The sequence below is a fragment of the Gordionus sp. m RMFG-2023 genome, chromosome 2, assembly GCF_954871325.1.
Source record: "Gordionus sp. m RMFG-2023 chromosome 2, tfGorSpeb1-WG-v2, whole genome shotgun sequence".
Taxonomy (NCBI): domain Eukaryota; kingdom Metazoa; phylum Nematomorpha; class Gordioida; order Chordodea; family Parachordodidae; genus Gordionus; species Gordionus sp. m RMFG-2023.
In genome coordinates, this window is record NC_088776.1 from 12,305,628 (window position 1) to 12,449,806 (window position 144,179).

A 144,179-nucleotide genomic window follows, 5' to 3' on the forward strand; every position below is an offset into this window, starting at 1 on the left:
TTTGAGAAGTCGAGATATTCTCGTTTTGTAGAGTAACTTTTTTTTAGTGCTGAGTTCAAAGATAATGAAATATTTAGTTTCTCAATAGTTTGCGCTTTGATTTAATTAAAATACTGAATAAGTAAAAATAAAATTTATATATTTAAGAAGCTTGTTCTTCAATATTTAACAAAAGTTCTCTAACTTTGTTGAGCTTTTCCTAAATTATACAAATTGGATCTATGTTTATAATTAAGGATAAAATTAAATGTCAAATGGATGAAGTGGATTTGATTAAATTTAACTTTTTCAAATATATTTATTTTATTTATTCAAATTATAAATAAAAGTGGTTATAATCATCATTTCAAAATATCTATTAAATATTTATAAATAGTAGCTATTTTTTAGTTATAGCTACTCTATATAAAATAGATTGCTATTAAATAGCTACTTTTTTTATATAGCATTGCTACTGACCGATACATAAAAAAATATACGGTACTTTTAAATACTTATAACATTGTCATCAGGGTAGCGATTGATTATTTTTTCGAAAAAAATACAGAATTTTAAGATGGTGGAATTTGTCTTTGCTTTTGAGTGTATAACATTCACCTATTTATTTATAAAAGGAATTCTTAGATTTTATGTTTTACTTAGTTGTTTTCAATTGAAAATTAATTATAAATTAGACATATATTAACTCATATTTTTTTAATAAATTTCCATGGAAACTCCTTATAGCGCTACTCTTGCTAAAGTAGATAAATAGCTTTGATTATTTTCCCATACTTTTTAAAGTTGATGAATACTTTTCTTTTTCAATAATCAATTTGATCCTATCAAAATTTTTTAGGCTATGGGATCTTTTAAATAAATTTTTAGCAACATTATTTATTATCATTGTTTTAAAAAATGAATGGATATTTTCTGGAAAAATAATTACAATGGGATATTTTTTAACGTTAAATTACATAACACATTCAGTTTTTACTATAAAAAATTAATTTTATATTTGTTCCCCAAATATTTATTTATTTGAGATAATTAAAAATTATATGAACAATTGGCATGATATTTCTCTTTTATATTCAAAAAAATATTTTTTTATTGTTCCTCGAATATATATATTTTTTAATAGTAAATATAGTATTCATCTTTTTAACATATTATAAATATAGTATTAATAGGTTATAAATAAGTATTATTAATATTTATTTACGAATTTTATAAGGAAAATGACAAGGGAAATTTTTTCCCATTATGGAGATGATAGTCGTACGACATTCGCCTATTAGCAAGGGAAAAACACTTTATTTTCTCACTCATGCACCTTAATGAATCAATTTACGAAGATATTAAAATCAGATATTTAGATAATAGACACCCTCCCCCCCCCCCACCTTTCTACCCACTCTCCTATAATAAATAAAATTATTTACAATTTTATATTAAACATATAAATAAAATTTAAATTATTAAAAAAAATTGGTAATCTTAAGTTAATTTAAGCAATGGCAATAATTCTATATATTTATAACAAACTAAATATCTTGTTCTTATCATCAAAATATTAATCAATTGGTGATCTTCAGGCCCATAGTTAATAAATCTCTATATTTTTACTTATAAACTAAATTATTGTAAATGAAAGGAGAGACTGTTTTATTCCTTTAAACATTTATAAGCAATTTGAATTTAAACTTTTATTCAATAAATAACATCAGTAGAAAATTTTAAAAAAATATCAACCTCAGTCTCAATATATTCTTTTTATGAATTTATTATTAATAAAAAAAACAGATTATTCAAATAATTCAAATAAGAATACAGAATTAATTTTTCATATTTCCGCTCAAACAAATAAAATTAAAAAAATGCGCTAATCGATTCGTATTTGTTTTAAATAAGCCATGTAATTAAATAAAATAACAGTGGGGTGGGGGAAGGGGAGGGGTAAAAAAAAAATAAGATTAAAAAGAGAGTATGTGTTATCAGGTGATATACTTTTGCTAATTTTTATTTTGTTTTTTTTTTAAATAAGGGCGTAAAAAATATATCAGAGGTAGTCTAATTTTATAAAGAGGGTATTACATCATTAGCTTATAAGGTGAGAAATTGACATGTCTGCCTCATGCTAATGATAATGAGCAGGCCATTAAGGATATTATGATCGTACACCAATATAATTCTTTCTTTTTCATAAAAAATCCATCATAATTCAAAAAAGAATTTAAGTTAACACATTAATGGTATTGATATGGATAAACAAGACGGCGAAAATGAAGCTTGTCTAAAAATATTGATGCCGCTTATTGACATATCGATAAACAACAAATAACAAATCAGGATGAAATTTATTCGCGATAAAAAATGACGACGATACTAATTTGCTACAACAAATTCGTCGATCGTTAAAAACAAATATAACAAATTTCTGACAGAGGAATGTTATAAATGTTAAAAAATAATATTTTAATAATTATAATAAATTTTAATAAATTTTAATAATAAAAATATGATAGAAAATTATTATAAATAAATTTTAATATTAACCCTTCAATACTCTTGTGGGGTTATATGAAACCCCAGGCATGCTAGAAATGATATTACATAAAAATGGTTAAATATTATGATCTGGATTCTTCGGTAACTTCCTCAAATATATCTCAGAATCTATATTCCAAATTTAATATATCTCAGTTGAGAAGTTTTTAAGATATAAGCATTTTGTGACTGATTGGTTTGTAATACCCCACCAAAATAAATTTGTAATTTTTTAAGAAATTTTTTTAAAAATTCTTAAAATTATAAATATATACTACTATATTATAAAATTTATTAAAACAAAATATAAATATCTTTTATTTTGATTGAGATATATGAAAAAGAAAACTTAAACATTTTTTTTGCTGGAGTTATTTTATTCTTATTTTCCCCATATGGTTCATTTTTCAAATTATTTTTATCATATATATGGTTTTTGTAGATTCTGATAGTAAATAAAAATTATTTAAGATGTAATATCATGTAATTGATAAAGAGGAATAAGATTTTATTTATGATAGTGATCATGATACATAATCTGAGTAGATATGCAAGTTGAAACAGACAATATACTTAAATATTATTTAGGTAAATATGGAATTATTTATCATATCTATTTCTCTGTTAAATTAGCTAAAAATAAGGTGACTCAATGGGAAAAGGATTGTAAATCAAAGAGTAAGAACACATCAACAAAATTTAATTTTTCATATGTCAGGAGTAAAAAATATGGGAAAGAAGCTGACACAAAATGTTTTGGTTTATTCATATCACCAAAAATGAAGAAATTATTTATCACAAATGAAAAAATTAAAATTATAAGTAAAAACTACACTGATCAATATGAAAGTTCTACTAAACAGGTTGATGTAATAGAATTCAAGGCATTATTGAGAATTCTTTATTTAACTGGAATTTTCAAATCAAATTATCAAAATATGTCAGATTTATGGAAATCTGATTGGTTTGGAATTGAGATATTTAGAGCAACAATGACACTCAAAAGATTCAGATTTCTAATTCATACAATAAGATTTGATGACATATTAACAAGAGAAGAGAGAAAAATGGTAGACAAAGCAACTCACATTAGAAGTATTTTTCAAGAATTTGTTGATAACTGCTACAGATCTTATACAATATCAGAATATGCAACCTTAGATGAAATTCTTCCAGCACTTCCTGGTAAATGCCCATTTAGGCAATACATGCCAAATAAACGATCAAAATATGGCATAAAATTATACTCCTTATAAAAAAACAAAATATTTTTGTCAAATATATAAAATAAATTTATGTTTAGAACACATTAATATTTTATGTAATAAATGTATTGCATGTCAAATTTAGCATATTTCAATGTTCTATATTTTTTAATATATTTGAATATATTAGTGTAATTTTTTTTTATATTGAAGAATAAAGATCCATATTATAAATTATCATTGGATTTATTTTTTAATTTTATATTTGAAATTTGAAAAAATAAGCTTTTTTTAAAAAATTTTGGCACAAATTATAATTATCCTCATCATCTTTAATCTAGGCTTAAGAAATAAAAATATTTAAATATTTTATCAAGCTTAAGGTTAGATCTATCTTATATCGAAATATCAAATGAAATCAATGATATATCATTGAATGAAATATAACTGGAGATATATACATTTGAAATTGGGGTCTATTAAACCCCACCCGAGTACTAACGTCGTTTTTTTCACCGGACTATTGAAGGGTTAATTATAATAAAATATTTTAATTATAATATTCGAATTACTTTTTAAATATATCGCGATATCTACTTTAACTTATTTCATTATATATATAATAACATTCAAATTTATATTCTAAAATAATAGGGGAAATTTTATATGAGAGACCCTTTACATTTATACGTTATTTGAGCTGTAGACAAAATAAAATAAGTGGACCATATCAGGAATTTAATTAGTCTATAGGTAGTGAAGGGGGGATTTGGCTAATTTTAAGTTTAAAATTAGACAAAAGAAAATGACATTAAGATATTTCCTAGTATAATGAAAGTAATGGAAAGAAACCACACACATATGATTTTTTCTATTTAATTAATTAGAGTATAAAGAAAGTGAGGTAGAACTTAATTACAGAAAATTTACATTTACAGGTATAATTTGTAATATTCATTTTTAGTGGAATTTTATCAAATCTTTTTTAATGTGGTTTGCACCTTTCAGGTAGGATTCATTCAATTTTATTTATAGAATATGATAAAATTGTTTATCTTATGGCTCTGTTTTGGCCTAAATCAATTGATATATTCATATGGTATTAATTTTGAATTGAAATTTAATTATATATTTTAATTAGAGTGTCCAAATTATTGGTTATTTTTTCAAGAAAGTTGTTATCTATTTGCTCCAGCACCTATGACTAACTGGACATCAGCAGATGAAATTTGTAGAAACATGGGTTCAACTTTATTAAGTGTTGGAAATAAAAACGAACATTTATTTATAACAAATTATCTATATTATCATGATCCTGCTTTAAAAACTTGGTTCACTAGTGGTGTCAAAAATAAACAACAAAATAGGTAAATTACAATAAAATACAATAGCTATACTATATTATTTATTATAATTTTTAACAATATAATTGATAAATATTAAGACATTATTGATATTTAAAAAATTAAAATAAAAGGTGGTATTGGCGTGGTGAAGAGATACCACTGACATATGATTCTGGTTGGAACTCGGAAATGATGGAAGTTTATAGAAAAGAAGAAATTGATAGTCAAAAATTACACAATATGTTTTCTAACAACAATCTACCACAAGGGAATGAGCTAAAGTTAAGAGAGGCTTATCATACTATAAACAAAAGATATATCTCAGACTTGCATAACTTTTCAGGACCTTTCAACAATGATAAAGTTAGAATATCAAATTATATTAGTTCAAATATTTATTAAAATATATTACAACAATACTATTTATCATTTATATATGTGCGGACTTAATAGCAATATTGGATGCTGCTATTTTTTTTATTATTTTGAAAAGTATTTTGTATTTAAGATAAAGATGTTTGAAAAGTATTTGTATCCTAATTAATTTAAATTTCAAAAATGATACAGATACTTTTTTATATGTTTGTTAATTTAATATATAATTAGAATATAATTATATAAATTAAACATTAATTTCATTAAATAAATTAATAATTTAATACCCAAATTTTTGTTCTGATAATTGATAAAATATTACTTATAATTGTTTTAAAAAATTGTTTATACTCTTTTTTTTCAATTATTGTTTATAATGACTTCACTTTAGGGGAAGGGGATGGAATGAGATCAGATCAGGAGAATCATTATTATTATTTTTAAAATTATATTTATAAGATTCTATATATTTACCTAGAAGGGGGAAATCTCCAACACAACCCATTACATTTATAAATATTTAACTAGGTACTAACTACACTAAGTATTTCCCTATATTGAAGAATATGAAACTGATTGTTTTAAAAATAATCCATTTACAGAGAACAATGATATGATCTATGTTATTTTGGGCAAATAAAACATCTAATTGTTTTTTAATTGAGAATGTGCCTGGACAATAGTTACAATCTCCTAAATAACAAATAGGGAGTGCTGGATTGCATATTGTTTGAGCTAAAATATTTTTATAGTTATGTAATGGATATTCTGGCATAGCTAATAGTTTTACCAAATTAGCATCCTCAAACATAAGCTTAAAATTTTGATGAATTACACAAACACACACACTGTGTGTTCCACTGGCTCCAGCCAGAATATAATTTTTTGGCCGTAAATCTGCAAATTTAGAAAATCCAACTTTAATTATCGGGTACCTCTCTTTAAATCGTTCATATAATTCTTTTAAATTGTTTAAAATTAATCTTTTTTGAGACTGCTCTCTTTTCCCCTTGATCATTATGGATTTATAGTCTTTTTTCTCGGCCATCACGCGACTGACTTCATCAGAAGAGTAAAAATTTTCTATAATATTCACGGTTTCCTGATCAATTGTTCGCCCAGGTTTTATATTGGGAGATGACATAAATCCTTTTAATTCTATTAGTTTTTTTGATTTTCTTACCAAGTAATTCGTGGCAATCCAGAATCTAAAATTAAAAATGTTTTAATCCATAATATAAATAAACTTACCTTTTGTAGATTTTTTGAAATAGACTTATGGCCTTCTCTAATGAATGGATTACTACACAGTGATTTCATTATTACAATTTTTTAAATTTAAAAAAAAATTTAAGTAAAAAAAGAAATATTTTTTTAATCCTTATGTTCTTTTCAATCATGATTGATAATTAAATTTTTTATTTATCGATATAAAAATTTAATTTCTAATAATAACGATAATAGATCCAGAAGTGTGTAAATATATACAAATTACGGCCTCAAGAATTTCTATTTAAGCGCAAAATGGATTGCGATAAATAGATATATTTTTATAATAGCTTGAATATAATTTTAAATATATTTATATGGGCCGCTTCCTCATTTATTGCCCCAGGACATCATACTGGTTATACTTAATCGATTTCTTTTGATTTTAATACCGATATAAAATATATTATTATTAAATATAATATATTATTAATAAATTTAGTATAACGCCATCTATATTATCCTTTTTTATTTACAAAAATAATAAAAATTTTAATAAAATTAAAAAAACAAAAATGGCTATCGAGATTTTTCATTAAATAGTTTAATATAAAGGTATAAACATTTTTAGAGAGTATCAACACCAAAAAAAAATCCCTTCCCAGGAATGTTAATTTTTTATTTTTACCGGAAATACAAAAACACTTAAAAATTTTTAACTTTTTTTCAATATTTTCCAATGTAAAATTTTAAGGGCTATAAAGTGATATATTATTTGTAATTTTATCTTAAGTATTTTTTAAGAAAAACAAGATATAAGAAATCACGCATTACGCGATTCTCTATTTTGAAGGCGTATATCTTTGGATCTGGTTGAGCTGGGGCTCTAAAATTTGGATTTTATTAACATTTACAACATAAATAACTAACATGCCAAGTTTCATTCATTTTTGAGATGGTCGGCCGAATCACTGGTCGATTTGTCATGGAATTACCCTGGTGTAAATGATGTAGAATTAGAGACATACACGTAGTCAGGAATTTTCAATGTGGGGAAGAGGACCAACATTTTATTTGTGGTCATAAATATTTTTTGAAATAAAACTAAGTCTTTTCATACTTAAAACAAACTAAAATAGGGTATCCTAGTTTAAAATCTTTGTAACCTAGACTAAAAAGCAATTAAGTATCAAAATTAAATTGAACCAGAACACAGCTTATTGCTTATAGAAAAAAATAGCCAACTTTGGCTTTAAATTTATTTATGTTAAAATTTAAAATAAAAAAATTGTTGTGTTTAATTATAATAAATTTGAATGTTCATTTGTTTGCATTAACAAATTATCAATAAAAATATAAAAAAATATGTCAATTTTTTCTGAATGTATTTTAATTGTTCATAATTTTTGTTTTAGATCTAAATAGGAAGAAAATTTAATGGTAAATAACATAATTATAGAATAAAATGCTATTCTGTTTATTAATAAGAAATAAGTACAGTATAATAAACATTTTTATAATAAAATAAATTTCTAAGCTCAAATATACAAAATTGTGTTTATTTTAATATAAAAGTGAATAAATTAATAACCACCTCATTTGATTAACTTCAAATTTAAACAACTCTTTAAATAGCTTGCCTTCCATAGCTAGGGAGGTGATTAGATAGACATTAAATTATTTAAAAGATTACAGATGTAATATATTCTAATATAATCATGCTGAATAATCATTAAAATATAGAAGACTTTTTTAAAACAAAAAGTATAATACCATTTTACCATCTTCATCACCTGTTGAGCGGTTATTTAGTTTAGCTTCGAAATCTTCGGTTCTAAAATAAGGCAATATATCCGCCTATCAGCTGGAGAGCGAATGAGCGATCACTGCATAATTCCTTCAGTCAAATTGGCGGGAGGGTCTCTTATGGTATGGGGGTGCTTTGGTGCCGGGGCAACCGCCTACATTGTCAAAATTAAAGGAATCCTTAACAAAGATGGATACCGGCAAGAGGACCATGTGATTTCATCAGGAAAGTGTTTGATCGGGAATAACTTTTTATTTCAACAAGATAATGACCCAAAGCATACATCCAGGCTATGCAAAGATTATTTACAAAATCTACAACAACACTGTATTCTCGAGTTGATGACTTGGCAATTCCAGTCTTCCGATCTCAATCCAATCGAACATTTATAAGATCACCTTGATCGACAAGGGCGAAAAAGCCCTCTAACTTTTCATTCGCACCTTTGGGAAGTATTATAGAGAGAATGGAACAATATCACTTCCGAATATTTAAAAAATCTCATCGAAAGATTACCAAAAAATTTTGCAGCAATTATTAAGAATAAAGGTGGTCATATTGATGAGACAAAAATTTGATCTTAATTAATTGCTATGTCTTTTATTTTTTGTAATTTTATACAATAATATGTAAACTTATAAATAAATTTGATCCTCATATTGTGTGTTATTTGTCTTATTTTAAGAAAAATGTTAAAAAAATGCAGGGTGGGCAATCATTTATGGCAGGTAGTGTATATTGATACAAATTAGAGCCATCATTTTTAGAAAGTATTAACCCTCACACATATCTTTTTTTTTAAAATATTAACTTTCCCCTTAAATTATCAAAATTATTTGATTGGCTGATTTGGCCCTTTATTTATTTTGTTTAAATACCTTTTTACATATTATGTATCAGATGAATTCAATTTTTTTTGAATGAAAAAATTTATTCAGAGTTTTATGGGTTACAAACACCGCCAAAATGAATACTTAATGATTTATTATTTATTCCTATTAAAAAATTTTTATAAGTCAAGCCAGACTGGACTAAATAATATAAGATCCGGCCAGTAAACCCATATAAAAATTTTAATGAGCGGGTTCGGACCGGTTCCTAGTGATGTATACCATATGCATATCCAGGATTTTCCTATGGGGGCATTATTAGATGGGGTTTTTGCCATAAATTTATTAAAGATATTTGGGTCCACTTGTTGTAGGCCTTTGCCTATAATAAATTTTTATAAAAAATAATTTTAAGATTTTATTTATTTTTAAAAAAATTTGAAGTATAATCGTTATCAGCTTAAAATGATATTTACGAGAATAAGCAAATTTGCGATGGAGGGATCCTTCCCCTGATTACTCGCCTAATCTATACTATATACACTCCCGGAAAATAATTTCGGTTCGGGCCTAATATTTAAAAAAAAAATTTGGTCCATGTCGGGCTTAAATTTTTAAATATATGATATCATTACATTTAATACAATAAATTTATATATTTTAAAATTCTTGCAAGAAACAAAGCGCTAATATTTTTTTTACAATAAAAAAAGTTAAATTCTTCTATATTTAAATAAATTCGGACCGGGCAATAATTTTTATTTCGGGTCGGGCTTTTCTTGACAAGTGAAAAACTTTTTTGTATGGGATCGGGCCGGGCAGGAAAAATTCTGCCCGATGCAGATCACTACTATACACTACTTTTTTTACAAAAAAAAATACAAGGTTTGGAATGAACCAAGCCTCGATAGAAATAATTACATGTCAGCTTGGGATCAAGAGTCATCCCAATATCTGGTCTATCAATACAGTTATCGGGACGGGGCTTGGAAGTGGAATTCAACGTCATTACGGCTCCAAGATAATAATAATAGGTTGGGAGCTTTTATATGCGAAAAATCTCTCAACAATAAATTCCACCGGGGCGATGATAAATTTACATCGTCTTCTTATGAGCATACGCCATCTTTACCTTCACATGAACAACCTTTTTCCGATTTGTACAGCTCTTCCGAAAGTAATATATATATATATTATTGGAAGAATCTTTATTATTATTTTTTACTAATATTACTATGTTTTTCTCTGGCAAATTTTTATTTTTGTTTCTTCAATTTTGAAATTTATTTTATTTTACCGGAAATTTACATTCCTGCATTTGTATAACCCTATTTTAAAATGATTCACTGTAATCTATTTTTCAAAATGTATAATCGGGTTGGATTTGCAAACCTCCAAATGAGTTAGGCCGTTTTGTTCGATCCGACTAATTAACATCATTAATTATGCGATGGTAGAAAAAATCATATAGGACCTTTTTTTTGCCATAAATTTGAAATTCGATAATTTGCTGTTTTACAATTTTAAGATAATATACTTGGCTAAACAAACAGATTATAAATTTAATGTAAACAAATGAATGTCCTTATTAGATTTCGGCCTCATTTCCTCCTTATCCAGTCCTCGCGCATCTTTACAAGAAGGTTTCGATTCCAGCATTGCTCCCAGTGGTGTTAGCTTCATCCTTCAACCCAAGGATACAACTTGGGACACCAAATCCATCGAAAAACGAATTCAATTATCATGCAAAGCGATAGGATACCCGTATCCCTCTTACACCTGGTTCAAAAATCAAGTTCCAATTATATCAACGGCTGTCTTCAATCATAGCTTCGGGTATGGAGCTATCGATTTGGCGATCAAGAACGTTAATAATTTTGACGAAGTGGGCTATGATAGGTACCAAAAGAAATATATGATCGCAATATATTACTATAATTGGATGTAAAAAAAACTATTAAAACCCGAAAAAACAAAATATATTTGACATTTTTAACAACGGATGATTTATATCCTAAATTTTTTATTTTTTTGTCTAATGTATAATTTATTGGTGGAGTGACGAATTTAATTGCCTAAGGTTAAAAATTTGAATGTTAAATGGTCATTAATTTGTAACTATCGGGCTTATAAAATTATAAATTTATTTATTTGATTTTAATGAGCAGGCGCGTTAATTTATAAGGATTTAAGAAATACACGTATAATCTTAAATTATAAATTTTTCTGATGCCCATGGGATAGCTGCTAGACTGGATCCTAGATATCCTCCGAAGGCTATGGAGATGAATATGGTTTAGTATACGAGCAGCTGGTAGCCCTCGATTTATCTATGGTTTCTTAGATGTGGCTCTTATGATAATTTCCCTGATTTTATAAACAGTTCAAACCATGTTTACCAATCGAATCTATAAAATTGCATTTAACACAAACATGCCATTGCACATTGTCGCCCCTATACCAACATAAATAGTAACTCTCAATTCATCTAATAAGAGACCGATGTTACGACTAGAGTTTGCTTCTAGCCATTATATTCTTCAATTCTATCTAGTCGAAGGAGTTGGATACAATTTAAGGGTGGATTCGTTTTAGTTTAAATAATGGACGTAAATCTAGTAAAGAGGTATATCATACCAGTAGTGCTAGTTTACCCCTGTAACCCTCCGTCCAGGAGTGGTATTCCTTGGTATATATCGACTCCCTATAATCCTCGCAGGAACAAACTCATAGGAAGGAGTCTTTAAATTATGAAAAATCGTTTCGTATACCATGAACAAATTAAAAAATGCCAAGGTTTATAACCAAGCACTATTTACTTATAGAAGTTCGTAACACTTCTCAACAGATCTGAATACCCGTAAAGTTAATTTGTGGACAAGGACCAAGAATACAGATAGATTGGATAAGACATTCCTTACAGAAATACTTGAAATATCTTATAAAACCTTAACACTGAAACAAACAAAAATCTCAATGACTAACAATCAACTTGTATGGGTAAAAAACGCTACATCGAAATGATGCTTGAAATTAAAAAAGCTATTATAAAAAATGATGAAAAGGCCAGGATAAACCTTGAAACTAAACAAGAACCTAATTGAACCAATAACATTTGCCACTACACCCTCATGATGATACCCGTTATAGGAAATCAAGACTTAATGACTGATTGACGAGTTTCAGTCTGAGGAAGAAATAAATATTGTAGATATATATTTAAATGTATATTGTATATATATATATATTTGAATAACCAAATCCGTTAACTTATTATATACCTAGTTGAATATTTTTTTTAAAACCATAAAAGTACTTTGATTTTATATAATATAATACTCATTCTTACCTTTTCTTTAAATAAAATTTTTAAAAGTCATGTTGCACCTCGTTGAATACAATAATAGTTTTTCTTATACATATATATAGGTGAACACGGACAAAGTCAGTTAGATTTTATTATGAGAAAAATTAAATAATTATAAAATTTAAAGGTTATCGATTACCAACGGTATACTAGATATATTTGATCCAGAATCCGATATAGATCAAGGCGAGTACTATTGTTCCGCTTCCAATATATTCGGGACGGCTCTCAGCTCTAAGGCCAGACTCTCCTTTGGATGTAAAAAAACACTTTTTATATATTGTAAAAATATTCTTCATAATGAAATCACTATCTCCCAATATCCTAAGGAGCCCATTTAAAAATAAATTATCTTTAAAGAAATCTTTTGTTCAGAATAAACATCCTTATCTTATGCGTGCTTAGGGCGCTTTTTTGCCCCCCCCCTCACCCAACCATGGTGAGACAACTGCTTTATGTAAAAATTAAAATACGATTGGTTATATATTTTTTGTTATGTATTTGGCATTGAAGTTATAAAAGATTTCAAGCCCGACGCGTTACCTATAAAGGCCTACATAAGAACTAACACTATGATACCGTGCCAAGCCCCAGATGCCTACCCAGGTTAAACGAATATATATAAAAAAAATTAAACTTAATAAAAAATTAGTAATAATAAAATAGTGAAATTTTTTTATAAATTCATTTATATCTGACATAAGTGCAAATTAAATTAAATGGAACAATACCAAGATTGGAATTTTTTTTATATCATCTAGAATTCCATCCTCTCATTGGATCTTTATTTTATACTTACTTGAATTAGAGGCCCTTAAAACTCCGATCCTTAACCCCCTCCCCTCCTTTAATTAATAGTTTTTTTTGTTTTGGAACCTGTTTTGTAGACTTCTAAGAATTACTTATAATGTAATTATATAAATTATAATATTACTTTTTTACATAATTGTTAGATGTGCGTTTTTATTGGTTCAAGGATTACCTACCAAATTTTGTTCCTTCCGACGCTCGCATTTTCCATTCATGGAAAGGAAATCTATACTTTTCAACTGTATATAATTTTTTTGAATGAAAAAAAATATTTGGTTATGGCCAATTTATTATTAGCAAATTAAGAAAAGAAAAAAGAGTAATTACTTCTTTTTGTTAGAATTTTTAATTTCCGGTTCCTCTGAAAAATGTTATAAGGATATTAACACTGTTATCTCATTTATTTCTATAAATCGTATTTAGATTTAGAATTAGAGTAAAACAAATACTCAGATTAGAGGTCGGCGAAAGCAGGACTAATCAAAAGTTTTAAAAATGTTTTTTAAAGTTAATAATTAAACAAATTTATGTCGTTTTTTTCATAAAAAAATAAAAAATATTACTAGACAGGACTGACAGCTTGTAAAAAATATTTTACTGGCCAGGCTGAGGAATCTGATAGAAAATTTCTACGGCCTGCGTCGATCTCTAACTCAGATGATAATAATTTTCTATTATTATTATGTCAGATTCGCCATTATATTTTCATCAGACTATACCTTATATGATGGTATATTTATTCATAAATTAATTAAATTTCTAAGTTTGTTAAGTTAAAAATTACCCCCCTCCGCCACCTCAAATTGTTTAATAAATTTTTAATTATGTATAATCCCAACTATTTAAAAACAAATCAAGTTGGATTTATCAGATGATGGCAATTATATATGTATGATTAAATCCAGTGTGGCTCAGACTGGTGCCAACACACTTGGGAAAACTAGCAAAGAAATAAAGCTTAGCGTATCCAATACTTGTATGTCTACATTTTATAATCATTTTCTTCTTTTTTAATAAATAACAAACTTGCTTTTAACAAGGATTATTATTTTGACCGAATTGGTATATTTAACTTTAAATATAATTGTCTATAGCTCGATTAATTTTCAACATTAAATGCGAAAATAACGAAATTTAAGTTATATTTAATATATGTTATATTTTTGTTAAAGTTGTAAATAGTCGCAGAAAGCCTATAATCGAAGTTGGATTCCCTTCCATATTTCCCAGCAATCCTCTTATGGGCCAAGAGGTCCGCATTGAATGCGTCGCATATGGAGAGTATATTATGCTATTTGAAACTTTTATAATTAAATAATTTATCTAGATTATATATATGATTTTATAATTTTAAATCTAAAAAAAATTCAAAACTTATTTACTATTCATAAAGCCCCATACCTCAATACAATTGGACTAAGGCCGATAGCCAGCTACCCGCTAAAGCAAGAATGGAAGATTTTAATAGGGTTCTTATAATTCCTGATGCTAGACCGACGGATGATGGGAATTACCGATGTAAAGCTTCTAATGTGATAGGGGAAACGGAGCAGGGCCTCTCTTTGAGCGTTTCAGGTATATTAGTATCTATACATATGAAATATTTTTTTTATAGTACATTTTCCTCCCTTATATCTTTATACTATTTATTCGATGAGTAAATTTTTAAAAAAAATAATGTTCTAGAAATTTTTCTTTTTTATTGCGGGAAACTTAATTGTCAATTTGGTTTATGAACCTTAAATTCTAATACTTTACTGAGTTGCGCTAACTTTGTTCATTTGGTTTATGAACCTTATATTCTAATATTTTACTGAGTTGCGTTAACTTTGTTCATCCAGTTATCGGCCTTATAAAAAAGACTATTGTTGTTAAACGATCGATTTTTAAAAACGGTCAACTCAAGTTTTAGCTAAAAATTTATTACACAAACCTGGAGATCTTGCTCATAGATGGCAGAAAGGTAAACTTATTAGCAAAATCTCGAGGTTTACATAATATTATTTTGACTTAAATCTTAGCCGTTTGTGAAAATCGACCCCAATCGGGCTATTTAACAATACTACAAATAAAACATTGCATATTATTATATGTGATATTTATTTATAAAAAAAAGCTGCCCCGGTTTTCACCTTACCCCTAAAGGATAAATTTGTCACGCCCGGCTCTAAAATCGAGCTGATCTGTGAAGCCTATGGTAAACCCGAAGTTAAATACAGATGGTTCAAAGATGGCAAATTGTTCGATAAAAAAAGTTTACAGCGAAATGGACAACTATTAGATGATTCTTATAATATGTTTGGGAAAGAAGAAAGTACAAACAAGCCTAGGATACAGTTGTTGTTGGACCCTAATGAGAAAGACAAAATTTTTAGGTTGGTTTAATTGGCTATTCCTTTTTCTATTTACTCTTTAAAATTCTTAACATTAAATCTTTGATATTTTTTATAAACATTAGAAAAAAAGTAGAGCTGAGAAAATCAAGAACAGAAGTATAGTTTTTTTGAAAAAAATTTTAAATCATTATTTATTTTTGAATAGTTACAAAAAAAAATTTTTTGTTTGTTTTTCTTTTTAAAATTAAAAAATGAGCCCCCATTCTTCCATCTTACCATCCAATAGTAGTAATACCATTTATATTCAATTCATAAATGTCAAAAAAATAAATCATTTTATACAAAAAATATTCTTTAAGACAAGGCTTGTTCTACGAACCGCAAATAAAAATAGTGGTCATCAGAGATGTAACGGATAAAGATAACGGGATTTACCAATGCGAAGCCTCTAACGGCCACGGCACCCGCTATTCTTCGGCTCAAGTCAAAGTTATCGGTTAGTTAAAAAAAATGAGAAAGGGGAGAAAAGAATAAAATAATTTCCCTCAAAAAGATGTAATTTCTGCTGCATATAAATTTTTTTTATGTATTTTATTCTTTATAATAATATTTTTTAAAAAAGCATTCAAACCAGTTTTCACTGTCTCTAAATCTCACGCTCCCACCCATACATATAATAATCTCGATATCTCACCACCTCTAACTTTCGATTCCGCTCACATCCATAATACTGACTCCCTCAACAAAAACACCATAAGCGATTTAATGGGCCTCTATTATCTTCTCAGCCCCACCAAAGTCTTAACGGAGGGGGGTAATCTGACACTGATTTGCAGCCCCAAGGCATCCCCCAGTCCTAAATTCAAGTGGTTTTTCGCCCCTCTCATCCTGTCATCCAATGCACGATATTCTCATTACAATCATGATTGGGATAGAAACAGAAACAGGCATTCAGATCATGATTACGATAAGAATTACTACCGATATTTTTCAGCCTCTCAGCATCAAAATCCTGCTTCGAGTACCATTCCGTTATATATAGATGCAAAAAGAGTCAAAGTTGGTGATAAAAACATGATGATGACCGGAAATAGAAAAGGCAACAATCTCGATAACAAAATCAACGACAATTTAGGGGGCGATTTAAACATAGAAAGTTTAAGATTCAGTGATACCGGTATATACACTTGCGTGGCCGAAAATTACTTAGGAAGTGTCACTGTTACAACTCAAGTTATTGTCGCAAGTAAAGAAAAAATAATAAATCTCCCCTCTATTTTTATATATAAAAAAAATTAATTTTGACTACAACTAATAAAATTTTCTAAAGTTTCTTAAGTTTATTATTATATAAGATTTATTAGATAATAAAGATCTGCTTAAATAAATATTTTAAATTTTCTAAATTACTTCTTAACTCTTACCGAATTTTATTTATTTATTTCTATAAAAATCAAAATGCAAAAAAAATAATACAAAATAGGAAGTACCACTATAATCAAACACCCATCCTCTGTATCTTCAACTATACCTGGCGTTAACCTAACACTAGAATGTGCGGCGTTGGCTGAGCCGGGAATAGAGCTAGCGTTTGAATGGACCCATAATGGGGTGCTCATAGACACGAATAGCAAATATTATGGGCTACTTTTTGAATTAGTAAATGATATTAATTTTTCTTCATCTCCTTTAATGACGGTTTACCCGGGTAAGCCAGTTAGTAATTCCCCTATATTTTTACAGTCCTGGACGTTGCCATTTGTAAAAATACATACTTTCAACTACGTCTTCATGGGTCTTCCTCGCATGTTTTCTATCTCTCAGAGATGCCCCACACATCGATCTAACATTCTAATCTCCTTTATTTCCAATTTAGCTGCTTGTACCACAATTGCCCATGTTACATCATCATAGACCATATAACTTCTCACACACTAAATAAACTATTTTTTTAACTGCAGATTGACGTTTTTATTTGTTAGAACAAGCAGAGTTGGGCAGGTCCTCCGGAAAAAGAATCTAGATACAGATACAGATTCCTTATAAAAAAATGAATCTTAGATACAATTACTATTATCTTTTACAAAATATCAAAAAGATACAAGATAAATGATACTTGTATCCTTTGCTAAATTAGAGGATCTTAAATACAAGATACTTTTAAATTATCATTACCAATTAAATTAGAATAGGTTATAAAATACATTTATTATTTATTTGTGAAGAAAGAATTTACAATAATTAATTAATGATGAGTTAATTATAATAATCTAAAATTTTAATATTAGTATTAGCATATTCTTAGCATAGATAGTGAAGGAAGACTAGTATTTTTAATGGGAGTCTAAATATTAATTTGCAAAAGTGTATTTGAAATAGATTCATTATTTTGTAAGATTATCAATTTTTTCAAATAATCTATCATTAGACCATTGCCGTTTCGGCGTACTTAAAACTGTGCCAAAACTTAATAACCTTTCAATTAGAGCTGATGAAGGTATGGCAGTATTATATTTTAAAAAAAATTCCTTAATGGAAGGATAATAATTAAGCATTTATAATGTATTTCGACTTTCTTTAATATAATTTAAAACCTCCAGTTTAATCTTATTTGTATGATTTTATATTCAGCCTGTACATTGTCTTTTTTAACTTTTATTTTTAAAAAATTTCCATCTATAATTTGAAGATTGGAATTTGATTCAGGGGAACTTATTTCCATAATTTAAATTTCACTCTTCTTCTTCACTGCCATGATGTTAATCATCCTATAAATTAAAAAATATTGCATAAAATTGATAATGATATTCTAACTAATTACATTTATATATAAAATATAATCTTTACTTATTTCGGTTTGGTGTTGTTATTTTTCATCTACCTATCTTAATATGAGTTGTAAATTTTCCAGCTAATTTTGTTGTCAATATATTTAAAATATGGCCCAAAAAAATAAGGAAATTAGTACAAGATTCCTGAAGAAAATAAGTGATATGTTAAATTTTAAACATGAATATTAAAAAGAATCTGTATCAGTATCTTTTATCAAGAAAATGAATAAGATACAATATTTTTTTTAAAATAAAGGATCTTAGTTATTGATATTGATACTAGTATCTTATTAGAAATGTCAGAAAGATACTGAGTACAAGATATAAAAGTTTCTTGTATCTTAGACACAAGTATTCGCGGTACTGCCCAACTCAGAGAACGAGCTACATCTCTTGGAAATTTTTCTACACATATCTTACCCTTACAACAACAGCAGTATTAACACCTCCATCTCAATTTAGCATTATCCGATTATTCAGTATTTTTTCTCTATAATTTGTCCACCCATTTCTCTGCAACAAACACGCTAACCAGCTTTATTGTCATTATTATCACTGCCAAACCGGTTTCTCTACATAGTGTCAGTTGTTTCTGACCATCATTTGTGGTTCTATTTGGTTCCACATATGTCAGAGGTGATGGAGACCCAGAGAGTACTTTTAGCTATACCTCCCCCCCCCCCCCCTCATTTGGTTTAACTTTAGGGGTTTTGGAATGGTTTTTTACACGTCGGATGCCCCTCCTGACATCAACCTCTTTAGATAACTTATACACCCCGTAGCGGTGATCATTTTAGACATAATTGGGCTTCTATCAAGATATCAAACAAGAAACTTAGATACTTTAACTGCCTGGAAAATGGTTGAAGATTCTAAATTCAATAAATTTCCTCTCAATACATATGAAAGCGACAAATATAGCATTATCTATTTATAAAAATTAGCCGATTTGATGATTCCAGATGACATATGTATGGAAACTGAAATACATCAGTAGAATTAGTCATAAAAAGAGGTGTTTTGAGAAACGTTCAGATGAGCGTCCATATGACTTCCATCAAATTTACAGAGTTGAAGTATTTCGGGATATCATCTATCAGATAGTAACTAGTTTTACAGAAGGATTTTCGGAAAATCAACATTTTAACTGATGTTCAAAATTTCCATCCTAGATGAAATGAATAGGGAAAGTATAATTAAAGAAGCTTTGAAAATAATCTATTCCTTAGCTAAGGTATATAGTAAGATGTGTGATAAACTATTTAATTTTCTAGAATTATAACAATCTATTTATTGACTTGAAGAAGAGTACAGGCGATTTGATTCATCATAGTGATTACACATCAGAACTTGAAAGAGATTCTATGAAAGAAAGTTGCAATAGTGGATAACCTTTAACCAAGCAATACAAAATGCAAGCAATGTTTGATATGTTCTATATGAGATGTTACACAGATATAATATGTATATATCCGCATATACCGACTTAAATAGTATACGAATAACTTATCACATTATCTTTTCACAAGTGAGATTTGAACGAACTTTCAGCAAATTAATACGAGACTACAAGCAAATATTTTATAGGATTATCTAAAAACCTTTTAATGATGTCAGTAGAAAGAAAATTATTGGATGAAATCTAATTATGTGGGATTCTTGAATATATACGCAAATGTTTACCATTAATGCGAATTGTTAAGCTATCTTTGGAGGAAATTTAACTTTAAACACAACTTAGCAAATTCCTTTCTTTCTAAGTTTCATAAGCGATTTAGAAGCAAACGTTTAAAAGTTTCTTATAGTATTAATTTTATATCATTTAGATATATTGAGATCTATGTCTGATATGTGAATAGGACATACATATAGTGATTAACTGTGGTGTTTATAATGTAGTGTTTATAATGTAGTGTTTATAATGTAGTGTTTATAATGTAGTGTTTATAATGTAGTGTTTATAATGTAGTGTTTATAATGTAGTGTTTATAATGTAGTGTTTATAATGTAGTGTTTATTAATATAATATAATATATCTAAAAATGAGAAAATGCATCTATTTATAATTTTTACAAAATCGTTTATATATTTAATCTATTACAATAAAGTGTAGCTTTAAACCAAAATAACAAAATACAATTTATTTAATATTAATACATTACAGTTTCCCCACTACAAATTGAACTCATCATGATAACTTGGGTGTTTCGAAACTCTTTTTTTAAGAGTTGCATTTCCATTATGTTCTACATTGTCCAAATCCTCAGTCATTGCTATGGGGATTTCCTTAGCTTGTACATGAGCATCCCTCAGCTGGTCGGCATGCTTGTTTTTAACAATACTCAGATTCAACATCATACATAAACGCACTTTTCCGTTGAACCACTGCCCCTTCATGCCATCCCGCAGTATTTGTGTTCTACCCAAATCTTTTGCTTCTCTTCAAATTCATGGCACTCAACATTCCTATCTTTATAATATTTTTGTTTCCATAATGCGTTTTCAGTCCTTTCCCTCGTAGATAATTTCCATTGATCTAACGTCGTACCTGAGCGGCTCCAAACATCATTTCAACAGGGGATTTACCGGTAGTTGCATTTGGAATATTTCGGTGAGTAATTTAAACATTCGCTAAATTTAACTAGTCCGGAGTTCCACATCTCCTTCCAGCATAGAAACGCGTCTTAATTCAGATCCAGTAAACTGAGTACCGTTATCCGAGACAAAGTAGTGAGGTCAATGACATATATAATACCTAGACTGACGATTCATTCATTAAAAGTGTACATAAATGCAAATCATGTGGAGACGCCATCTTGGTTACACTAATCATTATTAAAATTATAAACGAGAGCCTAATTTATTCCTATATCTGATGCAAACTTTATTAAAGAATTACCGGATCATCGAAATAATAAGACAACAAGTTATCAATTTAATAGTAGTTTTTAACATGAGAATAATTACTATATGTGTTACCAAAATGGCCGGTCCAGCTGATTTGCTTTTAACGACGTTTAAAAATGCATTTTAATGAATGAATCGTCAGTCTAGGTATTATCTATGTCATTGAGTGAGGTAACTCAAAGCTAGCGAAATTACGCATATTATTTGTTGTGTTGCACTCGCCGAATTAATATGTGTTAAAATTGCAACTCAACCTATTTGGTGAAAGCGTCTACGCAAATTAACCAATACTTTCCAGATACGAGGCCTGTCAAATCAATGTGTATTCGTTCCCAAGGTCGAGTAGGGATGTTCCAATAGTATAACGGCACTTCTCTGTCTCCCGGTCTTCCTTCCTGCAACTCCTGCAGCTTTTAACGCTCTTCAATATCACGATCAAGATTCGTCCAAAAAACATACTATCTACATAATGATTTTATCCCCACTATCCCAAGATGTCCTTGATGAATAACATTCAAAACCTTTCTTTAGATTATCGGGACTAATATTCTATCATTTTTTTTTTAAATCTCCGAATAATTATTTATATTATACCAATGATTTTTAATTAATTTAATAATCTCTTTCAGATTAATATAATTGTTCGTTTCATTTACGATTTTACTGCGAGTGAAAGATAAATCTTCTATTAAATTAATTTTTATATCTCTCATTTAATCTTCGAATTTTTTATAACTTCATTGGTTTTTGATCTTTCTACCTCCAAATGGGACAGAGCGTCGGCACATTTGTTTTGATTACCAGGTCTATGAATTATCTCATAGTCTTAATTTAATAGCTTCGTGGCCCACCCTATTAAACGAAGGGAATTCCTATGGTTAGTCTATTTTTAGGCGACATAATTATTGCAGGTGAGAATAATTTTGATCATATAGTTAATCTAGAAGAAGTATTAAGAAGATTTGATAAGGCTGAACTGACAAGAACGACCGATAAAATTAAAATTGGAGAGAAGTCACTTACTTATTTAGGTCATGTTATTGACGAATTCGGAATTCAACCTACAGAAGATAAGATTAATACCATAAAAAATTGCAAAACACCGTCAAATGTTAAAGAATTACGTTCGTTTCTTGAAATGATAAATTACCATGAGTCGTTTATAAAAAAATTTCATTCTATTTGTGCTCCTTTATACCTACTAACGAGTAAAAATGTTAGTTAGTTTTGGTCAGCTCAAGAAAATGTAATATTTAATACAGTTAAAGAAGTATTATCAAAAGAAGATACATTAATTCCTTATTTAGCCGATATTCCTGTCGTGATTTCTTGTGGTACTTCCGAAGATGGTCAAGGAGCTGTTATTTCCCACTGATTTCTTACTGGCCAGTAGAAACCGATTGCTTACGCATCGAGGACACTTTCAGCAGCTGAAAATGATCGGGAGGCTTTGGCGATCATGTTCGCTATCAAGAAGTTTTATCAATATATTTATGGAAGACATTTTATTTTACGGATTATAAACCTTTAAAATATTTCTTAGGTGCTAAAAGTGACCTAAATAAAATAACAAATAATCGTTTAATACGGTAGGCGACAAAGCTATTAAATTACGACTATGAGATAATTCATAGACCTGGTAATCAAAACAAATGTGCCGACGCTCTGTCCCATTTGGGAGTAGAAGATCAAAAACCAATGAAGTTATAAAAAATTCGAAGATTAAATCAGAGAATTAAAAATTAATTTAATAGAAGATTTATCTTTCGCTCGCAGTAAAATTGTAAATGAAACGAACAATTATATTAATCTGAAAGAGATTATTAAATTAATTAAAAATCATTGGTATATTGATGATATAAATAATTATTGATTTATTTTATTAAATATAATATTTCGTTTGAAGAAGGATTTATTTTATAATGATAGAATTATTATTCCCGAGGAAAAGTAGGAGGTTTTGAATGTTATTCATCAAGGACATCCTGGAATAGTGGGGATGAAATCATTATGTAGATACTATGTTTTCGGACGAATCTTGATCGAGATGTTGAGTAGTTCGTTAAAAGCTGCAAGAGTTGGCAGGAAAGAAGACTGGGAGCCAGAGAAGTGCCGTTACACACTTGGAACATTCCTCTCGACCTTTGGAACAAATACACATTGATTTGACAGGCCCTGTATCTGGAAAGTATTGGTTAATTTGAGTAGACGCACCATAGGGTTGAAGTTGCAAGTAATAAATAATCTGCGTAATTATTTCGCTAGATTTGGGTTACCATACATTCTCTCAGAAAACGGTACTCAGTATACTGGATCTGAATTCAAAACGTTTCATTTTAAAAACAACATAAAACATTTTAGATCGGCCCCTTGTAGCCCCAAATCGAATGGTTTAGCTGAGCGTTATATACGTATGATAAAGACAGGTTTTTATGCTGGAAGGAGATGTGGGACTCCGGACCAGTTAAATTTAGCGAATGTTTTAATTACCCACCGAAATATTCGGGAAAGGACTGAAAACGCATTATGGAAACAAAAATATTATAAAGAAAGGAACGTTGAGCCCTGTGAATTTGATGAGAAGCAAATGATTTGGTAGAAAACCAAAGGACTACGGGATGGCATGAATGGACAGTAATTCAACGGAAAAGTGCGATATTGTATATGTTTACCATTAATGCGAAAATTGTTAAGTCAACTTTGGAAGAAGTTTAACTTTAGGCACAACTTCAGCAAATTCCTTTCTTTTCAAGTGTTCAAAAGCGATTTAGAAGCAAACGTTTAAAAGTTTCAATTTTATATCATTTAGAAGTTTTAATATATTGAGATCTATGGATTTATATATGTTAGACTAAAAAATGCAAGTACATGTTAAAAGAATTAGAAGTAAATTTTTAATACGATTACCAACATTCATAATTTTACATATTAAAGATTTTAGCAATAAAAAAGAAGATTATTCTCCTTTTGTCTCACTCCTATGTTCTAATTTTTTAAGGCCAAACCTTTTGCGGCAGATGCAAGATTTAGTTAAAATGGTTTTGAGTCCTGCATAACGATATATTATTATTGGATCAAGCTCACTATCAACACACCATTGCATTAATAACTATAATACTTATTTTACTTTTTTAAAAAAAAATTTATATTTTTATATTCCGTTTTTTATTATAATATAAAAATATACCATAGCTTTTATTTAATTTATATAAATATTTCATTTTTTGTTAGCTTGTTTTTTTTCTAATCATCTTTAGAGATATTGCAATCTCTGATTTCCCACCATTTAATATTCCCCGTTATTTACGCGAGACAACATTCCCTACCATTTAAATATAATATAAAGAAAATATTTATAAAATTAAAAAGATTTAGTAAATATATTACATAAAAAAATAAGAATTATACTATAAAATTTTTTAATTTATAAAATTAAAAAGATTTAGTAAATATATTACATAAAAAAATAAGAATTATACTATAAAATTTTTTAATTTATAAAAAATATGGGAAGATTATTTTAAATCATTTCTTTATTAAAGGCGGATTGGCTTGACGGATATTAAATGAATGAAATAATATATATAATATTTTCCAACACAAAAGTTTATAAATTAACTAGAAGAATAATATAATCCAACTCAAAGAACGAGTAATTCTTTTAAAGGGATCTATATAAATATTAAAAAGATAAAAATTCTTTTAAATTTTAATATAGTAGAGTAGATTTCAAATAAAACATATAATTCCCGGATGCAGGCCGGGTAAAAGCGAGCCGTTGAGGGGCGAAACCCCCCAATTATTGGTCTTCTTTTAGAAATGTCCCAATGGGCTTTTAGTCTCTTAGTCCGCCCCTGACAGAATGTATTATTTACTTTATTTTTATGAATTAACAGATAACTCCAATCAAGGATAGTAGCCGACTAGTCATCCGAAATAGTAACCTAATACATTCAGGAGAATATCTTTGTATAGCAAGAACTTCTATCGACAGCGTGCCTAGTAGAATTGCTAAAGTTACCATTGCCGGTTTACATATAATTGACATCTTAACTATATATTTTTAAGATTTGATTTATAATTTTTTGACTTATAAAATTGTTATCACAATTGATCAATAGATATACACTTTAGCAATTTAATGAATGGCACAATACAAAGCCAAGTCTTCTCACTAATTTTAACCGATTTTTTTTAAAAAAATGAGAATATTCTATCAATATGTTGCCTATTCATTGTTGTAAATTTTTTTGCGTTTCCAAAAATATCTGTTCAAACTAGTGTTGTTAAAAGTCATTTTTGAAAGTAACTAGTTACTGTTAGTAGTTACAATCCTAAAAAAGTAACTTGTTATATTTTTTTAAATGCAACTAGTTAATAGTTACAGTTATATTTTAAAAGTAACTAGTTGCATTATAAATTAATTTTTTAATTTTATATATATACAATTTATTTGTATAAAAAAATAACTAAAAAATACAATGAGAGAATATATTTACATCTAAATCAGATTAGCATTACTGATTATTATTTATAAAAATTCTGGCTTAATTAATTTTTATTTGCCTTGCTATTTTATATTCTCTACAAATATAAGCTTCCATTGTGTGAACAAACGTTCTATGGAAGCACTTGATATAAGCACAAAATTATATTTAATAAAAAGTAACTTAAATTTTCATATAAAGAAAAATGTGTTATTATTGGATTATATAAAATTTGCTAAACGATCATTAAAAACAAATTTATGTTGTTTTAGGTTAAAATAAATGAATATGATCAAATGATGATGATTTTGGGCGTATTTCAATTGTTTCAGGATCGCCTTAGGCAATAGAGTTTTCAATATTTTTAGCATTTTTATTTTTTGCTCTATTTTATTTTTCCATCTAAGGCCAATCATTTTTATATAGATAAGGAATTGCAGCAATAACAATTTAAATTTATACTACTTTAAAAAATTAGGTCCACGTGTTATGAGTCTACCCAACTTTAATTCATCACATAATGAATCAAATTATATAGGCATTCCTTTTAAAAATGGTTATATTTTATCTTGTAGGGGGATATGGTAGTTGATAATTTAATCTCATTTTAATCATTTCAAATGATGGCTCAGATTTATTTTGTAAATTTCACAAACGATGGCATTGATGTAGCAATATTATTTCTTATAATTATCGTACTCTAAAAGGATATTGTTGGAATTTTGTATTGCCATTAAGTTTACTATATGCTTAATACATTTTAGAAGAAGACATTAGACATTCTATTTAGATATATTTAATATCTATAATTAACAAATATGAAGATATATATAGTAAATAAGTAGGGCATACCGAAATGCTTTTAAAAAATTTCCTACTTGATCTGTTATTATACATAAATTTTTATTTTGGATACGATACTCTTTAAGAATGGTAGTTAAGGCTTCATTGAGTACATTATATATAAGCCTTATGAAATCTTTGACAGGTTAAAATGGCTGAACGTTTTTTACAAATTAATCACATCAATCCAATGCACAGTTACACAAATATAGAAAGAAGTTATTATATATTTAATAAAATCAAAATATTTTTTGAAGCTTGGACAAGTTATTTTTACATTTAGTCGTTGTTTTATAATACTTTTAGAAGTGGGTGGTACATCTATTTCGTCATTCTAAATCATTTGATTACCATCCTCATCAAATTACTAGTCAGCCAATCATATTATGTTTTGTATCTGTCAGATTCATTGGTCTGATAAATTATCCGTATAAAATATTAAAAAAGGAGCTACAGAATCAAACATTTAATCAAAATTCTAATTAATTTAAAATAAAATATTATATTATAACATATTAATAGCAAAATAATTATTTGAATATATTTATTAAGATGTATAGAAAAAATATTTTAAAAAGTAACTAACTACTTTCGGCAGTTACATTCCAAAAAATATAACTAGTTACAGTAATATTTTGCAAATAGCTATTTACTTTAACAACACTAGTCCTAAAATTTATATTACCACACAAAAGGTATTCCTTCTGCGCCTAGTATGATAACCGCCTCCGACATATCAACCACCACGGCCAAATTAACGTGGACCAATGGAGGAGACAATGGGCAACCTATAGTACGATATGTTATACAGGGAAAAACCGATTATAGGGATTGGTTTGTGTTGGCAGAAGGTTTGTATTTTTTATGACACTTTTCAAAGCTCTAATAATCAGCCTAATAGTATAATAACACAATAAAATTTGATTTTATCACCGTTGGGATAAGTGTTAAACCTCTCGATTTGAGCTGATTTTTTAAAACGGCGAACTCAATATTTTATCCAGAAAAACATTACGCAAACCTGAAGATTTTGCTCATTGGACTCTATTAGCCAAATCTCGAGGCTTAATAAGTATTCTTCTGGAGTTAGCCGTTTTTAATCGATCAAGATTTTTGCCTAACTTAGATATTTGTCCAAATTATAAAGACTTTTACTTTCTAATAGTAGTTAATATGAATTTGATCGAGTCACAGAACTTTGATTAAATTAAGCAGTTGCCCCAATTATCAAGAGCCCAAATTAAATTAGTTTTAATGTGTATAATAATCCTTTGCAAACTCTCATAAATTTTAATTAAAACAAAATCTGATCATTGGCCATCAGCTTCAAAAACATTATCTATACCATATCCGCCATTTTTTATTATCTTTGTTATTTACATTTATCTCGCATTACCTAATAAACCTCATTATTTTCATAAATGATAAGATCGACAAGATTTATGCATAATTAGATTTGCAGCAAATTAATTGTTTAAAATAATAAGGTTGAAATAATCTATTGATACAAATTATTAATGCATCATATTTTGTCCATTAAAAATTTGCGCAGTTCTAGCTACCGGCGTTAAAAATCTCTCCCCGTCTTTGAGCTCTTCATCACCTCAATATTATTCTTCCTATTCCCACTCCCTACAAAATCTCCTGCCTCGCAACACCTACACTTTTAGGATAGCATCTACTAATGCTTTAGGACAAGGAAAATTTAGTTCAGAATCTGCCCGTTATGTTACGGCTTCAGACGCCCCCAGGGTAGCCCCTAGGCAATTGAGAGGCGGAGGAGGAAATATGGGTGACCTTGTTATGAGATGGGAGGTTATTTTTTTTAAAAATAATGCTTATTGAATTTTTATAGTAATACAGCATGATATTGAGCCATATGTTATCAATCTATGGTATGAAAGACATATACCTTATTATTTTAGAAGTTATACGGATAATCACTTATTATACTTAAGTCGTGTCCTGGTTCATCTTATTTTCTAAACAGTAGTTTGTTTAGCCGTCTATATGGCTTCTAATCAAACGCTCTATATATTTTGACTTATTTCACCAAAATAAATACTGTATTTTGTTCTTATTTCTCCAAAATATATATTGTATAAAAAAATGTAAAAAATATTTAAAAATAATTATGTTGATAAAAATGTCTAGTAATTGAGCAAAAATTATAACTTAAAATTGAGCATGTTTAATTAATTAATATATAAATCTATATGTATTCTAAATCACCATCAAATTTGCAGTTTAATGACTTCTATCTCGATATATAATATTTACTTTTAGAAAAAAGTTAAAAAGCTCAATTACTGGGAGATCAAATAAAACTTTTTTTATATTTTATTTTACACAGTCTATATTTTGACGAAATAAAGAGAAAGAAATATGATGAAAATATATAATTGATTTGATATTAAACGTTTATACCAGGAGACGGCCTAACTATTTTTTTTAAGAATTCGGAACCAATAATTTAATTTTTTTATAATATATCTTATTTCCATTTTTTTATAAAATATTTAAATAACAATCTTAACAATTCTTCAGCCTTTATTAGGTGATGAACATGGAGGGCCCGGCCTGCATTACGAATTATTTTGGATTAAAAAAGAGGATTGGCTGAGATCGAATCAAAAGGGAAAATTTGAGGTGGCACTCTTGCACGACCCTAACAAAAACTTGTACGTAACTCGGGTAGGAAAAGAAAACTATTTTATGGAATACATGGTCAAGATAAGAGCCATTAATAGCATGGGAAAAGGGCCAGAGAGCGAACTTGTCACTGTCATGTCTGCAGAAGATGGTTATTTTTTTAAAAAATATTTGAATATCATAATTTTTAATTTACAGTTAAAACACCGATTTAACTTTTTACCTCTTTAATTTCCGGTTTCATTAAAGCTTTAAGCTTTTTTTCTTTAAATGCAAACAAAGGGGGAAGGAGAAAAATAGCCGGGAACGCGATATGGTCATTTATCTAGATTAACTTTTCCCTTCTATTTGTGTTTGCCCGAGAAACGTTCATATTTTAAGAAGGTCATAACCAAAACCGACCTTAGTTTCTTTAGTCGGTCAAACATAATATGGTCCGTCCACCCGTCTATTTAATAGGGGAGCCTTCGCTCACATAATCCCTTTTGACAAGGTTGGGAGAAAGACTGACCATATGTCCTTTATTAGTTTAATGATATTTAATATAAAAATCGATTTGGTCATCAAAACAATATCTGGATATAATATAACATGTGTTAAGTTAGAATCCGATTGAAATTATTCAGATTTCTGAACTGAATTGAAAAAATAAATATTTATACTAATTTACTTAAAATTTTACTGTATTATTTATATTATTATTTTAGTGATTAAATAATTTACCAAGTTTTTTTGTACTTTTAAATATATACAAAAAAAATGATTAAAAAATGACTACCTAAAAAAATAATTTTGTTATAGTAATTTAAACTTTTTGTAATTTTAATTGGAACTTCATTTTTGAAAATTGTATAGTTATTCTTTATTACTATATACTATATTGTCTAAAATAAAGTACCTACCAAAGAACCCACCCTGGTTCAAGCCTTCCCTCACAATTCTACGGCCATAAATGTTCGGTGGAAAGGGTTGGGTATAACTAGAGATCGCGAAATCATAAGAGGACAATTGCTCGGTTACAAAATTCAGTACGGACTCATGGAAGAAAATATCAACAAAATCGAGGACAAAATTTTGCCTCCACCCATATCGAGTAACCCTGAAAATGGTCTCGACGAAAGTCGCCTAAATAAGGATAACGAGTTCGTTGCCAATGATAGAAGGACGACCATTTTATACGGTGCCATCGATGTGGGGACAGTCATAGGGATCGTGCCTAATTGTAGGTATTGGGTTAAGGTCATGGCTTTTAATAGTGCCGGAAATGGACCCTTATCAGATCCTGTTTACATGAATACTTTTAGAGATGGTAGATCATTTTTAAAAAAATATATTTATAAATAATTTTTCTTCTTCTTTGTTTCTGAAATTCAATTTTTTAAATATTGTTTTCAAGGTCTTAAATAAAAGTTAATCAAATATAAAGTTTTTTTAAAAAAATTGTAGATATTACATTATAATTATAATGTGAGCCAATGATACGCATAAAATTGAATTATTTTTTTTGAATAATCTATAATTTTGATATAAAAGCTCCTTTAATGCAACCGACCGATATAAGTATCAGTGGACCCAATTCGGACGGCGCTATTAGGATTACTTGGAGCGGAATTTACACGTCAAATAACGAAGAACCTCTCGAAGGATACAAAGTTTATCATTTTAATTGCACTTTATCACAAAAATGTTTGAATTAAAGTATTTGTGCTATGTACGTGTAAGAGTATGAATATTAGTAATTAAAGTTAACATACATAACATTTCTCAAGGGAGCAAATGATTCGGTTTCGAATTCGCAAGACGCTTATTACGTAATTAAGTTTGTTTTTTAACATCAGGAATGCTTATTATATGATCAGAAAGATTTTTACATTGCAATATTTGGTTATATTAAGAAAATGAACAGTTCATTTTTTTTAAATTATAAATATGACATTTATTGCCTCTAACTAATAATATAGTATCAAATTTTTAATAATATTCAAATATTTGAATTTTTTATTCGATTGTTACTATTCGTAATATAATTATTCCAATTTCATCTTCGCGAATATTATTCTAAATAGTATAAGAATATTATTCGAATAACAATATTTTCTTATAAATGTGTTTAATTTAATATTTTCCACCACCTTCGATTTTTTGAGCTGGCTAGATTAACTAAAAATTGAGAAGAATAGAAGAATCCGATAAATGCTTTTTATCCATGTAATAAATTTTTTAAAAAACATTTTGATTAGTCATTTTTAGGCGCGTAACATGGGAGAGAAATTTTACCTCCCCCCCCTACCCCCAGTCAAAATTTTGCAAATATTTGAATATCAATTCTCCAAAATAAAACTTATTTTTTAAAAATAAATTTTATGAAAATTTCCTCTCCTTGTGAGTATATTAACATTATTCAAAAATATTAATAAAATGTAAAATATTTTAATTAAAGAGATAGAAATAAAACGGTAATTTATTTTATCATTATGATTATTTCTAGTTATATCTATTATGAATATTTTATTAAATTCAAAATTATTAGTGAGTTAGGAATTAATAAGTATTTTTTATAATATTTTAGTTATTAATAAATATCTAGAATTTTTTAATACTTCCATTTTGTAGAACAAAAAAAATAGAAATACAAAAGTTAAATAAGGAGCATGAAAAAAAATGAACAAATACAAAGTGGAAAAAAAATGGTAATGGTGATAGGTAGCATATATTTTATGAAAATCAGGTTTAAAGAAGGGGAGGGGCATATTCTTTTCAAAAAAAGTTTGATTTCAGCTGGGTTGAGCCATGCGCCTGCTCTGGCTGTACTCAATAATAAATAATTTTTTTAAAAATATACATGCAACATTATTCAGAAATTTCCAGAATATCAAATAAAGGTTTTAAATTTAACTTTCATATAATTTACATTTTACAATTATTAAACTGTCAATTTTCATAATCAAATATCGCGATATAAATATTTTAATTTCGATCTGAAAGGAGAAAATACATAAACACTTTAAATAGGTATTGGATTTAAAATCTTTTATCCTTCTATTCTATACATATTACAGAATGCGATTAATTTATAACAAAATATAAACATCTATTTGCTGATTTTAAAATATAATCAAATGAACTGACATTCTCCTTAATTACCCGGCGGTATCCTCCTAATATGACCATTTTATTTTTTATTGTAATATTTCAAGAAGAATTAAAAATGTTAAAAACTTGTTTGTAACATTTAATCTTTTCAGATTAGGATATGGGAAGGTAGGGAGGATATAAGCGATTACGTTGATATACCAGTAGGACTCATAAATTTTCACGATATATACTCCTTTCCTAAACACAAAGTCTTCAAAATACGAATACTTGGATATAGTAGAGGCGGCGACGGTAAAATGAGTCAGGCGTTTGAAGTTTGTTTGCGTAAGTTTAAATTAATAATATTGTTATACCTTTCTTTGATTTAAAAAAAAATATACTAATTGCTGTTTCTGTTAATAATGATAATGAGATATAGATGTTTGTTGAGAAATTTTTTTTAAAATTAATACTAAATATCAATTTGAGAATTCAAAATGAAATCCTTACCTTAATCATTCATGAATTGGAAGTGTCAATTTTATAAATTTATTTGATAACATCTTTTCTGTTTACATTACATATTCGCATCAAAAGATTTGAGTCTGGGCTAGTGTATGAAATATTTTACAAACTAATGTTTTAAAAAATATATATATAACATAATGTTTCTTTTAGCCTGATATTATGATTAAGTTGCGGTATATTTATTTGAAATCTATCCTTTTTTTAAAAAAAAATCTATATATTTCTAGAATGCAACGAGATAGAAAAACAAGATCACATTGAAAGATTGAGCCAAGAATATATGGCAAAATTTGACGATGACTCTTACAAAACGTATCCATCTTCCCACGGGATCTCGAACATTCCAAATTTTCTAAATTACAAATTTTTAGTCACCTTATTATGTACAATCTATGCATTTTCTTTGTTGAAAATTGTTTGATTTCATATTATTTTAATGTATTATAAGTAATTGTACATTATATCAAGAAAAATTGCTTTCGATTCGTTATCCGTTCCCCGTTATAAAAATTTTTCATTTTTTTCTAATAAGTAGTTATATAACCTTTTTTTTATTTTATACGTGAAACCAAAAAAAGTACTCATTAACATCTCATCTCAACTTATTACAATCATCTTAAAATATTTTGCCTTTTATAATCATTTTTAGGGCATTGATTTAATATACGCATTGAAATTAGGATTTTGTTTTAAAATAAATATTTTTTTATCAATTTTTATTCTCATTTATTCATGTTTGATTTTTTTTAGAGATATGAATGAGTAAATCTTTATATTCCTCTCTTCATCAGCCTTCGAATTATACATCGCCATTTCTAACTCGAACACATTCCGTCATATTAATTTTTATAATATAATTAATATTCATACCCTTAAAATTTTGCTATAATTGTTAAATTTAACGGCAATATTTTGTTATTTCTTAAACCTCCTCATCAATCATTGAAAATTTTATTTAATAATATTTTGATTTATTTTAAAAAAATAAATATTTAGATGGGGTAGGTTTTAGGTTAGGAATTTAAACTTAAAAATATTACCCTCAGGAAATGTTAATCACATTTTTTAGACCTTTAATTCAATTTAACAATTCCTTATTTTAAACATTCCTTCAAATAAATTTTTTAATATTTATAAATTATTTTTTTTACGCTAAATTTTTTTAAAAAATGGATATTTTAAATTTTACAATCATTCGAATTTATATTTTATACGCATTATACATTTTTTTAGAGTTATAGCAAATTTTTATATGAATTAGTTTTTGAAAATAGATATTATTTTTTAATAATTTATTTATTTTTTGTATACTCATAATTTTTTTTAAAAATGATAATACTATTATCAGAGTAAGGACTTTTTTCTGGAATAGGATTCTTCTCGTCTGATAGATCATCATTGCGAGCAGTCCATTTTAGGCATAGCGTCATTGGAATGAGTTTTGTCCAAGATATGGCATCCTTAAGATGGAATGGTCTTTCGACGGCTGTGACATTTTTTATAATAATATTGCAAAATATGATTATTTTTATTTGAAAATTCTAACTTTTTGACAAATTGGTGTCTTTTCTTGCTATATTTTTTCTGATATCTCCCCGTGAATGAGATATTTCTAACCAAGAATAATTTTATACAAGATAAGACCTAATAATATATATATAATTTACCTACTAAGAATAATCAGGATAACTTGGAACACAAATCAGGGTACATTGAAACTCCAAAATTTTAGATTATTTTACACTTAATTTTATTGATTTAATAACTAATATACTAAATTCAAAATACTAGGGAAAAAAAATTTGCATAAATTTTACGATTTAATAACTAATTTAAATGAAATTAAAATTTTCGATAATGAATTATTTAAAAAAAATATATAATGTATTCATAAAGCTTGACAGCAATCATGACCATTTAAGATTGTATTAAAAATAATGTTTTAATTAGATTTCAAAGAAGGCAAAAATATTGATTAAAATTTAAAGAAAAGGAGTAAAGATAAATCTTTTAACGGATAACCTCCGATAGGATTTGATTGATTTTAAGATGTAGTTAACTAAACTTTTTTTTAATCAAAAGAAAATATTTTTTATGTTTACTATAAATTAAAGCTAAACTATAGAAATATAGAAGTAGAGATAACATTTATATTATATTTTTGAGTGTATCTTAAATACAATGATAGTAATGAGATCAAATCACCACATATTTTCCAACTCATTTTTACTTATCTAAGAACAATATGACAACTAACTAATACTATGTTTTGTTTTATTTAAAAGAACAGGATTTATTAAATTTCGAAATTTAAAAAAAATACCAAATCAAAATGGCGAATACTGAAGAAATTTGATACCATGTTAACTAATAAATTTTTGACCTTATTAAGACCTTAAATTTGAGTGAATATGAAGTTATCTTTTTTTATGAAGGGATATTATTTATAATTATGTATTTTTTTTAATATAGAGTTTTCAATATTAAATAGGATTGGTTGCTTCTATTGATTGGTTAATATTTTACTTTTATATGAATGAATAGCTATTTTTTTATAAATTTTAATTAAAAAGAAGCAGTTGTATAATCAATTTAAAAATAAAAATTGATATTAATCTTAATTCCGTAAATTAGCAGGGCAATAGTGATTGCCTTTGTAGTTTGGGGTTGAGACTTTTTAAACCTATAATAATAATTCATAGAATCTTTCCTTAAGTATAACAAGAATAAGCATAAGATCATAGTGTAAAAAATATTATTACACTTTTGTATATTTCTTTTTGTAAGACTCAACTATAAACTTGGATATATAATATTTATAAATTTTATTGATATATTTTGGGATTAATTTTTTTGCTTATATGTAATCAATTAATATCGCTAAAACATATAGTTGCAACCTCATATTTATTGTCAATTATCTAAATATATTTATTCTCAATAATATTAAATATACTTCTCCGATCAATTGACCGACTTGCCAACCCTGTCTATAATAGATATCATCTTGGGGTAAAACACCCCTACTCCATTAAAAAAACTATGCAAAATGTAAAGTTTCTTCCTTCTTCCCTTCCCCTCCCTACACTTTTTTTCACTTCCTTCTTAAACCATTTTATTATTGTGAAGATTATGTTTTATGAATGATATCCGAATATATTTCATGGTAATAAATTAGGCTAAAAAAGACAAAAATATTGTAATATATCAATTCATATTATATATGATAAGATTACCAACACTGTTTAAAATAAAATAATATATACTTATACAGTTTATGTAAATAAATGGTTATTGTAAGAATTTTAATTTATTTATGTAGATACACATTGAAGAAAGAATATTTTAGAAAAACCCGTATCCCTATTGATTTTTTATTTTTAAAAAAACATATTTCTTAAGCTCAGAATTACAAACATTTGAAATAATATTCTATACTAAGGTAACATCATATGATTCGTATGAAGTTGGCAGTACAGGAAGCACAAATTCTTAACGTCAATATTTAATATAATTTATGCTTAGCTTCCTACCGGATGTAAAATATTAATAAAAAACTACATTAAATGTTTTTTAAACTTTTATAGTATTAATATTTACTAAAAAAACTAAGTTTATACTCATATTATAAGATTTAATAATAATTTTGTTAAATATATATCATATTATATGCTATATAAAAGTATTATACTTAGCGCAAACTCTAAAATTTAAAAATTATAATAACGCAAATCATACAAATAAAATTTTTATAATTCCTTTTTTCTATTTGATCTTTTTACCCAGAACCACAACTAAACTATTTGTGTGTTTAATTTTTTGAAGAGCCTATTTACATAAATATTTTATTTTTTGATTTCGATGTTGCTTTAAGTTTTCATAGAATAAAAAGATTTCTATTCTAAGAAAGCTTGCTCTATAATTGTTGTATTTTTTTGTTTAAATTATCCAATTATTGGTTTTGTTGAGGGAACAAATTTTTCAAATAAGTAAAAACATTAATTTATTCATTGTTTAGGAGTAAAAAGTGTTATATTTGTTGTAATTGTAAATGAAACTATTTTTTTTTACAATACTAAACTTTAACATTATAAGTTTTGTCCATTTAAATTTACAATAGGCAAAACTGAAGAGTTTCGTGTCAGTAAGGATAAAAACAAACATTAAATAAAGGTAGAGCCATTGTATTAACTACAATCATGTGTTAAATATGCGAGAGTTTATTTTGCTTCTCATTTTAATTGATCCGGTCCCGATTTTGTAATGATTGAAGGTGTGTCATACCTGTTGATCAATATAAAAGAGTATATCTCATCCCTGGTTGATCAATCTTGGAGGGAATCTTTACAAGCGATTGGAAAATATAGAGAAAATAAAAAGTCAATTATAAAAGATTAGTTGACTTCGAATAAATCTTGGCAGAATTTTCATTTGAACTAATTTAGTGTCAAAAATAACACTATATCTGAGGCCTATATCAAATTTATATATATAATAATAAAAAATTCAAAACATATGGTTGAAGCGTGGAGTGTCAAATATACTTATAAAAGGTAGGTATTTATAAAGATTCTGTGTATCACTTATGTTTACCATAGTTCTACGACGTGTAACAGACAATTAAAAGAATGAATCCTCTTGGGAAATGCTTGCAAATGATAATGTGGCGTTTTTGCAGTTAGCTTTAGGAAGGGATGATGGATCAAAAAAATAGAAGTTAAATTATTAATGCTCAGTATTCATAATATTGAGGTAACAGATTTTCATAAATATTTTATTAATCAAAATCATTTTCTGAAGGTGATACAAAATAAAATCATTTTGAAAATACATTTATATTATTCTTTCTCGGTGTTTTTCTTAATTGAATAAAAAATCATTTCAGTTGTTGGATGGGGGAAGGGGGGGGGGTATCAAAGGATTTTCTTTTTTAATATTAAAATGTTTTTTTTTCTCTAAGAATAATTTTGAATTATATTCATTATTTTAAAAAAATTAAAAATTAGTAACTTTTGCTTATTTTCTTTTAGATTATTTGTTCATGATAAAATATTGGATATTTGGGGGAGAGGAGGTAAGGTGAGTGTGGGAGAACAGAAGAGTTTTCGAAAAGAGGAGAAAAAATCTCAAGTTTTTTTTCTTTATGCTAATGGTCAAAGGTAAAATAGAATGTCCTAATGTGTTGTTTAAATTAAATAATGATCTTAAAATAAAACTATGATTATATTGTGTAGTAGGTAAAATACTTAGGATATACACTGAATGGTGGTTTGAAATGAACTATATCACAAAATAAACAGGATGGATAAAATACCTATAATTTAGTGTATTCTGCATAGGCCCTGATTTTTCAAGATAGGCTCAGCCCGAAATTTTTTTTCAAAAAAAATGTGTCCCCCGATTTCTAACAAAATTTTTCTTTTATTTATCCCGAAAAGCTCCACCCGAAATAAAAATAAAAATTATATGTCCACCCGATCCGAATTTATTTAAATACAATAAAATTTAATATTTTTTTAATAAAAAAGATTAACCCTCTTGTCTCTTGCAAGGATTTTAAAATATATCAATTTATTTGACTAAATAATGATATCATATTTAAAAATTTAAGCCCGACAACATTTAAAAAAAAATAATAGGCCCGACCCAGCCCGAACCGAAATTATATTTTAAAAATGAACCCTGACCCAAAATCTGTTTGGGCCGGGATGGGAATCATTTTTGAAAAAAAAATAATCATAGAGGGCAATTGCTATCAATATTAACAAAAAATAGTCACTGGTATTTTAAAAAAGCAATCTATGGGGATTTGAATCGATTTAGAATTAATAACTAAGGGCGGTTTTTTGAAAAAATTCGATTTATCCGGAAATCTATTTTAGCATGTAGAGGCAATCTATCCTATCAATTTCAAAACTCTTCTTCGCCATAAACTTTTGTGTATTTTGTAATTTATATGAAAAATATAAATTAAGAGTATAATTATAAAATTCATAATGAAGTGGGTACTCGTCAGATTTTTTAAATTTAAAAATCGCGCGCCATAAATGATTTAAAATGGAAAGATTCCGAATCTCCATGGTTTACATATCCCAATACGACATATATAAACGTTATATAGAGATATAAATTTGGTTATTTTAATTAGACTAATGAATGACCCTTTTCATCTTCTTTTCTTTGTCCAATTATTTTAATTAAATTTACGAAATTTCGAATGTTAAATTTACAAAAAAATATAAAATACGTATTTTTGATATTACAAAATATCTATAAAAGAAAATTTATAGGTTTTTATTTTTCCATAATAACTTTAAGAAAAATACCAATCCAATTAATTAAGTTTTTATTTGTAATATACAAATTTTAAATTTACTATTTGTTAAGTTATTATTTTTAACAAGGTGTTAAAAAATATTAAAATATATGTACTATGAATTTTTCAGCTATTTCATGCAATTTGTAATAATTTGTTAAATTTATCACCTTTCTTTTATTTTAAAAAGAAATAAAATGTAATTTTGTAATTTAATGAGAAAACTCTTAGCTATCATTATGATATTCCCCAAAATAATAAACTTTACAACATCCTTTCACCTTTTCTTCATCATTTTACACTTGAATATAGTTTTACTAATTATTTTATTTATATTATGGGGAGGGGGATAAAGTTGTTAAGCCATAACTCGAAGATTTTGGAAAATTGTTGTCAGGAGACTATGAGGGGAAGGGCAGGTATCCAAGAATCAATTTGGTTTTGTACAAGTCTGTTAGATCATTGATCTGATTTTTGTCCTATGAACACTGATGGGGAAATATGAGGAGATGCAGATGGTGTTTATTAACCTTGAAAATCCCAATGATACTCTATCCAGAAACCAAATATAATAGTGTATACGCAAAAGATGAATCCTGAAGGTTTATGTGCAACTCCTTAGATGTATTTACGAGGATTCTGCTTCAATGGTTATAACGGTGGTTAGAGACTCAAGGCCATTTCCCATAGAAGTTGGGCTACATAAAGGGTCAGAGTTATTTTCTCTTCGTACTCATCCTCGATATTATAACATCGAGGACCTGCAGAAGCCAGCACATTGGTAAATGTTGTATACATTGATATATGCGATTGAAGTGATGGCAGCACTGCGGTCCGGTGCTTGGGAAATGATTGGAGAAATATGGCCACCATATTAGCTATTCTAAAATAGTGTATCTGGCAACGAACGCTGCAGGTTGGTGCCAAGGAATTATGACTTGTTCCATACGCGTAAGTTGAAAGGTTTGGCTATCTTAAGTCTACAATACATCAAGATGGAGGTTGTCATGAAGAAGTCAATGTAGGGTGCAGAAGGGCTGGATGAAATGGAGAAGCATATCAGGGGTGCTTTGTGATAAGAAGTTGTTACTATGGCTTAAAGGTAAGGGTGATCGAACTATCGTTAGACCGGGCTTATTGCATGGGTGTTAAATTTGGGCAGTGGGAGCTCCCAAGAAGAATGTGTTGAATGTACCACAATGAAAATGATCCAATGGGGCCTAGGATAAACCAAGCAGGGATTGTATGACCGATGATGGCCTAAATAACGAAGATTGGCATAGCTCACTTGTAGGAATTACCAATTTAAAATATAATTATCCATGTTTTTTGGGTGTAGGTAATTTCGTTTTTATGGAATAATTTTTTTTTATTTTAATTATATTATATTTTATGATTGGAATATGGTTATATATAGTGTTTGCAACGGACCGGTCCGGTCCGGTCCGGTCGGTCTTTTTTTCTAAAATGGGACCGGACCGATGGACCGTTAAGTCAAATGAGACCGGACCGTGGGACCGTCGGTCCGGTCCGGTCCAGGCGGTCCGGTCCCACCTAAAAAAATTTTTTTTATAAAGCTACAAAAGTTTTATTCTGCATTTAAATTTATTAAAAATGAATAGTTAAATTACCCTATTAATATTTCAATTATATCATCAATTCATTTTTATTATATTATACACAAATTCCTAATCAAAGAAGAATATAAAAAGTAAACTATGAATATTGAATTTAATGAAACGGAAGAATATAAAAAGTAAACGATGAATTAGATATTATATAGTGTTAGGCATTAAATAATCATATTTTATATGTTCATGTACATACACATTAACTATAAAGCAATTTATAGTAAACTTTTATATTCTTTAATCGGTCTTCGGGGTCGGACCGGACCGGACCGTGGGACCGTGTTGTTGGACGGGACCGTCCCATAGGACCGAAAAGTCTAATAAGACCGGACTGGACCGGACCGGACCGTCGGTCCGACCGATCGGACCGGACCGTTGCAAACACTAGTTATATATATTATAAATTAATAAAAATGTGATATTAAAAGTTTTTTTTAAAGATTAATTGAAAAAAAATTCCACCTTTCATTTCAAAAAATTGTTAAGAAAAATATTTTAATTTTTATATTTCCGTTAAAAACAGATGGAAATTATTGAAAAAACATAATTTCTCAGAGGTAAATTAAGAGCTCAAGTTTTGAAATATAATACTATATATGACTAATCAAGGAAAGAAAAGCAATAATATGTACTATTGCGCAATATGGTGTAATATCATATAAATTTTTTAGAAATGTATATTGTACACATTCTGGAATGCATTTTCTGCAAAATTAGATTTTAAATGTAAGTGCTAAATAAATGATTTTAAGTTGGAAAATAAAAACAATAATTAAGTTGTTTTTTATAATTTTTAAAATTTAATTTCCCAAGAAATACACTTTAGTATGTGTAAAATACTTTCCTACAAAATTCAGATAATTTGGCATCATACTTATGAGTCATTTTAAATTTATACACTGTCAATAAATATACGTAAAAAACTTTATGCTATTTTGAAATGGCTAAAATTACTATCTAAGCATAGAGATTTTGAATGTAGAGAGCAGAAAGGTTTAGCCCTTTTTTGGTCAAATTTTAGGGCTTTGGTAGATTTTAATTGACTAAAAAATTTTTAGTCGTTTTTAAAAAATGGAGGTTTTTGACACTAATATTGTCAATACACGAATTGACTAAGTAAGAGTTTTAATCTGGTATACTGCCTATAATATTTTTTTAAAGTTTCTAATTGAATATTCATACTCTTTAACTTTATAAAAGAACTTAATAACTGTAACAACCTTGATAATATGTTAAATATTTTTTAACATAAGGAAAAATGTATTATAAAAATTTTTGTGATTCGAAAAATATGATAATACTACTATATATAATTTGGTATTATTTCTTTCTTTTTTTCTTTTTTTTTGGAAATATGACATTTTATGCATGATTAAATAGCAAATCATTAAGCGAAAATCATTATTTATGCATGAATTCGAATAACTTTTTGAATCATTGTTTATAGAAATTACAAAATAATAAAGAGGATAAATGTCAAAATATAGTATTTATAATATAAATAATAGTTGTATTACAGAAGAAAATAATGCGCTTTTCAAATGAATAGGCGGAATTATCTCACTTATAGAAATATACCAGCCATTTACTTTTCCGAAAGACAAATCTGACGTCATGGGCACATTTTAAGTCTTACATTAGATATTACCTCACAGTAATAATTCAGGGACGAATAATAATTTAATTAATTAATATAATAATGACAGATTAAATTTTAAGTATCGAAATTTCCTTCAAGGAATTTATTTTGTTTTTTTCTTTCTATAAAACAAAAAATAAATTAAATTTATGCTTTAAAAAAAATATGATGATAGTGACCATTTTAAATTTTATATAAAAATCAGAAAAAAGGTATCTTAAATACAAATTACTTGAAAATTTTCAAAAAGATACAAAATACTTTCAGAATATTTTCAAAAAGATACAAAATACTTTCAGAATATTTTACCAAAAATAATTTAAACAAAATTACTTTAACCAGTATACGTTTGACTATTATTGCCATAATTTTTATAAGTATAGCTACCTGACTTGGGTAATGATTCAAATCTCCAAATCAGACTGGTAAGCAATTATTAGTTTTCTTTAAAAATTTATTAGGTTGAACCCTTGGGGATAAAGGGATATTTATGAAAATATTGTTCCACACAGTAAATATGATCCTAAGACAATCCTGGTTTAGAACTAAAATATTATTTGCACGAAATTTTTTTAAATCCAATTACTGCTTAGATTTGAAAAATAATATTTCAAGATGTTTTAAAATCATGGGTAGATAAAATCCCCCAAAAATTATTATAAGGATAGTGAGTCTATAACTCAATTTAATATCAATTTTTATTACGGGAAAAACATATTTTACAAATAAAAAAAACTAAAATATTTTAGACAAAATGATTTACAAGTAGAAAAAATAGCACAGTGCCGGAGAAAAAAACATAGACGCTAACATAATATTCATATAAGAAACCTGCAAGTCCGGCCTAAGCCCAACTCGGGTAGCCGGTTTAAATACCAGGGCCGGGCCTAAAATAAATTTTTTTTAAAAACTAACAATTGCTTATTTTAAAACCAAATATTTAAAATCGCCATTATTAGCTATAGAAATTAAAAATAAATGTAATATATTTTTAAAAATCCGGGCCGGGCCGTGCAAATAGTACCTTTGCAGGTCTCTGATTCATATGAAACTATTACATTATATATCCGCATTTATTCTGACGAGACAATTATTTTAAATCTTTGGCGATTTTGATAAAATTGCGTTGGTCCCACCCAATGGTAATTAAAACAATTAACTGTATAAGGACATATAAGAAATATGAATGAAAAATAGGATTTAAATCTAAATTGTAAGGGAAGAAAAGAATATATTTTAAAGGTCAATATAATTTGGTTTCACTTTAATCAAATATATTTAAGAATAAATTTCAACCAACCCAAAATCTTTCTAGAAGAACTGAACTGAAATTTAGATAAGGCAGAAATTTTATATACGGAAATATTTCATTTAGTATTTTTATATTATGACGAAATTTCCATGTTTTAATAAATGAAGTTATATAGAATTTTTATCTTTTAAGTTTAAATATTATATTATAGACTCTTTTTTTATTATTAAATTTAGATAAAATATTTATTAATTTTAGAATAAATATAATGCAATAATTTAAATGTATTATAAATTCAGAAGACACTCTTATTGAATGAAAAAAAATATATAATTTAATTATTTGCTTGTTCATTTTATTTGTTTAAGTGCTCTTAAAAGATTTTTAGTTCAATATACATAATACCATCATAACTTTCAAATGCATTTTAATTCAATATAAAAATAATAGTAATTTTAAAATAGTAATTATCTATTTTATTAAATATTACTGTTATTACATGAGTCCCAAAATCTTATAAGAAGTTTCTCATTATACAAGAAGAATGATATAAACTTTAATTTTATTCGTTTTTCTGAAGCGTTAAATAAAATGAATGTAATTATGATAGACGCATGTTAGAAGAATACTAGATAGAGTTTAAAGTGCATCGATTAATAGACACAAACTCACCGATAAATATTTTATAAATTTCTTCTTCGAAATATAATTTTTCCTTTCACATTGATTTAATTTATATATAACTATTTTATGAGCTCTGCTTTGTAAAAATTCTTTTTTTTTGCATTCTGATCTAAACAATTAATGCAAATTAAATCAAGAATAAATGATTAGATAAAATATCACCTTTAAAATCCATGTACACTCTAATTGTTTTACTTTTAATTCGTATGTCTAACATAGAATTCATATTCGTAACTGGTTCGTATGATAGTTAAATCGATACAAAAATATGATCGTAATTCAACTATTAATTTTTTTTAACAGAACTCACTTGAATTTCTCATATCATAAAATCTCAAGAATAACTCTATCCATTTTTTCGGAATATTAATTCCATTTCACACGAAGAAAAGAACCATTTTTCTGAATATTATATTATAGATGTTAATTGGGAATCGTAAGATATTTATATTTATAATATTCATAAATTAAATTACTATATCTTTCAACATTTCACTTGAATAATTTTTTTTCTCCCTCTCATATTTCGAAAAATATCCTCTTTTTCTCAACACATACAACTTTATACTAGTGTTTAAAAATTGGATAAATCATAATTAAATATAAACACAAAATACTTTTATCGCAGAAAAACAGGCTATAAATTAAATATTATAATATTCTTTCCAAAAAAAAATGTAAATCATTTTTACAAGCTAGATTTTAAATTTTGTAAAAAAGTATTTTGGCAATCTATTAAATAAATATTATGGTATTATTTCGCTATTCTTATATAAATGACAATAAAAGGAGTGAATGTAAAAAAACTTATTCAAAGAAATTTTTCCATTAATTTAACTTAAAATAGAGAAATTAAAAGGTGGGGAGTATAATAGTATAACTTGCTACTTTCAAAATTCTAAACACTCCATATTTAATTATGTTATCTTGGGGAACTTGGTAGGTAAAAGAGTTTAAATTTGTAAATTCATAATAAAATAATCAATATTTAGAATCTTTTTAATGTATATTTCTTTCCCTAATTGTACATTTAAAATTATGAAATTAGGAAATTGTAAGATGAACAAAAAGTTTAGAAGAAAGAGGAGTTTTTAATAAGATGAACAAACAGTTTAGAATAGTTTTTCTTTTTAATAAAACTTTTTAAAAAATATTTATATCTTTCAAATCATCAGCTTTCTAGTTTTTTTTTTGCTCAATTTATAACCTTTATTATATATATTATTAAGGGTTTTATATATATTTTTAAATGGCATTTCAGAAGCTTATATCTAATTATCATATTAAAATATTGATTATTTATCATAACTAAAAAAAGTAATGAATATACAATAATTTAGTTATTAGATATAGAGGGCGTGAAATAACATCAATTTCAATATTTTAGACATCGGAATTGTCATCATTATTCTATTTATCGACTTAACTTGAACTTATGTTTCGAATAAGTCCGGTTAATATATTCGTTTATATTTATATATTGGCTCATTGTTAATATGTTTTAAGCTTTATTATTATAATTATTTCAAATCAAATTTTTCTTTTAAGAGTAATAGAATTTTTAAGCTGTCATCTTGTATTTTGCTAAATCATAATTGCAAAATAAATCTTTGATACCTTCCCAGAAAAATTCTAAATTTTTTGGTTCAGCTCGGGGCAAAATTACAAAAAAAACTCAAAATTTAAATTTTTTGGCTTATAAAGAGGAAATTAATGCCATAACTCATCTTCCAAGATAATAAGAAAAGCTTTTTTTTGTGAGTTTATGTCTGATGACTCGGTTGATGAACTATAATAATCCTTCTAGAGAAATCTCTAAAGATATCCTAAAAATTTCCAATCATAAAAACCATATTTATATAATAAACCTAGCAAAAACAGCTTAGCCATCCCGTGAAACAAATTTATTCCATATAAATTTTAAACAGGATTTTTAAGGTTTCCTCCTAGGTTTAATTTAGCAAGCCGATTTTCTAACATTTTAACAATATCTGTACGAATATTTTCGCGATCGCTTGAAAGAAAGAAGAATAAATGCCATATAACGAGTTAAAAAGTAAATTTTATCGGCCTAGTGCTAAAAGAAACTTTATTTGAACTGATACTATGTAAAGAGGGCTGAGCGTTTTTCTAGTTTTATTAGATATTATTGTATTGACTAATTTTAAAACTTTTAATCTAATATTATTGAAGAAGTGATTTATTGACAAATTAAAATTACATAATATTGTGTATCGATTCACCATTATATACATGTATTTTGTTTTATTTTTTTTAAATGTATATTTTTTTTAAAATAATCTATTATAAAAAAATATTCTTCTTTATTATATTTGTTGTGGGATATATATATAGTAATTGTATTATAAAAAAAATCGGTTATATTTAAAAAAATATATAATTTTAATTTCATCAAAATAAAAATTATTAAATAAATATTGACCCATGTTTTCGTATATTAAAATATAAATCACTACATAGTCGAAAAATAGAGATAATGAAGAAATTTCTTAAATTAACATTCTGGCGGATAACATACTGTTTTGCTGCAATTATCATTTTTAACGAAATTTTGGAATAATTAAGGTAAGGTATTAACTATTACGCAATACTATAATTATTATATTCCCTTAAATATAAATAATATATTTTTTTTACTTAAAATTTTCTTTTGCTTGAACTCAGGTCAGGACAAATGTAATTTGTAAAATTTATTTTAAAAACATTGTGGTGGGGAACAAATTCGTTCAATGAAACGGAATTTTTTTTATTATCAAATTATCTTATAAGTAAATAAACTAGCTTTGAAATTAAACATTTTGCTATTTTTAAAAAGATTAAAATTTTCCTTGGATTTGAAAAATAATAAAAAAAATTAATATATATACAGTTTTACAAAGATTTGAAATCATACATAGACCAATGATATATAAGACAGAAATCAAACAGGTTATAATCATCTTATGATTAAAACATGGTTTATGTTATTTATAATGATGTTAGATTAATTAGTTACCGCGATTCTAAATATATTTTTTGGAATGGGATGACAAAAATAAGTAGTTCCTCTTCAAGTTGACTTTTAAAATATGTTAAATAATATATATTTCATTCATTCATTATCTTTATTTAATGATTTCTAGAATATAAAATGCTTATTAAATATATTTTTTTCAGTCTAGGGAAGCTAGCAGGCCTTTAGACATAAATTTTTTAAATGGTATATTTTTAAAATCAAATAAAGATTTATTAAGTCAACTTTCATGAAAATTTAATAAAAATAAATGACAATAAATTTTTTAATTTAACTTTTGATCCTAATTCAATTTTAGACCAAAAGTGGAATAGAGTGATAACCAAGCCACCTTATACAGTTTAATTAGAGATGAAAAAATTTTCGCTTCTTGTTAATATGAAAAATATATTGTAAGCAAATTTTTCAGCAAAAAACTAAAAATTTGTACATATTTTTGTGTATTTATGAAAATTTATTAATGAGTGATTAGTTGCTTTATATTATATACCCTAATATGCACTTATATTTCACTTATCAACGATTTGATTACCTTTTGAACACTTATTTACTGGGTAAAAAAATAGTATTTAGGTGATTTGTGTCTGCTGTGTATAGATGATTGAAGATTTTGATTTAAAAAAATATAATAATATTGTTTATTGGTTATTAATTATAGTTATATAAATGGTGGCTAATGTCATTAAAAAAATTTATCTCGATCCAATGAATAATTCATAAATGGCCACTTATGTGATTTATTATCTTTTTTAGTTATTGAAACTGTAGCAAACCGGATATCTATACCTTTTTACTAATTATACACTCTTATCGTTCTTCATTAGTGGAGATACTTTCTATTTTTATTATTCTCATGAATCTTATTACCTAACACCCTTCTATCCATCTATCTATCTCATATACGTTACACTTTCATTAATCAGAGATGCAGGCCCAGAACCCGATCCGGAGCGTTTTATAAAATGACATAATTTTAAAATAAAAACATGGCTTGTTTAGATATATAAAAAAAATATTAAACCTGGGCCGGGCCTAAAAATATTTTTTACTAAACCTGTGTCCGGCTTATTTAATTTTTTTTTTAAATTATCAAATAATCAGTTGAGATATCATAAGATGGATAGTTTAACCTTTATTTATTGCCTCATATTTTCAATTTTCCTTTGAAACAATTTATAAATGAAGCGAAATTTTTTTAAATGCAATAATTTTACCCGATTTGGGCTTAAAATTTAAAAATAACTCAGACTAAGCCCCAAATATTTTTCTAAAATCCAGGCCGAGACATTTCGGCCTATGCAGATCTCTCATATTTATATTTAATGTATTATTCCTCTTTTTTTAAGCTGGGGGTGGTTTTATATAATTTTGCTATATTCATTAATTGACAATCAATTGGTTATTTTAGTTATTTAATATAAATTATTTTTTGATTTGCTTACGAATTAGTGGACTACGTGACGGTAAGCAAATTGTACGGCCATTCATTCTTAAAAATTTATTTATTAAATTCATCCTAAACATTTGTTAAATATTCAAAATTAAATGATATATTGAACTTTTTAAGATTATACTAAATCTGTTTTTAATTAAGATCTAAGTTTATTTATTATTTGTGATTTTAAATGTATCGCACCTGGCATCTGTCTAGAGCCTGTAAAAAAAGGTCATTTTGTACAAGTCCTTTTGGCTACTCTTATTCTTATTAGACTTCGCGAATGGTTATAAATATCCATGTACACGCCCCAACGATAATGTTATTAGATCACCTAACTTGGCCAACTCTAAAATAAGGTTTAAAAAAACTTAACCAAATTTATTTTAGCATTTTTACCTACACATTTAAAAGCTAGCTTAACTAGTAAACAAAAAAATCAATTCAAAGTTTGCCCTATTCTACCAGATGTATGAGTTTTATATTACTAGATTAACTATTATTTTTTAATTTTATCATTTCTTGTCGTGAGTGAGAACTTGGGGCATGTCAAATCAATATACAAAGATTTTGTCTTTCTATTCAAACATGACTGCTTTTTTTAGCAAAAATAATAAAAACAAAGTTAAATTTAACACTTTAAAGTATGTAAACATTATTTAATTTATTTAATAATTATGCCAAATTATATTATTAAATAAAATAAACATATATATTTTAAAAAAAACTATATAAATAAATAGTCTACAAAATGCAATAAATTTGACAAATTTAACATATAATAAAACATGCATAAGAAATAGTAAATTTAATTGAAACAAAATCAAAAGGAGAATGAGTTAATAATGCAATGGAAATTTGATTCAATGACCTGGGGCTAGATTGCAAGTCTTTGACGAAGATAAAATCCTTATTTTGTATCCTCTGCTTTGATTTAAATTAGGTCTTGAGATTGAGAACAAAAAGTTTAAGAGTAACAAAAAGTAGTAAAAGTAGTCTTGATGACTGATATTAAATAATATTGATCAGATGTGTCCGTGTAATTATCATATTTCAATTTTTCTGTAGCTACTAAATATATGTTAAGGTTTGATGGAGCTAGAGATAAAGGGTCGATGTAGGAAAAACCCCAAACTAGGATCTTGCCATCTTCCTAAGATAATCTCCGGTCTTTTATTGTCTGTAAAGAAAATGAACTCCGTCGTTGAGGGAATCCCAGCTGAATTATCGAGGAACTTGCCCACTATTTCTGATGCATAGAAGCTAATGTCTTCCAAAATCTGCTGCTTGTGATATTTAAATGAATAACAAAAGTAAAACTAAATTCTTGGTCATTCAGCATTAGGCTTAGGTTAAAAATTATGGCCTGAACCGATCAAAGCACTAAAAGAGGTATGGTCGCCAGATTGCAAGTTGATGCAAAGATAATCAGCGGAACCTGCAATCATGGTAGCATTCCAATTTTTCTGCTTGGTTGAAGTGGAAAGAGGAGTGTCAGGTGCATTGTTACACCAAAAGGAGAAAGCCTAGTAAATAGTCTGCTGAAAACGAACGAGAGCAAGGATAGCAGTACTCGCAAGCCTAGAAGAGATAAATCTGCAAATCGATTAGAAACCTTCCGATTCCTCCATTGAATGGAGTGGCTTAGGGAAACGAAGATTGGCAATTTTTTCCATTATTTTATTTTTAACTCGTAGGTTTTAAGTTTTCAGGTAAATTTGAAGATAGCAGTGGATCTTAAGGCTTAAAGAATTTTAGGAAAGTTGAAACGTTTTTTATTAGGAAATACACCTTGTGAGAAAAAAAGGACATAAAAGTTTCTCAAATTTTTGAAGCTAGTTAAGGTTTTTAAAAATAATAATCGTTCCTGTACCACATAGAAGATCCGAGGTGGGAGATTATATCTTGCAAGATGTTCTTATAACTATAATTATTTTCAAAGCCCGATTCTAATGGCCAGAATTTGGTTTTGTTTATATTCAACCCAAGACCAATAGAGACTCCTACATTTCTATCATGCAGCAGACCTTATCAATCTTCACAGGTGAATCATTTACTATACCGTCATCGATTTCGATATATTAAACATGAAAATCGAGCTTGCAGTTGCTTTTAATTTTTTCAATAATACAATTAAAACTTAAACAAAATAATACCTAGAAGGTTCCCTTGTTGAATACCTTCAGCAGTGAGATAGGTTGGTCCCCAAATTTAAGAAGGGAAGGATCTTGATAACAGCTATTTATGTAGTTATCATAGTTTGGAAAATGCTTAATGAATTCTGTGTGGAAGTGTTTCCTAATAAATGAGAATTCAAATATATTAAATAAAGATTAGAAATTTATAATATTCAAATAATCATTGTCACAAAATATTTAAAAGGATTAGCAATAAATAAATCAAATAATTTTATATTAAAATTGATCTCAATAATAGATATTACCCTTCTGCGTTATTATCTGGTCAGTTTTTTAATTCTTCAAATTGCATATTGTGCTTCATTTATCTTATAACTGGAAATTAGTCTAACTCAATTATATCAAACTTTTTTTTAGAAAAGCATATTTATTCATAAGTTTTGTTATGTAATATATACTAGTTTAGATTAAGAGAATAAGTTTATAAAAATTTTTATTTCCGAATAATGTTATTGCGAATATGAAGCTGAAAAGAATTATTTATCTTTTTATTATGGATTAAATATATTATAATCTATAATGATTTTAAACTATTTCTGTTAACATTTATTATAAATCGCATTATTCGGTTTATAATAATTTAAGCACTTATTTTTATTCATCAATAAATAGTTATATAGTATATAGAAAATAATTAAAAATATACATTATATAAAACTTATAGTTACGTTACTATAATATACATTAAAATATATGTGATATGAATATTAATAAATATACATGAAAATCTTGAAAGTGAAAATCACTTAAATAAATTATACTAAATTTTTTTTAAAAAAAACATCAATTGTTCAAAAAGTTTTATTAATTATATGCAGCGTTTAGATGAAATGGATATGGACATAAACCATTTAATTTGTTAAGATTTAACAATAACAAACAATCTATACTGAATTTAATTAATTTTGAATTATCCAAATTCCACATTTTGAGATATTCGAAGTTGAGATTTAAAAACTTAGTTCCAATATAATTATTGTACAACAATTTATAAATAAGATTTTTGAATAGCATCTTAGAGAATTCCAATAATTTAGTTTCTGAAATATATAAGGTAACCATATCATTTTTTTTTGCTTTTGTTAATTCACCATAACATTATTTTGTATGAATTTTTCAGTAATAGGATTAAAAGGTTATATTATTATGTAAAGAAATATTTCATTTGATAAACATTATATTTTACATCGTTATAAACAAAAATATATCTCTTAAAAGAGAATGATCTACAATGAGTTTATGAACCGATAATTTTTCCTTTTTATGTTTAACTTTTCTTTTTAAAAATCCCAATATACTTCTTATTGTTATTATTTCTTTAATTAATACTAATATATGTACTATAAGAAGAGAAAAGAAAAAAAATGTAAGATGCTTAAATTTATACTATACTAAATCATGGTTTTATAAGTTTATGAACTTTATAAAGTATTATACAAGACCAGGAGAACAAGTCACTTTTTTATGAACTTTATAAAGTATTATACAAGACCAGGAGAACAAGTCACTTTTATATGAACTTTATAAAGTATTATACAAGACCAGGAGAACGAGTCACTTTTATTTAATTATCATATTTATATTTAATCTTTGATAGCGTATAAATATACTATATATCTTTTAGACAGGTTCAGTGACGTAGGCAAGATTTATCCATAGGAGGGAAGGGGGTTATAAAATTTTTTGGGGCGCTTAGCCCCAAATCTATTTCTCTGCCCTTCGGTCGGATCTCATAATAAATTATGATTAGATATTAATTTTTCCGTGTTTATTTAAAAAATTTTTAAAATATGTAATATCTTAATATCAAGTTAGATGATTGGAAGCACTAGTTATAAAATGTATGCCAATGCGTGCTTTATTAGTACTTATGAACTTTCAATTTGTTTAAAAGCCAATATAAAGGAAAAAATTTATTAGTTATATAATTTTGGCCAAGTTATTAGTAAAAAAAACCACTGAAAGCATTTATTCTGAAAATTTTATCAATGTTTAGTGCCTACCTAATTATATATTACTTTAATCTGTTTGGTAGAAAATATAAAGAAAATTTATTAGCAAAATAATAAAAAATTCCCAAAATTAGCATCATGCTAGAATAATTTGAGAACAGCAAAAAAGAAACCGCGTTATAAATAAAATGAAAACTATGATGTTACCCTTAAAGCGTGAAATGCACGAAGCTCTTGGAAATATTAATTTTGAAACTTATATCAAACCATTAAGTAGTGCTTTATTAGCACATTTTATTTCCTTATTCTGTTTGGTAGACGGTTCAAAGAGGGGAAAGATTATTGGTAGAATAAGAAGTAAATTATCAAAATTAGCATTTAGAAGTTATAAATATATAGATTGCATAAATATTTGATGTCTCACATATTTATTTTTTATTCAATTTTGCCAGCCACAACCTGATTTACAATTTAAATAAAAATTATATCATACCTTAAGCGGGAAGTCTCTGAAATTTATATCAACAATTAGTGCGTATGTGGTACATTAAGTGCTTCAACCCGGGTAGATAGTTTAATCATAACCCATTATTGGCAAAAAAAATTGCCAAGATTGACATTATTCTAGAAGGGAAATTACAGAAGCACTGGCTGATTAGTATACATAATTAGTCGGGTTTTCCAGTCAATAAACAAAAACTAGTTATATATGAAATAAAAATAACGATGCGCCTTAGGCTGAGTCTTATATAATAGATTTTAAATTGCGATTCAAGAATCGATTATGTTTAAATATATTAAGGTATTTTTTCACCAAATATAAACAATTTATTAGCAAATTACGATTAAATTGCCAAAATTAATGTTAAGACTCAAGATAGAACGAAGAATCTAGTAGCACTATAACAATATCATTATAAAATATCAACTTTTTATCATATTTCAAAATATTAGACTTGATGTGTCTGGCTGTAGCTTTGATACTCTTAAAATGTAGTAGCGGTAGCATAAAAATGTAGTAAAATAGACTTGTGGCATCTTTGGAAAATGTGATATCAGATAAGATGGATTGGTTGTCCTGATAATGAAAACGATTATATTGACTAATTTTTTACCCCAGGCGCTAAGTTTGAGCGATTGTTTATCATGTAATATTAATACTAAATGCACCTTTACGATTTAAAATAGAAAAGGTCGAATGGCAATCTTATGCAAATTATAACCTCCTTGGGAAGCGTATCGCAATTTAATTTTTTTAAGTATTTAAAACAAATTGTTTTTAATTGGAAATTTGATTAAAAATTAAATATACCTATGGTATTATTTATTCACAGATTTTTCACACTCATAAATAGAAGAAAAAAAATTTGAAATGGTTTTATATAGATAGGAAGGAGGGAGTTTTACTAATTAAAAGAAATGAAAGTAAAAAATTTTTCTAGAGTTTATTATATAAGATTATGAAAACACCAAATTATACCAAATCATATTTTCCATGACAGGGAGGGGGGGGGGTAAGGGGGGGGTGTCTACGCCATTTCTTCTTGCATACAGATAAATATAGATATACGTAAGAAGTTCTTTGCTTTGTTTATCAGGACAATATGCTTTGTATAATGGATAGGAAAACAATGAAAGTTCTTATAAACATTGCAACTTTATTTTAAACAAAAGATTATTGCCTATATATTTTTTTCATCTATAACTTAAAAAGGAAAAATGTCGTCAAATTTTCTCCTCTAATAGCATAATAAATATTTATAAATCGCACAAAAAGATAATTTTTTTTATAAATGAAGATCGTTAATGTTTGATTATATAGCAAACTAAAAAAAGAGTTTTATTTGATAAATTATTGACCTTATTTTATAATTAATGCATTTAGCACAAAAATAGGAATTTTAGAAAATTTGACCAAACAATTTTATAGATTGGTTGTTTTATTTTATATAGGAAGCCTATTTTTTTAATTTACATTTTGACTAAGTCGGCATTTTATATGGTTATTTTTCTCAAAAATGAATTGTAGGTTATTTTTTTAAAGATAAAAGTTAGATCGTTTATTGATAAAAAAGATATAGACTTTTAAAAATGGCATAATAACATATAAGGGTATGTAGAGCAATAAATAAAAGATATAATATGTATAAAATTTCGAGCGAACTTATAATATATACCAAAATATATTCTAACCGTCAAACATCTCTAGTATTTATAACGATTGGTATAAAAAATATTTTCCAAATCGGAATATTATTCTTAATTTTACGTTAAGCAAAGTCCCAGGTCCCATGTAAACTATTTGAGATTCTAATAATATGCTGGGGTGCTTGGAGTTACTCTAAAAAAACCTGCAGGTTATATGTGGAATGACTTCTACCTAGGAATATTCAAATAAAATTTAAGGTGTCGATATCCGCAGGAAAACTTCCATAAGAGAGGTCAATGAGTGGATCCTTGGATATGCCACAAATGTTAACAACTATTTCTATGAAACGACAGCATTGCATTTGAGCAGGTGGCTTATAAGAAGCAACCTAAGAATGATATAATTATACGATTCGTATTTTTAAAGGTATATGTATAAGTTTAAAGATATAATCGTATTTTATATATTATACAAATATTTTTATGTTTTTTTCGATAATTTTCCTTCTAAATTTTTTTATTTCATATAATTAAATCAACTTATTTATTACCCTATTAGCTTAATTATATCCGTTAGACCTCGATTCATTATTTAAGCAATAGACATACTAAAAAAATCTTCTACTTATCTAGGCGTCCTTTAAATTCAGACGTGCTGAGCACATTTTTACTAGTCCTAAAGATTATCAATGATATAGGTTTAATTTTGAGTGAAAGAAATGTTATAGGAAATATATGAAACATTATAAAAAAGGGAATAATTTATAATTTAAAATATGGGTAGGCTAAATATAACTAATTTACGCATGAGATTCAAACTTTATACTGATATATCTTTTTAGTTGAGCATCTAGAATCTTATGAATAAAACAAATAATTAAATAATATATATTTTAGAATTATATGTATAGACATAGATGATTATGATTTCCAATATTTACTCGTCGGCCGATTCTAAACGGCTTTTTAATCCTTGCTCTACACTTGATTATACGGAAAAAAAATCAATAACGCTTAAATTTGAATCTGATATGCATTTAAAAAAAATCATTATAAGTGTATATATATAGTACATTAATGCAGTTATTACTTACATGATTAAAATAACATATCAAAATTAAAAAGATTTATATCTATTTATTATTATTTATACATTATTTTAAGAAACCCCACTGATGATAGTGTCGTAGGATAACACATAATCTTTTATTATTTCTCATTATGAGCTTAATTATATAACATTTAATCTTTTTGTTATTATTATATTTAAAATTTTCATCAAAAGTATTAAATAACCTAAAGTGATTCATTTCATATTCATATTCTTACTATTATTATTAATCATTATTATCTAATAGAGATCTATAATTCCCGTCCCTGTAGATAGGACTGCTTTGGGCTGGGCCCTACAAAAAAATTAAAGGGCTAAGCCGGGCAAAAATATTACTGGTAAATAAATTGTATTTCCTTCATATGGTCAAGAAGCAAGGGCGGGGAAAAGTTAGAAAAAGTTGATCTGGAGTACAAAAATATAAACCTATTTCTATAAGGATGAAAATACAATCTATATTATTAATAAGTTTTTTGTTCATATTTTTTATTTTTGATCATAATCTTGAATTTTAATTCGATCTTAAAATATGTTAAATCATCATTGACTGAAATAGGACTTATATAATGTACTAGGCGTATTGTTGAATTCTGATATTTTATAGAAGTGATAATCCATAAAGTATAGTATTTTTAAATTAATCCCTCTCCAATCTTATAAATTTGGTCCATTTGGTGTTTAACGATAAATATTTCGGGTCATAACTTGTATTTTAAAAAACCGCACTGGACCTGAAAAATCCTGGCCTAGTTGGTAAAAATTGGAACCAGACCGGGCCAGGCCAAATTATACAACAGGGTCGGACCTAAAAATTGTGCCATTTGCAGTCTACAATTTTCTGAGAACAATCATGATCACTGATTAAATATAAAGAAAATATTGACATACTCTGTGATAAAAATAGCATGAATAAGGTTATTATATATAAATTTAAAGTTTTATAATGGTATAAAATAATAGTATAATGCCAATTCCTTAGTTCAATTCAAAGGAGGTTTTTATAGTCTCGGCATTACCTCTTTGAAATCTAAAAAAAAATATGTCGCCCAATTATAAGGTCACCAAAGATAGAAGATATTAATTTTTTTTTTTTAAAAAAAGAAGCTTTACACTATATCTTTTATTAAATAATTCCCAATTGGATCATTCGGAAAACGAATGAAAAATACCTTATCCATATTCAAAGTTACGAATAATATTCGTATTTTTTTAGAAACGATCTGATTTTATGGAGTATAACATCCAATATAATATTTTTTTTAAAAAGCTATATAACCAAAAATCCCTTATTTGTTTTATTTCTTGTTAATAATTTTAGACATAAAAATATTGCACAAGCCTTGTCTTTTTTGTTAATAGATGTCCAAAACTTGTGTTAACTATGACCAAAATCTCCAAGTTTAGGTATATTTTTCTGGCTAAAATATTGAGTTAGCCGTTTTAAAAAATGGGCTCAAATCGAGCTATTTAATAACACTAGTTTTTTCCGTCAATTTTTTATTTTTTTTTAACTTTAAAATCATTACTTGAGCGCAAAAATCCTATTTTACAGGAAATGTATTTCGGCATGTTTAGGGTACTATCCTATCAATTTCAGACAATTTTGCCACGAAACCTTTGAACTTAACATAATTTATATATTCATTTTTCCGTCGATTTTTTAATATAAATTTAAAAAATAATTTAAAAGTTAACGGCAGGTAAAAAAAAAGATTTTAAATTGAAAAAATACAGGCTAACGGAAATAACACAATGATGCTTACTTACATAACATAAAAAAAGTTATTTTGAAGCATTCAATTAGTAGAACATCTATTTCAATTTGAGCTTGTCTAAAACTTACGGATATTTCATTGAGCGAAATCTAAACTAAGAAAATTTTAGAACAGTTTATCGAGTTCGATGTGAAATGGTAGTAAAATTTTTATTTGATTTAGAAGTCTATAAATAATATTTAAAATTATGGGTAAAGATTTTTCAATCTAATAATAAATTAATTTCTAAATATTTTCCTACGAAATACGAATATACTATACTGATTAATTAATCTATGGAGGTCTCTGTACAAATATTTTAAAAATGTGAATGGTCTAAATGATTTTACAATACATATAATATAAATACTAATAAATAATTAATACTAACGAGAACAAGGTTTATAAATATGTGAATAATTCGAGGAGGAAAAAAAAGGATCATTTTTAATTCTATCAAGTAAAAAAAATATAATTAGTAAAAATAGTAAAAGATATTATTTAAAGGATAATTTTTTTTAAAATTAATTTATAATATTTAACTTGTCTGCCAAAATGTGATTGGTTTTTTTTTATAAAAAAAACACGGGATGTGTCAATTTTTACATATTTTATTTTTTTATATTTTATTTCAAAAAATAATAATTTATTCTAGTTATTAATGAGTCGTCGTGAATATGATATTGCCCCTCCTTCTTGCGTCAATGGGATATTTTGTTAACCCGACCAGTCCTTCTTCATTAAGTAAATATAATGTTTTTTTTTAAATATAAGTTATTTTAAAAAAGAAAAAATCCTTGATTAAAATGACTGATCAAGAAGACTTTTTAAGGAAAGTTCTCAAGTATAAATAAGAGACAATTGAATCGCAAATTTCTTGGATTAAATAATTTTTGGCGTTTTTTTTTAAATATTTTGTTTAAAATTTATAAAACCCCGCGTAATCAGTTCAAAACGCGTGTCAATTCTGGTAATTGTCATTTAAATAAATTCAAAATAGTTGAAAAGTTTATGACCAAATTGTGCAGGCTAGTAGGTTATCTACAGATATGCGGGGATACACCTTTCAAGCAAATTCGAACGTTTCACTTATATAAAACAAGATAAGCAACATCATCATATTATATAGCATATAATTATCATTTATAATAAAAAATTATTACCTACACTAGAAAATTCAAAACATATATCACATTCTAAAATTGATATAAATTAAAACAAGAAATTACCGTTAAAATAGGAGTATAAAAACCAGAAAATTTTGAAAAATAGAAATAAAAAAATGATTATTCAAAAAAAAATTTAATTTATTTTTCATGAATTCAAAGGAGAAAATTTTTTGATATTTTTTTTGACACCTAGAACCCTTAAACCCTTTATTTTTAAAAAAGGGTCCAGTTCCTGGTTCGAGTCCGAGTTCACATCCCAGTTTTATACCAATTTTTAAAAAAAAACTATCTTTTTTCCTCCAAAGGCCTCAAAATTCTTTCCTAAAGGTCTCGAGACCCCGTGGGACATTTTCCCACTAGGCTTACTGGTCAGTCCGTCCCTGATTACCTACATTTTTGTGTTTCTTGCTACAATAAAAAAATCATAAACCTCATCATTATTGTTTATTTTTACCATAGGATATATTTCTAAATTTTGAAATAACCGTGTCGGGTTAGCATAAAATTTAGAATCAAGCCGGGCTATGTACAAATTAGGACAAACTGGGCCGGGCAAATACCAAATTCCAATCGGACCGTATACTTTAAAATTTTGCCATATGCAGACCTCTAGTAGCCACTTTATTAGTTTACTTTTAGTTACTTATATTTTAAACTTTTATATATTATAAATTCCGAGATTAAAAAATATAATAAAAAAATGCCATATTTTATCAAACCTTACAAAATGATATTACATTATTTTTATATTCGATTAGCCATTAATTAAATGAGTTCATAAAACTTACAATAAAATAATGATAAAATTGATGGTATGGGAAAAAATAATTTAGTAAATGGAAGATATAATTGAAATTGATTTCAAATTTTCTTTAAAAAATGTAATCATTTTGTTGCCAATTTAGGGAATTGATAATTTTGTGTTTGAAAATTAAAAAAAAAAATTATATTAAGATTTATATTTCAATCATTTTTTAAGCATTAGATTTATATAGTGTTGTTAAATGCCTCGTTTTGAGCCGATTTTTAAAAACGGCTAACTCAGTATTTCATCCAAAATAATATTACGCAAGCCTGAAGATTTTATTTGCAGAAGGAACAAAGTTCTAGACATATATTATTGAAAGAGTTAGCCGTTTTTAAAAATCGGCTCAAAACAAGCCGTTCAACAACATTAGATTTATGAATATACCCATTTAGCGTCTTTTTTTTTATCTATGAAACGTATTTTTCTTCAAAATAAATTTCTTTTATAACTTTGTTAGCAAAGTATACAAATATTTTCCATTAGTGCGGATGGATAAATTAAATAAAAAATACGTTTCTTTTATAACTTTGTTAGCAAAGTATACAAATATTTTCCATTAGTGCGGATGGATAAATTAAATATATCCCAGATTCCATGTAACCCTTAACTCGCAGATAGCGCAAATTCACGGCGAAATATTTTGCATACTTTACCGCGAATTCGCTCTAACTGTGATTGCAGGGTAATCCGAAATACTCTTACTTTAAAAAATTAGCTATTATATTGATTTTTTAAAATAAATTATTCTGCCTTCAACCGTTGTAAAAAATAATTTTACTTCTTGAGATTGCCGACTTTAATTTCCTTGCCTACCACGTAAAAACTTTTCCTTTCATTAATTTAACATGAACGCCCACATTTATGTTTATATAGATGAAAATAATAATAAGATATTCAATTCAATATTTAATATTTTTTTAAATTATTATTAACTAATACAAGACATAAAAAATTGTATTTAAAAATTTTTCCTAAGAAATTTAAGTTATATCTTTTTAATTGGTTTAATCAATATACCTTGAAAGTTAAGGATTAAACCCAGCTAATCATAATAATAAAATTTAGGATTTTTAAATGATCCAAATCTCTAGCAGAAATCTGTCAGCGAGGAGTGATTAGATAGGATTGAAGTAATATAATATATTTATATTTTTGTATATTGTTTTACGGCTATAAGTTAACATTGGTAAACTTTATATATTCACTTTCTTTACTAATTGATTTAATATAATTTATTTTCTTGTTGAAATGATATTAAAAATGTTTTTTTTATATACAATTAACTTTTACCAAGATATATATACTTATATTGTGATAAGATTATTTTTTTACTTAAATAAATATCTTTAATTTTTGTTCTAATTTTATTCTTAAAATCTCTACAAGGACAATTAACAATAATTATGTAATCTAACAAAGACTATTAGTAGACACCTTAACCCTTAAAAATGAAGTATTACCGGGAGGGGGGGGGTTTAATCCTAATGATCATGGCTTAAATATATGCTTTTAATTTTTTTACAAGATTGTAAAAAGAATTCAAAGCTGAAGCAATAGTCAAGAAATTTCTTGTGTTATTCTGTAGAATTATAAAAAAATACGGAAAGAATTTTTTGTTTTGTTTTAAAAATACTCTATTCAATCAGGGCTATAAAAAAAGATATCACAAATGTAATGCCATTAAAAAAAGAACTCATTTTGCATCATAATCAAGAAAAATTGACGCAATATTCTTTTACGTGAAAAACATAGGTTACCAACTAAAAAATATTTTAAATAATACAATAATTGCCAATTTAGAATGATTATTTTTACGAACCATCTATCTAAATCAATCACAAATCTCTATACTTAAAATGATCATCTCTTTTCTCTTTAGAAATATAAACCGTTAGAAGGGAGAAATCTTAAACTTAAGATTTCAGTGTTTTGTTGTTGTTTTTAGAATATGAAAAAGAAATATAAAAAACTATGGAATTTATTTTATTAAATATGAAGAAAAAATTATCATTCTCTTGAGAATTATTTAGCTTTGAGGTTTTTATTTTATTTCATTTTTTTTCTAAAAAAAAATTTAAATAAAATGAAACGATAATTTTATCGGCCATAAAATTATATTATTGGTTTACATTTAAAAAGAATGAATAAAATCATAAAAATAAAATTATAAAATTTGGCAAAGATTTCTAAAAAAAGAAGAGTTATTCTTCACATGCCACATAAATACTATAATATTAAAAAGTCGTTAGTGGTCAAAGTAACAATTGTTTTATGTACATTTTATGTTATATAGATGAATGCTGAAAAGATATTTTTTTTGTTTTCCTTAAAATATTCCATTTTTGAAAAAGATTTCCTTTAAATTAATTTTATATTTAACCGACTTGTAATAAGTTTCCCAAGGGAACAGAAGAAATTCAACGCATATTAACATGAGAAAATTTTAAACCAAGAATAAAATTATATCTGATTTTTACTCTTATTAACCATCCCAATCGTAAAAAAAGTTTTGATTTGTGATGGCCTTGAGAGAATTTTATGGAACAAGAATAAATGATATAGAGAGGAAGCTGAGAATTTGGTAGGGCGTGGAGATCTAAGAAGACTTCTCTGGTAGGAGATCACTGGATTATCCAAAAGATTCTAAAATATTAAAAATTTGGTTGGCTAGGGAAATAAGTTACCCTCTCCTTCTCATTTGGTTTGGAAGGGACACGAAGCATATAGATCATAAATTTTTAATTTTCTATTTTCTATTTTATAAATTATAAAAATATAAATGATATTTGTTAGATTTTGAAGAAAAAAAAGTTTAATGGGAGGTAAAATCGTTATATTGGATCACTTAAATTAGGTATATTCAATGATCAATATAACGGGTCGCCCCATCCGACTAGCATTATCTAGATACCACTGTAAATTTAAATTTAGTTTGAAAAATAATTAACTAGGAATTATTTTTTGAGCCCTATCTTTTTGCCTGGTTTTCGGGTGCTAAATTAGCTATGCAAATTTCCAATGTTTATTTTCTCCACCAATATAACCTTTGTGAAAATTAGTAAAATTCCCTTTATTAAATTGGGAAATTTTAAATGGGATTCTCCTGTCTGCGCAGGCCTGCATTTACAATATATTTTCAAAATAAAATAAATTTTTAAAATTTTCGAAAATTCCATGAAGGGTAGAAATTTAGGGTAATGTTATTTAAAATTAGAGACTACAAAGAAAAACTCGTTATAATGTAATTATTTATATTAGTGGATTGTTAATAAATTATAAATATATATACAGTATAATTGTTGCTTTTAATGACAGCTGGTAGGTCAAAGGGGTTAATGTCAAGTGAATTAATGGATAGGCAGATCAGTTCCTAAAGAAGTCTATTTTTTAAAGCTATTCAGCATTAGAAGTTGGCAAACGGCTAGAAAGATGGTTGTTAGCAATCACTACGGGGATAGGGTTAATAGCTGGCTCAATGATGCATTTAGGAGTTGCATATATTAGCCTCCTGAGAGAAGGAAATTGTTTTTAAGGTTTATTAATTAGATCTAGACTTTACATTGCCTCAAAAGTGCATTTTCTTCTTCACTATTATAAAAAATAATTTAGAAATAAAAATAATATAACAAACAAATATGTTAAATTTTGTCAATTAATATAATTTTCCCTTTTTGTCCTCTTTAAGAAAACTTAAATAATTATAAATTTTTTCTTCTAAGCACGTTTTGAATAATTGTTATATTTTTTAAATTAAACTTTTGCTTATTAAAATGAAAATAATATATTTAAAAAAACATATTAATTCTACAACGGAAAAGTTTGCAAATGTATCATTTATAGCAGTCTATTCAAATCAGAAGGAATTTTTACGTCCCCCAATTACCCTTCTGCGTACCATTTAGACTCGAATCATTACCTTTGTTTGATCTATTTTTTCTTGGGCACTTCAAGGCAATTAGTCGAGATTACTTTCGTCGATATAGATATAGGTGGAAGAGATATGTAATTCTTTATACAAAACCCATTTTTATGCCAGTCAATTTCTATCGTATTTATTGAAAATAAAATTTTTATTATTATGATGCCATGTCTGTAATGTAATTTCAGATTTCTTTGTGTAATTCACATATAAGAATATTGTGATATTTTGATTAACTTTAGAAAATAAAAGTGATAATTATACATAAGGCATGTTCTCCATTTTTATATTTTGTTCTTTTCAATATTAAATTTTATTTTATTGCATTTAAAAAAATATAAAACACTATCTAATGGCTACTAGGGGTAAATGCGACCTAGACTATATCGAAATTTACCAAGAAAAATTTATATCCAAGCATCTGATAACATCTTCCCTCAATGCTCATATAAAAGACCACAACAAATTGCACGATATAAAATGGCGTTACGATAATAACACAGTTATTTGTGGGAATCTGACTGACAATCGAAGGACTCATTTTTACAGTTCCAAAAACGTTTTGGTTTTCATATTTTTCGCATCAAATAGCCCGCGACAAAAGTCCTACCGAGGATTCGAAGGGATATTTCGATTTTTAAGCGCTGGTAAGCTGATATATTTACTGATTCATATCTTAAACGAAAACTCCTCTAAAAATAGAGTACTAATTATATTGCCAAAAAAATTATTATCTAAGTCCTTGCATCATTCTAAAATCAATAATAATTCTAAAAATTAAATACTTCCTAAATGTGACCATAAAAGCCATAGAAATTTATGAATTTTTGAGGTTTTTTAGAATCTAAATTTAATCTAAAGCTAGTTTTTAAAAATTAGTTTGCATCTTATTCCTCCTTTTTTAAATTATTAAGAGGTCGTTTTATTCCTTTTTTAAAGTTGAACCTTTTGTCTTTAAAATTAATCTAAGAAAATTAATCTAATAAAGTGCTTCCAAAATGTTATTTTATTAACATTGTGTAATAAATCAAATTCGAAATAATTTTTTTAAAATGATCAAATATGAATTATATCGTTAAAGAAATTTTCAATAATTCTAATATTAAAAAATGAAAATGTTTAAATAAAAAATAGTAAGATAATATTTAGCAATTGTTATATGTGTAAAAAAATTAGTATATAAAAGCTATTTTTTCTTTTCAAAAATGTCTTTAGATACTTACAAAAATAAAGGAGTTAAACTAAAAGACACAGCTTGCAGTTACAAATATTTTAGCAATAACAACACAAAATCAGGGTATTTTTATTCGCCAAATTATCCTCAGAACTATAATCCAATGTCCTATTGCCACTACATATTTTACGCCGCCAATGATGAACAAGTTTATCTCAAAATAGAGAAAGCAACTTTCGAAACCAATAATATGAGGTAAACCCCAAGTCCATTTCACAAATTATTTTAAATATACCCTACCTTTTATTTTTTAAAAATTTCTGAAATCGCTTTCCAAAATGAATATAAGATATATTTTAATAAAAAAATTATTTAAATTGTTTTATAGTTGTTTTTTTTTCACAAATAATCTTTATCAAGTGCATATTTTTTAATTTTTGCAAATTATTCTCTATATATCTAAGATAAGACCTGAGTACAATTAAGGATTTATATATTAGATATCAGTATTTATCATCAAAATACAAATATGAATTAGCCAAGAGTTAATAAAATACTAGCTAGAGCAGCCCGCCTAACCCATATTAACTTCTTTTTTTTAGAATACATCCTTTTTTAATACTAATTTGATTGAAGACAATATGTTTTTTTAAAGTCAATGCATCACTAAATTAGGACACTACACTGTGCGATTTTAAAAAAACTATATATATATATACTATATCGTCATTTAAATATTTAATTAAAATATTAATATTAAAAAAAGACTATATATCTACTAAATTACTGAGTAATAATTAGTTATTCGTAATTTAATTCGTGGTATATATCTTATCATAGTTTTTAAAATAGATTAGATTTACCGAGATCATGCAACCATATGCAAATCATATAGATAATGAATTATAGACTTATTTAAACTTTCAACCAAAACTTATTAAAAATAGAATTTAATACAATTAGTTTAACATCTTTAATGGATTTTAAGAATACCACATAACATAAATAAATAATATCATAAAATTTTAAGCCATATAATTATGATGATTTGTGAAGACCAATTTTTTTTTATCATACGCAAAGTGCGATTTAATTTATTTTGATAATAAATGAACACAAGCTGTATCCATGTTCCAGATCATTTGCTCCTATACGATGGTTTAACCGATTTAGATCCGCTAATAGCACAAATATGTTCGGATTCCCAATTTCCTAAAGAATATCGATCATCCGGTTCAAATTTATTGATGATATTTATGTCCGATTTCAAGAATCATTATCAAGGGTTCATGGGCTATTATGCATTCCAAAAAATAGATTTTATCTTGGAAACAACTTTGTTAACAAGTTATTATACCTATTTTAAGCATCATTCATCAATTTATTTATATAAAAAAAACTGTAAGAGTGTCTAAATACCCCTCTATATCTTTAAATCTACATTAATAATAAATTTATACTATTCCTTGATCATGTTGTAATTAAACTACCTTTAGATGTTTTTTGTTTTTCCTGAGTGCCAAAAAATCTGTAAACGAAAGATTGATCAAGTCCATGTCCTAAAATTGTTCTGTCAAATGATGATCGTTAATCAATTTAAAAAAATTATTTGACAATATAATTAAAAATTGGGTTTTTGAATATTTGGAAAAATACAATTTTGGCAATAAAAATCAATAGGTTTTAAAAAATATTTTTGCGATAAATTTGTAGCAATGGGTTAAAATGCCTTAGGAGAGTAAAGGGGTGACTATAATATAAATAACGGAAGATTATGTTATTAGCATCTGTATAAAAATTTCTTATAGGAAAAGATTTAATGAAATGGGAGATCTGTAAAGAATTCGAGCATTTAATATTTAATGAAAATGTTTTATAATAATCAATCATGTTAAAAAATATATAATAACCCATGGTTAAAATCAATGAGTCTATCCTTGCAGAATCGTTCTAAGATTTTTGGCGGCCCGGGGGAGGGGGGGGTGGTGGTTGAAATTAATTTGGTAGTTCTTTAAATAAAAAATCGACTTACCTAAGTCCCAATGACATATAATAACATCTAGACTGACGATGAATTCATTAAAAGTGTACATCAATAAAAAACAGCTGGGGACGCCATCTATGTCTGACGAAAACTTTATTAAAGAATCGCCTGATTATCGAGATAATAAGGAAGCAAGTTCTCAATTTAATAGTAGTTTTTATGAGAATAATTATTTCATGGGTTACCAAAATGGTGGGTCCAGCTTATTGCATTCAACGACCTTTCAAATGCATTAATATGAATGCATCGTCAGTCTAGGTATTATTATATGTCATTGCTAAGTCCTAAGAAAAGGAGGTCCAAAGATTAGGAAGAAACGGCAATCCAAATCATAGCAAAAAAAGAAAGATAAGAAGAATGTAAAACAACCAAAATTTGTCCTTTAAAATAGTCGAATTTTGGATTCATGGAGCTGCATCTATACCTGCTCCTGCGTTTAATAGGATTATAGTTTTTTTTAAAGAGGAATTAAGTTTAAAAAAATTTCTAAATGTTTTGTTTGATTCGCCAATGAATTTGGATGCAAATGTTCTCTTTTCTAGTTGGATTTTGTTGTGAAATAATAGAATTTTATTGAATATATCAGTATTGATACAATTAACTTTCAAACTGAGATGTTATAAAATTAAGAACATGGATTTAAAACCCGATTATAGACGAATTCTAAATTTTCTTATATTTGTATGGGTTGATAACTTAAAAGATGTGGACAATAAGTACAATTTGCTTTAGGTATAATCTAGATCAGTGGCGTAGCTAGGAATTTTCCTTAGAGGGGGTCCAAACATATAAAAAACTGAGGGGCTTCGCCCCCCAGACCCCTCTTTAACGGGCATTCGGCCCTTTTGCCCGGCCTTCGGCTGGGTTTATCATACAAATCATAACCATATCTTCGATAATATATAGTAAATATATTTTTTTAAATGCATCAATAATTTGTTTTATAATTTATTAGATTATTCTCAATCTTTATAATAATACTATTCAGAATAATTTTAATATTAATATAAAATCCTTCCACAAACATCTAAACCAGAAAATTAAAAATATTATTGGTATTTATTTGATATAAAGTCACCACTTATAAGTCTTTTGAACGTATAATCTAAAAATAAATTTTTGCTCTGGAAGGGGTCCAAACCCGAAAACCACCCCCGTAGCTACGCCACTGATCTAGATCAATTAAAACTATAATCTTTTTAAAAAACTTGAGATACCTTAAAAAGCATATTTAATTAAGATATTTAAGATGTTATTACGAATATGTAAGTAAATTGCTGATGTAAATAATTTATAAACACCTAATTTTGTCAGAATTATATTATAATAACGTGTATAACCGGTATCAGACAAAATAGCAAAAAATATTTCAGAAATAGTATCTCAGAGCAAAAAAATATTACAAAGAAAAAAAACTGAGGAAAAAAGCATTTAAATGTAGGGAAAAATACCATATCCGGTAAATAAAAAACTAGAAATAAAACCCCTAGAAAATTTAAAAAATGGGATAAGGCCTGGGTACTAACTTTAGGTTTTCTTTCCTCTTCCATTTTATGCCTATTTCTTGAATTATTTAATTGTTATTTTAAATAATCTACATATCCAACAATCGTAGTTTTCCGAGTCAACTATCTTCGTGTCGTGGGAACTCAATAAAATCTTCCCTTTTAATATTTTTTTTATCCACAATTTTATTTTTAAAAAAATGAATATTTTTCTTAGATTTTTTTTGATTTAAATCTATGCCCCATATTTTGGTAAGTGATTAGCATCTGAGTCAACTATAAAAAATATTTCCTTACTCATTATTAGCTAACTCTGAAAAAAAACCATTATTTATTTTTATAAATAATATCTAGCCTGAGTGGATGTATTTTTTTCTTCATAAATTATATATAGCCTGAGCTGAGTATTAATATAATACCAAAGATGGGTTCCCAACAGGTTTGCCAAATATTTTTCGCTCAAGTGCATGAGTATTTCTTTTACAATTGTTTATGGGGGGAGGGCTTGGGCCCCCACACCCCTTATTTTGTTGGCTTTCAGCGCGATTTTTCCCCGGCATATTCTTATATGATAATACTTATATTATATTTGACACATAAAGATTTTTGGGACACATCAGATTTAATAATATTTTTTTTATTGATTTGCTATTTCCAGTTATTATATAATCTAAAATTATTTATTTATTAGATAGGAATAATATTAATTAATAATATTTTATAGATCATATTAAAGGATGCAAAAGTGATTTCCCATCGGGACAATGGATGTTGGCTGAAATTTTGCATAGATAATTATAATTTTGTTTAACCATAGTTCATCTTCCAATGGAAATATATTTACTTTCTTTTCTCAAAGCAATAGTCATTAGATTGAATATTTTCCTAGAGGGTATATTTGAGTGTAGAATTGAAAATATTGCATAATATCTCTATAAGAGAGAGATGTTATATGAAATTAAACTAATCCATTTTTCTTGAGCATTCACGTGATTTTATTTTGATAATTTGTCTTTGTAAATTATCTGTTTATCTGGTGTTGAGGATTTAATAATATAACTATTGACCATGATTATTAATAAATACTACAACTTTTTTGAATATATAAAAAGTATGGAAAAGTATTTACTCTATTATACTAATTAAAATTAATATTATGGCAGGAAAAGGAAATTGGTATAAATTACTATAATTGGAATAATATTTTCGACTCATCTATTATAAAATCGAAAATTAGAGAGTAGATTGATAATACACTGAAAAATTGGAAGTCTTTGAAAAGAATGTGTATTAGTTCGAACCCTCGTGGCTAGCAATATATTTGAAGATTATAACTTTTAATGAGCTGAGAGTTGAAATTTTTAATCTGAATTGTAATAATCTTAAATAAAATATTTACTCTTCTTTATTAGGCACAATAAAAAAATGTGTTAAAAAATAATTAACAGTTGAGGTATATGAACTCTTTTTATATTATTATGCATTTTTAACGAAAATGTTAAATTACTTAAATTAAATTAAAGAAAATATTAAGTTATTTTTAGTTAAACACAATCTACAAATCTCAATTTAAAATCCCTAATCGATCTAAAGCAAACAAATAATTTAAAACACAATAACTTATTGAACGAATTAACTTTCCTACGCTATTGATCAAGAAATAAGTGATATCAAATGCCAAAAACTAGAGGATTGGAAATGATTCTTCGAAGGTCAGAATATCTTTGTTGTAATTTCAGATGGATGAAGGCTCCTGACAGGTTAGATCGTAATATTAAACCTTTGGAAGTAAAATTTCAAGCCAGAAGAAGGCTGTTTGTCCGAAGTATTATTATGATATCTAGATTTTTATTATTATCTGAAAATAAGCATCTACGGCGTCAGGATAGAGTGTTTAGACCTTTTTAAAATGGCATTTATTAGTTCTGAAGGGCATCCTAGTGAATATCTTTCAGAGGGCGGTAAGCTTTTGAAAATGAGCGTATCCTTGTCCCCATGATTAGTAATGGGATAGAAATTAGGGAAGTGCACTGAAAATCGGTCGTAAGGGCCAGGTGTGGATTGACTTGGGACTAAAATAAAAATTTAGCTATGCCCGGTCTTGCTAAAAATTGAATTTGCAAGGCTCTAGCTTGAGCTGCTAGTCATGAAAATATTAAGAAGAGCATAGATAGGGATAATGAAGAACAAATTTTAATTCCGTACGATAAGGGGGTAACTTGATGACACGAATCGTCAAAGTATAGGATAGCTTCCAAGAGGCTTTTTATATTGGACTTATGGGCAGCCATGAGCAGCTCATTTTTGAAAAAAAATAATACAAAGGGCATAGGGTTTTCCAGTATTTTCAAACAGACACTCACATTATGAGAGCACAAAATATGTAAACCATTATTTTTAAATGTTATCCCCTTTCAATTTGAATATTATTAATAAAATAAATGTGAATACCTCTATTTTTACCGTTCTATCGAACAAATTCCATTTTAAAATTAGCATTTAAAAAATGAAATATTTTTATTTATAAATTTATATTATTCAATAAAATCCTCCAAATTATAACGTTTTTTTTTAAAAACAATTATTTGTTTTTTTATACTAAAATACTCGATTATTTTATATGGATGAATTTGATATATAATTTAATCGGATTTAATAAAAATCTTGGTAATCGTTAAAATCCTCTTTTTCCTTTTCTAGATAACCAAAAAAATATCGTCTGGAATCACTAAAAATCTTGATGGGGCTATTCATTTAATGTATTAAAAACACTTAATATTTATATTGATCTATCTTAGTTTTAATATTTTGGATAAAAAAAACATTTAAAATCATATTAAATCTTAATTATCAAAATTTTTTAATTAAATGTCCTTATAACGCTTTCACTCCTGTAATTCATTATAAATAATGACAGCATATATTCATAAAATATGTTCTAACTTATTTTACATTGCGATTTTAATTTGAAATAATTATTTTTTATATATCTATAAGAAAAATCCTCTTAAACCTTAAGTTAATTTTTAAAAGAAATTACACAAGTGATTCTTTCCTACCCTGAGAATTTGCTTTTAATTTGATTTTTTTAAAATGATTTTCAAAAAAAATATAAGACAAATTCAATTAGGGAAATAGAGATATTTTTCCTACAAAAAATACAAAATTTAACAGTTAAAAATACTGATATAATTAAATTTATCATATATTTAATTTTATTAGAAACCAATTATCAAGTCTTCTATATATTATAGTATAATATTAATTTAATTGAAAATTTATATAATAATAATAATTCAAGTAAGCGAAAATTTGCGAATTCTTCATCGAAAAAGCAGCATAAGCTTTGCTTTGGTAGCCATTGATCTTCTGGACTTCTGCTCATCTTTATTCGTTTTTTTTGTCTTTATTTTTTGCTGTCTAATCGCAAGGGATCATAGAACCATCAGGCCGCTTACCATCGGAATTGTAAAGGGGGTTGATGGGATGTCAGCAGATTTTAAGGCCCTGACAATAGTATCGTCATTTTGAATCTACAAAATATAAAATTTATAATTAAAGATCCAACCTTAGTCCAAATCATGCCCTAGCCCATATTTAATATACACAACTCTATGGCACATCAATATCTAGCTTGAATTGGGTTGAATTAGAAAGCACTGCTTTGGAAGAGGTTGACAACCATTCATTTCACAATTATGGGTCACTCCCAATTAAATAAATAAATTCATATTTATATTCCCTCTGTATAATAGAATTTGAATTTTATGAAAAAATGTTCCGTTAAAATGAACCTTGTTCGAAAGTATGGTTAACTAACATAAAGATATTTAACTTTTTTACATTATTTTTATCTATGATGTTTGTAAACGGGATAAAAAAATATTTACATATTTTGGGCTCTCATATTGTAAGTTTCTGTTCGAAAACCCTGTAAAATGTTACGTATGGAATATTATTTATTCAAATAAAAAGAGAAGCTGGAGTAAGAAATTAAAAAATGAATCTGTTTAGAAAACTTGCTCCGGTCGGGGCACATATATCTATGGTTCTGCAAGAAGGATAAATTAATTATATATTTTTCCTATACCTAAAATTAAAATATAAAAAAATAAGATTTATAAAAAAAATGCAAATTAATGCGGCAATAAGATTGGTTGTTTTATTTTTACGAGATAAGTTTTAAAAAACGTTTGATATTTTTAAAACTGTTTATTTATTGTATTTTGTTTATTTAATTAATTATTTGATTAAAAAAGGGTAAGGAGTTATTCTTTTTATGGAATAATTTTACATTGAAAATTATATTCATTTTTAATATAATTCGCTATTTGAAATAAAAGAGATACACTCGAATAATTTAGTTTTTAAATGATATATATTTAAAACACCTTTATGAAAAATACCTTCTCATTTCTTCCAAAAAAGCTTTTCCCGTCTTTTACCACCAAAAAAATTAAATAAAATCAATATAGCTAGCGGTTATAAAAACTTTTTTTTTGAAAAAAGAGGAATTAATGTAGCTATCTACTTAATTTTAAATCATAATAAAATAACAAAAATAAAATAAAATCAATAGAAATGTGCGGAGTAAAAACATTTTAATTTTGAATTCTCATAATTTTATATTTTCATTAAAAATTCTAGCAAATGCTTTTAATAAAAATAAAATATTATTTTTTAAATCGTTTTAACAATTTTTTTTTGCTAAAGCATGCATGAATAATAATTTTTATACATTATGTGTGTGTTGTTTTAATAGTATATTATGTTTAGAAGACGATATAATGGGATAAATAAAATGGATATAAAAAAAATTCGTTTTTATTTTGCAGGATTTAAAAATAAAATATAAATTATATAAACTACAAAAAGAAGAAATAAATAAGGGAATATTAATTTGTTAAAACGCACTGGCATTCCAATCCAAACAATTCTAAACCTTAGATGCATCTTGAATACTTCAAATCAGTTATCCCAATTAGTTTACTACTGCATATTATATTTTATTCGTTCAATCCTAATTTTGTTTTAACAAATGATAAAGATCAATCACTTTCATTAAATTATTCTGATATTCCCATAAAATATACGGGTAAAAATATAAAAAACAATATAAATTTTTATAACCTTTAATAAATTAATTGCTAATTTTTTAATATAAGGATGCTCCCTCATAAGCGTATCCAGGATTTTTGTAAAAGAGAGCTTTTGGTTTGCTTTTTTTAAAAATATATATTATTAGATGGTTCTAGTCGGCCTGATTCGGGTTTTTTTCAGAGTTTCCAAATTCCAACATCATCTCGGTTCCGCTTCCAAATTTAGGAAGAATTTCCTTTTTCAAAAATAAATATTTTAGGTAGCACATTACGTTTTAATATTTTTTTAAAAAAAGGAATTTAATTAAGTTAAAAAACCTCTTATACTGAGCATATTAATTCATGCGATTTTTATTGATGGTATTATGCATTCGTTTACCCTCCTATTCAATCATTGATCTTTTATTTTTTGCATTTGCTATTCCGCTTTTTTTATCCGCTATTATTTTATACCTAATCCATTCGCGATGAACTTTGAACTTTTTCAACGGCTTTTTAAAATTATTTTAAAAAACCTATTGTACTGAGTACATCAATTCATTGAATACTTATTTGTGATATTGTGCATACGTTGTGCCTTCAGTTGCATTCGAAATTCAGCTTTATTTATCGTGCTATTTTATTTTTCTTAATCCATTCGCGATGAACTCTGAACTTTTTCAAAAATTTATTATTATTATTTAATTAAAACCTTGTATTCTGAGCATATCAGTATCACTTATATTTTGCATTCGTTATTCAGTTGCGCGACTTATTGTGTACAGTAAAGCATACCAATGATATATGCCTTAATGGGTAAATTTAGAGTTATTCATTTGTATACAGTTTTTTTTGCTGACTTGTGCCCATCATTGTGGTAGTCACCACCGTTCAGGTCATTACAAGCGCTGTTCCATAACCTGAAGTTATATCTTCTAATATTCTGCTTTATTGTTCAAAAATTTTTTCTTACCCCTTTTTATTTATTTATTTCTCTTTATGTCTTCTTCACAAATCTATCCTTCATGTCTGAAATTAGTACAAATTAGAAAAGATGGATGCTTACAAGTTCATGGACAACCTTCAGTCAGATATCCACATTCTGGCTTTGCTCCACTGTCTCTTATCAGTCAATAAATTATTACTCCAGAAAACCTTTACACAATTCAAATTCCTGCTTCTCAGATTTTTTTTTCTTGCCATTCCAAACTAAATATCATTTCAAGGATCCCCAAAGGTGCAAGATTGCTAGTTGCTAAATCTTTCGCTGATTTTCTATCATCATGAATGGCTAAAATTCCTTTTCTATGGATATAATACCTTCAGGATGGCCGACAAAACTTCACATCAATCCCCTACCCAGCAAATTAAGGAAGCTGTATCGAATGTTGCCCCTCATCTCCATGAATACAGGATGCCATTGCTTATCAAAAACAAAAGAAAACCCTCACTGAATGAGATGAAGGCCAATTTGTTCTACAAGAAAATTGACAATCGCAACATAAAAGGTACACTCAGATTCTCCAAAGATACATATATTAAGCTCTGTTAAAAACACCCTACTGCAACTATTATCCCAATATCTCCACAACCTCACTCAACATGTGCTTCTCAAATTTGCTTCTGAAGAAGTGAGGAAAGCTATCCTTTCCTTTCATTGAGATTCTGTCCATGGTCGTGATGGCATCCGCCCTATATTTCTCCAAGGCAATATGCTCACAAACTCCCATTTTTACTAAAATAACAAACTTTGCAATAAAATTTTAAAAGGTGAAGTACAGAGCTTTGTTTCTCCATTCCTCTTCGGTGCTAGGCTAATTGCAATTCAAAAGCCCAATAATGATAGACCAATTGCAATGGGTTCTATCTTTCGCCGCTTAGTTGCCAAGATGATATCTTCTCGAATAAAGCATGAAGCTTCATGTCTCCTAAGCCCTTTCCAACTTGGTGTTGGGATCCCTGGTGGCTCTAAAGCTGTTGTACATTTGACTAGAATACATTTAGAAAATCAGCCCACCAATGAGTCTTTAGTCAAAATTGAATTCCCCAATGCCTATAATACACTTTTACGGAATTTCTTCCAGAGTTCCTCTTGAACTCTTTTCCCCGTCCTCCGGTTACACAAAATGTTTTCATTCTTGTTACATCTGCCTTCCACCCTGCAATTTGATATTTATAAAATTTCATCCATTGAGGGCATACCAGGGTGATCCTCTAGGTTTTTTTATTTTTCTGTTTAGGTATCATCTTTAAATCCATTAACTCGACGTGTTCAATATCCTTGCATGCCTGGTATATTAATGATGGTAACCATGGTGGTTCCAATGACGAGGTCAATAAAGCAGTGAATTTAATCAAGAAGGCTGGGACGGTTATTGGACTCTCTATCAACCCTGAGAAATTCAAATTCATTTCTATCAAATCAATTGAACCTAATTCACACCATTTCAAACTGCCCACTCTTGAGGAACTAAATAATTTAGGTGCTCTTGTTGGGGGATACACAGCAATATCTTCCTTCCTACATTCCACACTTGAAACACTTTTTGAGTTGGCTGATTTATTTTCCTTTCTTCCCTCCAATAAATCCTTTTTCCTCTAGAAATTTTTTTTCAATATTCCTCGAATCCTATAGGCGCTTCGATCAATTCCCATTTTTAAATATCCCATACCTCTCGAGGTTTATGATAATGGAATTACAGTCCTAATTGAAAATATTTTAAATTAAATTCGATGAAATAGCGTGATCAAGCCTCTTTACCCACCAAGATGGGTGGTTGGTATCAGATCTTGCCTTAACTGCCTTCAGATCCAGTTGTCTTTTAACTGCAAAAAATGTTGTAAATTCCCATTTGATAAAACCTGGCCCTTCCTATAATTGTGCTATTATCGAGTGGATATCACGAATTATGGCTGATCACCCATTTCCAGAAACGAATAAGCAGAAGAACTGGGATGGGCCTATTATTGCAAACTGCGTTAATCACTTCTTTCAGAGTGCAATTATCTGACCGTCCTTTATTCTTGAACCCTTACACTTAACGCTTTAGCACACTCATTCCATTAAAAGAAATTTTATAGGGAGCATGCTTTTAACTTCAAATAACATACCAAATATTTTAAATTGATAAAATAAAAAATTGAAATTACGATATTCCTTTTTTTAAAAAAATTACGGTATTGCTTTATGATTTTGAGTTATTAAAATTTTCTAAAACAATTTTTCCCTTCGTATATACACATAAATATATCATTTAGGCATGACTTGCGACAAGACAATTAGCAGCATCATTTCCCAGACGGGTACAATCTCAAGTCCAAATTACCCAAAGCCATACCAACCAAGAATGCAATGCATATACAATTTTATAGGGAAAGGTAAGGAACGGGTGCAAATTAAATTTTTGGACTTTGATCTCTTTCACCCTTTAAATGACTCCAATCAGTAAATACAAATAAATAAATATTTTATATTAAATACGATTGAATCAAGTTCAGTATCATAATTCGATTTCTGTAAGATTATAAGGAAGGGGTATATCAATTTCTTTCTACAAAATAAAGGTCTATCAAATGGTTCATCGAATTTCCAATATTAATAATTTATATTCCATTCTTTTTTTTAAGGTTCTCAAATAAAACTATTACATATAATAAATAAAATATCGATGTAGTTGTTTAGACGTCGACGTTTTAGAAATAGCCACGAAAACAAATGACCAACAATCAGTTATAGAAGAATTTTGCGGGAATTCTGTTCCTCCTTCTATCATGTCCAGTGGTCATACCTTAAATATGGATTTCAGAGGTTTCACGAGCGGAGATGTTAGGGGATTCAAATTCGATTACGCTTTTATCACGAGTTTTCAATTTATATTGTTTAATTTGAGGTTTTGATTTGTGGCTTGCAGAAATATACCCATTTAATAGTCACTGGCCTTTTTTAAATTTTGTTTTCGCGGCCTGCATCTTAAAATGTAGGCTACCCACTATCTGCTAATATTCAGGGTGGCATTAAAAAATTACTAATTTTACGGGAAATCAGACGAGGTTTCGAAATGTCCACTTTTGCTATGCCGAAAATCTAACTAATTTAATTAACATTTTTGACCCAACCTCTAAAAATGAAACTGAGTTTTGATACATATATGTATTTTTAATTGTTAAAATCGAAATCTAAAAATGACGCATTTTTTATGTTTAGGCTTTTTATTAATTTACCATCATTGCCTTAAAATGATAATCAAAAATAAATATTTATGGTTATTGATTATTTTATATATATTAATTTATAGATTTTGGCATGAAGACGGGTAAGCAGGATAAGAGCTATGGTAAAAAACACCATCTTATAATTTTTATTTTTCAATTTATAAAAATGATTATACAGTGAAATGAAAGGATTTGATTTTTTTTTCAAGTTATTTTACAATAAAAGGGTAGAATTATATTATTCTTAATTATGACATTTAAGACGTAAATTATTGTGAACAAATAAATAAACAAAAATAATATTTTGAAATTTTATTATTTAAAGTTCGGTCTCATCCTCATTTACTGCTAATGAATGATATTTCAACGCAGGCGCGTACGCAGGAATTAGGTTGGGGAAGGGGGGGGATAATAAAATTTTTAAAGAAATATTATTGTTAATTATAAATACTAAGCATAAATTTATTAGGACTAATAACTTTTCTAATACACAATTTTAAACTAATGTAAATTAAAAAAATTATATATATAAACCGGCATTGAAAAACTATAAAATAAATGTGAATTATAAAATATAAAGTGAATATAACCCACGATATGAACCACTTAAATGACCCAAAATTGAAATTTGAATTTTTTGAGCTTTCAAAATATATAAAGAAATTTAAATGTTGGAAATATAAATTAAATACATAAAAAATTTCTTAGGAAAAATTGTATTTTGTATGTTTTGAGCTAATTTTTCAATTATCTATCCTTGCTTTGCGTTAAATGCCTATGAATATTCAAAAGATCCAAATCATTCAATCTACTTTCAGATGTTGTATTTCATAGGTATGTTTTTCACAGACTTGCAGGCCAGGCCCCCGAGCCGGACCGTATTTTAATTTTTTTTAAATATACCCGGGCCGGGCCCGTAATTTTTTTAAAAAAAACACCCGAGCGGCCTGAAAATTTTTTTAGAAAAAATATCTGGGCCGAGCTGTATATTTTAAAACCAAATATTTGAAATCGCCATTATTAGCTATAAAAATCAAAAATAAATATTGTTAAAAAATTCGGGCCGGGCCTGAAAAAAGCCGGGCCGGGCCTGAAATTTTTTTAAAAAAAACCCGGGCCGGAAAAAATTTAAAAAAAAATCTGGGCCGTGTCCTGCAAATGGTACTTCTGCAAGGCTCTGTTATTCTTCTTAAAGAAAATGTTCTCTCATTGGTTTACTAAAGAGCTGCTAATATATATAACCATTTTAATACATTGGGAGTATAATCTAAAATGTATTTGAAATAATGCAAAGCATCCATAGCATTTTTTGGGTCTGTATCAACCATCTAATCCTTTAATCATAGTTATTCAGCTAATAAGGCATCATAAGATATTTTAACATCTTCTTGATAAAAATCTAACAAATATTTATATTTTTTTTCTATCACCATATGAAAAAGGTTGGTAGAAGGGACATTTGTTTTATAATACTCTTCTACTGATCCTATATTAATGTTTTGATGATGAGCTTGCTTGCTGCAAGTCGAGGGGGACAAATATTAAACACTTATAGCTCTGCTTTTGACTCAACAATAACATATAAATATGAAATTCTTCATCAACATTAGCTTTAATTTCCTTGAGTTCTAATAAAATGCTCTCCGCTATTCTCATCTTAATCAAGTCAATGTTATGTTTTTGAAAAGTATTACATAAAATAGTTGTATAATTAAATAATACATTCTAACGAGAAAAAAAATTTGGAATAAGTATTGAATCCAATAATTTTCTTGCTTCAGAGGAAATATTTCTTTCAAGCCATTGTGATATTTCAGTAATAGCATTAATAACCGGCTCTTCTACTCCATAAAAGCTGTTACTGCTTGATGGCGGAGACTCGATCTCGTTGGACTACAATTTCCTTCTCCCTGTTGGACAAGGAGTTTCAGAGATAATTATTATTTGACTAGAAATTTAGATAAATATTACGCCACTAAAATTTGAAAATAATAGATAAATTACGCCAAGGAAAACTTGAAATCGAAATTAATTGATAAAATAACTTAGTAGATGAATGTGATAAATAAATGCAATTATATATATATATATAATATATATGAGATGGGAATAAATATTAACAAATATAATTTAATATTAACAATAATATTTCTGAAAAATATAATCCGGCATCTGCATTTTTTGGCTTTGGAGGGGGGGGGGGATTTGTATCCCTGCCCCCCCCTCTGCGCACGTCAATGTTTCAACGAAATTCTAAAATTTATAAGCTTTTAAGAATAATAAACAATTTTGTGGTCATTTTTGAAAATAATTTTCATATAAAACATTAGGAAAAAAAATTAAAATTTTTGGAGATCCAACCCATTCCAAAATAAATTTTAAAAAAAAGGTAACGAGTCCGAGAAAATATTTATCCAAGTGGATCGGTCCATGGAGGGTTAGGTATATAATAATATCATATTATTGTAAAATGAAATGTGAAATCATACTTTTTCATTGTTTACACATAAGAGAAAACAAAGGACATATTTACCCATTTTATTTTATAATCTTTTCATCACATGTATATAGTAATTTAATAAATTTATTTAATTGCGGTTATTGTTAAAATTTAACGTCTAAGAACGATTTACAAAGTTTTATATTTGTATATTACAGTAAAAAATGTCTATTATGTAACCTTTTTACACTTTGCTATTATATAGCCTTTTTTTAGTCGCATAATGATTTTTTTAAAAAACATAGTGACTTTCGTCACACAAATATAAACACTTTACAAAGACAGGGGCATCGGTACCTTTTGAAATATAATTATAGTTCCTTTTTTGGTAGCACAATTAACTTACATACTAGTTTCTTAATTTGTTTATTTTTAAGATTTTCATTTTTAATTAAAATAAAAATTAATAATGATGATAATAAATAAATAAGCTAAAGGATAACTATATTTTTGTTAATATGATTTTGATAAACATCATATGACTATATTAAATGTCAACTTCTATACCACAAATATAATTTTGTATAATAGCTTACACTGAAAATTTTTTTAGATTGCGCGTTTGAATTCAATAGTTTGGAAGTTAATAATGGTACCTTCAGTAGTCCCAATTTCCCCGGCTTGTATCCTAGGGATACGGAATGTTATTATTTGTTTTACGGTTCCCCGGAAGAAAAAGTCAGGATCATCTTTTTGTATTTTAACGTCGAAGGCATATATCCGTAATTATTTTTTGATTGAAATTCTAAAATTATTTATTAAATAGCCTAATTATATCTCCTCAACTAATCTTCTATTATAATATTTAAAATGATTTTTTTTTTAAATGGCGGGAATAAGACAATTAATTATTTCTGAAAAATACAAAATTTTAGGCGCCTATGCACCATAATTATTGAGTTGAGATCTTAGAGAAAAAAATTAACTCCGGTCTCCCCTTACTCATAAAATATTTAATAGAAAGGAAATCGCTTGAAAAATTTAATCAATGAAAGCTTCACAATTTCAAAATCTTATTTAGACAAATTAAATTCTATCTATGTATTATGTGTATAGGATCCTTAAATAAAACATAAAACAAGTTAGAAATTCATTGGTTATAATTTCATTAACACATTATGTTTTAGATGCATAGGCAATTCGGAGAGCGATTATTTAGAGCTATCAAATTACAGATCCGTTGATCGAAAATTTCCAAGGTATTGCGGAGGCAATAAACCAACCACTATAGAATCAGACAATAATTTTTTCAGAATAACTTTCAAAAGCAACTCCTTGTTCGATGCAACGGGCTTCGAGGCCCACTATCAATTCTTTCAACCTATGGGTATGAAAAATATTTTATTATTGTAAAACAACGCTGCTAAATCTTCATTTTTAGAATATTATAAAATTTTTTTAAAATAAGGAGTATTAAAATTAAAATAAGAAATGTGGTACTATGTTTGCTATGGTTATTTCATTTTTTATTTACAATATATCATTCATACATATTACATACAATATACTTTTTTTAGTGTTAAAGTATTTTTCCAAAGCTATTTACTTTGTCCAAAAAGTAAATAATTACAGCATAGTTTTCTTACTTGAATTGTAGGACTAGGTTACAGCTAATCAAATTTAATTGTTACATTTATAGTTAACTAAATCAAAATTAATTGTATGATTTACTTAATACAATATACAAATGCTGACAGAAAAAAAATATTAGACTATATATTATGTATCTCGTAGGAGTTTTGCCAATTCAGAACTAATTTATAACCCAGCTATTAACACACTTTGAAACTTTAAATCATTTATAACGTACGTTTTTAAAAAATTAACTTAACACCATCCTCTACTCCCTCTCCAACACCATCCTCTACTCCCTCTCCCCAAAAATGTATACAATATAATCATTATAAATTAGAATTTGAAAGAAAAATAAAAAGTTAATAATTTTTGAAAATAATGTGACTATAATTGAAAATTTTTAGAAAAAAAGCATTTTTATAAAAGAAAGTTGAAAACCAAAATTTTTTTTATATAAATATAACAGCAGCCAAAGGCCTACAACATTAAACGCGTATTAATATATCAAATAAAAATTATGGACGCGTAAAACGCTCACCGATAATAGTCGACCGCGTCCACGCCCATAATGGTATAAATTAAAAAGAATACGTTCGATTTCAATGGACGCGTTTATGCTTTCAAAGTCTTATGATGTTTTTTAAAATTTAATCTCTAGTATAAATACTTTTATTATATTTTTTAAAACAATATATTATGTTATGATAAAAAATTATAGGCCTATTTTGAGCATATAATTATGAATACAGTATAATAGAGCGATAAAAAATAAATTTATAAAAAATTTTCTTATTAATTTTTTGATAATCACTGCATTTTAAAATTTTCATTTGATATGCATGACTTGGTAGTATCGATATAGTGTTAGTTTTGGGAAAAACTCACTCAACAGGGATCCAAACTGAACCGATTACGGCGTTAAACTCGCTAAACAATTCTTTCAAAAGGGGTATTTTATTATCGAACACTGAACCGAACCTTAACCATTGCTTCAAAAAATTGAGCTATGCCATCAACCTGAACCGAACCGATAAAATGCCTCTGAACCGGTTCGAGACTCATGATTTTATGCTTATAAAATAATATGTAAGTTATTATTAGTATAATTGAAAAAATTTCAATTATATTCTAATTATTTTAAAGATTATTATGAATCTGATTGATAAGTGTAGGTAATAATTTTTGTAAACTTTAGTAAATTGTCATTTAACAACATTTTCCTCTAAGCTTATAAATTATAAGGCTTAGAGAAAAATTAAATCCAAAATATTATTATAAATCACATATCAAATTTGATATCATATTGGCAGTGCATGCTACCAGAGTTAGTGTGGACTATGGAAAGATGTTTTTCAACAATTAAATTTATAAGCTATTTCCTTATAGATGTAATTTGAGTGGGATGAATTTTGAAAATATATTCATTGTGTGGCTTAATAAAAAAAATTTAAGTAAAAAAAGTAAAATATTGTTCATATTAAAATTAATCATTGATATTTATTTTTATATTTATCAAATATAAATTATGGAGGAAAATTTTACCTAATAGTGCCCTCCCCCCATAATGGTATAAATTAAGAAGGATAGTGTTTTAAGGATACATGCTAGCTTGTGTTTTTAAATTAATGATCAAATAAAACTATTATTTTCCCTATTACATAATTCGAAAATTGTTAGGTTTGAATACAAAAGTGTTCAAACCGGTTTGTAGCAATAGTTCGAACCGAAACGCGATATATTTGATATATTTGACGAATCACCAACCTGAACCTTGAACTGTTATGTGTATCCGAATCCGAACCGATATTCGTTTCAGTTTGGATCCCTGGAAAAAATTGACAAACCTATATTTCTTATTTAAAAAATTTTATATTTGAGCAATAATTTGGAATAATTTTTTTTATATCAGAAATGAAAAATATTTATATATTTGAAATCACCATTAGTAAAGCATATATTTTTTATTTTTAATACGTTAAAAAATATATACCTTTAGCCAATTAGGAAATTTTTAATTAAGAAATATTTTATAATTACAATTATACATCAGGCCAAGTCCCAGACTAAATTTTCTTTAATCTGAGGACTGGGGCCTAAAAATAAACTCTTATGTGGTTAGTAAGAAACATGTACCTTTTATTCAAATAAATACTTATTTTTTTGTTAGTAAAATACTGACTTTATACTACATCTTTTTTGTTCTTATAGTAATATGTAGGTATATTTTTAATTCTATATTACTATTAATGATCTACATCGTTAATGTTTCAAGCATGGCCAGGCCCGAGATTGAAAATTTCTCCCGCCCAATGACATTTTTTATGCCGCCGAAGAGTCCAGCCAAAATATAAATCATTTGTCCACCCGACCTGGCTCTAATTTATTTAAATACAGAATATATGGCTCCTAGTTTCAATAATTAAATATTTTTTTAATTGAAAAAAATACTATACAAATAAAAAAATAAAGGTGCCTCATTTCTTGCAAAAATTTTATATCTATTTTATTTAACAAAATTGATTCATATGTCTATTTAAAAAGGTCCGGCTCGAATTATTTTTTTAAAAAATGAACCGGCCCGCAAAATGGGTTGGGTCCCGCTAGAGGACCCAACCTAATTTTGTAAATATCTATTTACTATATTTGTTAATAAGATTTATGTCATCGAGGACTTGTTATTTAATAGCAGGAAAATACCGTAATTTTTTAAATAAACCATAATTTGATTATGGCCAGAAATTATTAAATATATTAAGATCTATGAGCCAAAATGGCAGTTAAGATTGATTAGTTTCATTTATTTAATGTATAAAATGGATTAATCGTCATTATATACAGTTGAGAAGCAGTTAAAATCATCCTATAAATTTAAATCAACCCAAAAAAAATCACGGTGTTTCCCTAAAGATTTATATAAATAAAGGATATAATATATTTCTTTCTGTATTTAAACATCTAAACAATTGTTCCTATTTTGAGAGCTTAGTTGTATAGTAATTTGGGGCCATTGTACCCTTTAATTCTACGCCTATCAATTTCGATATTAGGGCCGATTATTTTTTTCTATTTATAATTTATTTCTGTTAAAAACAGCTCTCAATATAGCAATTGGCACCGCTGGCTCTCTCCACGGTGCCGCCATTATAATCTGCTTGAAGATTTATTGCTAAACATAAATATAGAATAAGATTATGATATAAAAAATATATTATAACCAGGGAAATGGAACTCGAAACTTGGAAAAATTAGAAAAGGGATATATAGCTCCTAGCTTAATTCTAGTTTCAATATCCACTTACTCAGAGTATTATTGTCAAAGATTATAAAACCTTTCTTGATATTTTTTTTATTAATTTTTGGTTAATTTTAGTTTTATTATGTAATAATTAAATTTTTAAAAATCTTCATAAATATTTCTTATTGAGATTACTTTATAAAAATTATGAAAAATGACAGCTATAATTTAAATGAATTATCTGACATGTGATTTATAGCGTTTTTGCCTTATATCGTTGAAGGTTCAATAAAGCTGCGTTAGGTATTCCTCATCTCTATCTAACTGAATAAATTAAGTTGGGTAAAAAAAATTTAAACTACACATTTATGGGCCATTCGCACGTAGTTGTAGGCAAAACAGTCCGAGAATTGTAAACCATAGGCTAAGATAAAGATTTGGGCAAATCAAAAGCCTATACCAGAGAATTTCGCATATATTCAATTACTTTATAGGATAGGAGAAAGTCTGATTTTAATTTTCAATGTTAAATAAGAAAATTTTGTTAGTGTTGATGTTAGCTTTATGAATAAATTTAAAGTCTTGTTATCCATATCTAAAACAATATAATTAAAAAAAACTTTTTAATCTTTCTATTCCATTGAAATTCCCATTTCACCAATATCCATCATATGGATATCAAAAATCCTTTTAGCTAAATTTAATTTCTAATTTATTTATAATCGATAAAATATTAGTGATGCCACTCTGATGTAACAAGGATAATCCTTTAATTATAAATTTATTTTCGAAGAACGAAGAATACACCAATACATGGAAAAGATTTAAAATCATTATATAACCAATGATTCCCAAAATAAAATTATATAAAAATTGATACATTGATTAGAAATTAGTAAAATTTTTAGAATATGCACCGCCGGTCGATGCTTTATTAGCTAGCAACTAACTAAGCTTTCTGACAATTGCTGCTGCCAAATTAGATCTCAACTCCTAAATCTAAACTACTAATATAATATTATTTGTTTATATAACCGAATACACGGTAGTCTCATATGCTCTGTTACTTAATTTAATGTGCTTTGATTTTTATATTTGAAAAATTGAAATACATTTAAAAAATTTAATAGAATTTAGATAAGATACATTTTAGTTAGTTACTATTTGACATAGCTGGCGATATTTTATAGACGCGTAAGTGACCCTTGTTCTTTTCTACTCAAATTATTTAAAAATATTAATTTACCTACAATAATTTTGATGTTTTTTTAAATATTATATATATATATTTTATTTAATTTTTTATTCAGAAAACAAAATCCATTACAATTATCCAAATGATGCAAAAATCACTTTGCCACCTCACTTACTAACGTTGTTGTTGATGCTATATGCCCTTTTATCCATCCCTTAAAACATGTACAATTCTATATATTAGTATAAATTTTGCTAATAAAATAATTCATAATTATAGGAAAATCCTCAAAGAATCTCCACGGAGCAGTCTTCCAGAAAAATGATTCATGATCAAGAAAACTTACAAATTAATCCAATCATAAATTAAATATTATAATCTGTAATTTATTTAGTATTTATTTTTGTAAAAATACATTCAGTCAATAAAATGCAATATAATAATTTATTTCGAATTTTATAAAAAATAGTTTCAACATGATTTCTATGTATTATACCCTATACCTCTGAATTTGAATGAAATAAATGTCTGAAAAGTAGAAAAGTTTTATTTAATAAACATTGGCGTTTCTAAGGGGAGGAGGATGGGTAATAACTTCTAGCTGAGAAATGTTTGTTAATTAAGATTTTGACATATTAGATAGAATTATCTTATATATTTTATATAATATTTTCCTGGCAGCATTACAAAAATTGTTTTCTAGTCATTTTCTATCTAAATCACGAAACCAATTATGAATAATAGATTTCCGATTATTTATGAAATTAAAAACATAGTAAATCTGATTTTACAGAAAATTAGGGTTATGCCAATATTATTAGATTTTGGGTGGAATAAAATTAAAGTCAAAAAAGCTAAATATTCAACTAAAAAATATTGTTATATACACCACCAAGAATGTGCCACAAAGCTCATAATTAAGGTTTTTTTAAAATCTGGGTAATTAATGAATGAGCAAATATTCACTTAAAAACTTTAAATTGGGGTAATGCATCAAGACACCCAGTTCGGAAATAACATGTTTTCCCTATCTTAGTTATATTATATATTTTTTTAAAATGTGTAATATAAAAATAAGATATATTAATTTGTAGAAAAAGTAATGCGATAGCAATATCATAATTTAAAAGAGATCTTAAGATATAAAAATTTAAAAGAAAATACCACATAGAACGTGGATAGAAAGTAGATAATCAAAAAAATATAATTTGGAAGTTTTATTCATTGATATGGAAGGAATTTGAGGAAAAATCACGAATCATTCTTAGAAATATTATAAAACATTTTAATTTATCCAGCCTTTATATCATGTAAAAATGATGGGATTGCTTTCTACCCTTCACCCATCTCACTTTTGGGCTTTTCTCTTCAACAACAGTTCAATTTTAATACATACCAGTCATGATCCTAATATTATAGATTCTACTCAAACTTGAGAAATTGTTAGCCCCAAATCCATATTCTAGAAAGCTTAGGATATTCCCTTATTATCTCATTCCATTGAGTGCCTCTTATCAATGATTCATAGAACATGTTCTAGCCAAATTATTTTAAATTTTAAATTTGGCGATGAATGGTTGTTAGCAATTAATTTCATCTTCTGCATTAATTCACAAATTTTTTGGTATACTAAACTCCATATTTATTTCTAGGGCTGTGCTAGTTCATAAATTTTTCACCAATCCAATCTAACATAATTACAAGAATTGGGAATTTTAATGGAATAGCAAGATTAAAATGTTAATGTATTGGGAATTTCAATGGAATAGCTAGATTAAGAAGTTATTAATTATTTAATTATATATGTTTTAGATGGTCAATATGAAAAGACTTTTTAATTATTCATTTCGCTAACATTAACACCTGCAGAATTTTCTTATTTACCATAGACAATTAAAATCAGCCCTTCCCCTACCCCGCCAGATTATTAAAGATTTGCACAATTCTCGGGTATAGACTTTTGTTTTGCCCAACTCTTTTTATTTAGCCTAAGTCCTATGACTATTACGGTTACATATGCGTGTGGCTTATTCAGAAAAGGGTGAAGAGCCTATCATGTTTTCTTATTTTTAAATATCCAATACAATGGATTTGAGGAAAACCACCTAGCATAACTCTTTATATATACATCTAGAGTGCGAAACATTTTTATCATGTCACATAATTGATATGCAATATTTTAATATTTTTTCCCCAAAAGTAAATCATTTTATTTAAAATATGGGCATTTTTTATGGCTGAATATAATATTGATTAGGGGTGCACCGATACCACTTTTTGGAGGCTGATCCGATCCAATATTAAAGTGATAACGGCCGATTACCGATCCTATATCATATCTAATTTTGTATTCTGTAAAGATACTAATGGTTTTAATTTTTAATATACTTTTTATAACATCTATAATCTAACTATACCAAAACTTATGTCATTTAAATATATTATAATGATCAGTTAGTTTATATTCAATTCAAATTGCAATTCTAAAAGTATATAAAATATTTTTATTGTTAAATTACTTTTATATAATAAGTAATAACATTAATCTATATACAAAAATAAGTAATAAACAAATATTATGAAATTTGAAATAAATATGTAAAATAATATTTAATATTAATATATCGAAGATTTCTTTTTAGAAATACCAGAATTTCAAATTTATCAGAGGTAAGCTTGCGGCGATGGTAACTGTCAATATCACCAGCTTCACTAAAAAGAGATTCTGAAGAAATTATCGCACACTTTAATAAACAGAATACGCAAAAAAATTAACAGTATGGCAGAATGTTTATTAAGTAATTATTATTATTAAAGAAATAAATATAAAAATGGATTTCGATCTTATTTATAAAAATAAATGATTTTAGATATAACTTTTTTTAAAAACATTTTATTTTTGTAAACGCCATATTTTATCGGATCGGAAAATGTTATAGTATTGGCCGTTAACCGATATTTAAAATGGGTAAAATATCGGACCGATCCGATAAAAATATCGGTACATCCCTATTATTGATAAATGGTTCAATTTAGTTAATTTCAAAAAATGGTAAATCAAAATTTTAGATAAAATATTACTATAAGTTCAACAATAGATGTCTCAAACCTTTTGGCTGTTCGTCGGTGGGCAATCAATCCTGGATAATTTACTATTGGCCTAAAATTTTTAAATAAAACCTTTTTAAAAATTGTCCAAATTGAGCAGTTGTTAAATCTCGCTACAAGTAGCGCGCTACTTTTTCTCAAATTTTTTTGCGCTCCTTTTTTTGAAAGTAGCTAAGTAGCGCTGTAACTATAAAAGTGATAATTTAAATAAATGATAATTAATTATAATTTATTTAATTTTGAAATTTATATTTTCAATTTGTATTATAAACCTAAATCATCTGGTGTAAATTATTAAAAAGTCATCGCAAATGGATATGCAAATCGATGTAAGTCAGACAATTATGATATTAATAAAATGGAAGGTACCCTAGACTAAAATGTTCTTGATAACAATAATACAAATTTTCCATTTCCAAAATTTGAAGATATTTTCAAATTGTAAAATAAAAGGTGGAAATTTATTTATTTAAACTGTAAAAAAATATATCCTCAATGTAGCTATAACCTCGAAAAACACCTAAAGGCAATTGTCATTTTTAAATTATAACAGTGGTGACTACATTCAAAAAGACCAATTCAATTCAAGCTAAATTGATTAATAATAAATGTTGCACAAGCCAATATTTCTCAGAAACTGACCGATAGTTCTTGTCGATTTTATATAATCCATTTGTCGCAAAGATGTCCTAGTTAGAACCATAAGACTTCCATTGATAATTTTTTGAAAATAAAGGATACTAATATAATAGAAAATCATCTAGAGGCGTTTTTTAGATCTAAAATACAAATTTTTCTTATATTTATAAAATTAAATACTGCCTTGCACTCAAGTGCTAGTGTTGAGAGATTATTTAGTAAGGCAAAACTTATACTTTCTGATCGTCGATTTAGACTTGTGAATGATAGTAATGATTTTATTATTAAATACAACAAAATAAATTTAAAAAATGAATATTACTATAAATAGTTATTATTATTACATAAATTATAGTTTTTTTACATGAATTTTTTTATAATCAAAACTAACTATATCTAAATATTTATAAATGTTGATTTTTATATATTATATACTATGCAATTACATTATAAACAAAAATAAAACAAATTTATTTCTAATTTTTTTTTATAAAAAGTAGCCTAAAAAGTAACCAAAACTTACTTTTAAAAAATAGTAGCTAATAGGGCGCTACTTTATTTTGACAAATAGATGTAAGTGTAGTGCACTACTTTTAAAAGTAGGGTTTAAAAACACTTAAATTGAGCCATTTGAATGTATTCAGATAAATAACAATGCTCTATCTTTTAAAATAATTTGATTTAAACATTGGTTCCTTTAATTAAATTTATTTTCAAATATTGATCTGATACTATAGTTATAAAAAAACATTGAATATTGGCCCTGAGCCTAGTTAATAGATGAGAATTTATATAAAATTGGTTTAAATATTGAGATATTATCATTTAAATTAAATCACAAGAAAAAAGATTAAAAGCACTTACTTTCCTCATCAGCTAAAATTTTTTTATATAATTTTATAAATTCCAAGTAGTGTTGACCAGTTTTTTTTAAAATTTATGAAGGTAATAGTCATTTTTTAATATTAACCACTATTTTAGTTAAAATTTAAAGGTGATAGCAAGTCAGTGCCTTTTACTATTGTGAGGGCATGATTTAATTACTTTATTAAAATTTTATGGGGTTTAGGTCAATAAAACCATGCCCATTTAGGGTACCCCACACCCTTAAATTTAACAAATTTACATACCCCCCCCCCCCCCCAAATCTCTACTCTAATTATTTAAATAAAAAATAATGGTATTTGTGAAAATTAAACTATTAAACACAGCTGGATAAAATGTTTATTAGTTAGCCAAACTTTTTATGAGGGGATGCCTGAGGTAGGTTACCCTCTAAGGAGGGTCTCAGAATTAAAGAGCTTAGGGAAGATTAGAGGACACTGTATCAAGTATCAGCATATCTTTTGAAATAAAAAATACTTTAAAAAAAGTAAATTTAATTTACCAAAATGCATCTAAAATATTTTTATTAATATTTAAGTATTGGATTCAAAAAGCAAGAAACAATTTATATAATATAATTAATTTAAAAAAAATTTGTGTATCAAAATTTATAAGGCTTCTAATATACAACACATCTTGACTTTATAATAATAATAAATTTTTATATATTAATAATCTTCATCTGAATAATCATCAATTTGTCTTCTTTCAAACTATTGGCATTTTAATGTAAATAATTTATTAAAGGTTATACATACTTTTACAATTGTTTTTGGTTTTTGCTGTTGATTTAATTGTTCAAGTAATTTAACCATTTGATCTTCATTTAACTATTTATTTCAAATATAGAGGAAACAATAATAAAAAATTTAAGTCATATTATTAACTTGATGTTGAATTCGACCATATTGAGCCATTTGAATAATCATATTCTCTAAGGCCTTACCTTTATCTGGTTTAGCAAGAGTTATATTACTCACTAGAATGAATTAATTTAGGAATAATCATAATTAAATACATCTTGCCCTGGCTTTTTGGTCTAATACAGATGAAAGTATTGTATTTCTTAACTGCTCTTGTTGATCAGCATTTTCTCTAACTTTTTCATCCTTTTTATAATCTGGTTTCTTAAAAATAATTAGGTTATTAATTTATTCAAAGCTAAAAACATTTTCAGATTTTTGTAGATTTTGATCAGAAACATTTTGAAGTGATAAATCCATAATATTTTATTTATAACATTTATTAAATAGATGGAGCTAAATATTTAAATTTTCGATATATATTATTGGCATGGTAATATATCAAGTACAATAGGATTATCTTAAAATTACTAGCTATGCTATGCTACAATATACAAATCTGAATTTGAAATATTAACATCTTAATAAATTTAAATAGTAGTTAATTATTATATAGATAAATTTAATAATTAGTATATAAGTTAATATTGAATAATGATTTAAATTCTGCATTCTTTTGTATAGGTAGAAATATAAGTTAAATATTAAAAAAATAAAACGGTAAATATGTTTTTAATTTATTAATAGATAATTGTCATGCCACTAATATTTAAAAATCTTAGAAACGCATGATGATTAGCTAAGATTAAGAAACATTTTATTACATTAAAAAACAATTAAATTGTGTTAATACTATATGTACAAAATTTATACTATATATAATATTATCTTAGAATATAAAATAGAATAATTTAGTAAAAATGGCGATATATTTTATAAAAGGTAATAGGTAATGGAATATTTTATAAAATGTCACAGGTAGAAATCGCTATATTTTATAAAATGTCATTCGAATATTATAATTGTTATAAATTATTTTAATTAATATTATTTATTTAAATTTATTTAAATTAATTTAATATTATATTTTTATAATTATTATAATTTATATATATTTATGAGACAGATCTCAGGGGACCCCAATGAAGGATTTTACCTTCGCCAGTTAATTTCCCTAGAAATTTGGCCGCCAGCAGATTTCCCTGGTTATTTTCCGGTCTAATTTTTTAAGTATTCACTCTTCTCTTGGATGATATATACCCCCTCCCCCCTTTTTTTAAAATATATATTTTTTTTAATAGTCCTTTTTAATGTCTTCATAGATTATATTTATATTATATATTTATTTTTTTTATATTTAATTTTTAATATATCCATTATAATATATATTTTTTAATCCTCTGTAATTTAATGATTATGAATAAATAATAAAGTAATCTATAATAATAAAAAAAAAAAATTATAATTATAATTATAATTATTATTTTATTTTAATTAATATTAATATATTCTTTTCATCTATAACAAAAAAATTAGTCTCTTTCAAAGCTTATCGCTTTTAATAGGGAATTAGCTTTTATAATATTAAATTCCTTTAATAAAAATATATGAACTAATTAGACACAAACATTCTTTTGAAACTAAAACAGTAAGATATTTAGATTTTGTTTCTCTGGTGAAGGGTGATCCTCATAAATACGCCACAAATACTGACCGCCTTTTTTTCAGGGAATTGGGTTCCACTTTTAAAAATAACAGGGTCGGGTACAACAGAAATTAGTATATAAGGATGGCGCCATGCTAAACTAGGATAATTTTTATAACAGGTTTTTTACTAATAAAGCCATTCCTAATTCAATCACATGCCCATCAAATTGTTAAAAATTTTAAGGGTTCGATTTATATGGAAGAATTATTCATTAATTTTTGGGCAGCATATAGTTACCTGTGTGCGTAAAATGTTTGTATTTTCTTTTGGAATATCAAATCAGTATTGAATCTTTTTAAGATTCCAAGTTGTTCCAGCTGTATTTATATTGCACAACCATTCAGATATATATATTCTCATTCTTTCACTAAATCATATGTCAGAAAAAAAATTAATCAAACAAGGTGCCGAGAGTAGAATATATATTATTGATCATCTAGGTCAGAATATTATACAAAAGGAGAGGTTTCCTAAAAAATATAGAATAGAACAACTAGATAAAATGATTACCAAGCAAAGAATGAAAGCAGAATTAAAAGCACTTAGTAAATGTCACAATGCAAGTTTGATATACTATATTATTAATTTTCATTTGTAAAATATAATAGATATAAAGGTACCAATTGTTTACAATTCCGATTTTAAAACTCACTCAATATTTATGGAATATTTTCCTAATGCTATAACAGTAAAAGATGCATTTAATAAATTCAATATTGATAATGATAAAATTGGTATTGAAAGATTGGGAAATATATTAGGACATACAATAGGTTTATTTACATAAACCTAGCCAATATATATTAATATTTCAATGCAAATTAATTCAATAAAGTCTAATTATACAACTTTAATTAATTTTATTTTCAAATGTTATGCCCTATTAATTTATATCTTATTCTATATTATTTGTTTTAAAACTATGAATAAAGGCAAATTACATAATAATGGAATTATTCATGGAGACCTTACAACATCAAATTTTTTAATCGAAAACTATAAATATTCTGAAAATCCTAACACCATATCAGAATTAATTACCATTGATTTTGGCTTGAGTAGATTTTTTGATTCTTCACAAAATGTTTTTATTTCATCAATCTTAGAAGATAAGGCAGTTGATCTCTATGTTCTTGAAAGAGCTTTTATAAGCACCCATTCAGACTTGACTGATATAATGGAAAATGTCATATTAAAAGCTTATATTTCTGAAGTTGATAATAATTTTGGTAATATCAAAAAATCAAACCCAAATCTTCTTGTTGACAATATTCTTCAAACTCAATTGAATACAAATTTAAATGACAATGAAAGTGATATTAGTGATGATGAAATCATAATTAATGATAAACTTAATAAAAGCATCAATTATAACACAAATAAAACTGCTTCTTCATTTATTTTCAAAAAATTAGCTGAAGTAAGACTAAGGGGAAGAAAAAGAACAATGGTTGGATGATTTTTATATTATTTGATTATTGTATAATTGTGCAAAGTTTGTTCATTAAATTGTTAATCAATAAAGATGTAGACCATTATTTATCTAAATTTTTTTTAAAGATTTGAACATAAATATATAAATGTGGTTCAAGAAGATTCTATAAATTAATAACAAATTTTTACACATTTGGGTAAAATGAAGGGGCACTTATGATTCACCTTTTTCATGATTTGAGCTAAGATTAGTTTAGATTATATGACAAGAGTTAGATTACTATATAGACAAATGTAGCACTATTACAAAAAGATGCCAGACAAAAATGTACTTTATATATTTTTAAAAATCCAAAATAAAACAACATGGGGTGTAACAATTGTTAATTAATATATTAAAGCTCTGTATGGACCAATACAATGCCAAAAATTTGGGTTGTTCAGATTCAGATCTTTATTTTAATATTTTATTTTAGAGAAGACAGACTCAGACATTGATAAAAATTATTATTTTCTTAATATTTTTATGAATATTATTTTTAAGAATAACCATATAATTGTATATTATCATTCAGATATAATTTTTTAGATTTTGTTATGTTTATATCTTTTAACTTTTGTTCAGATATAATAATTTTTATTGGTTATACAAATGAGAAATCTGCAAAAGCCCATGGGCTGGTCCGAGTAACAGCTGATTTTTTTTTATTTGAGCAGGGCTGGGCAATGTTTCATGAATTCAAATATTTTATAGAAGTGATAATCAATAAAGTATTGTGTTTTTAATTAACTACTCCCCAATATTATAAAAAGTTGTTTATTTTTGTGTTAATTTAAATAGGGCTGGGCCAGGCAACTTTAGTGAAAAATTGAAACTAGGCTAGGCATTAACTAAATTCCCATCAGTTCAGCTAGGAATTTTGCTATTTGCAGACATCTAATGCAAATAATTATAAAAGAATATTGCGCTAATATTATTATACAGAAAGAAAAGATATATAAAAGACCTGCAAACCTGGACCCTAATCCCTGCCCAGAACTTCTTAAGAAATTAAAAATACTAGCTGGGCCGATATAAGGAAAAAATTATGTTTATATCTAATAATCAGTTGCAAAATTTAGAAAATCATGTAAATAGCGTTTAATAATTGATTGCTCATTTTTTTAATCTCCCTTATAATTTTGAAAATACAGCCAAAATTATATAAAATAACGAAAGGCGGATTTTAAAATATCCCGGGCTTGGCCTGAAAATGATAATTTTTTTCAAATCCGAGCTTGGCTTAAAATTTTGACCTCTTCAGATGTCTGATATTTAAACCTACTTTTTAGTTTTGTATTTCAATAATAAAAAAGATTTAAAAAAATTATAATAAAATAAAAACCATTCCTTTTTTTAATTAGCGAATGTAAAATGAATTTAAAAAAGAGGATGGTCAAACGATAATGAAAAACTTAGAAGAAAACAATAGGGAAGAAATATAACAATATGAAATCATATAATTGTTAAATTTTTGGGCAAGCGCTATAGACTCGTGTACCAACACGAGAGTTATATCCCTGTAGATTAAATATCAATATCTTATAATCGTTGACCAAAGAACTTCACCCAGGATTTTTATTCTAATCTGAATGTTTAATTCAGAGCTAGGTAACAGTCAGACATTTAAGCAAGTCAAGCTGTGACAAGCAATCTGATGATTTATAATCAAATAAAATAAAGCAGAGATGAAACAAAACTATTCCTGGCGGTGATATTTTGGCATAGAGCAAAGCTGAGCAGTGACACGATGCAGTTGCTCGAAGGTGAAAGAACTGTACCCATCCTAATAAAATAAGTGAAAGAAGAATGACATGAGCACAACGGCAAGGTGTCCAACTGAGTATGTTTAACCAATGTCATAGGCTCGGCTGTTACGCTGACGATGTAGACCTATATGTGCGAAAGAGCAACTTGGACTAGGATTTGGAGGATTTAATCCGATACACTAAGAGGAAAATGTAAATGCAGAAACAACTGATTTAAGTAAAGGGATATGTAATTTCAATAAATTTATTGAAATATATTATATCATTTAACCTTTGTTCGGATATATTATGATTGATACTAACTACCATGCAAATTATAAAAGAATATTACGTCAATATTAATATATGAAAAGAAAAGATATATAATTGAGAAATATATTTATACATTTTAGTTTTGTATTTCAATAATAATTTAAAAAATATATACGTTTGAGAACATACAGAGGGATATGAAGTAATGGGGACTTTAGCTTTCGTATGTTCCCAGATTTTTGCAATACCATGCAAATAATCTTGTGTAACACACTCCTTAAGGAAGATAATAAGAAATTGGTGACTTACGATTCCATTTGCAAAAGTACAGTAGATTTTAAGGCAAAGCGATCAAGGCATATAAAGAATGCGAAGGTAATACCAGGAGAGGAGTGTGTCACACAACATTCCTTAATTTAAGAGATCTCTTGGTTAATGATGGGAAAGAGAACAGAAAAAAACATGCGCCGAGGCTTAAAATTTGGAATCTAGTTATGAATATATAAGAACTCTTACTGAAACAAGAACTGTCAAAGCATTTTACATGAACGAAAAGTGAGTTATGATGAAGGTATGGCTGAAAACAACGGTAAAGTTTGCTATAGGACAAAGAGGCCTCCAAGACAGGGGAAGACATGATGGTTGAACTTGGATACAGAGAATACAATAGAAGAAAAGAAAATGTGCTATAAGAGATGACAGAATGTGAAGCCGGAGAGCGATAAAGAGGCGTACAAAATAGCACGAAGTGTCAACAGAATTGTGGTAAAGATGCAAGAATTGAAAAGGGGTCAATTCACTATTAATCTGGAAGATGAAGAAAGAAGGAAAAATATGATTCGAATAATCATTAAAAAATGATGAAAGCGACACTGGAAGTAGTGGCTGCTTAATATGGGAGAAATGTAGATGGAAATATTGTTAATGATGGCAAAGAGATTGAGGAGACGCAGAAGAGGTATATTAAAAAATTATTAAATGAGGAAAATGAATGGAATTGAGATGCGCGATGTGATGAGCCTGAAGTTTAAAGTTTGGAAAGGGAAAAAAAATAGAAAAGTGTTAAAGAAAATAAGCAACAGGCCCAGCAAGCATGGTGACTGGCTCTTACCGGCCGATTAATTTCCTGGAGCATGGAATGAAAGTTTTCGAGAGAAAGGACCAAATTTTATTAATTTATAAAATATATATTTTCTCTACCCCATATCTGGCTACCCTTTAACCTTAATTTCATCCACATGGTTGATTCCTCAATCCAGATTTGTAACATACTAGTTACACCTGACACATGATATTTTTTTTATCATCAAATTAATATAAAAAAGAATAGTTTTCATTTTAGGGAATTTTTGTCCAGAGTATTTTGTTCTATTGCCCTTTTTTTAGTTTATAAATTTCCTAACCAAAACACGTTTTTTTAATTGTTTTATTATCTAACACAACATGCAAGTATAATCTTAAATTGTAATCATGTAAACAATAAAAATCCCTCCCTGTCCTAAACACCTTGTAAAAAATTTAAAATGGGTTATTTTTACCTGGTATCTTTTTGCCTGCGACATTTCTATCAGATAATACCCGAGCTGCCATTTTCATAACGAAATATAATTGTATTGAAAATTAGAAAATTTTATTTTTCTTTGACTATTTTTATGTTGACTTTATATCAAAATTTTGTTAATATTTTTAGTTTATAAAATTAATATTTAGAAGAAAAATAATCTATGCTAAACAAAGCAGTAGTAAAACCCTTTTTCTAAAAACATATTAAAACTTTAAATATAGATAATTTCATGTCATTATAAAAGGATTAAACAAGTATTAGCAGAGGCATATTTACCAAATTTAAATCGAATTAACACTAACAGAAACTTAAATGAATGATTGTTTTATTGTTATTCATATCCCAATTTAACAGACTTGTAATCGAAATAATGATAATTTCAAAATGGTGTTCAATCATTTAATGGAATAAACCTTCATCGCTGAATCTATCGAATTGCGACGAAGTGTCGAAACTTATCTTATAAACTTTGGCCTTTTGGTCCCAAAATTTGGCTTCTTCCAATGGATTAAATTTCTCGTGGCCATTGCCTTTAACAATTTTTCCGGATATTTTCTTATCCCCCCTGGAGCGGGAATCATTAAGCAAATCGTTCCAAAATGGATCTTCCTTCGCACAATCGAATTTGAAAATATCTTTATCGACCGACCCACATTTCGAATCACCCCTACCTACCATTTTATCTTCTTTAAGGGTAGAATGCGCATATTTGATTTTATTGTAATTATCGTTAAAATTTGTGCCTTCTCTAAAATGTTCATATGAGCCAGAAACATTCGCTGGCTTGTAATAATCTACTATGTTAACTATTTCACTCGATTCTCCCGTGTATATGTAGTCGTTATTATGGATATCCCTGTATCCGATTAGCTTGACTTTCTCTTCGGGTCTCCTATTATCTATAATTTGATGCTTGTTCATGGTAGGCTCTTTTAAGGTTTCATATTGAAATTGTTTGTCCACCGAAGTTTTTATAGGAGTAGTTTCTAAAGCAAATCTATATAACTCTCGCTTCTCATACGCATTTTCATTTTCTTCTATAATTTTGCACCTTAAGAAATATCGTATAAAAATGATTTAATGATTTTTGCAAATATATATACCAATTAGAATATAGCATCATTTCTCTGCATTCTTTTATTTCGAACAACTTCGGGGAATATCGGATACAAAAAATTCTCTCATCTATCGATAAATTTGTCAATTTTAAATTCGACACTAAGCGTAACACCACATCTTCATCATCAACCTTATTTCCTTTGAGCCATTTAACGATGACAATGAAAGCTTCTTTCTTAACCAAATTTGAAAAAATAAAAAATGGCAGTCATTTCGTTCTTATATAAATATGAATATCTAATACAGTCTCTAAGATTGGTAAACCGCTTAATAGAACTATAAATAATATTTTATAAATGAAACCTGTCATAGGGGTTTAGTACATTTTCGCTTAATTTTTAAAACTTAAATCATTTATATATTTTTTTTTTAAATTTCAAAACTCCATGTTTTGTCGGAATAGTATTCCATCTTATTTCAGAAAATAAGTTTTGAAAATTAGTCAAAAGCCAGTCAGTTAAGCATAAACAAGAATTTGCTATACGATACTAAAAAAAAATATTACCTCACTGTGCTCTCTTTTTCGGTGTTTTAATATGGTTAACAAGATATGACACGGTATATCTATGAATCTGTAATATTTGCTGAATTCTTTGAAATTATTCGCGAAAATTACACAGTAATGTTCGAGCATATCAGAATCGGAGGCTTCTGATGCCGTAAGTATGTACTTGTATATTTGTTTTATATCGATCAAATTGGAAAAGTTTGATTCCAAATATTTGATAAGCAAATTTATCTTTAATATCATAGCGTTTTCGTATATAGTTCTAACCTCTTCATCAGATGTTAAAGGGGGCAGTTCGCCCTTGTACATAAATTGAATTATTAAGTAGAAATTGTTGGCTGATACATTAAAAGCGTGAGGTATATATATGTGATCGTTGTCGATGTTTTGTAAATTTTCCTTAAAATATTGACTATAAAATCCGAGCACTACTTTATGAGCCATTATACGAATAAAAGATTTCGAATAAAAATCTGTAATGAAAACCGTTATATCGGGTAAGTCAGGCTTGTCGTATTTCCATAATGTGTGAAAATAATTATCCATGTTTACAGATCTTCATGTTATTTTATTATAAAAGAACGTGCTAATACTTTTTATATAAGCCATTCTATTTAAATTTTAAAATAAATTCTTGTAAGATAATTAGTTTCATTAATTATAAGATCATTTAATAATTAATAGGGGGTAATAATTTCTTTTTAATAGGATTTTTTATAAAAATTTGAATAATATACCACAAATGAAAATTGTTTAGAGAAAAAGTTACTACCCGTAGCAAAACTGTGAAATAAAATTACTTATACTAAACTATTATTAAAATTAAAAAATAGCGGCAAGTGAATTTTATATCATAGCCTAGTTGAAAACATTTTAAAAATATGAATTAAGGATTTTATAGTATACCTGCTAGCATTCTATTAAAGTTAATAAACAGTGATCAGTATAGTTTTTTCTTAGTGGAATTTAATTTAATCTTATTACAGTTTACTAGATAGCAGAGTTGTCAATATAGATGTTTATGTTATTCATAAGCGCAAACAATTCTTTTCAGTGTTAGTCAAAATACTCTTTAATGTAAAAATATGCTTTAAAAGATAAACGGAAGATGATATACTGATTAAAATTTTGAGAATGCTTGTCTACTAAAAGCGAAATAATTATTTATAATCATTTAGTTAAATTAATTTTTATATATAAATATAATATTAAACTGCATTAAAAAAAATGTTTATCACTTCAAAATTTGAGAGTTTTAACAATAAATTCCCATTTTCATGTATGTAAACCTTGCATGTTCAAATATTAAAGTATCTTAAATGTATCTTGGGGAAATTCTATCTATCTCTAGATGCAATTTTAAGAGTGTATATCTAGATACCCTTTTAAATCATCTATTATCTAGATACATTTAAAAAGTATCTTTTAATAACTCTACTGGATATATTTTATTATAACCTCAAATTTCATTCTGTATTAAATAATGAAAGAGATGTTTTATGATTGTCGTTGGTTCCCAAAAAATTGGCAACAAAAAAATAATTGTCAAGCCCAATAATTGCCCGACCTCCCCCTACATTTAAAATTTTTTCTTTCCTTTTAAAAAATCTTATTTTTTTTAAAAAAAATTAAAATTAAGTTAATAAGAACAATTACTACCCAAAAATATTTTTTTTCACACATATTTTTATTCCAAATAGTCTCGCTAGCTAGTTTTAAATAAAGGCACCATGTTTTTAAAAAACGTCATTATGTTCTGAAAAATTACACAATGTGACTAAAAAAATAAGATATATATTTTAATTTATGAATTTTTTTTTCATTGTAAAAATGAAAGTTAAGCGCATTTTTATATGGTTAAATAAAAAATCCTTAATTTTTTAGGCCTAATTTTAAAAGACTTTAAGCCCAGCAGTGCCCTATTTATTAAATCTATAAGCTGGGAGGAAGCTCAAACCAATTCGGACCAATTTTCTGGGTTCTACCTAAGTAACAAATTTTTTACGCCCCCATACCTTCCCCTAAATCTTATTCGAATACTGGATATTCACGCACAATTAAAATGTTAGGATTAATTTTGATCCTAAATTCTCTTTAGTAGTTTTATTTTTAAATTATGCACATTAATTTTTCAAAGACTTTTATTACAACAGATTGTTTTATTCTTAAATTTGTTATTTTATTTCTATTTTTTCCTTGAGATTTGTTTCAGCAGTTGTTATTTTGGGCGAGATTTTTTCCCTATTACCGTAAAAATTAATGTCCTTTTCTCTGAATAGAGTTCAGAATTAAGAACAAAAATTAAGTCTAGCTAGAATACATCCTTACTTTTTAAAACTTCAAAGGATAAGTAAAGTATTTCAATTCTCAGTAAAAAAAGGAGTCATAAATTGTAATTAAGATATTTCATAAAACGAGTTTAAAACGACTCGAATAAATTATAACGGTTTCCTTCTAATGATTTTTTATACCGGCTCAGCGTCTGCATGACAGAACATTCAATGGAAGCAAACTCCCCTTAAAAATATATATCTACCCTCCCCCCCCCCCTCCATATAAAAAATCTCCACATTCGGCAGCGATATTTTTAAGTTATTAACAATTTTTTAGTTGTGTTGGTAACCCCTATTTTAAAATGAACAATTTAAATTATCAATACTACTAATACAAACTATCAAATTATGAGTGTGATTGAATTATTTTTTATAACATATGATTTAAACAATTATCTCATTTACGATGAATGCATTATTATAGTGTATTGTATTGTTTGTCATGAATATGGGTTTGCTGATAGAATACCTAACCCTCTTAAGCTATATTAAAATATATCAATAAATTATTAAGATATAATTTTTGTTTGAAAAATAATGACAATGATTATATGAAAATATATAAACATTTGATTGATGTTTAGCAATAAATATATTATAATAGGTCTATAAGTATCAAATTAATTTTTACAACAATATATTTTGCTCTATTTCGAAATTTTAATTGATAACCCCTCAATAGATTTATTTTCCCCAGTCTCCCTTAGATGTATACCCCTTACCCCTAAAAGATTGAAAACATACTGGATCTACCCCCTCCCCCACCTCCGCATTATAGACGCTGCACTGGCGATGATTCGCATCTAAAAAAAATGGCCTTTTTATCATTGAATATTATATACATATATTTATTTTAAAAGCAATTTAATTGGGCAATATTTATTTTATGATATAATAATTATATTAAAAAAGTCCCATGCATGATTTTTCCTTAGCTTGAGTAAGTTGTTCGCATTTATAACTAGTCAAAAATGGCTTATATTCCTTGAGCGTTGCAATAACCCTTTAAACATAATTTCGGGATTACAATTATATAAATTAATAAATTATTACCTGTATTTATCTAATAACCTATCATCGATAACTTTCGCTACTTGATTTGGGATTACATGGCAATACAACTTTAAAGTAATGTTATTTTATATATTTTTTTTAAAATTAAAACTTGAACAAAGGCTCTAAAAAATAGCTGATCCTCTTCTTGTTTCACTTTATCCATATTGATTCTATTCATGGTCTAAATAGATTTCATTATTTAACCTGAAAAAAATTAATAAGATAGTATAATACTTGAAAAGCTATCTTCATTCCTTCATTATCAGCAATATATTCCACTATCTCATTTGGCAAAACCTTAATACGATATATGAAAAGAAATATGAGATTGTTTAATTACTCTCAGGTAGGGCGGATTTTTTTCGAAGGGTATAGTTTCGTTTTAAATCCTTTTTGACGGGGATGATAAAACATCGTTTTGGTTAATTTAAAAAACATTTTTTAAAAATAAATACTTGCTAGTTAAATTTACTTTATATAATTATAATTCGTATTACGATGATGACAAAAACCAATACTAAATTATTTGAAATTTACAAATCGAATATATGATATATTATTATTCAATTGAGGCCTAGCCTTAGATAAGATTTAATTGAAAAAATTTCATTCTAAAGAGGGGGGGGGGAGGGTTTGTCCAAGGATCATTGTGATACTACTTTGCATTGGTATTTTTGGGATATGAGCATACGTGCTCCAGTTAAAATATATTTTGACCTTTTTAAAGATTTATAAATCATGACTGAGTGCTGAACGATGTTCCTGTGAATATTTACAATGGATTTAATTTTTAGGTGGAATGGCATAACTGAGAATCCAAACTGAGTGATTTAAAAGTCGTAATTGTTCCCATGATAATTGTGGACCAACATTGGAACTTGAAATAACTTTGAGCTACTTGTAGCCAAGGGATTTTGAAAGATTACGTCTATCTTCTAATTGCCCATTCGATAAAAGGTATGCTACGAAACTAGTAATTAATTGGCATACCAGTCATTTTGTAGAAATAAAATAGGTTCAGCTGAAGAAATATAATTGTATCTATTTTCTCGGGGCTAAATAAATCTCCGTTTATGTCTCTGGTGATGGGATTGAGGTGAGTTGGATTTAGTTATACAATTTTTTATCCTCATCATTTAATTTAAGTATTTTAGTTCACACCATAGAAGATTAAATGAGAGTCTTATATTTTAATTGTAATATTACAAGGAAAATAGTGTTTAATATATCTTGTATTAATGGAAGATTATAAATATTTAAATCTTACTATCATTTTAAAGTTCTAAAATGGATTGTTTTAACCGTCCCAATTCTTATCTATTTCCATTTTTGTGGATAAAGTTCCCTGACAGCCCCCGAGTTTAATTAGGTTAGGTTCAATGCCTTTTTTTAAAGTAAATAATTTTTAATTAGTTAAATATAAAGTAAATAAAAGTATATACTCAGTATTATTCATTTCTTATATAATTTATTTTTTTACCTTGACGCCCCCTTTTTCCGTATAGTTAGAATATTCATTAGATAAACACGTGACCCTTTCGAAAAACTTTTTTTTATCCTCATCATTTTCATGGGGGCTTTGATCAACTATAGAGAATCGTATGGTTGGGTAAAAAATATTTATAGACAAGATATAATTATCTTAGTTTCTTCTGTTCCTTCATTTTTAATGTGTTTTTCCCAATCATTACATTTTTAGAAGCTCCTTTTCTATCCGGTTGGCCTAACAAGATTCTAAATTAACTGAGACACAAAAGGGGTACATACAACCCTTATTTTAAATTAAAAAATATTTTTTAAAAAAACTAGCAATATCACCCAAATTATATAATACAAAAATAGCCATTTTTTTTAAATTTCATTTATTTAATTCCAATATTCCACATAGAATATTAATCTTAAGAAATTGTTTTAACAATATCATCTAAATATTATTATGCAACAAAATATAAATATTTTTTAAAATATGAAAACTAGTATATATATATATATAGTGTTAGTAAATCGATCCACTTGAAAGACTCTAAAATATTCTAGAGGGGCTATTTGGCTAAATTTAGCCTCAAGACTGATGCCAAAAAGCGCCTTGAACTTTGCTGAGCAACCTCACATAGCACTTATTTCTGCTAAGCAGTCTCAAAGAGCTAATTAATTATATTTTGTTTCAGCCTCGAGATGCTTACTTTTTGTCTGAAGGTAAAATATTTTTAAAAATAATCCCTCACCACTTCTTACTTGCATTTCTTTTTTAGTCCATTCTTAACTTCATTCATCTCCTTTGATTAATGTTATAACATTTTTATATTTATAATATATTAATATTACTCACTTGTATTATAAATCGAGTGATAAATTTCATGAGACAGGACTAAACCTATTCGAGAATATTTCAACGCACTGAAATAATAAAAATAACTTTTATTTAATACACATTTCAATAGATTTAAAACCTTGGGAACTTTGAATTATAAAGCGGCTCTTGGAGAAATCCTGGATATACATCTAAATGTTATCATAAAAAAAGTTAGCATATATTTCCCAAAGATAAGTAAAATAAATTAAACAAATTTTAGGAAAAACTTTGATGGGAAAAACTTTTCAGGTGTATACTACATAACGTTGAAATATTCGTCTATCGTTAATTTTCGCAATGAATTTTAAATAAAAAAAAACATGAACACACAATTAAATTATTATATGAGTCTTACATCCCCGTATATTCAAAATTATACTCCAGAGTCCTGATGTATTAAAAAACATTTAATTTTGTTCAACTAATTGATCTTTATTTTAAATAGTAATTAGTTCTGGACTAGATGGATCATACTAAAAATTGATTTAGCAGTAGACCAATCTTACTGAAAGTCTGTAATTTCATTTGTGACCTGATGAGTAAATCAATGGAATCTTATTCATATTTATATTAGTATTTACCCAAATTTATTATATTATATATAAAAAAAATGTTTATAAACCGAAATCACTCATGTAATTCAACCAAAATATAAGTAAACTTATTTTTATGAAAATTTTGATTGTGTTTTTTGACCCTAACCTACTTTTTAATTAAAATGTGTTTTCCTAATGTTCTCGAATTCATATAATATAATTTTTTTGTTAAATTATAATAAAGAACATTTAGAATTTATTCTCTCTTAATATATTATATGTACAGGTAAGTTGTTATAGCCTATTTTTTAATAATAGAAATTTAATAAAATTGTATAGGAAACTCCAAAAATTTTTTATTCTAAATTCCTTTCAATATGTTTTCATGGAATATATCTAACTGTAGAGAGACGATTCCAAAATGTCTGGCTATCTTTTTTGCTAAATTTTGTTGTAAGAGATCTTACACTATATAAATAATTTGTTATTTTATTTCCAATGATTAATATTGAGTTTCTTACAATAATTTTAGCTGTATTTTGTAAAGTATTTCAAAGGCAAATTAAAAATATGAGTGGTAGAAATTAATTTTAGACAATCCATCATATAATTCTTTAGCTAATTCTTTTTATATCGACCTGGCACAATCCTCGCCCAGGTTTTATTAAAAATAACTTCTAGACCGGACCCAGGTTTTTATTTTTTAAGTCCGACGGGGTTCGGATATTTTTAAATTGTACTATTTTATGGCCACTCTGAGCCTGGTAAACATCTATGATAAATAGATGATTCAAATATTTTAGAGCCTGGTAAACATCTATGATAAATAGATGATAAATTCTGTATCAAATATTATAGTCAATTATGAATATCAGGATTCTTACAAATATTGTTGCTTATTTTTTCGTAGTTAATCTTCATGCTATAGAGTTTAGGACTTCTATATTAATTTAAAAGTTTATGTATTATATGAATAAATAAAATATTTACCTTATATTATCCTTCTGAAATTGAGTCAATCTTATTATACTGATCAAATAATTATCTTTCTTTACATCAACCTATATTAAAATAATAGATACCTGATATTATCCTTCTGAAATTGAGTAAATCTTATTATATTGATCAAATAATTATCCCCCGTTATCAACCTATATTGTATATAATAAAGTTAAATTAATGGGAGAATTACAAATTTAGCACCCTCTCCCCAATTTCTCGCAAGATATCTTAAAATGGTCCCAACCAAAAAATAGTAAGTTATAAAAAAATTTCAAAGTAATTTCTTTTAAATATGGTTAAATTTTTCTAAGGAAAAGTTTAATGATAAAAATTACCATTAATCTGAGCCTGCGATACTTATCACACCACCACGATTAAATTCATGCCAAAAAATATATATTAACTCTTTCATTTTTGAAATTGACAACCATACTACAGTGAACAAATCGATTATCTACCTTCTATGATATGGGACATATGCAATATTGCTGGAATATATGTAAAAAATTATTAAAAAAGAACTTCATTCCTTCTATCCTTCACAAGGATGATATTAAATATATTAAAATTTTCAGGGATAATAAATATCGGTTTTGGTTTAAATATATATAATGGGTTAGGTTCGATTCGTCAAAAATAATAATATCGGTTATTTGAGCATCGAAAAGTCGGTGCGAACACTGTCATGCAAATTAATTAGAAATGTGTAGAGGGAAGCACATTTAAAAAAAAAATCTGTAACTAAAACTAATATATAAAAAGAAAGAAAAAAGAAATCTCTTCTCTTCACAAAAAAGGCATTGCTTCTGAGGGGAGTGTGTGGCTCAGAGATTAGATACTTTAATTGAGAAACTTCTTCAACCAGATTCAAATCCTGCTCGGGACAGTTTTTATTAAGAAATCCATCTCCACGAATAGGTTAGGGCTAAGATTGAAATGAGTTCAGCGACGGGTTAGGGTTAGTATAATATATAATAAAAATAGATGTCATTCAGTTTGGTAGCCAGGGAGCTTCAGTTGAGGGGAGAAGGTGGGGAAAAAGTTTATTTGGAGACAAACACTTTTGAGAGTATTATTTTTTATATGTTATTAGAAACAAATTTGGAATCTAAGTTTTGGCGGCCAAATTTTTGAAGAGCCGGCCCTCCGTCGCCGCGTCGTGGCTACAGGACTGGTGTACACTCTGACAAAACTCTGGAGTTGTTTAGTAAATTGATAAACTGATTACATATATCATTGCCTACTTATAAATTGTAACAAATAAACAGATATTGCAAAAATTAATTGCCCGAAAAAACTCTAGTAAATTATATATTTTAATTTCTTCAGGCTAGATTTATAGTGGGAACCGATCCGACATGATTTAACAGCTGATCGATTTTTAAAATTTGCTTAAGATTTATTTTCTTTATTAATATTAATTTTATTCATGATAATAATTTAAAAAATTATTGATTTTAATAGAGAAAGATTGATCTTATTAAAAAATCTTTAAAATAGCCCAGCTGTAGCATTTTGCCGGATCGAATCCCACTATATCGAGTCTTAATCACAAATAGTAACTAGGAATCATATTTACCAAATATAAATAACAATCTTTTATCTTGCCGAAAGCAATATCTAATTGAACAAAGTATTTTCTCGCATTGCCAACTAAGTCATTGCTTCCATTATAACAATCCCCCCCCCCTCCCTCGCCCCATATTATATTATGTTTATTCGATTGAGAACTATCTATGAATCAATTCTAAAACTATTTAGTACATTAATGTTATTTTTAAAAAGTAGAAAATTTGTTATGTATGAAGCTTACATTTATATATTTCTCGGTCAAATCAGTTTCATTTTCTGGATTATTCAATCCAACTATGGTAACATTTATATCTTGTACCTAATTTTTTTTTTAAATTTAGATAAATCATAATTTTTATATTAAAATTGATAAAGCGAAAGTTTTACTTTTTATATATAACAAAAACAATTCAATTATTTATAAATACAGGTTTTCCATTAAAATTTATTAAATGTAAGTTTCCTTAATTATTATAATTAGAAAAGAACAGTTTTAAGAAGGAGAAAATACACCCTTAACTTACCCCTATCGCTTTTGGCGGATAAGAGTTTTAATATTAAATTATAGTAAGAAATGATTTTTGCAAACTTGTGTTATTCATAAATGTGTATTGTCTAAATCAAAAACCTGATCAATTAGAATTTTTTTGGTATTTTCTTTGATCCATTCAAGAGATGATAACCTTTTAATGGTAGTACTCTTTAAGTATTCAAAGATTTGATATACCTAAATGACATATCAACAAATTTATTTTCTAATATTTATTATTAATTCCTAAATTAGATGTTATAATAAATGACTAGGAAGAATATAATGATAATTAATTGATAAATAGTTAAGGAATATCGATGTTTAAATAAAATACTAAGGGTTTTACAACTATTATTTAAAAGTTACTTCAAATAATTTTAATTATAGATTAAATATTCTAATATATATACCTAGAAAAATTTTTAAATTTTTAGATATTATCATATTTAATAATGTATTTACGTCGCTATAATTCTCTTTCTCCATGAAAATCTGATAAAAAATCAGATTTAGAACGTCTGGCATTAGGACTTCGTTAATTAAATAACAATAATGTGGGTCGGTGGTTAATATGCACTTTTTAATATAGGGGCAAATTAAATCAATAGAGTCATGATATTTCTTTGGCAAAAATTTGTTGAAAATAGTTATGGTAGCGCTGAGCATATAATTGTTCAATACTCTAAAATATATTATGATAAAGGTTTAATTTTATATATAAATTTATTATGCAGAATTTAATGGATCTCTATGTCTATATATTATATATTCTCAATCCAATTAATTATAAAATTAGAGTGGAATTTTAGTAATAATGTTAAAAAACCAAATAATAAAAATAATTAGTCAAAGTACATGGCATATATGAAATAATTATTAAATTTTGTTACTTATACCGAAAACCTTCCAAATCATTCGCATAAGCAGATAAGAGTGAGTCCAGTCCTTTCAAATACTCATAATCAAGAAATACGGGAAGTTTATCGTCACATACGATTTGATTTCGAGAGCAAAAATATGAGATGTATTTGTCCAGTAATAACTTTTAATTTGAATAATATTTATTTTAAGGTAAGATTATGAGAAATGAAAGACATAATATTTTTTTATAACAAAGCTAAACGAAAAAAAGCCATTGGATACCATTTATTTTTTTCAATAGTTCTTCATTATATTATTTATATAATTGGAATAAACTATAAAAATATTTTAGTACTTTGTGCTGACAGTTTTTCATGTTATTTTGAAAACTGCCAAAGAGTAAGGAATCTAGTGCTGCTATTAAACTATTAACCTTTGCCCCTCTAAGATCAAGATTACCTATATCCTTAGGACATTTAAATTTTAATATTTAAGACACTAACACCTTAAGGGTAAATCTATGTACATTTAACTAATATTTTCCTCCCAAAAATTTATGTTTGTTAGCAGTTAAAATTATGGTAATATGACATGAGATTGAATATATTTTTGATATATATATATATAAATTTATTTGATATTTATTTGATATTTATGAGGCCAAAAATTATTAAGCACTATGGGAAATACAAATTATAAGAGATTTCCAAGAATTGGAGCGAGATTCACAATTATTCTAAAGAAAGCTCATCCACAAGTCATTTTTTAGTCTTACTTAAATAGTTGTGATTTTAAATATGATATTTTATTAATAATATACATTTACAATATAGATTTACACGGGAATAATTTGACACCCTACCCAGGGCCTGCTTTTTCAGATCTCAAATTTTAAAATTTCGCAACATATATCGTAATGCTATGATTTTTTCATAACCATTTTTTTAAATGATATATACAATATAGGGTTTTGATGTTTTTATATCAATCTTGATATTTAAACTCTCTACGAATCTCAGAAAAAAATACAAATCATTTTAATTTTCTTTTGTCTTATATTGTTAAATAAGAAATAAGAGTGCTCTATCCTTCAAAATCCACTAATTTCAAATATTTGAGCATCTCACTGTAAACTTACTTACGGATCGATGGCCATAAGGAAGCTTCCTTAAACCCCATAAAAGTTTCTATAAATTAAATACAATTTGATAAGTAATATATTTATATATTGTAATGTATATAAGAGGTCTCAAATTACTCAAAGACACAAAACTTTCGTAAGTAGTTCTAGTTTGTGATATGAAATTAATGCCAATATTAAACCAAAATTCTTAAAATGTTAATTTTTTTCACATTTATGTTAATTTAAACATAATAACAATTCAGAGATTTTACCATCATTTAACACGAATCTATATTCAATAATAGAATAAGAGTAAAACATAAAAATATACCAAAATCATTCAAAAATTTAAGAAGATTTGATGACTAAATTACTTGCACCTTACCACTTTGAATTGAAAATTTCCCGAAATATTTGCATAAGGAACTTGAACGAATGAATCTTGCCTTTTCATTTCGATAATCTATAGAATTTAAATATATATTAGTACAAAATAAAGCTGCGTATTTTAATTTAAAAAATTTGGATCATTTTATATGGTGCTTTTTTTTAAATTTTGAAAAACCTGATTTCGCGGTAATCATATTCCACAATAAATATATAGAGTGAATCCATTGGGAAAAAAATCAAGAGGGGAAAAATATGTGGGAGGAAAAAAATATGGAAATAAACTGAATACTCAGATAATAAATCTTCAATATTTAAAAATAAAATAAAACTACTTAGGGCAATTAATGTTTACATTTATAATTGTACATCTCTCTGTTTTTATATATCTTCACATCAAACACAGTGCGGCACAAAGATTAAAAAGGTGATTTGACTTGCATAGATTTTTATCGGGGACAAAAAAAATTGTACAAGCTTCCGACCGCCACATAATAATTTTTTTGTAAAGTAAGAAAAAAAATTTGCATGTAAGAAAAAAAATTTGCATTATTCAAGGTTTAAATAAAATTGCAAAATCCAGCACAGATTGTATGGCTCGTTTTTTAGCCCGACTTTCTGGCAGAGCTTTCGGGCGATCTCTTATGCCTATTTTTCTCCATCGAAAACTTTGTCGAAATTAGTTAAAATTCCACTATGAAAAAAATTTTATTAATATTATTATATATTTCAAATTGAGGTTTGAATTAGGGCTGGGCGCGCCGTGAAATTAAGGGTGACCCATCGTGTCACGTGGGTCACGGCGTGAGTGTGAATAAATTTTAAATTATTAGGCGTGACCGGGCGTGACGGGCTTTCCGAAAAATTTTCCCGGGCGTGATCGGGCCTGAACATGAATTTCCCGTGAATCACGGAATTTTTTTTTTTTTATAAATATAAATATGCAATTTTATAATTATAATACATATTTTATAATTTAATTTAGTTCTTTTTTAAAAAAGAAAATTTTTTGAAAACAAAATAAATTCCGGCTTTAAACGTCTAGTGTCACGCTCCTTCTATTTTCTTTTTATGTTTAGGTGTTTTGTCGCGAGATTTTTTACTTAAACTTTAAAATTTATTCTCAAGCACTTAAGGTAGACTTAATTCTAAATCCTAATTTCAAAAGCCTTAATTTTTTAATAGACGAAGAAAAGGAAGATATTTACAAAACAATCTTAAAAATGTGAAATGATATAAAATTAGATGATATGCATAAGTCAATGCCAACTGTCATTTATAACTTTCCTAATTCATCCTACATTCATAAAAAACCATATATTCTAAATGAAACATATTTTTAGATGATTCTGATGAAGCATCAACATCTACCGATGAAAGCTGTGTGAATTTAAAAGATTCATCCCATAAAACAAATAACAATGACAATATTTTGAAGTTTTGGAAGCAGGAAAATTTATTTCCTTTTTTAAGAAAATTAGAAAGTAAAATTTTTTCAGCCCTGGCAAATTCAGCTTTTAGTGAAAGGTTATTTTCTGTAGCCAATCGCCTATTAGAGGAAAAGCGTACACAATTGAAATAAAAAAAAATAGACATTTATCTTTTTCTAAGTAAAAATTTGGATTTATAATATGTATTTATTTTTTGTTATTATGGATTATGGAATTAAAAGAATAAATTCAAAAAAGTGTAAAAAATTATAGCATTAAAGTTTTGAAAAATTTAAAAACACCGTGAATTTTCGGGCGTGACGGACGTGAATCAAAATATTGCCTTTCGTGAGCGGGCGGGTCGGGTCGAAAATTTTTTAGTGGTAAGCGTGAATGGGCGTGAATATTTTTTTTAGTACCACTGTGAGGGGGCGGGCCGTGAATAAAATATTAGGCCCGCGCCCACCTCTAGTTTAAATACCTTTCTCTAAGGCGTTTTAAGCAATATGTCAGTGCGTTATTTACCATATGCAGGTTTATAGAACACAAAATTTTTATGATTAAAAGAGGAGTCATATAGCAGGGGTACATTTTGCAACTATTTGATAAATTTAAAGGATTTTTTTTATTATAAAATTTTAACGCATTTTTATAAAGTTAAATAAAATGCAAATCGTGAATTGCTTTGCTCTAATTCAAAAGAAATTCTAATCATCATTTTATAGTAAGAAAGGAAGCAATTTACATTTTTTCAAAATAGATTTTTAAAGTTCTTTAATGCCTGCCACCCTACCCGATTTATTAAATTTTGTAAGCTCGGGCCATGCTTCACTCAATTTTGGCTGAACTTAAAGCCTACTTTCTTCACTCTACACTGAGAAAATTATATTTCCTCCCTCTCCCCTCCCAAAACTTACCGATATATTGAATATTCATGCTCAATTAATAAGATCAAGTTGCTTCTTGACCTTAAACTTTACACTTAGTAGTTTTATTTTATTTTTAAATATATTGCAGATTAATTTTTCAATAGCCTTTTTATCCCTACAAATTTTTTCCCTGCAGTTTTTAATTCTTGAATTTTTTTTATTGTTGAGAGATTTCATCCAACAGTCTTATATATCCAAGTCTAGCCATTTTTTTCTTGTTTTTTCACTATTTTTTTTGCAAGCTATTTTCCCCCAAAATTACCATATCATATAATTTTTTTAGAAATACACAAATATTAAATGCAAAATTGTTGTCTGAAATTTGCAGGATAGGTTACTTAAACATGCTGGAATACGATTTCGAATAAATCAGGTTTTTCAAAATTAAAAAAACTCGCGCTATAAATGATTCTATTTTAAAAATTTGTTATTGCCTTAAATTTGTTTATTTAATCTCTATGACAATTATACATTAAAAATTTTTTGCTTTAAAGTTTATATATAACCTTTGCTATTTTTTTTTCTAATTCAACCACGTCTTCAACATCTTTCTTCGTTAACCCAAAATCTTGAGTTACCATGGTGATATAATCGGTTAGCTTTTTTAACGCATCAACGTTTTCGTAAATTTTAAAATCTTCATAATGAAGAGACGGATAATTTATAGTGAGAATCTTATCATAAAAGATCTTGAAAAAAGTGTTAGCCAGAATATCTCTCCCTCCATCGATACTTAAAGTGATGTTGAGGATACGTTCAGATGGTATAGCAGGTAAATTATCATACAATTCTTGGTAATAAGTTAATAGGCGCCCTTCTAGGGATCCTTCTTTGTAAAGTTTATATAAACCCTTCCAAGGTTCGACTTCGAGGATTTTACCGAAAACTATATCATATCTTTTGGGGTTCATGGGTAAATTATTCCTATTCACGCAGGAACGATATAAATTTACCAATTTTTTTCTCAATGGTGAAAGAGTTTGATTTTCTAAATTGACTTTTATCATATGTAAAATTTTTTTTACTTAGATTAAGTGATTATTTAAAAAAAATAGGATTAATAAATTTATATCAAAATATTTAATTCTTTATGTAATTGACTACATTTTTTTAATTTTCTAATTTTACAGGAGTTGCAAAAATAATCTGACATTGCTTCTTTCTTTTTTTTACTAAGATTGTTAATTACCGAGATCTTACTGCAAATTTAAAATATATTTATGAAGAAATAGCTAAAGGCCTGAGAAAAATATAGAAATTTTATTATATTTCTGATAATTTTTACTCAATATTCATTTTAATTTATTTTTGAATTATTTCTATTATATAATATGCTTCTTGGGGGTAGGGGGTGAAGTGTAAGTCTCTGCTATATTTATTTTCTGCTTTTTAAAGAAAATTTAAAAGCCAATGAATTGGAGTGCTCAACTCGATATTTTAAAAATTTTTGAGTTAGATGTGGATGATAACTTATTTATTTCAAATAGATATAAAAATAAAAACTAGATTAAAAAATATTAATTTTGCCAAAGTTATAGCTCAGTCAAAATTGATCACTAACCTTTTCCTATATTTGATTTTAAACTTCAACGTTGATTTTCTCATTTTAAATATGTGCGCAAGTGGAGCACTACAATTCTAGGCCGACTATTATTAAAAAAATTTAACCAAAATAAAATTAGTATTTTTTATCATTAGCATTAATAATTATTAATTATGATATAAAGTTTCAGTTTTATTTACATAACTAGGTCAATTTTGATTAATTGGATTCTTAATGTTTCATTTCAATTTCGGCCTATAAAAATGCTTTAATTTAAAAAAAAAAAATTATAATTAAAATATATGAAAGTTTTACTATATATTTTGTTTATCAATGTTTCATAGGTAAGCTGATAAATATCGTATTGTTTCACATTTTTAAACAAGTTAGCCTGATTTTCTTTGGCCCATTTATCACAAGCGAAATCGTAAAAGTTCTCACACGGTAAGGAGGACTTTGTATTTGATATCAAAATCAAGACTGATAGCAATTGAAAGACTTATGGAGATTTTTTTTAAAAAAAGTCAAAATTAAACTCAGCGGAGGTGTGGGGGTGATGATTAGAGGTAAAACAGTCGGGGTTTTAACTCACCGCCGGTCAATATAAGAAGGGGTGGGATAAAATAAATCCAACAATGTCCGGGGAAGCAAATAAAAGATATATTTTTTAACAAAACGTGGTTCCGGAAAAATTATTATAGCGAAACATTTATTTTGAATACTCCTCCGCATATAATATCGCCGAAACTTAAATCGCTTATATTTTTTAGCGATTATCGCGACGTGATATTACTGCGAAATAATGAATATATTGTAAATGCATTTATTAATAAAAAAAACAACAACGTATATTTAATAATAATTTACCCTCATAAGTTCTTAAATCATAAGCGTTAAAAGTTTATACAGGTATTTAGTTATTTATTTGAATATTAATTAAGTAAAATTTGGCTTAAATACCATTTTTCTAATATGAGACAAAGTTAACTTAGCAATTTTTTCATGGTCCATCTGGTCGTACATACGGAAGGAATACCATGATAAAAGTTTCCCCCTTCCCTCCAATAAAATTTAAAATTTTAATTCATATTATTTTAGTATTATTTTTTTTAAAGGTTTTATTTAAAAGAAGTATATTCTAAGCCTAATATAGACTTAGAAAAATAAATTAGCCTCTCCAATATCCTACAAGTAAAAATTATTGGTTTCGGTCCTGCTGCTGCTAATATTATTACATAACTTCAAGTTTTATAAACACCGAGGAAAACATAAATTAAATGTAAAAATTTGTGACATTTTCTAGCTACATATAAATTATCTTTATCATTAACTATCAATTTATAAATGGGTCGAAAAGTTTTATAGCAAACCTAGAGTTTTAATACAAATAGTGAAACAAAACTTCTAAACTTGAATTAAAACAAACTAGTTTTAAAACTTGATATAGGTAAATAATAAGCTAGACTATTTCAGTCGCTCTCTTTTCTTTTTTAAAATTATCACTGTTATGACTCTTATTTTTGCTTGCAAAAATTTGTATGTAGATTATTTTGACCAAAATGATATTTAATATGGTAATTTAAGGTTGATTTAATAATTTCTTTTGGATAACATATTTCAAGTTATGGCAATTTATAAAATATTACTTTAATACAAAAATACGTCAGTTATGAATTTCATGTTTTAGTCATTGTTTTAAATAATCATAATTAAAGTTGGAGTGATGAGATCGCCTGCTTTTAAAAATCTGGAATAAGGTTCGACTTTATTTTTTCACAATTATTTTGTATTTTAATTTTAATAACCTCGGAATTCCAATTGATCGAATTGCCCAGAAGAAAATTTTTGATTATGAAGGATTGAATAATTCGATCATAGTCAAAAAAACTTCACTTAAGCAGAGAAACACAATATTAATAAATTAATTGACATCAAAGGGCGTCCAAAATTAATAGCACTCGGGGATAAACGCAGTTTAACAAATTGTCAGAGAAAATTGCAGATCAAACCTTGTTAATTTGACTTAAAAATTAAGAGAAATGATAAAAAAAAGAGTTTATCTATCACTACTTGCAACATATTGATTTATTCTTTGAGTTATAAATTTTGTAAAGTTAGTAAATATACCGTCTCGGTGCTTTTTAATTTAATGATAAGCTAAGAAAATCTCTAATAACAGTTAACCAAAAGAATAAGCGATACTATTTCGCAAAGAAATATAAATATTGAACCTTTACCGAATGGTCAAAAATATTTTTTGACGACAGGTCTAAGTTTTTATTGGAACTTGAGAATATTCGCAATAATGTAATATGCAAGGCAAATGAAGCATTTTATTTGATAAATAAATAAATTTTTTATTAAAAAATGAAGTATCTAAACTAAACACTGCCAAAAATTGTTCGAGACAATGCTTAGAAGGTTTCAGCTTGTTAATAGATCTAAAGGAGACGTCTCTAAATTTTGATTCATATTAATATGTTATATAAAGGAATCAAGATGATAATTTTGTTTATGCTTTAACTCTTGATATATTAAACCTTTTTTTAAAAAAATTAATGGTCTTAAAAATAATTTTTTTAAAATAAAATATTTGCTATCAAGCAGTTAATATTTTTGAAAGCAAAATAGCTTTTGTATACTGTTTTAGCGATAATGACTTTGCTATAGTCTTCGCGATTAGTTTTACTGTTTGTATTAGCTCTAAATAATTTGCAGTAAGGGTTTCTTAATATGAAAAAAACTCGCAGCAGTTGATTCGCGATACAGTCTTCTGAGAACAGTATTCGCAAATGTGTATCACGATAAAGGTTTAGCTATAAATTCCCCGGAACCCTATACTAGATTTTTATAACATTTTAATTTTTTTTCTTTTATAATGAAAAATTTTCCATTTTTTTTTGATGAAAAACAATGTATTTATTGATTAAATTAAGTATGTTATCTAAAGCCTAAATTTATTGATAAATCTCTAAATTATATAGTCTACAAGATTCTGAAAATTATTTTACCTGTTGTTGCCATCAAATTAATTAATTGAATGTACATGATTTGTTTAATAGTGAAAATTGTCGATACTAGATTTTATGTTTTGGATATGTAAATTTTGTATCATTTACATTCTATGCAATATTTAATAATTATATAAAATGTACATACAAAAAAGGAATGTTAAAATTTATTATAGAATAATAATATAATTATTGTTAATTTATTTAATAAAAATTTTATTTGTGAGACCCTCGGCATTAGAAAATTAATATTAAAGTTTGCTTAAATATATAATGCAGTCTTGGTCGAACAGTTTTAGATTAGTATTCACCAATTGGTTCAGTTCGTTTTTAAAAAATAAATGTTTGTTTCATTCAGGTTGAATTTTTTAAATATTGGTCCGCTTAGATTCACAATATAAATATTGAATAACGCGACCAAATTTTTTTCTTGCAAATTAAATAGTTATGAAAAAAATGTATGTGTGAGTTTAGGATAGATGAAAATTTTAATTAAATATGTATATATATTTATATTTAAATAACCAAAATAATTTATATTATAATTTTTTATTGTTATCTCAGGCGCGTACGCAGCGGGAGGGGGACCAATCCCCCCCCCCCCCAAAGCCGCCAAAAAATGCAGATGCCGGATTATATTTTTCAAAAATATTATTGTTAATATTAATTTATATTTGTTAATATTTATTCTTATCTCATATATACATATACATATATATATATATTTAATTACATTTATTTATCACATTCATCTACTAAGTTATTTTATCAATCAATTTCGATTTCAAGTTTTCCTTGGCGTAATTTACCTATTATTTTCAAATTTTAGTGGCGTAATATTTATCTAAATTTCTAATAAAATAATAATTATCTCTGAAACTCCTTGTCCAACAGGGAGAAAAAAATTGCAAGCTTGTCCAACGAGATCGAGTCTCCGCCACAGTAACAGCTATTTTGGAGTTAGAAGAGCTGATTATTAATGCTATTACTGAAATATCACAATGGCTTGAAAGAAATATTTCCTCAGAAGCAAGAAAATTATTGGATTCAATACTTATTCCAAATTTTTTTTCTCATTAGTATGTATTATTTAATTATACAACTATTTTATGTAATACTTTTCAAAAACATAACATTGACTTGATTAAGAAGATGAGAATAACGGAGAGCATTTTATTAGAACTCAAGGAAATAGAGCTAGTGTTGTTGAAGAATTTCATATTTTATATGTTATTGTTGAGTCAAAAGCAGAGCTATACGTGTTAAATATTTGTCCCCCTCGACTTGCAGCAAGCAAGCTCATCATCAAAACATTAATATAGGATCAGTAGAAGAGTATTATAAAACAAATGTCCCCTCTCCCAACCTTTTTCATATGGTGATAGAAAAAAAATATAAATATTTGTTATATTTTTATCATGAAGATGTTAAAATATCTTATGATGCTTTATTAGCTGAATAACTATGATTAAAAGATTAACTATGGTTGATACAGTCCCAAAAAATGCTATGGATGCTTTTTATTTCAAACACATTTTAGATTATACTCCCAATTATTAAAATGGTTATATATATATTAGCAGCTCTTTAGTAAACTAATGAGAGAACATTCACTTTTTTAAGAAGAATAACAGAGCCTTGCAGAGGTACCATTGGCAGGACCAGGCCCAGATTTTTTTTTAAAAATTTTTCCGGCCCGGGTTTTTTTTAAAAAAATTTTCAGGCCCGGCCCGGCTGGCCTAGCCCGAATTTTTTAAAATAAATTATATTTATTTTTGATATTTATAGCTAATAATGGCGATTTCAAATATTTGGTTTTAAAATATACAACTCGGCTCAGATATTTTTTCTTAAAAAATTTTCAGGCCCAGCCCGGGTGTTTTTAAAAAAAAAATTACGAGCCCGGCCCGGGTATATTTAAAAAAATTAAAATACGGTCCGGCTCGGGGGCCGGGCCTGCAAGTCTGTGAAAAACATACCTATGAAATACAACATCTGAAAGTAGATTGAATGATTTGGATCTTTTGAATATTCATAGACATTTAACGCCAAGCAAGGATTGATAATTGAAAAATTAGCTCAAAACATACAAAATACAATTATTCCTAAGAAACTTTTTGTGTATTAATTTATATTTACAACATTTAAATTTTTTATACTTTATATATTTTAAAAGCTCAAAAAATTCAAATTTCAATTTTGGGTCATTTAAGTGATTCATATCGTGGGTTATATTCACTTTATATTTTATGATTCACATTTAAATGCCGGTTTATATATATAATTTTTTTAATTCACATTAGTTTAAAATTGTGTATTAAAGTTATTAATCCTAATAAATTTATGCTTAGTATTTTTAATTAAAAATATTATTTCTTAAAAAAATTTATTATCCCCCCCCCCAGACCAAATTCCTGCGTACGCGCCTGTGTTATCTTACATGTAATTGTAAACATTGGCAAAAACAAGAGATGGAGGGAAATTATTCCCTCTATTTTTTTAATACTAGTTTTCATGAATCATTTTATAAGCTTATAAAAAAGTCCCTAGCCCTACATTTCCTCCATCCCTTCTTAACACCCCTCCCCCCAAATGAAAATGATATGGCATTTATAAGTTAATAATTTTTTTTAAATAGGAATATAATTAAAATATATAGATATATACATAAACACTCATATCTTTTTTTATTAGATATAGATAGGGTAAACTTAGTTTTGTTTAAAAAGCTGGGTATCGCCAAAAATGCCTATATTTTTTTAAGTACACTAAGTAAAATCAAGCAGATATTTTAGGGCTCAAACACATATTTATTTTTTTATATTAAATATAACATAAGTTTAATATTTTAAGAAAAATTTGCGGAATTTATTCTTATAGTTTTAAATTATTTTTGAAAAATTTATATTTTATATTTATCGATGAAAATAAAACTTTTAACTATAACAGAAAAATAATCTTCGCGTCGGAAAGGGGGTTAAGACGCAGACTATGTTTTATCTTTTTCTAAAATTAGTTTTAATGATAGAATAATTAAACATAAAATAAAATTAATTTCGAGTTTCAATGCAATTGAATTGAATAATAATTATAGTGCAAATTGATAAACAAAAATATTGGAATTTTAAAAAATAAATAAATAAAATTATTTCATAGATTTTTTATAATAAGAATAGTGAAGGTCAACGGTCCGGTCCTATCGGTTCTTAGAACGGGATCGGACCGGACCGATTGTCCGACCTATCTTTTTTGAGGACCGTGGTCAGGACCGGTCTTTTTATTTTTACGGTCCAGACCGCGGTCCGGACCGGTCTTTTATTATTGTTTAAGTTTGCTTTACTATTCGATTAATATAATTTTTTGTATATTTTATTTTATGATATTTTTCTAGAGGAGTTATTTTAGATTTTGTTAATTTTTATTTTACAACATGAAAACCATAAGTTTGTCCAAGAAACATTTTACTTATAGTCCCAATAAAAAACATAGAGTATGTGTTCACTGCAGTACCAAATTTAATGTATCGTCAGCAACTAGTAACAAAATAATTGTTTATAATTTTTTAAGCAATAAATTATCAAAATAAGCAGTAATATTATTAAAATATTTTGGTTATTATATAGTTCTATTTTTTCTTAAGAAACTGTCTGTATAATTTATTGTAAAAATCACTTAACCTTATTCTTAATAAAATAATTAGGTACCTTAAGCAGACATCTGATAAAACATAAAATATATACTTCTAATGATGAAAATGGAAATATCTCAAAAAACACAATCTACTCTTAATTCTAATATGCCCTCCACAAGCACAAAATCATTTTTTTCAATACCATTGGATAAATTTTATTGTTTATATAATACTCTTATATTTGATATAATGATAAAACAAATCAAATTAGGTTAAAAAAAATATGTTTTTTATTTAGGACCATGGTCTGGATCGATCTTTTTCTTAAGGACCGTGGTCCGGTCCGAGGGTATCGGTCCAGTCCGGACCAAAAACCGGATCGTGAATAGTAAACAAGTTTTTCTTATTCTTTTATTTTGTAAAGTAAAAAATCAAAATCAGCCTTTATTATTCAAATTAATCTCAAAATATAATATTGATTCATATCCAATACCAAGAATCCAAGATTTATTAGCCAATTTGGGAAAAGGAGAGGAATTTTCAATATTGGATATCTCAGATGCCTATTTTCAAATTAAAGTGGAGGAAGAGTCTCAAAAATATCTTGTAATCAATACGCATAGAGGATTATTTAAATATACAAGACTACCTTTTGGTATATCGTCTTCTCCAGCAATATTTCAACTAGCCATCGAGAATTTATTAAAAGGTTTTGAAGGAGTAGTTTGTTATTTAGATGATATTATAATAACCGGGAAAAATAGAGAGAAACACGAAACAAAATTAAAAAAGTTAATAATGATAATGATAAACAAACAAAATCATATAATACTAATGATAATGATAAACAATTAAAATCATATAATAATTATAATGCGAGCTATAAAAAACCAAATCCATGCCACTCCTGCGGCTTAAACCACAAAGGGAAAAATTGTTTTTTCAAGAATGCCACTTGTTGTAAATGCAACAAAATTGGGCACATTGCTCGATTCTGTAGAAAAGAAATAGTGAATATTATTAATATTAAAACAAACGAATATAATCCAGAATTTTGGGTGGATGTCAAAATAAACAACAGCGATATAAGAATGGAATTGGATACTGGAGCTGGAGTCAGTATAATTAATGAAATAGATTGGAAAAATAAACTTAATCATCCTGAATTACCAAATTGCATAAGTTATACAGGAACCAATATACCACTATTAGGTCAAACTGTAGTAAAAGTACAATATAAAGGGCGAACATTAGAACTACCGCTCATAATTACAAAAGGATACCAAAAATCTAATTGGAAGAAATTGGATAATTAAATTTCCCAGAATGACTGAATTACCTGAAAGGACCATACAAATAAATAATATTAATATATAAAATGAATTTCCTCAATTATTTACCAAAGAATTAGGCTGCTTGAAAGATTATAAGGCACAAATATATATGAAAAACGAGAAACCAATTTTCTGTAAATCACGTCCCGTACCATACGCATTAAAAGATAAAGTTGAAGAAGATTTAGATAGATTGCAAAAAATAGGAGAACTAGAGAAAATTAATCATTCACTTTATGCATCACCTATAGTAATTGTTCAAAAGAAAGATAAAACATTAAGAATTTGCGGGGATTTTAAAAGAACTAAAAATCAAAATCAGCCTTTATTATTCAAATTAATCTCAAAATATATAATAATAATAAAAATAAACATTTTACAAAAAATAACAAAAAACAACAATTTAATACACCAAATATAAATTTCAATTTTACAAATTTATAAAAAGTTATAATGAACAAATTTGCATAATATATTTACAAAAATAAAAAGTACACATATGTTTAAGGTCAATTATATTCATTGAATTTTACCCACTGTTATTGAAATATAAAACCTCTAAGGACATCTCTGAATTGACTATGTAATCTAGTTGTTCTATGTGATTTGGTAGGTAAAACGAATTTGCGGAATCGTAAATGACCTAGTTCTGACATAATTATGTTATACCTGTTTCAATAATCTATGTTGTACACTTGTGACTCGTCGGGGATAAGGATATGTTAAAATTTTCTACCAATCCTAATGTTGCCCAATCGATACGAGTGATGGATGTATTAAAACATGATCCTGTACCAAACACTATATTTCGCATCTCGTCGGTTAAAGTATAGGAATTATTTGTGCATTCATTTGATCGGTAATTGTATTTTTCAATTTAATTTAATTTATATTGATTGAGACATTTATATAAAAATATTAACATTAACATCTTGGATTTTACCTTAAGCCCAGATTATACCGATCGCGACCCTATCTTGTGAAAGTAGGCTAGTAAATGGAAGAACAACCTAGTCAGGAGGGTTCCAATAGGTCGAAATAATATTAAGATTTCCATTGGTTATAATTACCAGTTTATCCGGTATAATTTTTATATTATAAGGTATAATTTATGAAATGTTTAAAAAAACATATTTATGCTAAATTTCCAGATAATTAAACCATAAAGTTATTTTTACAAATCGAATTAATTTTATGACTTAAAATATATGGATCCTTATTTTTAGGAAGGGGTTAAAAAAAAGCTAATCTTCCATTGGTATACATCACTATATTCAGGGACAACACATTGCTCCGCGCTAGAATTGGAGTGAGTTATCTCTATAATAAAATTAATAAGAGGCATGAGAGGCTTTCACTCGCTAAAAAAATTCCCACTGCTTCCTACGTTTCTTCATCTAATTGGAAAAACTAAATGCCTATCAGGGCTCTGCCTCATAGCTTTAACTTTTTTAACCAATTTACAGGATCATACTAAGAGGAGTATTTTAGTATTTGGTTCAGGTCAAATATAAAAAATTGACAAAATTCTTATATCTACCTCATTAAATTCTTCAAGGTTTAAAAAAGCTTGGTTCGATTTGCTTAGTACTTAATAAGGTTTGAATGGACAATAGGGTTTTGTTTGCCTAGGAAGGGGGGAGGGCTTTTTTCAGCTCGATCTTGCTTAATTCAGCTCGGTTCTTATTATACCTACTTCGTTTTGGCCTGGCCTACCTATTTGTTAGGCTTGCCTTTATCAGGTTTGACTTTGTCAAATTTGGTTTTGTAAAGCTTGGCTTTGTTCGGATTGATTTTGTCTGGTTTGGCTTTGTATAGCTTTACTTTGTCACAATTGGATTTGTTAGGGTTGATTTTATTAGTCTTAGCCTTGACAAGATTGACTTTGTCAGGCCTGGTTTTCAGACTTAGCTTTGTTACTATTAATTTTGTCAGGTTCGGCTGTGTCGGGATTCTCTTTATCAGGCTTGGCTTGGTCACGATTGGCTTTGTCAGACTTGATTTTGTTAGGCTTGGCTTTGTCACTATGGGCTTTGTCAGGCATGGCTTTGCCAGACTTTGCTTTGTCAGGATTGGTCTTGTCAGACTCTAATTTGTTAGGCCTGGCTTTATCAGGAATGACTTTGTTAAGCTTACAAAAACGAATCGAAACAAATGCAAGACAAGACGAAGCATAATAGGACGAAGTGAAGCAAAACACTGAGTAACAAAACTAATGGCAACATAACAAAGCGGAGCAAAGCGCTGCGAAACAAGAAGCCAAACATAGCGCTGCGAAACAAAACGAAGCGACTAAATAAAACATTACAAAATTAAATGAAGCGTAACAGAACAAAGTAACAAAAACACCACTGCGAAACAAAATAAATCTAAGTAGAAACGAAACGAAACGAAACGACGAGAAAAGAAACAAACAAAACAAAACTAAGTGAAACAAAACAAAATAAAGCGAAACAAAACAAAAATAAAAGATACGAGACATTACAATCTTAGCTAATTTTAATGTTTTAACTATAAAGCTATAAATAAAAATCTTCCAAAATTGTAGCAATCAAAAATTTAAATTTAAAATATATTATTATAACCTTAATAAAGTAAAGTAAATAATTTACTTTTCCATATCGATTCTCATGCCCCAGAGTATTTGCATAGACTTAAAATTTATGTTTCACAAATTTTTTTTCAATTCTTAAAAATAATTAGATTATGTAAATCAAATCTTGTTTAAAATATTTAACAAATTTATTTTGTCATAGCTTTTAGCATATAACTTATTAGTTTTGGAAATAAACGGTCCTGATAATTTATTGTAATAATTTCGTATATTTTTCAACAATTACAAATCTAGACAATGTAATTTGTAGAAACAATGTTTGTCGTAATAAGATACAATGAAATCTCTTTACATCTAATCTTTGAGTTTCAATATCAAAATTTCATTGTATTAATTTTAAGTTTAAATAAGAATTAAATACTGAACCCTCTTAGATTTAAGGTGGGCTTTACTAAAACGATGCTGGGTTTAGAAATTTCAATTATATTATCATTATATGTTAAAAAATCTTTTATTTCCTTATAATCAACAAAATGTTAATGCAATTTTTTTTAAAGTGGTCTCTATATTTCTTAAGAGATGTTTTAAATCAGGCGGATAAAAAACTTTCGATATCAAAGCAAGAATTCATATTTTAAAAATCTTATATAGCAAAGTGAAAGCAATTTCTTACCATTTTTGCTGATAATGATTAGAATCTTGTTTGTTGAAGTCAAGTTAACGCAAGTAAGGTATGCCAAGCCTATTAATATCATTACGTGTAATATCTAATTCAAATATAAGCTTTGGATTTTTATTAAATTTCACTTTCTAGCTTTGTTGATAAAATTTAACACGGATAACTAAATGAGAGCATCCAATTTAAAGATTGAATTCCAATATCATCTATAGAATATCCATTTCATATTATATAGAAATAAATCTGAAATTGAATCAATTAGCTGAATGTAGTAAATACTATTTCATACCATCTTTCACTTCACTATCATCATTCTCCCCACTAGCTTAATGTTAAAAAAATGTTTTAATGTTTGGTTTGGATATTTATTTTAATTGATTTTCTTTAGGCTTATATAATATGAAATAAAAAAAAAATGATTTTTAATAAATAAAAGTCTGTTCTGCTCATTCTGCCGAAAAAATATCTAATAATCACTCATCCATCGCCCACCCATTTTTTTTAAATTTTATTAACTTGCACCCTCACCTGCCTTGTTTAACAAAATCCTACCATTTTATATTTAACTAACCTTCTCATTTCTTTTTTAAATATACAACTATTTAGTAGCTAATATGCAACCAATAAATATATCATCCACTATATAATTTAATTGAGTAACCCTTTTATGGGGGAAATCTATAAGCTTTGATAATAATATTTTATTGGTAAAATATTTTTTTTTAAATCAATTAAAAAGTGGTTTTTAACAACTTGTGTATGCGTAATATAAAAATATTAATTTTATATTATTAGCTCAATGATTTATAAAATTTATTTTATATTATAGAGTCTCAATTTTTGTAATGAAATGTTTGTCATCCTTGTTGAGGAATTGGTAAAGCTTCTCGCAATTTATATTGTAATTCCCAACGTCTTCAAGTATTTCTTATCAGGTTAAATATAGGTTTGACGCATAATATAGATAGTCTTATTAATTTTTAAATAATAAAATTAAATCTTATTACTCAATAGAATTATAAAAGAAATTGTTCAGGGAGCAATTAAAAATATTTATATTTTTAATTCAAGAGGATATTAAGGAGTCATTAAAAAAAAATTTTTTGCTTCAGGGGGCTGTTCAAATTTTTCAGGGGGCTCGAGCCCCTGCGCCCACCTCCGACCCCTAGCGACGCCACTGGAATAATAAGAAAAAAATACTTTTATACTATTGTTTTTATTAAAAAATCAAATCCATTTTTGAACAGCTTTTGAGATCTTTAAATTTCTAAATGAAATTTGATAATTTGAACCTTTCTTAAAATCAATTACATTCATATATATTTGTAATTTTCCATTATAGAGAAAAAAATTATTAAATAATGGCTTATTTCCTGATATGAAAATATTTAAACATTTATTAGAGTCTTTGAGATATTAACAATTAGAAAAACTTTTCGAAATAAAATATAATTCAAAATTGGTTATAAGAATTATAATTAATGTAGTCATTACTCCACCAATGAATGGTAGACTTCACCATTTTTCTCAAAAAGATAGAACTATCACATTAATCAATTTCCCATTTCTACCTTTTTTAAAAAATTTCTAAAAATCTATCACACAATTCCCTACAAATTTTTTTAAAAATAAAATTTATTAAATATACCTACAAGAATTTAAAAAGTGGTTAATTAATCGTTTGTTTTTTTAAATGTTTTATATTTTTTTATATATTATATATATTCAAAATAATGATCAAAATCTAAAGGTTTACATAATATTATCCTGGCATTTGCATCGAGTTTAAAGACGTCCAGATTAAGATTTTAGTCAAAATAAAGCCTTGAGATATTGCTATTAAGTAACAGAAATGCTTTGCCAAATCTTAAGTCTTCCATAATTGTGCTAAAATCTTAATCAGGCCTTTTTAAAAATAAATCCATCCAGGATAATATTACGTACTTGGAGATTTTGATCACTACTTTGAAAATTTATAGTATATGAAAAAATATATAATATTTTAAAAAAACAAAGGATTAATTAACCACTTTTTAAAAAATCTCTATTATAGGTTAGGAAATTGTGTGTAGATAATTTCTTAAAAATGGATAGAATAAGGGATTGATTAATATGATATGTTCTATCATTTTGAGAAAAATGGCGAAGTCTACCACTGGGAGGGGGGCGGGGATGTATGTTGTAACTTATTCACAGTTGTTTAATTTTTTTTTAATCCTTAATTCAAATAAAAAAATTTAAAAACAATCTTAGAAACCACTCGAAATAAGAAATTACCCAATACTTGCTATTTCTCCGTGGTTCATCAAGTTGTTTTCAGTTTACTTGTTGGCATGACATCAAACGTTAAGCATGTTAAAAAATAATTAACTATTATTCATTGATTCATTAAAATCAATGTCGAATTTGAAACACGTTGAAAACGATGTAATGTTTGAAGATGAAATTAATAAATTGGGAAATAAGCTTGTTATTATAGATTTTTATGCCACATGGTATTTTTTATTTAATTTTAATTATTTAAAAAAGATTGAGTAGGTGTGGTCCATGCAAAACGATTACTCCTCACTTTACTTCATTAGCCCATAAACATCCAACAGTCACATTTTTAAAAGTGGACGTTGATAAATGCAGAGTTTGAATAATAATTAATTTTATTTTAAAAACTTTTTTTAAGAATACTGCAGCAAAACATAATATAACTGCAATGCCAACATTTGTTATTATTCAAAATAAAATGAAGGTACAAACTCTGCAGGGTGGTAATATATCAAATATGACAATAATCGAAGATAAGATCAATCAATTATCAGCAAGAGATAATGATGAGGAATCATTAATTCCTGGATATGTTAGATATTTGTCAATATATATATATATATTTCACAAAATAGATTGATTTAAATGACTTTATCAGCAAAAATAATTGTGAATGTTTAAATAGTTCTGATAAGAATTCATTTCTAAACTGTCTTAAAAATGATTCATCTTTTTTGGAATCGGACTGTGATGAACAAGTTATACAAATATTAAATTATACCTTCAGGGCTGTCATTAAAACCTTTAACTTAAGGAGAGTGCACCATAAGGCACATTTTTTTAAATTGCATAATTCATTCTCTAATCATTTTCCCACACAAATTAGAGGTCAGTGCAAGCTGGCCCATAAAACTTTTTAAAAGGCTTGTCTTGACCTTTAATAAAAAAATTTATTAAGTAAAACAATAATAATTTTCCTAATTATCATCTTTGAAAGTATTTTCAAAACTTTGGCCCATTGTATAAAATATTTTACACAATTTCTTTGACCTTTAAATTTTTTTCCTACAGACTGGGCTACATTGCCCTCTAACACTAAGAATAATATATAATTTAAATGGGATTCATGAATAAGCAATTTTTAATATGAATAAAATAGAAATATCAAAAAATAAAATAAATCTGTTTTATTTTTCAAAATAAAATAACTAAGAAAAAACATAACTATGCATAATAATCATTTTAATGAAATTTTAAAACCATCAAAAAATAAATTTTCATTTTCTTATAAAAAAATAAGGATGTAAATTTTTTTGAACACAATATGAGCACTTCAAATGTCCCTTTGAGTTTACCTATATACCTTTATTGATAAAGGCATCAATTAATTATTTTTATTATTAATTTTAATCTTATTAATAAATATTTGAGAGCTCAGTTATCCCACCAATTTTAAATATTAATGTTCATTTTTTTACCTGATCTTTTAATGCCTGTCTCACTCTAATAAAATTATAAATATGATTAAATTTTATCACCTTGTTTTTAAGTTTTTTAGTATTAAAAGAATGGCACCTGGATATATTTCTGACTAAATATGATTTATATCTACATATGTATATTATTATTACAAAACTAGTTAATATTAAATATAACGTTCAATCAACCTATAAGACTTCATTCATTACTTGTCAAAGGACCTATAGAAAATGGACCAAAGATTATAAAATTATTTATTAATCAAACACATACATTAGATTTTGATAAAGCATTAAGTGGTGAATCTATTCAAACATTGGAGTAAATCAAATATTATTTTTTATAATAATTTATAATGCTTAAGGATAGCTCAAAAAGATTTGACCGAAGGCAACCCACTTTCACTCAAATATGTGAAATTTCAAAATGTCCAAAATATATCGGTAAGTTATTTCAATATTTGATTATTATAGTGTTAAACTTCATTTTGATTCAATAGTATAGAATGATTTAAAAACCATAAAATATTCAGTAACAATTATCTAAAGCATATTAACCAATTATGTACTCAGAGATCAAAGCTTATCTCACATAAATTTTTAGAATCATTTTCAAGCCCATATCATACATATTTTTAAAATTTGGATCATTCTAAGGCTTAGTCTTAGTTTTTATATTTTTGTCATTTTAAATAATTCTGGCTGTAATTTGTAGATGATTTCATGGTAAAATTTGAAAATTGGAGTAGCAAATGAAATGTTAGATAGGTTTGGAAGTATATAAAAAATGTGTTGGTTCTAAATATTATTTAAAAAGTGGTTCTTGTTAGAAGTCTGCAAATGGCAAACTTTTCTAGCCCCACCCAGTGTGAATTTAGTTTTTTCACAGTAGGGTTTTATTATCTTTACTAAGGTTATTCATCTCAGATTTTATAATTCAAGGCCCAAAATAAAATATATGGTGTTACACACCAAAATAAGTGAATACATATGTTATTGGGGGAGAGATTGAGTTAGATATCTGCAAATCAAAGACCTGGCTCAGTCTATTTTTAAGAAATAATTTCAGTTCAAGCTGGGTTAGGCCTAATATTTTTTAGAAAATTTTGGGCAAGGCTGATTCTGGCTTAAATTTTTAAATATGATATCATTACGATTTGTCGAATAAATTATATATTTAAAATTTTTGCAAGAAACAAGGCGGTAATATTTTTTATTTGCAGAATATATTTTACAATAAAAAAAATTAAATTTTTCTATATTTAAATAAATTTGGGCCAGGTCTGGTGGACAAATAATTTTTTATTTTGAATCTGGCTTTTTGGGGCAAGAAAAAATTTTTTGTTTGGGATTGGGATGGAAGGACAAATTCTTTTTAAAAAATTTTGGGCCAGACTGGTCTTAAAAAATTAGTCCCGATGCAGATCACTAGGTTGAATTAATAACATACCTAATGGATTATCACTTCAATGAATTATCTTAATTCATCAACTATATATATGTAATTTTTTGCCTGGACTGGCACTAGTAAATTCTTTCAGATAGCCTTGGATACTGGACCTGGCTTTTTAGATCTCTAGTTCTTGTCCATAAAATTGACAAGGAGATTCTGGAAAGTTTTTAAATTTGACACAGTTCCTAGGATGCATCCTCTAAAATAAATTGCAGAACATCCTTAACAATATTTAAATTATTTATATTTTTGTTAGAACCTGTTCCTGGAAATTTTAAAATGGGGTTTCAGTTCCTATACATTTTCAAAGGGGATTCCAAGGTTTTTCTCCCATAGTTAAATGATCCATCATATGAATAGTTGATATAAAGAAAAATTGTATTTATACCTTTTAAGAAGTGTTTTAACTACAAAATTAAAGTAAGTTCTGTATAATAAAATAGGAATTGAACATTTAAATATCATAAATATATTTGTATATTCTGATTAATTTAATAGGATATAAAATATTACATAACTTTTTATTAAGAAACCTATCTTCTGTAAATTTGTCTATATAATTGGCCTCATCCATTTGTTGTTTCTGGCATGTTAAATATTTTAGATTAGTATCTAGATTGGATTTCTAATCCAGATAGCTATGGTTGGGTAATCACCTAATACAGCTTAATCAAAGGCTCATGCTAAAGAAATCTGTGGGTTAATTTTGTCTTGCATATTCGGTTTAGCCAATTAAAGGAGCGATTACCCAATTACAAAGTTATCATATTAACAATGCTGGTATTGAGCAATTTATCTTGACTATAGTTGGGTAATGACTATATTTTTCGTTTAAGTCAATTTTTAGCTGACTAAAAAAATTGGCTAAACTGAGTTTTTAAACCGAAATCTCTCACTTTAACCTTGGGGTTTTTCTTAAATATATAGTAGTTCAAATTTGAAAGAAACTAATATAACCTCTTAATTTTAACGGATTTTCTTTAGAATGTGCTTATAGATTGAGCTGAAATTTAGCCATTACCCAACTATAATTTACTCATGTTGTATATTATATATATTTAGTCATTTTAATTTCTTTAAACTTAAAAAAATACCAAGTTGTTTGTGCAAAGCAATCAAAATGACGAAGAAACTACGAGGATTAATTATATAAGTTTCATTGGATTACCAGTTAGCCACACAAATATGGCCGATTTTAAAAGGGTTTGGTAAAAGTTTAAATGCCATTTATTTATATGTATCTGTTTCAAGTCTTTAAATTTCTGAATAAAATTAGATAATTTATGGCTTTGAGACCTGCAAGAGATAATTTTTAGAAAAGCTTGCTGACCTCTGCTAAAATAAAAACAAATTTCCAACCCATCCCGATAAAAAATATCTTAATTTCCTGGACCTATCTAGGGGTTGAATAAGGTTTTGGAGACCTAGTTAAGCCCCATGTTAAATTTTCAATGCAAAGCCCCAAACTCTGTTCTAATATATTTATAACATAGGGTACCATATCTGCCTACCCTATCATAATAAAAGATTATTAATTTTTTTGGGCCTAGGCTTCTAATTTTTGCAACTTTTATTTATAAATGAATATAAATATTAATAGTTGCTAAGTTGCCTAACCACTGTTTACAAAATTTTGAATTTATTCAAAATCAATTAATATGTATCCTCTAGTAGAGGAATTAAAGGAAAAGACTCGAACGGATCCTTCAAACCTAGTTGGTCAACTATAAATCGGTACACCTAGTCCAAATTTCTATGGTACAGTCTTAATTAAACCATTGATTTTCATGCTTGATTATTATTCTAAGGTCCTAAATCCATTTTGATCAATTTTATATAGCATCGATTTTTTTAAGAAACCCACCATTCCATTTGGTTAAGATATTTGGGAGACCTGCAGAGGTACTATTTGCATGGCCCTACCCAGAATTTTTTCCAAAAATCTTTTCGACTCGATCCGGTTTTTTATTTTTATAAATATATTATTTTAATTTTTATAGCTAATAATGCCGATTTTGAATATACGGCCCAACCTGTGTTTTAAGAAAATATTTTAGACCCGCCTCGGGTATTCAAAAAAATTTTTTAGGCCCAGTCCGGGTTATTGTTTATTTAAAAAAATTAAAATAGGGCCTGGCCTGTGTATCCAGTCCTAGGGCCGTCCTGCAGGTCTCTGATATATTTAGAATAAATTTTTGGAGTTTAAAAAAATATATGGAAAGAAATATAGAATAACCCTGATTTATTTTCGATCATTTAAAAAACATTTTATAGTGTTAAATTATTGAATCATATATTAAAAATTAAAAAAAAAACTACAAAATTGGTAATGTTTGATAAGAGATTCCAAATTTTTTATAAGCCAGAGTAAATAATTAGGATAGTTAGGCTATGAAAAAAAGAAAAATTGTTTATCCGAGGCAGAAGTTATTATTTGAACAAGCATTTATTTTATTATTACATTAAAATCATTGAATTTGTAATAAATAATGAATTAATTAAGAAATATTTTATAATTATCAATATTTAACATTTTCCCATTTATATTTTATAATTTATAGAGATATCCTAATCTAATATATTTTCACCAGTTCTGGTAATTTTTTTATTTGTTTGGCATAAAAATATTTAATGACTTGTATACGTAAGAATGTAAATTTAATTCAATAAAAAGTATATTTAAATTTACTTGTAATCTTCTACAAATAATATAATTATTAGAAATGAATTTTTGGTTTTTGTTATTTAATATTTCTGTTTTTTTATCCTAGATATAAAATACATATTATAAATCATTTTAAATTGAATTCATTTTTATGTAGAGGGAATCCTCGGGCATAACCAATGCAATTTCTTGATCAAAGAGCTTTAAAAACCTGAATAATTTGAACCATGGACTTTTTAGATCCAATGGAAAGCGGTTTGATTGAATCACCCTGATCCAATGGAAACGGGGCCAATTTCTCGTTAGGAACTATTCTTGTATAGATCCATTAGCTCTATCTAACCAAACTTCAAACATAGTCGAGTAAAAAGGGTAGCATAAAATTTCAAAATATTTGGAGTTTCAGAAGATTATATCCTTATTCCAAGAGGTTCCACAACTATTTTCCTTTAGTAAGCCTATCTCATATCTGCAACCTTACTGACGATCCCCTGAAGGCTTATCCTCAGACAGAGGCTGGCCATAGCTATCCAGCGAATTATATAAGCTTCAATGGCAGTCTTCTCTCCACAGAAATTTATTTTTAAGATATAATTAGGTATTTTTTCCAAACTTATCTCCAAATTTCGATTAAGCTTAAAATATATGTTCAAATTTCTTAAGCTTATTACTCATTTATAGGCTTTTATAAATATTATATTAATATTCTTTGGCACAGACTTTGTTTTAAAACATTTTATTCATTACAATATCCTCAACCAACTTTTACTTTGTTTGTAAAGATATAATTCATATAAAGTATATTTTATTGAAGAAGTTCTTTATCTTATAACACGTCAAATATTTATAGCAGCTTATCTTCAATCGAGCAAAATTATAGTTACAAGCCATTTATTTAGTTTTTAAAGACCTTTGACATTACAATATCCTCAACCAACTAATTGTTTGTTAGGATCTTTATCTAAATGAATTTAAAAATTTTATATTTACATTTATTATTAACTTTATGTTGATATTGATATGTATTTTTGCTGGTGGTAATTTGTTTATATATATATATTTAAAAATATTTTATCCAGCAGTACACTATACTAAATATATTACATTTAAGCCTTTTCCCTTGCATGATGCTTTTGAGCGTATATAATAAGTAGTTCATTCATTATATTTATATATACGGAAATTTGGTGGAATTAGCATCTACAATTATAGCTAATTTATATAGCTATGCTTGAATAAAATATACCGTATATTATTGAATTATGAAGTTGTGGAGCTTCAATTACGGGCAGTATACAAGATGGCACCTCGCCATTCAGTCCATGCGATCGGGTATGAGTCATAAATAGATTATTTACAAAAATGCTTGTATAAATAAATGACACGTAATCTTTATTTTATCAAAATTATCAATCCAAAATATCTTATTGAAAATAATATATTAAATTAAAATAAAAATATATCTCGTAAACACAAAAATTAGTCCCTTTTATAGGGAAAATAAAACCCGCAATTATAAATTAAAATAAAATTGGCGCTAAGTGAGAAAAAGAACAAAGAGTTGTGTTAGTTTTATCTTACATAATTGGGGATATCTACCCCCCCCCCCTCCCCCTGGGAACTCAAATTATACCGTTGGATGCAAGGCGATCTCCCGGACCTAAATATCTAACTTATATTTGCTGAACACCTTAATAAGGACTCAAAAGGTAAGAAAAACTCCTAAGTAAAAGAAAACACAAAAACCATATGTTTTACTTTTAATATGCTTAACAAGAGACCAAAAAAAACTTTATTAAATTTTTATGTACTTACAAAACAAAAGAGGGGTATATAAAAAAACTATTTTTAATTGAAGTGTAGGCTAAACAAAAGAGGGATAGCAAACTAGATTAAAATAAGAATAGCATATTTAACACTATTTCGTAAACACAAAAATTATTCCTTTTATAGAGAAAATAAATCGCGCAATTATAAATTAAAATAAAATTAGCGCAAAGTAAAAAAAAGAATGTTTTTGCGATAAGGAGTTGTGTTAGTTTTATCCAGGGATGTGAACCCTTCGACAAAAAAAAGGGTCCGGGTTCGGGTCCGGTAATAAATTTAAAAAGGACCCGGGTTTGGGTCCGGGTTCAGAGCAAACATAAAAATAATGACTCAAAATAAGACTTTTTTTCATTCATTTTTTATTATACTTCAATATACACACATTTATAATTCGAAATGAGATAATTTATATTTTAAATATTTTATTCAATAGCACAATCATGATATCTTCTAAAATATCATTCTTCAGATTTCCACGTAAATTAGTCAACGATGAAAATCCACGTTCTACGCTTACCTAAAATAGATAGTCATTTTTATAATACATAAATTATTGTACTTGTGTCGCCGGTACAGCCATGACGATTCTAGAAAAGGTATATAATTCTGGATATATTGAAGAATTTTCCTCCCAGAATTTTAAAATGTTTGCATCTCTATTTATTCTCATAACTTCCGAGAACTTTTCTATTAAAGATACAATAGATATTTTTTGCTCCTTTCTATCAGATGATAATTTAATTTTTTTTTCTCTATCTAATAGTAAAATTTCCAGATCATCAATATCGTTATCATTATCATTGTTATCGCTACAACCAGTAGATATTGTTGTAACCACCAATGTATTGTAAATAATAGAGTTTTGGGTATGACATAAATTTTCAAGATGGTCTATAGCCATTTGTTTTTGCTCATTTGCTCACTACTTAATAAAACCTGATATCGCGGGTCTAAATATATCGAAGCATATACAACACTATTTTGTAAATATTGTTGCTCTCTTATTTTCGTATTTTCTAATACTTCATTTGAAAAAGAACTTGTTAATCTCCCTAACTCTAATCGACATCTTAACCATATGCCATAAAAATCCGATAAACATAATTGTTCAGCTTGCACTCTTAATGTTGTTATTTTTAAAGGAACCAGCACACTAGTAAGCTCTTTTACTTAATTCCAATCATCTTCTGACAAAATGATTTCACATGCTCCTATGATAGAATCATTACAGAAATCTTTCAAACTTAATAATCGCTCTAGCATCATACACATAGAGGACCAACGTGTTGTGCAATCTAAAATTGCCATTTACCTTTTCATGGATTTTAATATTCTAACAATTGTGGGAGTTCTTAAATATTTTACAACATCCCTTGCTTTATCAATTATAGTTTTAAAGTGACTATTTTTTATGGAGATTCCACGAAAAAAATTAATAAAATTATAAAAATTTTATATTATTTTTTAAAAATTATATTTTTACATTAATTTTAAAAAAAATAATTTTAAGTTAAAAATTTTTAACACCCTGAACCCTTGGACCCTCCACTTTTTAAAAGAGTCCGGGTCCGGGTTCAGCCAAAATACGAGGGTTCAGGGTCCGGGTTCACATCCCTGGTTTTATCTTACATAATTGGGGATATACCTACCACCCTATACTTTTCGGAACTCAAATTATACCTCTGGATGCAGGGCGATCTCCCAGACCTATATATCTAACTTATATTTGTAAGGACTCCAAAGGTAAGAAAAACCCCTAAGTATAAGAAAACCATATGTTTTACTTTTAATGTGATTAACTCAAAACAAAAGAAAGACCAAAAAAAATTAATTAAATTTTTATGTATTTACAAAACAAAAGATGGGTATATAAAAAAAACTATTTTAAATTGAAGTGTATTTAAGGCTAAACAGAATAGGGATAACAAACTAGATTAAGATAAAATATGGAATACCATATTTAACAAATTATAGTATAGCAACCTTTTTATTGTTGGCTTGATTGAAGATAAAGAGTTGCAATAAATATTTGACTTGTTATAAGATAAATAACTTCTAATAAAATATATCTTATATGAATCAAAGATCTTTATAAACAAAGTAAATGTGTTGGTTGACGATATTGATGAATCAAAGGTCTTTAAAAATAAAATAAATGATTTGGTTGAGGATAATGAATCAAAGGTCTTTAAAAACAAATTAAATGACTTATTTGAGGATGAAAAACTATTTTAGCTTGATTGAAGATAAAGAGCTGCAATAAATATTTGACTTGTTATAAGATAAAGAACTTCTTCAATAAAATATACCTTATATTAATTAGAGATCTTTACAAACAAGTAAATGAGTTGGTTGAGGATATTGTAATGAATCAAACTTTGTGCCAAAGAATGTTAATATAATATTTATAAATTTATTAATAAGCTTATGATATTTGAACATATATATTTTAAGCTTAAGCGTAATTTGGAGAAAAATTAACCAATAAAATACATAATTTGAACCAAAAATAGTAAAGGCGGTACGATACGAAATTTATCTTATTGTAATTTATTTTAATATTGAAATATAATATAAAAAATTAAAGTAATAATATAATATTTATTTTTCATAGATAATTAGATCAACAAAAGAATATTTTTAATAAATATATAAAATATTATAAAAAAAAAGAACCGTATAAGAATTGGTTATTTTAAAAGAACTGGCCAAATCCAAAAAGAAAAGATCTAGCAAATATTTGATTATTTTATTTTAATAACTCTGCTTGAACCTTATTATCACCTAATATATATTTATTAATCAGGGCACAATTTGTTATAAAGATTTTTTTATAGCCCCTTAAATTTAAGCAAAAAATGATTTTTTATAGGAGTCAGAGACGTCCAGGCCCGAAAAAGAGCTATATATTGGTATGTAAATAATACACGGGCCAGGCCAAAAAATGAATGATTTTGACCTCTGTAGTCTCTGATGGGAGTTTATTATAATAAAATAATAATTTCAGGATTGGCAGAAAACATTTATTATTTTTTATGCAAAATATAGTAAAATGAGGTATAATTAGACCTGTGCGCCGCCTCGTCAATACTTCGCCGTAGGTAATTTTTGACCTCTATAAGTCTCTGATAGAAGTTTATTAAAATAATAATTTCAGGATTGACTCAATAAATATTTTTTATGATAAAATTTAGAAATTTTATAAAACTTTTTATGCCATATATAGTAACATGAGGCATTATGAGAGATTTTTTTTATTTGAAAGGAAAAATAAATAATTATTTAAAATACAAGCAAAAAAGGGAGAATTAATTTAACTCGTGATTTATATTTTTTTGTAAAAAAATCATTTATTTAATCATACTATCCCTAACCTTGGGGAGAGGAAAAAGAATCTTAGATATATTATCTTCTAATCACTTTGCTGGTTAAAGGAAATCGGGGAAAATGAAATGGCAAGATTTTATATAACCAGATTTGAGCAGGAATAGGAGAGATTGGAGTTTAGAGATCGTTTCTGATCAGATAGGAACAATAACAGAAATATGTAACAGTTGCGCTTAGGATCAACTTTTTTGACATTTGCTTAATTTTTAAAGTAAAATAGATTATGTCAAAAAAATAATTTAGATACGGATATCGAAGAAATAGATCTTATTTTCTTGCAAAATTGCTTAGTTTAAATCCAATTTCTTGCACCGTGCTGACATAACACGTTGAATGAGTATGAATGCAATTCTAAAAATTCTATACGAAGTGCTACACTTTTTAATGTAAGCATCAAGATACAATATTAAGAGAGATTTCGGGGAACAAATACCATTCCACCTAGGATGGGTGGTAATCTATCACGCCTTGAATGAGTGATTAACTCACTTGACTGAGGAAGATTCCTCACGATCTAATTTTAAAAGTATGCTCTCGCCTTCACAAAGGCAAAAAAATCTCTGCCTGAAGACCCCGGAAATGCCACGAAATTATCTAAATTTCAATGTTGTCGGAAATCAAGAATAATGAATAGAAAATTTAAGATTTCAGAAATGACCGTTAATTAACTTCATTATTACGTGACTACATTAAATACGGATTGACGTTATAAATCTTAAACTTATATTTTCTTTTAAACCTTAAAAATTACCATATTTAAAATATATATTGTACTCAAACAACTTATTACTTTAAGGTATTATTTTTTAAGGGCTTAAATAAGATGGGATTAAGTTGATTGATTTATTACTATTATATGAAACTTGTAATTAACTAGTAAATTCTATGTTAGGATATTATATTATATTCGATAAAATAAATATATTTTTTTTATAATTTTTACAAGGTCGCTGGAAGTAAAGGTGAAGTACACGTGGGAATGTAAATTTTGTTATAATAACTCAAGTTAAGAAAATGTTATTTATGATTCTCTCAGTAAATATAAACATGATTTTGTTTTTCCCACAAAACCCAGAACCTTTATTAATTTACATCACAATTTTTACAAAGGAAATAAAATGTCGAAATAAAAATCATGCCCATTTTGTATATATTATTATGTTATTACAAAATGATTATTTTAAATAATTTGTATCAATTTCTTTCTTAATAAACCATATTCCCGATTAAATTTAAACGGCATAGTATAATTTATTATTATTTTAGACGATTCTAAGAAAGTTCATAAATTTTAGAAAGAAAAGAAGGAATACAGATCATTTTGAACCTCTAAAATTCATTTCAAAAATTAAAATTATTCAATTTAGATATTTAAATTATGTAATGTTTATTCATATTCACCTAAAATTATATGATATTATGATGACTACTTATTCATAACAGAGCGATATTTCTAGATATCATTGGTAGATCTTGATTTATTATAAATTAATGTTTTCTTCTTGCTATTATTACATTTGCTTCTGCAGGACTTTGGACAATTTTTCTTGTGAAGTTTTTTACTTATTTTAAGGCAATTAGAACAGAGACAATTTGTGTCTACGGTTACCATTTTTCCTTTGTTTAGAACTGTTTTATCTTTATTTATTTATGTATCGTTATTATAATTTAATAATAGGATTTAGTAAAAAAAAATGTATATTATAACAAATTATTAAGATTTACTCATTCCTTTGAGCTGTAGCTGAGATTTAGGGTATTTAGAATCATTTCTTTGATTTCTATGACCCTTCTTAGAGTAACTAATGCAATTATCACAAGTTAGATTATTTTGATTTTTCCCATACTTTTTTTGAGATGAACCATCTTTATTTTTATAATAGGAATTAGTAAAAAAAAATGTTATATTATATAAAATATTAAGTTTTACTCTTTTCTTTGAGCTTGCGCTGAGTTTTAGGGGATTTAGAATCCTTTTTCTTGTGATTTCGATTATCACTCTTCTTAGGATAATTAGTGCAATTATTATATTTACCGCACGTTGGATTATTTTGATTTTTTCCATATATTTTTTGAGATTTACCATCTTTATTTATTTTTATAAAATTTTGTTTCTCATAGAATTCTAATTTTTTTGTGATATTTATATCGTTAATTATTTTATATAATATTATTTCTTAAGAAATTTACCTATTTTTGTATTTAAATAATAAATTGCTATACGTTTATCCAGGGGGTTCGAACCGAACCGCAAAACCGGAATGAACCGTTATGATTTTCTGAACCGTAGCCTTAACCGAACCGTTATGAAGAAAATATTAAAAGAGCGAACCGAACCGTTATAAATATTTTGAACCGGTTTAAAACGGTTTTAAATTATTAACCTAAATTTAAAATTTTAATTTTCCTTGGGGGCATTTTTTTAATTGGTGATTTCTTTTCAAATTAAATATTTCTATATTATCAACATTATATATCAAATTAAATATTTTTATATTATCAACATTATATGTCAAATAATACCAGGTTTCTTGTTTTTTCTTTAAATACTTAATTTATAAGAGATTAGACAATTTATCTGTTAATTAGATAAGATATCTTAAAATCAGACATAATTATTCTTGGCTAAATTAACAAATTTATATATAAGATATTAATAAACTTTTAGAATAATACCTGCTAATAATTAGGAAAAAATTATATAATTCTATTATTAATAAATAACATCTAATAGAAATCAAGTACCTTTTACATTCATTTTTATATTATATGGTTTATTTTTTATCTCATTATAAAAACTTGGATCATAGAATTTAAATGACAATAAATAAAATAGTCAGCAATATTTTAAAATGATATAATAATTTTTTATTTATAATCATTGTTTTTTTAAATTCAGAATTCTAATATTATAAATTAATTATAATATGTTATTTAGCATTTACCATTATAATATATTCAAAATAAAAAAATATGATTAAAGAATGGCATTTGTAATGAATATTTTTCTAAATCTGTATTTTTAAATAATAAAAATCTTACTATAAATCTTCTGTGTAAATAAGTTAATTAACATTGCATTAAATTATTTTTATACTTTTATTTATTTATTAATGTGTTTAATATTTAAATAAACTTACAGTGAATTAAAAATAGGAATTACATTTTGATGTTAAACTAAATATAAATACTATAGTTTAACTTAAATTACCTATTCTGTCATATTATATTAACATCTAATAGAAATAAAGTACTGACCAATTTTTATATAATATTGTTTTACAATAATTTCTTATTAATTGATATATTCAAAAAAAGTTTATCTTAGTTTATATAGAATATATCAGAGTGGGTAATTTGAATTAAACTATACTAGTTATATTTAGTTTAACATCAAAATGTAATTCCTATTTTTAAATGTAAGTCTATTTAATATAAAACACAAATAAATAAAAGTATAAAATAATTTAATGCAATGTTAGTTAACTTATTTAAACTGAAGATTTATAGTAAGATTTTTATTATTTAAAAATACAGATTTAGAAAAATATTCATTACAAATGCCATTCTTTAATCATATTTTTTTTTATTTTGCATATATGATAATGGTAAATGCTAACTAACATATTATTTTAATAATAAATAAAAAATTATTATATCATTAAAATATTTATCGCTGACCATTTTATTTATTGTCATTTAAATTCTAT

The 144,179-nt window shown here is 26.7% G+C and overlaps 5 protein-coding genes across 9 annotated transcripts; 4 read left to right on the top strand and 1 right to left on the bottom strand.

The window, feature by feature from the left end:
- The first annotated feature begins 4,703 nt into the window (after positions 1 to 4,703).
- Positions 4,704 to 34,241, top strand: LOC135923644 (contactin-like). 3 transcript variants are annotated; one of them, XM_065458506.1, is made up of 23 exons: positions 4,704 to 4,833; positions 4,876 to 5,101; positions 5,212 to 5,443; positions 10,187 to 10,478; positions 10,894 to 11,200; positions 12,796 to 12,926; positions 13,182 to 13,274; positions 13,622 to 13,719; positions 14,337 to 14,454; positions 14,651 to 14,759; positions 14,872 to 15,053; positions 15,595 to 15,853; positions 16,174 to 16,310; positions 16,437 to 17,060; positions 17,298 to 17,473; positions 25,449 to 25,581; positions 27,578 to 27,733; positions 28,435 to 28,697; positions 29,430 to 29,685; positions 30,430 to 30,843; positions 31,068 to 31,186; positions 32,780 to 32,954; positions 33,365 to 34,241. In XM_065458506.1, exons 1-23 carry the CDS (start codon positions 4,773 to 4,775, stop codon positions 33,556 to 33,558), a joined length of 4,755 nt encoding a protein of 1,584 aa, XP_065314578.1. In that variant the 5' UTR covers positions 4,704 to 4,772; the 3' UTR covers positions 33,559 to 34,241. The 3 variants fall into 3 exon arrangements, with proteins under 3 accessions (XP_065314578.1, XP_065314579.1, XP_065314580.1); XM_065458507.1 differs by having other exon boundaries at positions 4,726 to 4,742; XM_065458508.1 differs by lacking the exon at positions 4,704 to 4,833 and having other exon boundaries at positions 5,062 to 5,101; positions 5,179 to 5,443.
- An 11,340-nt stretch (positions 34,242 to 45,581) lies between these two features.
- On the top strand, positions 45,582 to 87,207 carry LOC135925395 (suppressor of lurcher protein 1-like). 2 transcript variants are annotated; one of them, XM_065460688.1, is made up of 13 exons: positions 45,582 to 45,598; positions 58,947 to 59,035; positions 64,087 to 64,270; positions 64,551 to 64,834; positions 65,403 to 65,616; positions 66,482 to 66,708; positions 77,247 to 77,433; positions 77,663 to 77,850; positions 78,284 to 78,322; positions 81,254 to 81,422; positions 81,828 to 82,027; positions 86,821 to 86,929; positions 86,985 to 87,207. In XM_065460688.1, the coding sequence occupies exons 2-12, from the start codon at positions 58,969 to 58,971 to the stop codon at positions 86,922 to 86,924; spliced, it is 1,863 nt and encodes a 620-aa protein (XP_065316760.1). In that variant the 5' UTR covers positions 45,582 to 45,598; positions 58,947 to 58,968; the 3' UTR covers positions 86,925 to 86,929; positions 86,985 to 87,207. The 2 variants fall into 2 exon arrangements, with proteins under 2 accessions (XP_065316760.1, XP_065316759.1); XM_065460687.1 differs by lacking the exon at positions 45,582 to 45,598 and adding an exon at positions 47,097 to 47,245.
- Positions 87,208 to 91,864: 4,657 nt separating this feature from the next.
- Positions 91,865 to 92,607, bottom strand: LOC135924840 (programmed cell death protein 5-like). The gene is made up of 5 exons (XM_065459965.1): positions 92,507 to 92,607; positions 92,356 to 92,464; positions 92,225 to 92,316; positions 92,096 to 92,167; positions 91,865 to 92,050 (listed from the first exon to the last, which is right to left on the bottom strand). The coding sequence occupies exons 1-5, from the start codon at positions 92,558 to 92,560 to the stop codon at positions 92,006 to 92,008; spliced, it is 372 nt and encodes a 123-aa protein (XP_065316037.1). The 5' UTR covers positions 92,561 to 92,607; the 3' UTR covers positions 91,865 to 92,005.
- A 1,582-nt stretch (positions 92,608 to 94,189) lies between these two features.
- On the top strand, positions 94,190 to 95,373 carry LOC135924709 (EKC/KEOPS complex subunit TP53RK-like). Its single transcript, XM_065459810.1, has 3 exons — positions 94,190 to 94,411; positions 94,457 to 94,621; positions 94,781 to 95,373. Exons 1-3 carry the CDS (start codon positions 94,225 to 94,227, stop codon positions 95,305 to 95,307), a joined length of 879 nt encoding a protein of 292 aa, XP_065315882.1. The 5' UTR covers positions 94,190 to 94,224; the 3' UTR covers positions 95,308 to 95,373.
- Positions 95,374 to 129,776: 34,403 nt separating this feature from the next.
- Positions 129,777 to 141,689, top strand: LOC135923545 (thioredoxin-like protein 1). Of its 2 annotated transcripts, none has more exons than XM_065458348.1 (8): positions 129,777 to 129,895; positions 129,939 to 130,035; positions 130,078 to 130,251; positions 130,295 to 130,417; positions 131,299 to 131,459; positions 131,503 to 131,581; positions 133,689 to 133,793; positions 141,416 to 141,689. In XM_065458348.1, the coding sequence occupies exons 1-8, from the start codon at positions 129,798 to 129,800 to the stop codon at positions 141,452 to 141,454; spliced, it is 876 nt and encodes a 291-aa protein (XP_065314420.1). In that variant the 5' UTR covers positions 129,777 to 129,797; the 3' UTR covers positions 141,455 to 141,689. The 2 variants fall into 2 exon arrangements, with proteins under 2 accessions (XP_065314420.1, XP_065314421.1); XM_065458349.1 differs by having other exon boundaries at positions 130,144 to 130,251.
- The last annotated feature ends 2,490 nt before the right edge of the window (positions 141,690 to 144,179 follow it).

What these genes read in the sequence shown, in the direction of transcription:
- LOC135923644 (XM_065458506.1), top strand. Translation starts at nt 4,773, where the DNA reads ATGATAAAATTGTTTATCTTATGGCTCTGTTTTGGCCTAAATCAATTG. An exon ending in AGCCCCAGATGCCTACCCAG is followed by an intron (nt 13,275 to 13,621) that starts GTTAAACGAATA and finishes CATAATTGTTAG; the next exon opens with ATGTGCGTTTTTATTGGTTC. An exon ending in GGCGTTTGAAGTTTGTTTGC is followed by an intron (nt 32,955 to 33,364) that starts GTAAGTTTAAAT and finishes ATATATTTCTAG; the next exon opens with AATGCAACGAGATAGAAAAA.
- LOC135925395 (XM_065460688.1), top strand. Translation starts at nt 58,969, where the DNA reads ATGATATTGCCCCTCCTTCTTGCGTCAATGGGATATTTTGTTAACCCG. An exon ending in ATTTCGATTTTTAAGCGCTG is followed by an intron (nt 64,835 to 65,402) that starts GTAAGCTGATAT and finishes AAATGTCTTTAG; the next exon opens with ATACTTACAAAAATAAAGGA. An exon ending in AACGTCGAAGGCATATATCC is followed by an intron (nt 81,423 to 81,827) that starts GTAATTATTTTT and finishes ATTATGTTTTAG; the next exon opens with ATGCATAGGCAATTCGGAGA.
- LOC135924840 (XM_065459965.1), bottom strand. Translation starts at nt 92,560, where the DNA reads ATGGATTTATCACTTCAAAATGTTTCTGATCAAAATCTACAAAAATCT. An exon ending in CCAAAAAGCCAGGGCAAGAT is followed by an intron (nt 92,317 to 92,355) that starts GTATTTAATTAT and finishes AATTCATTCTAG; the next exon opens with TGAGTAATATAACTCTTGCT. An exon ending in AACCAAAAACAATTGTAAAA is followed by an intron (nt 92,051 to 92,095) that starts GTATGTATAACC and finishes AAATGCCAATAG; the next exon opens with TTTGAAAGAAGACAAATTGA.
- LOC135924709 (XM_065459810.1), top strand. Translation starts at nt 94,225, where the DNA reads ATGTCAGAAAAAAAATTAATCAAACAAGGTGCCGAGAGTAGAATATAT. An exon ending in TAGTAAATGTCACAATGCAA is followed by an intron (nt 94,412 to 94,456) that starts GTTTGATATACT and finishes AAAATATAATAG; the next exon opens with ATATAAAGGTACCAATTGTT. An exon ending in TATATTAGGACATACAATAG is followed by an intron (nt 94,622 to 94,780) that starts GTTTATTTACAT and finishes CTATGAATAAAG; the next exon opens with GCAAATTACATAATAATGGA.
- LOC135923545 (XM_065458348.1), top strand. Translation starts at nt 129,798, where the DNA reads ATGTCGAATTTGAAACACGTTGAAAACGATGTAATGTTTGAAGATGAA. An exon ending in ATAGATTTTTATGCCACATG is followed by an intron (nt 129,896 to 129,938) that starts GTATTTTTTATT and finishes AAGATTGAGTAG; the next exon opens with GTGTGGTCCATGCAAAACGA. An exon ending in AATCGGACTGTGATGAACAA is followed by an intron (nt 130,418 to 131,298) that starts GTTATACAAATA and finishes TTACAAAACTAG; the next exon opens with TTAATATTAAATATAACGTT.